This window comes from Sorex fumeus, unplaced genomic scaffold (assembly GCF_029834395.1).
Source record: "Sorex fumeus unplaced genomic scaffold, SorFum_2.1 ptg000061l, whole genome shotgun sequence".
Lineage (NCBI taxonomy): Eukaryota > Metazoa > Chordata > Mammalia > Eulipotyphla > Soricidae > Sorex > Sorex fumeus.
The window spans coordinates 47,909,646-48,053,824 of record NW_026606118.1 but is presented as its reverse complement, the minus strand read 5'-3'; positions in this window follow the sequence as shown (position 1 = coordinate 48,053,824).

Sequence of the window (144,179 nt, the reverse complement as noted above, 5' to 3'; positions counted from 1 at the left end):
ATCCTTAAGCACAGAGCAAGGTACAAATCCCTGAGCATAGTCAGGTGTTTCACCCCCTCAAATAACCAAAACAAACAAAAATAATTTTCCCCTCTCCTTATGACTGGTGTATATGTTGAATTATTTCAGGGTTCAAGACAACTAGCTATGTTTTTTTACTGTCTTCATCACTGAAGAAAGTGATAATTCAATCTTTCTGTTTTAACTGATTTCCTTTTTAAATAGTTATGATACTTGACCCAGGAATTGGCTAAGCAGATTTTCCCTTTTATTTAAAAATAAAATATTATTCCCATTTCATCTGATTTGGCAGGTTAATTTTAGACTTTGGAAAAGCTAAAAAAAAATTACATGTGAATAAATGATTATGGTATTCCTTATATCTTCTTATATTGGTGTAACATTGCATTTACTTAAAACAGGTGAATTTTTTCTTTCTGAGTTCATACTCGCTTCCATCATCTCATTCCTTTAGTTCATCAGAAAGACATACTGAGTTATATCCTAGGTCCCCAATTATACTAAGTAGGAATGTTCTACTTTCAGATAGTTGGGGAAACAAATTCTTATTATCTCAAATTTTAAAAAAATCAGTTAAAAATTGGCAAGTTTAAAATTCAGATATAACTGAAACATGTAACAACACATTAGCTTTGCATAATGCATATTCCATGCATTGCAAAAAGATCACTACAGTTGATTATTTTTTTTTTTTGGTTTGTTTTGTAAGCCCCAGTGTTCTGAGGGCTTACTCCTGACTCTGTACTTAGATATCACTCCTTACTGGTCTCAGGGAACCATATAGGATTGAACCTGGTTTAGCCATGTGCAAGGCAAACACCTTATCCACTGTACTATCACTCTGATCCCAGTCTTAAGTTTTTGTTAAGCAAAGAAACATAATGCCTGTTCATGTGAAGTTGGTGAAATTCTGGGACGTTGCTGTATCAAAAAGGCAAATCTAACTATGAAGTGTATCAACGTAAATACCCTTCAGTGCTGAGGTCCTTGAGCTGATTATATGGGCTGGTTTTACTGCTCAAGCAGGGGAGATATAGTGTCACCTAGTTCAGTGTGTTTGGGGTCACCAGGTCTACAGACATCAGCGGTGGGGTTGGTAGTAGATGGTGCTAGGGATTGAACTTGAGGTTCAATGGAGTATAAGTAGAAAACCTTTGAGCTATTTCCCCAGTCCAACTGTTTCTTAAAAGTTCTTTATAAGTGTTTCTCTCTCTCTCTCTCTCTCTCTCTCTCTCTCTCTCTCTCTCTCTCTCTCTCTCTCTCTCTATCTATCTATCTTTCAAAGGACTACTTTGTTTAACAGGTCTTACTATCAGTTAGACCTGACATATGTCTAAAGCAATCTTTTCTGCCACAATCTGTTTCCTCTTATTCTGCTTTCAGAGGAAATAAATCAGTTGAGGAAAGATAACAGCTGGTTTCAATTTCTTTGAAGTTTTTTAATCAGAAAATTCCCTAGTTTATTTCATTTGGCAACTATCAAGATATGACCGTCTAGATTGAACACTCAAATATTGTTCTTAAACCTTCCACCAAAGATTTGAAACCCAAGGAATATAAAAAAGAAATATTAGTAGGGATAAAAGGTAAGTATAAAAAGTTAGAGATCCCCTAATGTATTTAGACCCAGGCTTTAGGAAATCTTTAGACTTAGGAAACCAGATATATTTGTCCTTGGGGACTCTTGTGCAGTGACATATCCCTGCATTCCGTAACACTGTGAGAAAAGAGAGTCCAATAGCTTATCACCAGAGATGTTCTTTCCAGAGTTATTCCTGTGATAAAGCTGATTTTAAAAAAATTACCTTCACTGCTCTTATTAATTTTTTCTTTATTTAAATGTTTCTCAACTCTATAATTTGAATTCCTGCAGAATCTGTCTCTGTTTCTGTCACTAAAATTATAGTCCTGATGGCGCCAGCACTGTTGGTCCTGATAGCACTCCCTCTTAGGGCCAGACACTGACCTATTGGCCTATGTAATCAGGCTGAGACTCACTGGAATATCTCTGAAGTATTGCTAAGTATGCCTGGATTCAGGTACCCTGAGCACTCCCGGAAACCCTCTGAAAAATTAAGAATTATACAGATATCTGGGGAGGAGTTATTATGCTGTTTGTGCTCATATTTATGCTACAACTGTTGGTTTACTTTTCACAGATAGAAAGTCAATGAGAAAAAGGGCCAGAGGGAAGAAGGGACAAGAGGGCCTGAGTAATATTATAGTGGGTAAGGCACGGGGTTTGGTCCCTGGAACCCAATACGGTCCTCAAAGTCCACCATGCATGGTCCCTGAGTCAAGGGTAAGCCCTGAATACTGCTGGCCATAGCCCTAAAACATACAAAAGAAAGAAGGCACAAGAAGCACCCAGTATTATCATCCTTGTGTTCTATTATTTCACTCTCACTTTTAGTCCCTTCAGCTTAGTCTTTGTAGTTGACGAAGTGATTTTTCTAAGTGTTAATCAGTTTATATCACCCTCTGACTTAAAGTTCTACACTGATTTCCTGTCTTCCACAGGGCCAAATTTCAGCATTTTAGCTGTGCAATAATTTAATACTATGAAGGAATTAATAGCTTTTATGTCAGCATCCTCACCTAAACTTTAGGCTATCGAAATATTTATGCCTCACTGTGTTAGTTGTTAGGAAGACACTTATCCTGAATTCCTCTAGTTAGTAGCATTTTATGATGAGTCTGTGTAGTGGAGTACAGAGAACCTTCATAGTCTGTATCCAGTTCCAAGGATCAGGGCTAATTTTTCCAGATCAGCAGAGCTTACTCAACAGCAGCTCATTATCAACTATTTAAAAAAAGGGGGGTGTTTGAGGTTTCCCTCCTCTCTATAGCCCAGTTTCACTCATTTCCCTTGGACTTGCTTCTCCCGTATTCTTTGTTTGCTCTTTCCAGGGTCTCTGTGTTGCTCTCACTTAGTACATGTAGTCAGCAGAAAGTGCAAGGTTAGTGTCTCCTCCTGGATTCCCAGTGAGATGGTAGACTAAATGCTATTCCCCTGCTAAAACAAAAGCAGAAGTCAATTCAATTATAAGTCACACAAAAACTTTTTCATTAGCAGATTTTCCAGAGAGACATGACATCTTGAGTATCTGTAAGTGCATGATTTTAGCAAGGAAAGGAATTGGAGAAGCAGGATCAAATAGGTAAAGAGATCCTGGGTAGTATACTGTATACAGATTGTCCTCACTGTGACCAGCAGGAGGTGGTTTGAGAACATAGAAACAGCAGTTCTCCTTTCACACAGAGGTGAAATACTGCTGCTGGCAGAAACTGAGTTCTGAGGTTAAAAAGCATTAATGGAGTCCTGGTATTTTAAAATAGGAGCAATTGGACTATGTGAATCCTGCCCTGCCTCCATCACGGACTTGCAGAGAAATTAATCACAGAGGTAGAGAAATGGAAAGCAGACATTTGGCAGAAACAGGGATAGCAAGTGACCATAAAGATGGTGGACCAGCATGGAGTAATACCCTCAAGGATATTCGTTGCCCCTCTTCTCCCTAATAGCACTGTGATTAATGAAGGGTTTCCGTGTACTCCTTGTCACCCTCAGCCACGTCCAGCCTCCTTGTCATGCCAACACCAACAGAATCTCATTCCAACATTAAAACCACAGCATCATCTGTAAAAAAAAAATGCTAACCCAGATGTGTATATAGAACGATTCTTCAGGCAACCATAGCAAAAATTAGATATAAATCCTTAAAAAATAGGACCAGCCCCCAAAGGGCAAACTGACTTAAAATTAGAAGATACAACAAAGAATGAAGAAAAGCCATCAGAACAATTTAAGGAATTTCAAAAAAGCACAGAGAAATAAGACCACAATGTCACAAAGGAGCTATATTCACGACAATGTAGTTAAAGATATTCAAGGAATCAGAATAGTAAAAATCACTCCAATATCAAAAGTGTAACCAAAAGGCTGGTGGAAGAAAAAATATTAGGAGTTGAAGATAAAATTACCAAATATCTCAAAGGGAAGAGAGATAGAAGATCTAGAAAAATAATGAAAATGTGTGCAAATTATCCGACTTTGTTAGAAGGGTAACTCAGAGACTGCAAATTCCAGAGGTCAAGAGAGAAAGTGAGAGAGGAGATCAGGAATCATACTCCCTCAGTGAAATAAATAGCTAAGAATTTCCCAAACCAAAGGAAAGAATTAAGCATAGGTTTCCAGGAAGAAGCAAAAAGAACACCTACATTTAAAAATATATATGTATCAAACATGACCTATACTTGGACATATGATTGTAAAATTATCAAATTCAATGATTAAAAAAAAGAAAAGCTGCCAAGGAAAAGAAAAAATGTAAAACAAATGGCCACAGAAATTTTAATTTAGTTTTAATTTTTTGTATATATTCAAATCCAAGTTATATCTTCAATAGATTATGTTTAGTTAGATAATAGTTTATATATTTGCTAATTGAAACACAAAAGTGCTCAATTTATTTCTGCTTAATGTACTAATTGATGAAATTTGCACCAGTCATTTTGCCATTAAAAAATTATGCCTGTTTCTTCATTCCTATTCCTCCATAATGCCTTTTTAATAGCTGTTTTTCTCATATCTTTTTTTATCATTTCTTCTGCTATTTATCATTCTGTTGAGGTAACCATTAATAGGAATTACTCTGAATTCTGATAATGTACAGTGACTATGAGATATTAAATGGAAATTGCCCTAATTAAGTTCACAAAATGATGGACATGACCTATTTTTTTTGTCTTTCAGTACAAGTTGATAGCTTCTTCTCAATCTCTTCTGGGAAAGAAAAAAATTCAGCCTCATAATGCAACTTATCCTTACTCTTTAATGGGAGAGAGAATCTCCTTTCAACACAATCTTCCCCCATTTTTCTTTTCTAGATGTATTTTGCATGCTTTTCAGAGATAGTATCGATTTAATTCTCAAACTCAAAAGAGGGACTTTAACAATTTGTATTTCAAGTAAGCAAACAAAAGGGGAGGAAGTACCAAGAAAAATAAGAGGAACAAAAATATTGAGAAAATTTAGACTATGGTCATGTCTCTCAAATCATTCTATATATATCATGACTTACCCACTGCGTGAAGGCTTAGCTTTAAACAAGATGTCTATGAATCTCCTTCTTTCTTTTTTTTTCCTCTAGTACCCTTCTTTTCTCAATAGCTTTGCCTTTTAAATAAAAAACTAAAAATAATTTAAAAGAAGTCATTAAAAATTCAAATGATTGCATTAGCTAAATTCAAGTTAAAACTTTTCTAGCAACTCAAATCAAGGAATTGCCAGTGAACAGAGCAGTAAGTGCCAAGTTGCTCAAGAGACTCTCAGGCATATTTAGACTTGCTTGGCTTTGGTATTTGTTTCTAATCATTCTGGGAAGTGGTGTGGTGGAAAATAAATTTGAGAAAAGTATGCCAGAACAGTCAAGGGAGACTCTGGAAGCAATCAGAGCAGCCTAAAAACCCACATGGTTCCTGATATACCTTCAAGTGCAATCTATCTGCACTGTTTCTTTAAGCTATCAGCCGATAAGAGAGGCCTGATTTCTCCTACTTCATATTTCATGTTAGTTTGCATCCATAGATTGTTCCCACCAACATTGAAAAGGCCTATGTAAATCTTTACCAAAAAGTAGTTGCCAGTGTTATTTGTAATTTTTATAGTCACTGTCAATAACTGTCAGGGTTATTCTGTATTAGTGCAATATCAAAGAGAATTTTTCTAGTCAAAATTAAAAAGTTTGAGTCTATAAATAATGCATAATAATTATAATATTAATAAAATTAATAAGGGCTGGAGCAATAGCACAACAATAGGGTGTTTGCCTTGCACGTGGCTGGCCCGGCCGAGCCGGGTTCAATTCTGCCGTCCCTCTCGGAGAGCCCGGAAAGCTACAGAGAGTATCTTGCCCGCACAGCAAAGCCTGGCAAGCTACCCATGATGTATTCGATTTGCCAAACACAGTAACAACAGGTCTCACAATGGAGACATTACTGGGCCCACTTGAGTAAATCTATGAACAATGGGAGGACAGTGCTACAGTGCTACTAAAATAATAAGTGGAATAGGGAATAACAAAAATCAGTTACCACTATATTATAATATAACTGTTAGTCTTTTGAGGGACACACTGAGTATGCTCAGGGCTTACTCCTGTGCTCAGGATCACTCCTGAAGGAGCTGGGGAATATATGGGGCTCCAGTGGTTGAACCCAGCCTGGCTGTGTGCAAGGCAAGCAACTTGCCTGCTGTATTGTCTCTCTGGTCCAACTAATTGTTAGTCCTTTAAATTTTCCCTGAGAAGACACCCTAAAAGGAAAACTGCATTCTTTATAATTGGTTTTAGGAGAGCTTTTATGATATAAGCAAATTTTATAGACTTAGTATAATATGATTCTTTTCACCTAAGTTTTCCCCTTCTTTTCCATAAACCATACTTTTAAAAAGTTATGATTATTTGATAACTGTATACTGAGATTGTACCATTTAGTAGAATGAAATGAATATGGGTCATACTTTATTTATTTATCCTCTTTTCTGTAACTCCTTGAATAAATGTCTTAGATTTTCTGAGCCTCGTTTTCCCCTTTTTACATGTGGTTGTGTTGTTAATAAAATTATTTCATAAAATTTCCCTGATACACAGTGAGAACTTGATGTAAGTTATTTTGAACATGAAACTCGATGGCTTTTCCCTCCTTACTTGCAATGATTATCTGAATGGCATGTGAAAATTTTTTTCTCAACCATTTATAATAGCAGGGTTTTTAAATGATGTTATTTACCACCAATTATTGTTTATAGGAAATGCACTTCTTCCTCCAGTCCCTTGATTGAGTAAGAGTAGAAATGAACATATATCCAGTTTACACCATTTGGGGAGTTAAGCCACAGGCTTATTAGCTTGTATTAATATTTTCTATAAATAGCATGCTGATGGGCTGGAGCGATAGCACAGCAGGTAATGCGTTTGCCTTGCAGCCAACATGGCCAGCCTGAGTTCGATTCCTCCATCCCTCTTGGAGAGCCTGGCAAGCTACCGAGAGTATCTCTCCCGCACAGCAAAGCCTGGCAAGCTCCCCGTGATGTATTCGATATGCCAAACACAGTAACAACAAAGTCTCACAATGGAGACATTACTGGGCCCGCTCGAGAAAATCAATGAACAACGGGAGGACAGTGACAGTGACAGCATGCTGATGACCTACCCACTGACAAGTTCATTGCTGATGGAGGAGTAACCTTTCAACAGTCTCAATACTTCAAATTAGAAGGAGTCCTAAGAGATTGAGACTGATGTTTTGTCCTGATTTCTTGTGAACTATCATTGACATTTGATCCTATCTTGATATTTTATCCTATCCTGTCTTCAGTACTCTGACAGTGATGGTGTATATGGGAAGCTGACTTTTGGACAGGAATCCAAATTATTTCCTCTTTGCTACATTCATCTGTGTAGCAGAGCACTCCTTGTAACTGGCTTCTAATGCTAGATTGGGGATACAGTATTATGATGCTCACAATTACTGATGATCAAAGTCAAGTCCATAATTCAACAGGAATAAAATTGGTACTTTGTTTTCCCTTTGCCTCAGTCTTACTTTTCTTTCTGCAATCGGAAGAGGAAAAGATGACTGAATTTATTCACTTTCTAAAACCACATGTACACTTGCATGTTTGCTGATGTAATACTCTCTTTTTGTATAGAAAACTCTGAGTTCATCGTTATCAACATATCCCCCCCGCCCCCCCCCCCCCCGTGTAGGATGACATTGCTTTGTCCTTTCTCCCTTTCTCCACAAGGAGCTTAGGTTTATCAGGTCACACCTATCACAGTGCTCCCCAGTCACTCCCATTCCTTCGTTTATCTGTAACTACTTCTCTATGCTCTCTTCCCCAACCAGTTAATCAGCTTTTCTCCCTAATCAGAATCTGTTAATTTGTAAGGTCAGATCCTTCTAGGACATTGAAATTGTATTGTAAGTTAATATTGCCTTTCTCCTCTCCTTATGTCTTTTGAATAATTTACTTTAAAGCAATGCCCTTTTTTGTATAGATACAGGAAGATTTATATTATGCGTTGCAATTTAGGATTTAATTGCTTCAAATATTATTCACTCCTGAGAATCCGCTTTCTTGACTTAAGCCTCAGTTGCCATTGGTTCCCAGCACCCAAAAGCAGGATCCCGATGAGGAACTGAATGGACCCAGGGCAAGCGGTGAACTACCTTGGCATCGAAATTGGCCAGGTCAAGGTGCCATGATTTTTAACTATAAGTTAAGAGTTTGATCATAGACAAATGCTGTCATGATCCAAAGGTAACGATTAGACTAGGACCCTGCTAGGGATAGGAAAGACTATCTGGCCTGAGCACTGTAGTCTGAGATTGAGATGGCCCTAGGAGAGCAATTCTATAAGTTTAAGGTATTTCTTAATGTATTCATGCAAAATGATTTATATTATGAATGCTTATATGTTTGTTGGACAAGGAGAGGAGAAACACATCCATGGGATTCCACTCTAGGGTGGGTTTTCCTGCTGAGAGAGTATCTGTTCTAGAAGCACTTTCCCTGAGGGACTGTGACCACATCTATGTGTAATTGTTACCCAAACTACTCATGCTTTGGTATTTAACTGTACTATAAGGGTGGGCTGGGGGATCAGAATCCAGACTCCAGAGTAAGAGATGAAAGGAAATTGGGATCAGGAGCCGACTCCAGAAGGAGAAGAAGAAATGGTATCCAGATTCCAGAGTCAGGGGGAGGATGCAGGGGGATCGAGAAGGGGAATGATGTAGCATGGGGGAGGAAGAAGCAGGAGGAGGCAGAGGAGAGAGACAGAAGTGGATGGAGAGGATTGGAATAAACTGCAACTAAGACCAACCAGCCCTTGTTCCTTGCTTTGCCTGCCCATCGCCATTGACCTCCCTGGGGTGGGGGAACCGGCGTGAGACTACCGAACACTGGCAGTGGGAGAGATAGAGCTGCCGCCGCTGCTGTCTTTTTTGAATTTACACATCCCTGTTATTTCCGTGTATTTTAAAGTGCACCTCAAAATGTCTACATTCTAGGTCTAATTATCTAAATCCAGTTTGATGTGGAATGTTCTACTCTTCTAATTTTTAAGCTTTTGTTCCTAAGTATAGAGAAAAACTTTGTGAAAAGTCTTATTAAGTTCCCTGACCTTCTGCCGCTCCTCCAGCATCCCCGGTGAGGCTTGTCTCTGACTGATATCACTGAGCCTATTCCTGAGTGGAAGGCAGAACCCTTCCCTTCTGGGTGGTTCCTTGCAGCATCCCACATCTGACTTGACCCACACCATAACTTTTCAAGTGCAAAGCTACTCGTCAAATCTACTTAATAAATTCTAAACTTCTCACAGTATTCTCCTTGTCTTTCTGTAAGGATGGACATAAAAAACAGAGAGCAACCTCTAGCCTAATTCCTTCGCATCTTCTGGGGGATTAGCTAGAAAGACTCACCTACAACACAGCGAGAACACTAGAAAGTCAATAGGGAAAACACTCAGAAGACTACCAAGCTTAACAAGTGAGAACAAAGACATAAACAACACCAGTAAATCCTTAGACAGTGTCTTTAGTGACACTATGATGAGGATGTTTAATGAGTTCAAAAGAACAAGAGCACAGATAGTCAGCAAAGCACAAGAAAGTATGAGAGTATAAATGAAGAAATTACTCCAGTCAGAAATGAAGAACATGGTTGGTGACATGAAAAAGAGTCAATAGAAACTCTAAACAGCAGAATAACAGAAGCTGAGCAGATGTTTAAGGACTTCCTTGGTGAGAAGGGAAATAGCACTGTCGCACTGTAGCACTGTTGTCCCGTTGTTCATCGAGTGGGCACCAGTGACGTCTCATTGTGAGACTTGTTACTGTTTTTGGCATATGGAATACACCATGGGTAGCTTGCCAGGCTTTGCTGTGCGGGTGGGATACTCTTGGTAGCTTGCCAGACTCTCCGAGAGGGATGGAGGAATCGAACTCAGGTCGGCCGTGTGCAAGGCAAACACCCTACATGCTGTGCTTTCGCTCCAGTCCAAGGGGAATAGCAAAAGGTAGAAAATAGTTTGAATGTTTTCTCAGGTACACTGATCCCTAACTGAGACCCCTGGAGTGGAGCAGGTCAAATTTCCACCCGGCTGGAGCCCAGGCAGCCACGCTCACACCCCAGCAACTACCACTGTGCCTATGACTGAACTCTCTGACCTCACAACTGACCCCACAGAGATGTCAAAGTGCTAAAAATTTCAGGTCCACTTGGTTTTAGGGCTGAAAACTCTGAACCTTCTTAGAGTTGGAGTGGGACACTGCCACATGTAAACTCATTCCTGAGTTTAATATTCTTGATTTTCTGGACATCTCCTAAATCTACAATGCTAACATCCCAGTAGGGGCACACCAGCTTGGATGGGAATGTAATGTCGAAGACAACTAAGCTTGATAAACAAAAGCATTAACACAGAAGGTTCAAATAGCAGTAACAGCTTAGTTAACCCTCAGACAAGGACTTAATGTTCCCATGGTGAAATATAATATTTTTTGCAAATTTTCTTTTACTGAAGTGCTTTTTGATAATTCCATTAGTCATTTTGTGGTAAGAAGTGATATAAAATAAATGATCTTGGGCTGCTATGGGAGGCAGGCTTGATGGGTGGTTTGGAAAATGTGGACAATGGTGGAAAGAAGGTCACAGTGGTGGTGGGATTGGGATTGGAATACTGAATGCCTGTAACAAATGCATTACGAAGAACTTTGTAGACTATGGTGTTTAAATAAAATGTGAAAAATTAACAATAAGAAAATAATATGAAGAGAAATGAACAGTATATTAGAGAACCTGAAATGAGTTCAAGAGGAATAATATAAGAATCATTGGAGTCCCTGAAGAACAGAAAGGCAGATGTAATAAAAAAATAGTTAGATAAATCATTGATAATAACTTCATAGAGTTGAAGATTATAAGCAACAACATCTTAGAGGTTCAAAGGGTCCTAGTGAAAATAGATTCAATTAGGAGAATTCCAAGACATGTTATACTCAAAATGACAAAATCCAAAAATAGGACAGAATATACAGCATCAAGATCAAAAAAGGAACTTACATACGAAGGAAAGCCCATAAGATGTATAGCAGATTTATCAAATAAAATTCTACAAACCAGAAGAATAAGGAAGGATATAGTACAAAAAACTCAATGAAATCATCACCTCACCAAGATTCTTTATCCAGTTAGCATATTACTTAATTTGAAAGAATTAACAGAGCTTCATGGACAAGCAACAGCCTAGGGAATTCGTAGCTATGAAACAATTTTGCAGGAAACATTCAAAGAACTTCTATAAGGACAGGAGAAACTTCCCATCATGTTGCATTGAATATGGCACTCAGTAACGTTGCATATGGTGGCCCTCTACTAGATTAAAAAAGGCAAAAAGCATAGAGCAATTCATCATCACAAATCAACTTTTATTGACTTATTTTCTGATAATTTTATTTTCCATTCTTTATATTTTATTGTACCAAGTACTATGAAATGAATTTTTTATATGCCTGTCAAGTAAGAAGGCTGGAGATGGGAGGGAACGTGGGAATATTGGTGAAGGGAAGGTGATATATGTGGTGGGACTGGTGTTGGAACATTGTATTCCTGAAACAACATTATTATGAAAAGAAAAATGGAATTCAAAAATAAGGATCATTATTGTCACCACACAACATAAAAGCATTGGAACTTTTCCACACCAAATATCTACACATCTGCTGAAGCTACAATCCTGTAGTTGTCAAAGTACTGTAGGGTTTTGGCAGTAGTATGAAGAATGACTTTATCCTCAATTCATTTTTAATTTTTTAAAAATACTGATGTATCAGAACATCTGTAGTTTAATTTCTTAAAGAATCTTTAAAGCCAAAAATTTTGATCATTTTTGGACTACATATCACTAATAATGTGATATTGAAAGTAGAATAAGACTTGTATTATGAACACACATCATGATACCCTTGCTATATTTCTCTTAGGACTAAACTCCAACTTTTTCCATTCTATTGGCAAAGAAGAAGTTCTATTATACCACTTAGTGCATATAGATTCCTTGGCTATGCTTATAAGAGTGATGTTAATAGTTAATATTATCTGTGCATTTTAGATGTACCTGCATTAAACAATAGAAAATGTATTTTTGTTGTTATTCTTTCTATTATTTCTATAAATACTACTAGGTATTTAATAATATTATAAAAACTAGCTTATATATATATATATCTGTACCTTCATATTATTTATGGAGACAGAGAGTCACAATGTTATTTGATTTTAGATATTTATAATTTCTTCTCCAAATTTCTGTTTATGAAAATAATCCTATGAAAATGGTGATATTCATTATTCTAAGAGGTAATTGGTTAGAAAGTCACGAAACATTTTTGCTTTCCTAGTTAGATGCAGGTGTTTGGCGTTAACTCAATTTTCATATTTTGACCTAAGAGAGTCAATAGCCAAAAATACATGCTTTATTTTTCCCTTTGGCTTATGTCCTTTGAGTTTTGAAACTAATCACTTATGAAAACTGTTTCAGGTAGGCTGTGTATGTGCACAGGAATAAGACTGAGAGACATGTTCAGAATAATGTAGATAGTATGACCTAGATTTCTGTAAAGTGGTTTCTAGTACTTAGGTTTTCCCACTGCTATGAAAAGTAGGTAAGAGTCTTTACAAATTGACCCTAAACTGCAATATCTGACTACACATAAATAAAATAATTTTGAGTTAAATGAAAAACCGTAAGAGAAATATCTTATTCTGAAGTATTACCACATTTCCCAAAAGATATTAAAATTATGAATCAACAAACAAACACTGTCCTCCCGTTGTTCATCGATTTGCTCAAGCGGGCCCAGTAACGTCTCCATTTTGAGACTTGTTACTGTGTTTGGCATATTGAGTACATCACAGCTAGCTTGCCAGGCTTTGCTGCGGGGGTGAGATGCTCTCAGTAGCTTGCCAAGCTCTCTAAGAGGGGAGGAGGAATTGAACCCGGCTCGGCTGGGCTGGTTGCGTGCAAGGCAAATGCCCTACCACTGTGCTATCACTATCGTTTTAATATTTCTTGCATATTTTACACAAAAATAACTGGAAATATTACTGGAAGTAAAATTATAGAAACATGTTCTTTACTAAAGTCGCATATACAACTTCATGAGTTTGAACATTTACCTTTCTTTCAATTTTTTGGAACTGGAATTTTAGTAGAAACAATTGAAATCCATGGAAATAGAAGTTATAGTAATATCTTTAGTAATTGAAGGGGAGGAAAAGATTAACTTAATTGATAAATAGGGGTTTGAGGTAATTTCCTTAATATTATTACAAACCAAGTTGAAATGTGTCAATATAGAACGTTTTATTATGTGTGAAACTAGTAGATATTAATTAAGCCCATATTATGAGCAAGTTATTATGATGAATCAAAGATACAAAGATATTAAAAAGTAGTCTTGTAAGATCATAGTCTAGAATAAAGTTATAGCTAAATCATTGAATAAAATATGAATGTAAGTTTAATTCTGTTATAGTACAGAAGCATTAATTATAAGATGCATATTAGAAACTTATAAATAATCAGAATATATAATTCTTAAGTGAAGACATAGAAGGATAAAATTTTCTTCTAACAAGAAAGAAAAAAACAGAATTAATTAAACAAATGGAACAACATAAATCCAAAAGTTTGCACGGCAAAAAATTCCTCAGGCTAATATAGGGCTTCTATTGAATGGGAGACACTATTCACACATGATGCATCAAATAGTCTATCCAAGACATAGAAAGAACTTACAAACCCTAGTAATAAAACAAATGATTATTCCATAAAAAAAAGGTGATGGGGTTAGATAGGAGCCAAAGTGATTGAAGAACTTCTTTATGAAAGTGGAAGTGATAGAATTTGAACACTCCAGATACCTGATCTTAATACTGTTCAAAAATCTGAATGATGATTTTGGTTGCTGATATCTCACATTTGGGATCTATGTACATACAAGTAGTTTCCTTTTATTTTTTATTATTATTTTTAAATTAATTTTTAAATGAAGTAGTGTGCTTTTAAAACAACTCTGAATATAAAATGCATCTAAAAAGCATCAAAGTCTTGCAAGACATAGTCTTCTATGGGTGATTGTCCATTTCTTTTATCTTTATTATATTTAGGAACTTTTGAGGGATTAAAAAATACTTAGATAACCTCTAAAATACTTGGTTGTATGGTGAGATCTAAGAAACAACAAAATTTACATGTTAATAGTTAACCATGGTTAATGGTTAACTTTAAGATACAAAATGGTTTCTTTGATTTGAGATGGAGAGGGAAAAAAGTTAGAGGAAAAGGATGTCGATGAGAAGCAAAAATAGATCACAGGAAGTAAAGGGGTGAGAGGAATGTAATAATACCAACAGAACTGATCAATAAAGGACTTCCTCCACTCACTTACATGGGCATATGTTTTTCTTTGTTTTGGGACCACACTCTGTGGAGCTCAGAGCTTACTCCTGACTCTGTAGTTAGGGATCATTCCTGGTGGTTTTGGGGGACCATATAGGGTATCAGGGATTAAACCCACGTTGCCAAAAGCAAGGCGAGTGCCTTATCCACTGTAATATCTCTTCGGGCTCCTGGAATATGTTTGGAATAAAAGCATTTCTGAGGATGAGTTTACATTTTTGAGCTGTCTTATTTCCTCCTCATTTCCAAAGTCTCTAATATAATCTCCATTGTTCATAATAAGCAATTTAAGGAAGATGTTTAATTCTTCTTATTATTTTATTGACTTTAATTTTAAATTTTTAGTTTTGGGGACAGCACCTCACTGTGCTCAAGCTTGCTATCATTTTTTTTGAATTTTGGTTAGTGAAACACCATGAGATACAGTTGTAGACTTACAAATTTTTGTGCTTGGGTTTCAATTATACAATGTTCAAGTACCCATCCCTCCACCAGTGCCCATTTTCCACCACCATGGATCCCAGTATCCCCTCCACCCCCAACCACCCATCCCATCCTCCATCTGTGGCAGGGCATTTCCTTTGTTCTCTCTCTCCTTTTGGGTGTTGTGGTTTGCAAAAGAGGCATTGAATGGAAATCATGTTCGGTTTATAGTCTAATTTCAGCATGCTTCTACCGTCCTGGGAGGATCCTCCCAACACCCTTTATTTGGTGCTTCCTTCTCTATCTGAGCTGCCTTTTCCCCTAACATGTGTGGTTGGCTTCCAAGCCATGGAGTGAACCTCCTGTTACTTATCTCAGCTATTCTTCGGTGTTAGTCTCCTATTTTGTTACTTTATGTTTCCCTGATGAATGCAATCTTTCTATGTCTGTCTCTCTCTTTCTGACTTATTTTGAATAGCATGATACTTTCCAAGGAGTACCACTTGCATGTAAATTTCATGACTTCATCTTTTCTAACAGCTACATAGTACTCTATTGTGTAGATGTAGCAAAGTTTCTTTAACCAATCATCTCTTCTCAAGTCCCTAGGAATCAGCTTAACTAAGGAAGTAAAGGACCTTAAAAGAAAACTACAAAACACTACTTCAGGAAATAAAAGAGGACACGAGGAAATGGAAAGATATCCCCTGCTCATGGATCGGGAGAATTAACATTATCAAAATGGCAATACTTCCCAAAGCATTGTACAAATTCAATGTGATCCCTATTACGATACCCATGACATTCTTCAAAGAAATGGAGCAAACACTCCTGAAATTCATATGGAAGAATAAGCCCCCACGAATAGCTAAAGCAATTCTTGGGAAAAAGAAAATGGGAGGAATCAACCTCCCTAACTTCAAACTCTACTAAAGCAGTAAAAATTAAAACAGCATGGTACTGGGACAAAGGCAGAGCTCTAGACCAATGGAAAAGGGTGGAATATACTGACATCTCCCCCCAAGCATATGATTATCTAATATCTGACAAGGGAGCAAGAAATATGAAGTGAAGGAAGGAAAGCCTGTATAACAAATTGTGCTGTCAAAACTGAATGGCTGCATGCAATAAAATGGGCTCAGATCTCTGCCTAACACCATGTACAAAAGTAAGATCAAAATGGATAACAGACCTCAACATCAGACCGGAATCCATAATGCACATTGAAGACAAAGTTGGGAAAATCCTCCATGACATTGAAGCTAATGGTATCTTCAAAGATGTCACACCACTAGCTGAGCAAGTGAAAACAGAGATAGACAAATGGGACTCTCTTAAACTAAGAAGCTTCTGCACCTCAAAAGAAACAGTGACCAAAATACAAAGACACTCTACAGAATGGGAAAGGATATTTGCCCATACACATCCAACAACGGGTTGATATCATGGATATACAAAGTACTGGTTGAACTCCACAAGAAGAAAACATTCAACTCCATCAAAAAATGGGGCGATGAAATGAACAGAAACTTTCTCAAAGGAGAAATTCGAATGGCAAAAAGGCACATGAGAAAATGCTCTATATCATTAATCATCATGGAAATGCAGATCAAAACAACAGTGAGATATTATCTCACACCACAGAGACTGGCCAACATCCAAAAGAACAAATGCAACTGGTGTTGGTTCAGATGTGGCGAGAAAGGAATCCTCCTCCACTGCTGGTGGGAATGCCGACTGGTTCCGCCCTTTTGGAAAACAGTACGGACGATTCTCAAAAAATTAGAAATTGAGCTCCCATTTGACCCAGTAATATCACTCCTGGGAATATATCCCAGAGAGGCAATCAAGCAGCTTACTCTTTGACTCTGCTTTCAGTAATCACTCCTGTTGGGCTGCAAGGACTATATGGGGTGCCGGGGATTGAATCTGGTTCTGCTGCATGCAGTATACCTGCTATACTCTCACCCTGGCCCCAGGAAGAATTTTTAAAGGTGATATTTGTTTAAAGTAATTGTAAATCTCTAAAACATGAATAAATAAGCCAGTTGACAGATCGAAGCACGTCAGCACTTGTGGAGGTTAAAGACAGAAGGGGATTGTAGGAATGGTAAATGTTCACATAGTCTGTGGGAACAATGAATTCAGCCTCACTTAAGTCTAATAGGTCAGGAAATACACTAATAACTTCAGTAACCAGTTGGCGCAGTTACAAGAATTTATAAAATTGCATAATCATATTATTTTTCAGTTGAAATGTCCAGATCATGAGTTTTCTCCCAAATCTCTTTCAAATTATGAGGTCTTTTACCACTCTTACTCTTACATTTAAATTCTATCAATTGTTTCCCCATTTAACTACAGTACAAATATATATTTATCAGTCACAAAGCAACTTTAAGTTATCTTTGAAAATGTGACTTTTTAATCCTGGCGTGTGTGTGTGTGTGTGTGTGTGTGCATGTTGATAGAACCAGTTTAAACTTTAGCATGATATATTTCTTTTTTTACTGTGTTCCTTGAGGAATAATCACTCAAAATTATTAAATCACTTTCTTGTCTTTTCTTATCACTAAATATTCTTACAATTCAGTAGAACTTGCAAATAAAAGTGAGATGCTCCAGGGCTGCTGGAGGCGGTACTCAGGGGACCACATGTCAGGGACGCAACTGAGGTCAGCTGCATGCAAGCCAAGCACCTTAACCCTGTGCTTTATTTTCCTTTGAAATCATGCATATACTTTTTGTATCTGAACCAACAAAAGTTGTAGGCAGGTTCAACTTTCTCTTTCACATTTTCAGAGCAGCTGTGGTGTGAAACTATGAAGGAGCATAGCATAGCAGAAGCAAACTGACCTCTATTAGGAAACAGCTTGCGTGTGTAGATGCACAAACTGATGCTGCCTTCGGTTTGCCATCTGAACCAACCTGCTCTGCTGAGAATTAAAGTAAGAAGGGCCAATACTGTGTGTACTACAAAGGGTTTTAGAATGTATTGGTCCTGGAGAGATAGTATAGTGGGTAGAGCACTTAACTTACATGCCACTGATCCAGGCTCTCTCCGGACACCGCAGACAGTATCCCACATCAGGCCAGGAGTGATCTCTGAGCACAGAACCAGGAGTAAGCCCTGAACACTACCAGTTGTGGTCAAAATCCAAAAATAAAAAAAGTTTTAAAAGTGGGAAAAATTAAGTCATTCAAGACATTTTCTGTAAAGAACAACACAGCCCATTTCTTTTCACTCTTAACTCTTTTCTCCTAAAAAGTGGTTACTGGGGGAAATCTTGGTTTCTGGGCAAATGAACTAACTTATGCTATAGTCTCTCAACTTTCTTTAACACCTGTGAGAAAAGTTGAAATTTGAAATTTTACTGAGATGATAGGGAAAAATAGAATTGCAAAGTAGGGTGATGTCAAGAGCTGAGAAAATATGAAGGAAGACAGCTGAAGTAAACTGACCTCTGTTAACAGGGTTACAACAATTTTTGTTTTCTGTAAGTATTTTTATGCTTGATGACATCAGTAATTATGTATGTTACCCGCCATTGTATATATTTGCTCAAGCACTGTCCTCCCATTGTTCATTGATTTGCTCAAGCGGGCACCATCAACATCTCACAACAAATTGTGAGGCTTGTTGTTACTGTTTTTGGCATATCGAATATGTCACGCATAGCTTGCCAGGCTTTGCCGTGCAGGTGAGATACTCTCGGTAGCTTGCCGTCTGTCTGAGAAGATGGAGGAGTTGAACTCGGGTAGGCCGTGCTCAAGGCAAATGCCTTATCCGTTGTGCTATTGCTCCAGTCCTCTGAATAATATTCACTCGTAGACATCTGCTTTCTTGACTTAAGCCTCAGTGGCCCTTAGTTGCCCCAAAAGCAAGTCCTGACGAGAAACTGAATGGACCCAGGGCAAGCTGTGAGCTACCCTGGCATAATGTCCTCACAGTCATGGATGAGGCCAAAGCGCCAGAATACTCAGCTATAAGTCAAGAGCATGGTCATGGACAAACTCTGTCATGCCTCAAAAGAGGTAACTGGATATATTAGATATATATTGTTTATATTAGATGAGAAAATTGTTCTCTTAGAATTGATGCATTCTGTTTAACCTCTTTAACTCTGTGTGAGCTGAGTGATTTGTGGTTCAACCCTTAGTTTGAATTCAAATAGATAAATGAAACTGGCACCCCTCTTAAAAATTTATGGAATTATAATTTAGTGGTGTTCATTTTTGGTACTGATGTACAAAGACACATCCCTTAAAGTGCCCATGATTCATCCACCCCCCAAGTCAGTGTTTCTTCCTCACAACTATCCCTCCATTATTTATTGATCACCACTTATGGCCTTAGTGCATACTTTTACTTTCCTTAACACCACCCATATGATTAAGAACCTTCACTTATATTCCCAAGAACCTTGACTTATTTTTCATGATATTTCCCAAAAATATGTTTATTCCCCCCAAAACCTAGAAATCTCAGGTATGTATTCTAGTATCCAAAATTAATTTTGTCCACACGCTTGATTTGTTTATATACCACAGATGGGTGAGATCATCCTGTATTTGCCCTTCTGTCTCTGGTTTATTTCACTCAGCATGACACCACCCAATTCTATCTAAGTTGCCATGAACTTCATGGCTTTATTTTTCTATGATAGCAAAGTATTCCATTATAGATATATACCACAAATTTTTTTGGTTGAAGGGGCCACAGGTGCTCAGGTCTTACAACTGGTTATTTGCTCAGGGATCACTCCTGGGAGTGGTCAGGAAACCATATGGGTTGCCAGAGATCAAACCTAATAAGTCTGCTGTGAGCAAGCCAAGTGTGCTACCTATTGTCCTATCATCCTGGTCCCAAATCACTTTCTTTTATCCACTTAACTTACAACAATTTTGACTCTTTCATTTTTATTTGCATGATATAATTCAGGTCAACTATGATTTTATTTAGAGAGATGAAAATATTTTTATTTGGGAAAGTGATGCTATTCTAATTATAAGAATCAATTTCTTGGGATACCTGTATCATTTTGGAACTGGTTATTAATAGCTTCCCTAGAAATAGAAATATTAATGCACATGAATTATTGGATTTGTGTATGTACTCAATTCCTATGATGTGCAATGAATTTATGCAATTATTTTTCACATTTAAGAATGTTCTGCTATTTTAAATAAGAACATGCAATACCAACAATATGGTATAATTAAAGTGATTTTTGTTCCTCTTATGGGGGACGTTTTTCCTCTAGATTTGCTTCATATGTGTTGACATCTTCATGCTTTCCAGTGTTAGATAAAACTGCAGATGCCAAGTACTTTTAAAATGAGTGTACAAACAGTTCCCGATTATTATTATCAGTTAAGAAAACAAAAAAAGGAGGTTGTGGTAAGTGTAGGTTTAGACATGATCCAGTGTGTTCTCTTTATAGATGTCTTTCTATTAGAAGCATAACTTCAACATGTGCTTCTAAAACATTTAAAAATTCTAAATGAATTAGAAAATACATATGTAATATCATGCAACTAAATATTTTATAGTTTTATATACAATATTATATATGCTAGGATAAATATAGATAGTTCTATTTTATAGCATAACCAGTACATGTGGCACTACATAAATAGATCAGTATAGAAACACTGCTTCTAATTAGTGTGTTATTGACAAAGAAGAGGTGGGCAATGACAAAGCCTGGTAGGACACATTTGTTAGTTAAATTTTCTCTTTCCTCTATAAACTTTGTAGAGATGTGAAAACAAGGGATTTTTCTCTTCTATAACAAAAGGAAAACTATTTAGATATGTGGGTTTACAAAGTCTTCTCTGCTAAAAACATTTCCTCAAAGCCACAATCAAAATATCTTTGGCATTAAGAGGTCCTGGAAAAACTCTGTGTGCTTTACTGATCTGGCTGGGATAGTGTCCCAGTGGTCCCGTTCCTTCCTTTCACCTGGCTGTGGGACACTGTGTACAGTATGTGCAGCACTATTTGGCTGCTGATTCACTTCTTGCTAGAGCCCGTTGCACATGTGGGCTGGCCACAGGGAGCCTGGGCCCACGGAACACTGTCTGAATGGAGTTTTCCACTGATGTTTGGTTTGGCCTGGTCCATGTGATGTCCTGCCAAACCGACAACCTCCCATCAGAAGTCACTCATCCCTGGATGGGAAATATTCTTTATCTGTTGTCAAAGAACTCTGATCTTCCACTACAAACCTGGCAGGACGTCTGTTGGCCAGACCCAAGGATCAAGAAGCCAAACTTTTCTCTGTGAAGAACGTGTCTATAGTGGATGGTACATGTTCTAGTAAAAGTATTTACGGTTGTGGTGTTGGCCAGGTTTATCCACTTTAAAAAGGAAAAACCCATAAATTGGAAAACCCTCCACTTAAAAGCGATGAAGGCAATGACTATTTCAGTTTTGGAGCCAAAGTAAAACACAAGGTATAGTACAGGATGTTATCGTAGAAATAGCATTTTTTGTTTGGGTCTACAACTTTAGAAAGTTAGCAAAATGTTCTTCTGTAAAATGAGCGTGGCACATGGGCACATAAAGCTGTGCCAAGGGTGTGGTAATCTTGGCACAGATGGCAGTACCTAAATTTCCATGCAGCCTTCTCTCATACATGTGAAGAAGGGTTGGGTTTTATATTTTGTTTATGTGCCCAGGTTTCCCATTTAATTAATATGTAGCATGTTTGGCACGTAAAATTCATAAATTAAATAATTTCTTTTTATCCAGCATTGTATTGGGCATGCCTCTATTGTCTAAATTAGTGCACAGATATGTATAGTGCTTAATATATTTCCTCAGAGTGAACACATTCTACCCATATTATGATATAGAGACAGAGAAATATCTCAGTGCTACAGAACTTTCCTTACCTGTGTGAAATCATGTATATATTGTGTGTGTGATTTCTAGAATTATTAAAAAAGAACAAGCATCTGTTTAAATATAAATATTTTCTAAATATCCTGTTCTTTCCCAGGAGCACTTCACAATGACTAGGGACCCTTTTCCCCCATAAATTAACTCCAGTCTTTTAAATAGAATCATTTAGTGTAAGGATCTTTTGACAAGGTCGGTTTTCATTTAAAATTAGTTTTCTGGAATAGATCCATTACTGTAAGTAACAGCTCTTTGTTATTTTTATGAATATAAATAGCCTTCCATTTTTAATTATTTATTTATATTATTAAAAATTTTTAATTTTTCTTCTCCAACAAGACCCCCCATCTTCCAGTAGGTAGGCATCACACCCACCAGCTGCCACCAGCGCCAAGTTGGTCCCATCAACGGTCAAGATGCAGAGACTATAAAATCCAGCTCCCGGAAGAGAACAGCGCAGAGTCTCCTGCCCCTGCACCTGGCTGTTCTCACTGGGGCCCATTGAAGGGGGGAGGGTTGAGTTTCTCCCCCACCTCCACCCTGAGCAGAGCCCCAGCAGCTGAGGACCTCTGGAACCAGCCACAGCCATGCTGGGACCACTCTCCACACGTCCAGAGGGGTCTCATGCATGAAAGAACTGGCAGAGGAACCCAGGCATGTGGGTCCTGGGGCTGAGGTCTCCAAGCCTACTCGGATTGGTACTGGACCTTCTCCACCCAGACCCCCCATCTTCCAGTAAGTAGGCATCACACCCACCAGCTGCCGCCAGTGCCAGGTTGGTCCCATCAATGGCCAAGATGCAGAGACTATAAAACCCAGCTCCCTGAAGTGCATGGCCACATTCGCGACCGTGCGACATCTTATTATCTTATTTTTCCTTTGGAGAACCTGGCAGGCTACCAAAAGTATCCTGCCCACATGGCAGAGTCTGGCAAACTTCCCGTGTCGTGCTCAATGTGCCAAATACCAGTAACAATGATGGGTTTAATTCTCCTAATCCTGAAAGAGCATTGAAATGGCTCTTTTACAATCTCAGGGCTAGAAAGAAGGAGACATTACTGGTGCCTGCTCGAGGAAATCGACGAACAACAAGATGATCGTGATTGTGATTAAAAATTTTTAAACTGAATCGCTGTGAGATACACAGTTACAAAGTTGTTCATGATTGGGTTTCAGTCATGCCATGTTCCAACACCATCTCTTCACTAGTGTATGTTTCATACTGCCAATGTCCCTAGTTTCCCTCCCACTACCCAACTCCGCAACGTATCTTTACAGCAGGCACTTTTCTTCTTTCTCTGTCTCTCTCTGTCTCTCTCCCCTCCCTCTATTTTTCTTTCTATTATTTTGGGCATTATGGTTTGCAATACTTTAAGGTTATCATGTATATCCCTTTACTTAGTTTCAGTGCTCAGTTCTTGCCCAGAGTGATAAAGATCTTTTCCAACTAATATAGTCATAATGGTCCCTTCTCAATCTTAACTTCCATCTACCCCACACTGTGGCAAGCTTCCAACTGTGGACCAGTCTTCTTAGCCCCTGTTCCTACTTTACTTAGGTATTAGTGTCATACTGTTTTTTTTTCATATCCCACAAATAGTGCCATCATTTTGTATCTGACCATCTCCTTCTCAATCATTTCAGTCAGTATGATATTCTCCATGTCCGTCCATTTATCAGTAAATTCCATGACTTCATTTTTCCTAATGGCTGCATAGTATTCCATTGTTTAGATGTATCATACCTTCATTTCATTTCATTTTCTGGCAAAAGCATATTATCTTTAAGAGAGTCAGATCTCTGAAACCCAAGCACAAAAATTTGTAAGTCTACAACTGTACCTCATGGTGTTTTACTAATAAAAATTTAAGAAAAAAAAAAAGAGAGTCAGATCTCTGTTTCTGCAAAGCACAGATTGTCAATATGTGAATTCTAACTCCCTCCATGGGTCTTGTGTAGTAATAATAGGTGGGTCCATTGAATCAATACTCACACATTCTTACTGAGGACCCAGAGGCATAAGATGTTCTTTAATTTAATACCTACTACTTCACACCTCAGAAGATGGCATTACATCTTCGTAGAAGAGTGTCTTGAAATTTTCACAGCACTTGTGATACTTAGCAATACCTAGCAGTGCTTTTATAATACCGTATGTGACCGCCCCTATAAGCCCCTTTTATTTGGACACTGGTATGTCTTTTGCCATGAAATATATAGCTGATGCTCATGTGTGCTATTGAAATGAACATTGTAACTATTTAAATACTCTTGCTGGCAGAGACCCAAAGGAAAAAAAAAGCCTTTCAAATTCTTTTCATAGCGGTCTGGCTTTTGTCTACCCTGTCTAATTAGACCTTTCAAAATTTAACTCAGTTTTCAAGTGTTTTGGTTGTTTTCTGCTCCTCTTAATGTCCAACAAAAATCTTAAAGGGAAAAATACAACAATGTGCTTTTTTTCTATTAGGTATCCTGGATATTAAATTACTCTTTCTTTCATTTATTTATTTATTTATTTATTTTTGCTTTTTTGGGTCACACCCAACAATGCTCAGAGGTTACTCCTGGCGTTTCACTCAGGAATTACTCCTGGCAGTGCTTGGGGGACCATATGGGATGCCGGGGATTGAACCAAAGCCGGCTGTGTGCAAGTCAAACACCCTACCCACTGTGCTATCGCTCTGGCCCCAAATTACTCTTTCTTTAAATGAACTGTCACTGTTACTGTCCTCCCGTTGTCATCGATTTGCTCGAGCGGGCCCAGTAATGTCTCCGTTGTGAGACTTTGTTGTTACTGTGTTTGGCATATTGAATACGTCACAGGTAGCTTGCCAGGCTTTGCCTTGCGGGTGAGATACTCTTGGTAGCTTGCTGGGCTCTCCAAGAGGGGTGGAGGAATTGAACTTGGGTCGGCCATGTTGGCTGCGTGCAAGGCAAACACCCTACCTGCTGTGCTATTGCTCCAGCCCGTAGATATATATATATATATATATATATATATATATATATATATATATTCGCTCGAGCGGGCCCAGTAACGTCTCCATTGGAGACTTTGTTGTTACTGTGTTTGGCATATCGAATACGTCACGGGGAGCTTGCCAGGTTCTGCCATGCGGGCGAGATACTCTCGGTAGCTTGCCAGGCTCTCCGAGAGGGGCGGAGGAATCGAACTCGGGTCAGCCATGTTGGCTGCGTGCAAGGCAAATGCCCTACCGCAAAAGAAAACATAGAAAGCACCCTTAATTGCACCTGAGGCTACTATTACTCCCCTAGATAATTTCATGCCCACTGGGCCAGTGGCATCACCCAGTTAGGAAATACTGGCTTACTTCTGATCATTTGATAAACAGATTAAAAAAATATTCTCCCACTCTTTTAAAACTAATACTGTGTGAGAATTGCTCCTTAATAAAGCACTGTGCCAACATCATGATCAAAATATACTGAAGACTTTATTTGAAAGTTTGGATTAATTTCTGGTATCTCCTGCCTATAATGTATTATATTAGGTATATAATATACTAATATGATTAATGTATTAATACCTCTCTGTTTATCCACGTAGTAGGATGTAATGTAATATGATGTTATTATTTGAGGATGTTTCCATCCATCCATATTTTGTTAAGAATTTTTTTTGATTAAGGATGTTGGATCTTGTCAAAAGTTTTCTCCGCACAGATTGATATGACCATATGTTTCTCATCTTTCCTTTAATTAATACGGTGTATTATGTTAATGATCTGTATATGTTGAACCATCCTTGCATTCCTGGGATGAATCCTACTTGATTGTAGTGTGTAATTTTTTTAATATGTTGTTGGATTCGATTAGCTAAGATTTTGTTAAAGATTTTTTGCATCAATATTCATGAGGGAGATTGGTCTGAAATTTTCTTTTCTGGAAGTGTTTCTGTCTCTTTGGCTGTTAGTATAATGTTAGTGTCATAGAAGGTGTTAGGAAGGATTCTTGTGTCTTCAAGTTTTGGAAGAGTTCACAATATTTGATTAAATTTAATATTCAAGCACCAAGCCCACCACCATTACACCTTCCTACCACCAAATTTGAGATGTTTCCATCCCATGACCAGTCCCTGTCCCAAAGCACAACTGAAATAATGTATTTTATATTTTTTGTTATGAAAAACTGCTGAAAATGCTACAAAAGTATCCATAGAAGAAACAGTGTGAAGATTGTTCTATTTTGGCAGAAGACATTAAGATATTCTTTAGGATACCAATAACATGTTGTTAAATGTTGAGTGATGTGAGCTTTCATATCACTTTATCACTTGACATCCTGTTACTCATCGGTTTGCTTGAGAGGGCGCCAGTAACGTCTCCATTATCCCTCTCGCATGCAAGTGTAACCCAATGGCATCTGCTCACTCCAGGAACACAAAGAGCCTCAAACCGTTTGTTCAGTATCTTGATAATAACGTCTTGTAGGTGGGTGGCCACGTGATCTTTGGATGTCTCGTGGAATCCAGTTGGTAACGGCTCTAGTCCAGGGGTCATCTCCAAATCGCATTAAGTGTCAGCCCATCTGATTTTTGACGCCTTGGCAAAAGAGAGAGCGTCCCTGATTCTCGATCGTCGACGGAGGTTGGAACTCCGAATTCCTTCTCTCACTTGAGTGAAGTGTGATACTCCAAGCACAGCTCTTTCAATTCCTCTCTGGGAGACATAAATAGCATTTTCATACTGTTTTCATAGGGCCCATGAGGCATATGTTAATGCAGGAATAACAGTGGAGTTAAGAGATATGCCCAGAGATGGAGGTTCTTCATTCTCTTAGCTATTTCTTCAATGTTCTTGAAGGCATTCCAAGCCACTCTCTTCCTGTTGCGCAAGGTTCCAGGTCATTTTTCATGTTGAGTTCTTGACCTAGGTAGACATAACTGCTGAATTTGGAGATGTTTGTTCTGTTGAGAGCAAATGGAATGTCAGGAACAAGATCATTTCTCATAAACAGTGTCTTCGTGAGATTCAGCTGTAGTCTGACCTATTCACAGTCACGGTAGAAGTCGGCCAGCATTTGTGCCGCTTGGCTAATGTTTGGTGTTATTAGAATGATATCATCAGCAAAGTGGAGGTGTTGTAGTTGCCGACCGTCTATCTTCACTCCCATTCCTTCCCATTCCAGTTGTCGCATGATGTTCTTGAGGGTGTCACTGAAGAGTTTCGGTGAAATGTTATCACCCTGCGAACCCCTCTCTTGACATGCATGATCACTTCCTTGCAGAATGGTTAGATACTGGTAGTGAATCCGTAATACAGCTCACGGAGGATCCTGATGTATTGCATTTGAATGCCCTGTTTGGCTAGGGCTTCAATGATCGCTTCAATCTCAACAGAATCAAAGGCCTTCTTTAAATCAATGAATGTTATAGTGGCATCTTGAACTCTTGAGATACCTCAGTGAGCTTGGTTATTGTGTGGATATGGTCGATTGTGCTGAATCCTTTGCAGAATCCAGTTTGCTCGCATTGTTGTCCTTTATCTAGTGTTCTGCCAATCTGATTCATGATGACTCGTGTGAACAGCTTGTAGATGACAAACAACAGGCAGATCGGGCAATAGTTGTCAATGTCGTGGATGTCTCCCTCTTGTACAGTAGTAAAGTCCTGCTTGTTTTCCATTGGGATGGAACCTTGCATTTAGACAGGTAGCGTGTGGAGAGCCGAGCCAGTGTATTGATGAGAACTGGTGCAGGTTCTTCAGGTGTTCGGGTCTGACCTTGTCTGGGCCGGGTGCTGCTCGCTTCTTTAACAATGAAATGGCATGTCGGATTTTGGAAGGGAGAACGTTGGGAATGACATATCCATCCTGTGGAATTTTGTATGTGGGCAGGTGGACGTGGCTATTGAAGAGATTTGAGTAGAAGTCATGGAAAGTCTTCTCTATTGCCCTTCTGGAAAATGTGATAGATCTATCAGGATGTCGTATATATATCTGAAAATTTGTATATAGGCATAGAGCATATACATATATATTTCTCTCTATAATTTGTTGCTTACTATTTTAACCCCATCAAATATGTTTTCGTACTTATAAAAATGGATAGGGAGTGTCTTATGATGGTCCAGGAATACATTCACTCATGCGAGAGACCCTGCTGGAGCATGTGGGGAGCAGCCTTGAGGGTGGCGGTGGTTTGGTTTTAGAGGTTTCGGCTGCTGGGACTGGGTCCTTAGGATGGGGAGAGCTCTCACCTCCCACCCCAGGGTGCCCTGAGTGAAACAGCCTGGTATGGAATTCGGTGGCGTGGCTATGGGGGGCGTCATGTTGCTCCCTTCTGGGAGAGAAAGCAGTGTGATCTGGATGGTGGCCTGTGATGAGATTATCTGGCACAGGTAAGAGGTGGCTTTTGGGCATGACCCCTGGGTTGCCTGAGACTTTGGAGTTTTAGAAACATTTTCTCTTTAATATTTTCCTTTATTCCAACATATTTCATAGAATGCTTCATTCTATCTTGAATTCTCCTTTGTTTTTCATCTACTCTGTAAAACATTTGGAACCATTTTGTGTGTGTGTGTGTGTGTGTGTGTAACTTATCCCTTAGTCTTATACTGTTTACTAGTTTGATTTTACAAGCTAGGAAATATAATTGTGATGTTAGCAGAAGGTAAACTCTAGGAGGTAAATCTTATTGTATTTCTGCTACAGTTATTCAAGATATAGAAAACTATTTGCCTCCTAGAGTTTACCTTTTGCTAATGTCACAAATATATTTTCTATCTTGTAAGCTACCACAGCTTTCACATTCTGTGAGTATGTGTGCTCATGAGTGTATAAGGTGTGTCTTTGTGTTTTCATTGGAACATTTTGTCAAGAAATATATAACACAATGTTGAAAGTGCCAAAGAAAAACATTGAATGTATAAAATGTGATACATGTGTTGTTTTGTAAAGACATAATATAGACTAATAGATATCCTAAAAACCTAAAATATTCCAAATGATGTATTGTGAATGAACAACGAACAAGAATGTTAAAGAATAATGTTGTTAACATTTAATTGTATATAGAAGAAAAATTATAGCTTGTTCATTAGCGAGAACTAAGAACCAGTTAACCAAATGGATGTGACAAAAAGGCTGTTTTTAGAGAAATTCAAAATTAAAACAGAGAGAATAAGAAAATTGAAGATTGTGTTGCTTCTACACTGGGAGCTTGGTTATGAAAATATGAGTGTGAAGGTATTCTTGCTTCATTAAAATTTATGGAAATAATTAATATGAGAATAGCTGACACTTTACAAAGGTTAAGTTACTGCATGCAACTAGAAAAAAAGTTTTTTGGGTGACATTTTTTATATGGGCAGGGGGAGTCACACCAGGCAGTGCTCAGTTATTACTCCTAGCTCTGAACTCAGGAATCACTCCTGGTGGTTCTTGGGGGATTATATGCTGGGGATGAAACCAGGGTCCGCTGTGTGCAAGACAATGGTTCTACTTGCTGTGCCATCCTCCCAGGTCCAAAAGATTTTTTTTATCCAGTGTAATGCCTACCTTCGTATTGCTGCTCCATATAAAGTCTAGATACTTCAGGAACATAGATTCTAAGAGAATATTCAGAGTTGATCTTATGTTGGTGTAGCATTTCATTCACTGAAAACAGGTGAACATTTTGGTTTTCTTTCTGAGTTCACGCTTGCGACCTTCTTCTCATTCCTTTAGTTCATCAGAGAGACAAGATGAATTATCAGTGGAAATTTAAATAAGAGTGAATTCTGCCATAATTATGAATCATTGATCTGAAGAACCAGGTGACCTGACCAAATCTATTTCTAAGGAACTCTTTTTCTGTTGGTATACCAAAATCCCAGTTAAGACTTTGTGTGTTATTACTGTGGAAGAAAAGCAATAACTTTTAAAGAATAATTAGCTTTATTGAGCATGTAAGCTTTCTAGAGCCATAAGTATTCTGATTGATACCTTACCAGTAAAATTTAGTTGTTGGTTTATAAATATATTAAAAATAAGTTAAAAAATTTAAATTGAAGTGAAATTGCCTTTAAACACAATGTAGGTAATAAATGCACATTATTATAAATCAACATCTGTATTATATTAGTGTTAATCTGATTTTGAAATTTTATTTTTATATATTAAGTGGAATTACTTAGCATAGGTTTACATAAGATTATGTAAGTGTTACATGTACTAAGTAATGTAGCCATAGCAATAAGTCATCTAAAATTGAATTTTTGATTTATTCTTTCATAACTTCATCTCTCATTTCTTTATGCTTTGTTGGAGCAAGCAATATGAAATTCACTTGTTGTATGCCTGTCAATGGGTCAGGCTGTGGAGTAGGAGGGAACCTGAGGACATTGGTAGAGGGATTGGCATGCTGATGGTAGGATTGGTGTTGACACACTGTATGCCTGAAACAAGTCATATGATCAACATTGTAAATCATGGTGTCTAAATAAAATAACTTTTAGTAAAATACTAAAAATGTATTTTTAAAGATAATTGCATGTACTATAATTGCTTGTAATAAGCATACAGTAAGCCTAAAGGAGTAATTACTACTCACATGTTTATCGTATTATTAACAGTCTTTATTTTATGATCAAAACCAGAAAAGTGTTGAAGGTAATTTGGGGTTTAACTGTTTAGATAGAGATCAACTGAAATGTATTCATGAAATTCCTTAAAAGATTTAATTAGAGGGGCTGGAGCAATAGCACAGCAGGTAGGGCAGTTGTCTTGTTAGTGACTGACCCGGGTTCGATTCCCAGAATCCCATATGGTCCCCTGAACACCGCCAGGAGTAATTCCTGAGTGCAGAGTCTGGAGTAACCCCTGAGCATAGCCGGGTGTGACCCAAAAAGCAAAAAAAAAAAAAAAAAAGATTGAGATTGAGTTAGATACTAACACTGATGGTGGGTTTGGAGTTAGAATATTGAATGCCAAAATTGTTATAAAAACCCTGTAATTCATGGTGCCAACAAAACACAAAAATACTAATGAATGAACAACAGAACAAAATGCATTATCCCTTTCTTTCTTTTCTTCTCATACATTCTACTCACTCTCATCTTCTTTCTCTTGTCTATAAACAAGGAATAAAGTTCTTTTTTATATAAAATTTAGTTTTCAATTGTGGTTTGTATTGCAACGGTGCTAATGTTTAAGATGTTGGTGTACAAAGTTATTGAATTCCACCACCACTGAAGTGCCCCTGACCCTCCACCACTGTCCCCATGTCGCCTCTAGTTCACCTCAGGAAGAAAGTTATATAGAGCAGATTGCATGGCTTCTGATTTGGGGCGTCTAGTCTCCTGAACTATAAGAAATACATTTTTGTTGTTTGAATAAGATTACTTAAAAGAAAAAGAGATGTTAGCTCAAACTTGGTTTTTAATTGCTTTCATGGTCCTCTTTATTTTTTAATCAACTCAATAATCTGGTGCGATTACAGTGCAAATATTGCATAGCATACGCCAGTACCTAATTATTTTCTAATCTGTAGTTTCACTCTGAATTACAAACAAAGGTAGGCAAGAAATTGACTTCTGTTGGTTTGACCCTATTCTGAGATGTATAAGAAATCCAGAATGTTTTCAGTTCATTTAACAAAATTTCATATATTGTTAGAAACCACGTGAGTTAATACTAAATATCAGTAGGAAAAGAATGAAGATATATGCCTTTTACTTCCAAGTTGTTTTCCTCAAAACTGGTATCTGTCCATACTACTGAAACCATAATAAAAACTTAAAAATAGGTATTTGATTCTTTGGCATTATTATAATAATTGTCAGCTATGTTACAGTTAGTGTGATACATATTTTGAATATGTTCAGCAATCCTTTAATGTATTTACTTTTGTATCCGTATTAAACATGAGGAAGTCTATGAACGTCTTTTTTTTTTTGTGCGATAGCACAGCGGGTAGGGCATTTGCCTTGCACGCAGCTGACCCAGGTTCGATTCCTCCATCTCTCTTGGAGAGCTCAGCAAGCTACCAAGAGTATCCCGCTCACATGGCAGAGCCTGGCAAACTCCCCATAACGTATTCTATATGCTAAAAACAGTAATAAGAAGTCTCACAATGGAGACATTACCGGTGCCTGCTCCAGCAAATCGATGAACAACAGGAGGACAGTGCTACAGTGCTACAGTAACCCATATTAAACATGGACCTCTTTTTTTTTTAATAATGTAGGAGTACTGCTATTTATTCAGCTGTTGATTAAGCTGATTGAATTGGGCATGAACTCCACATTACTTTTTTCATAATGTTAATTTTATTTTATAAAAGGTTCGAAGATGATCAGATACCGTCGTAGTTCAGACCATAAATGATGTCGACTGGTAATATTCCCATGACCCGTCGGGCAGCTTCCAGGAAACCAAAGTCTTTGGATTCCGGGGGGAGTATGGTTGCAAAGCTGAAACTTAAAGGAATTGATGGAAGGGCACCACCAGGAGTGGAGCCTGTGGCTTAATTTGACTCAACACGGGAAACCTCACCGGGCCAGACATGGACAGGATTGACAGATTGATAGCTCTTTCTTGATTCCGTAGGTGGTGGTGCATGGCCGTTCTTAGTTGGTGGAGCAATTTGTCTGGTTAATTCCAATAACGAACGAGACTCTGGCAATATTATTATTTATTATTATTATTATTATTATTATCCCCGTGAGATACAGTTATAAAACTTTCCTGTTTGAGTTCCAGTCATACAATGATAGATCACTAAATCCTCCATCAGTACACATCTCCCACCACCAAGGTGGGAGTATCCCCCCTTCCCAACCCTCCCCCTGCTTCTATGGCAGATAATCTCCCCCATACTCTATTTTGTATTGCTTGTTATGAATAGCATAAAACGTCACAGCTGCGTTCTCCTGGAATTCTAAAATTTTAGATGGTTAGGGTCTGGAGTTTGCTGTCACTGAACCTACGTACCTGCACTTCTCATTGGGTTCTGGAAATTGGTGGCCACTGGGGTTCCTAGGGGGCAGGTAGAGGGACGACGCCTGCCCCTGCCTGAGGCATCCTGGTGAAACTGGCCTGGCTTAAAGTCCAGAGGCATCTCTGCAGCAAGTTGCTCAGTTCAGAGATTCTTTTGTGTGTCTCTGGATCGTGGCCTTTAAGGAGTTTAAGTAGAAGCAGGAGACAGTTTGTGGGCATGACCTCTAGGGTCCCATGGGTGGACCTCTTTTTTCCCTATATGCATATGGCTTGCCTGAAATCTCAAAAGTCAAAACAGAACTGGGAATCAAGTCCAACTTAACCTTGTGCTTTTAATATCTATACTCTAGGGGCCAGAGAAATAGTATAGTATAGTATAGTATAGTATAGTATAGTATAGTATAGTATAGTAGTATAGTATAGTATCATATCTTGCTTTGCAGGTGGCCAATCAGATTCCATCTCTGGTATTCTACATATCCCCTGAGCACTGCCTGGTCTTACTCCAAAACAAAATAAAGCAAAATTACCTATATTCTATTGCTTTTAATCTCTTTGCCTTCTACTAGATGAAATTATCATTGGTTAAAAAGAAAAGAGGTAGAGTTCTTTATTAGAGATTAATACACACTTTTATTTGAAACACTATTCATACGACTGCTTATACACAGTATGTCATGATAGAATAAAATGGTTTTTTTCTGAGTATCTGAATTATTGTCAGAACTGGCTTTTGACTATGTTTATTAGGCAAGATTTATAAGTTTCAGACACTACCCATATATTTCTAGGCTTTGTTAAAATGTGCATGATAGAACATTTCTGCAAGGCTAGTAGAAATGAACTTTATGGGTATAGGCTGGATAGAAAAATTAATGGAGAATATAAAGCCACTGAAGCCTCCTTGAATTACTAGTGGATGTGAAAATGAACAGGAATTTATATAACAGTAGTTTGACTGCTTATTATAGTTTGGTCTCTTCAGTGGTCACACAACATGATGTAAACCAATGAATCAGAAACTGGATCTCTCTGGGGAGATGCGGATGACCACAGTTCTCTGCTAGTCGCTGCTTCAGAGGAGATATGCCAACATCTCCTGGAATTATCTTAGTAATCAACTGTAACTCAAAATTTCTTAAGAAAATTTTCCTAAAATGCATATTAATAAAGCAAATAGTACTAATCTGGTGCCCATTTCAGAAAATTTGATTTGATTTTCAAGTAACATTCTGGATTCAAGCACTTGATTTTTCAATAGCTCTGATTGCTGCCCTCACCTCAAAAAATGTATCACCTCTCGATGATGTTTATTTTTAGAGATATCGCCAGCTTTAATTCTTCTATATTTGTAAAAATTTGTCTTCAACCATGTTGCCTGTTTTATGTAGTCCTGCATTCATTGATGTAGTTGGTGTGAATTATTCATGAATAATGAGACTGACACATCCACTCTCCTTAGTAATATAATGCATGGTAATAATTTTAAAATTTTGGTTTTTATAAAATGATAGTTTAAAAATTGTCACTGGAGTAATTTTTTAGTGTGTTGTCTTTGAATTGTTGGCATTAGAATCATTTGAGGTGCTCATTAATAAGGCAGAACATCAATCCCTACTCTAAACTTTCAAAATCAAAGTGTTTAAGAATAGGACTCAAATTTGTGACACCAATGGAGTGTGTTGGTACTTTGGGGCTGTACATTTTGTACAACAGTACCGCACGCCTTAGAACTGCTGTAATCATGTTACCTAAGATACAATAAAATAAATACTATAAAATATTAAAAGAACATGTACTTTATGGCCCAGGGAGATATACCAAAGAGGCTAGAGTTAAATGGAAAGTATGCAGAGTCCCAGTTTGAACTCTGGTACCACTTGATCTTCTGAGCACTTCCACGTGTGATGGAAAAAGACAATAAAGAAGGGAAAATAGGAACCAGGAGATCTGGTCAGTGGTTGGAAGCTTGCCATTAGTGTATGTGGGGAGAAGGGCAGTTAGGATAGAGAAGGGATCAGTGTGATAATAATAGTTGGAAATGATCTGGACAAGAACTGAATGTTAGAAGTAGGTAAAGGGATAGAAATGATAACATTTCAGTATATGTATTACAAAACATAATGCCCAAAACTGTGTGTGGGAGGAGGAGACAGAGGGGAGGAGGGAGAGAGAGAGAGGGAAAGTACCTATCATAGAAGCAGGCAAGAGTGGGGAGGGACAGGGAGGGAAATGGGGACATTGGTGGTGGAAATGTACACTGGTAAAGAGACAAGTGTTTGAACATTAAATGACTGAATCTCATGAAAAACTTTGTAAATGTGTATCTCACTGATTCAATTAAAAATTAATAAATAATTTTAAAAAGAAATATGGAATACACAAATAAATAAATAAGAGATTCTGCACTAAAAATGTTTCTGGGGATTTAATGCACACTTAAGTTTTTGGGGAAAAGTGTTCCTTGGGAAGTAAGTACTAAAGCACTAAACAAATTCATAGTATGCTTAGGATGTAATATTTTATGAATGAGTTTATTCTCTTCTCTGTATTGCCATCTTTTGTCTTCCTAAACGTAACCAATTTTATTCACACATCTGTGATCCATAAATAATATATTCCAGAAGTATGTTTTGGAATTTGGTATATACTGGAACTAAGAATAATAATATACAGGGAATATTTTCATTATTTGGGACATAGGAAACACCAGGTTTCTTCTGTCCTGGAGAATTTCCTCTTTTAGGTTTTGTAGGAATCATCATTTCCTTCTTCTAAGACAGGTATAAAAAGGGAAATGTTCCATATTTGAGTAGTTTTCATATTTGTCTAGCTATAGGGTCAATGACAAGCATTAGATTCTACAATATCTAATACAACCAAATATAATGAAATAAGTAGTATATTAAACATCATCTGCTTTGTAGAGATTCCAATTCTTAGGTTACAACTTTGATAGTAGAACACTTCATTTTGATTCTTGCGATTTGCAGTTAAAAAACAGGAATGTGTGTGTGTGGGAAATCTATAGCCACCAACAAATTTCTGTTAAGACACATCAGTGTTACCATGGAAAGAAGTCCAAAAAAGATATTTATCTTTTTTACAATGCTCAATAGCAACACTGACACAATGATAAATTATAAGTCTAAACTTGATAAAGGTCAATGTGGTATATTGACTGAATCTGACACAATGTGGTAGATGTTTACATGAGACTGTCACTGTCACTGTCCTCCCGTTGTTCATCGATTTGCTCGAGCGGGCCCAGTAACGTCTCCATTGGAGACTTTGTTGTTACTGTGTTTGGCATATCGAATACATCACGGGTAGCTTGCCAGGCTCTGCCGTGCAGGCGAGATACTGTAGGTAGCTTGCCGAGATACTGTAGGTAGCTTGCCGGGCTCTCTGAGAGGGCAGAGGAATTGAACTCAGGTCGGCCATGTTGGTCGCTTGCAAGGCAAGTGCCCTACCCGCTGTGCTATTGTCTCAGACAGAAGCATAGCATTAATTTGCAAGCTGTGGCCTTTGCTTAGAGTGAGCACTTAATCCAAACCGATAGAGTGAATCTTAGATTGTTGGAGGCTTAAAAACTACTTTTTTCTGTTGTTCCTGTTAAGATGTATAATGACGTCTGCTCAGTATGACAACTATCTTATCTTGATAAATGGAAAAAAGTTGGGTAAGGCTGCCAACCCAGAGAACAGGAATCAAATGATAGAAACAATCCCATTTTACTGACATCATTTAAACACCCACTATTATTTTTGTTTTTGTTTTTGTTTTGCCACACTCCTAGTGATGCTCAGGGGGTAACTCCTGACTCTGCACTTAGGAATTATTTCTGGTGGTGCTCAGGGGGATTATATGGGATGCTGGGGATTGAACCAGGTTGGCTGTGTGCAAGACAAGCGTCTTATCCCTATGGTCCTCTCCAGCCATGAGATAAGTGATTTGATAATTGAAATCTTTTGGTGATTGAGTCAAAATATTCCCTTTTGTTATTTAAGTGTGTGTATGTGTGTGTGTGTGTGTGTGTGTGTACTCCCCATTGGTAACTAAACATTCCAACCAATTTACTTTATAAACTACCTGCCTTCATTTCTCTCCATTGTTATTGTTTATGTAAACTCTGACTTCCTGTGATAATATGTAATCCTCATGAAGACAAAGCTGTCTCTCTCACCTGCTATTTTAATTTTCATATGTACTTAGCACAAATGATTTGTGAAATAGTTATTTATGAATATGGACAAATAATTTACTATATTTTTGATAAATATTATAATACTCTTCCATTAGGGCTGGAGCGATAGCACAGCGGTAGGGCGTTTGCCTTGCATGCAGCCAACATGACCGACCCGAGTTCGATTCCTCCGCCCCTCTCGGAGAGCCCGGCAAGCTACCGAGAGTATCTCGCCCGCACGGCAGAGCCTGGCAAGCTCCCTGTGACGTATTCGATATGCCAGACACAGTAACAACAAAGTCTCCAATGGAGACGTTACTGGGCCTGCTCGAGCAAATCGATGAACAACGGGAGGGCCTTTACCTTTTACCTTACTCTTCCATTATGTACAATTCATTAGCAAAAACAATTTGTTTGAAAAAAATACTTGTACATTTCATATCCACTTTCCCTCCCTTTTCCCCCCACTCATCTTGACACCCATTTTGTTGTCTTCACAATCTTGCTATAATACTAAAATTAAAATGAATTATGATAACTCCTTTGTTGTTGTCTTTTAAACCAATGATACCTCTTTTTAGTTATTGTTTCTGTTCATGTAGCCATTTATTTAAACTTTTGTTGTAGAAGATGTCAGTTAATTATAATTTAAAACACATGTACCTCTTTTTCTCCAAGGTGTTCTATTTGAAAATAGCAACTAAACATTTTTTACTTTTTTATTACAAGTATTACAATAATACTTTTACATTTATACTTTTGAAATGAAAATGTTTGCTCACATCTTTCTTAGAATCTGGTTCTACTTTTTCTACTGTTTTATCCCATTGTAAACACACATGAGCTGACTATCCTCAGGATTTTCTTACTCCACTTTGAAAATTGTCGTTTATATGGTTAACCCATTAGTTAACATTACTGGATATTTACTCGGAGATAATCTCCAGAAATGAATAAATTAGTATTGAGGGATAGTTGGGGGGTTATATTTTAGGGAGTTAGAGAGATGTTACAGTAGGTAGAGCTTACCTTGCATGTGTCTGATCAAGGTTGGCATCTCAATCTGGTCCCCTGAAAACTGCCAGGTATGGGCCCCAAAGCCCAGAACCAAGTAGATTTTTATAGTTACCACCTATACCAATTTTGATAGTCGCATGAAATAATGATTAGTCCATGTCAAATTAAATAATTAAGGTCCAAGAACTGTACTGTGAAAATAGAACCCCTCAAAGTTTGTTCACAGTGAGAAAAATACCTTTGTGTTAAAGAAATTTTGGCCCACCAGTACTTTCAGAAATACTTCATTGGTAGTAAGGGGCAAGTGGGAATCACTGTTTTGTTGCCTATTAAGTGGCCATCCTGCACCATTTCTACATATAGAGAATCCTAATTTGTTCAGAAATTGGATATGTAATAATGTAGCCATTGAGAAAATTCTATATCTTTTTGCTTTTGTACCCCTTAGACATGAATGACATTAAAAGATGATTATAATTTGATAAAATATTCAGTTCATTTTTATTTTTATTAAAATTAAATAAGTCTAGTTGTGAATTAAATTTTCCAACTGTGTATATTCTAAGAAGACCAACTTTTGATGACTTGATATATAAAAAGAATCCAATGGATAACAATTAATTATAGAATGATAGGCCTTGTGGTTGAAATACTAACTTCCTTATGATTGATTAACATAATTCAATTCCTTAGGGTCTGTTTTACTTTGAGTGAATTTGGTTTCTGAGCCCATGTGCCTTAAAATATAGAGGAGCGTCCATATGAGCTTTCTATGAAGCATCACTAACTGTCATGGAGATAGCCAGGGTGTACCAAGAAAGATCAAACTGTAGCTATATCTTGAGAATAAAGACTTATCAATTGACCCTACAAGAAAGTCAGCCTTAATCAGGAGCATTTTACGGTTATGTGGAGCTAAAAATTAATGTTTTTCTTTGGGGCACTTTGATGCCATCATTCACTGAATTTGGACATGCAACATAAGAAGCAGAGATGCAGGTGCATGTGCTAGATGTCAGAAGAACTTGAAATAATTTGAGTTATTAGAAGGTGTGATCTTATCCAGCTTTTCAAGTAGGTAAATAAGGATTACTCAGATTAAGGGTCAGCAAATAACATTCAAACACTTATTTCTCACACAGATGTCTTTAGAGATGCTAAGGAATAATTAAAGTGTCTGAAGGACTAGTTAAAGCATGCTCTCTGAAAAATAAATATAACAACAGCTTATTTTCTTTTATGAGCAATATTTCTGTGCCAAAAATCAGTACAATTGTAGCCAATCTTTTTTTTTCTTTCTAGTGAGTCAGTTTGAGAGTTCTTGCCAATAGAATTTTTGTGGTTTTGGGATAACTTCTTATGCATTACCAAGTGTTCTGATGGGAACAATATATTTTATTTAATATTTATTCTCTCAATGAAAAATTAAATAAACATTTATACAGTTTTAGATAAGTCTTATTTCCCCTTAGTTACAGGGATGTAACTTATCTCTCATTGGTGAAAATTGACATTTTCGTTCTATAATTTCCACTATGGCTTTTTGTGTTTGAGAGTAGCTATTCAAATATTCCAGTAAAGAAAAAAAATAATGTTGAAAAATACAAATGAAATTTTTTTCTTGCTTGGACTTTAAATAAAGTCTCTTCCATGATCTATTATAGCTTTCTAAGGTAATCAATTCATCATAGGAACTTCCCCAAATAAGATCTCAATATTTGGTTTTTGCTGCATAGTTATTATTTTAAGCTATTAATCTCAGATGTGCTTTTTTATTGGGTTTCATAATACTTTCCCTTTTTTCCATTACTTAGTTTACATATTTATAGGACAGCTATTTATTGTCTTCTTTCTTCCCATATCGCTGATCTATTTCCTTTTCAATATCAAAGATTATTTCCATACTCCCAATATATACTACCGTGTATATAAATAGTAATTAAATGTTTTAAATATTATAATCACCAATATTTAATGTAAACAATTAATTTCCCTCAATGTAATATTCTGGTTATATGAACTTGTCAAATGTTACACTCTTCAGAGCGTATGTTTATTTTTTAGCTTCTAGCCTCTAATATGAGAAATTATATTTAGAAATATGTCATTTTCATTTTGTTTTCCTTGTTATATTCTTCACTTTTCCCTTTTCCCACTGTCATTCTTTTTCTTTATATACTGTACAATTTGCTGCCAAGAACTGTTATGACTATTATCCAACATATCTCTTTTCTATCAACCTTGATAATTTTTTGTTTCTCCTCTATATTGGAGGGCTGGAGCGATAGCACGGCGGGGAGGGCGTTCGCCTTACAAACGGCCGAGTTCGATTCCTCCGCCCCTCTCGGAGAGCCCGGCAAGCTACCGAGAGTATTCAATATGCCAGACACAGTAACAACAAAGTCTCCAATGGAGACGTTACTGGGCCCGCTCGAGCAAATCGACGATCAACGGGAGGGCCTTTACCTTTACCTTACCTCTACATTGGATTTATTTTTTATTAGATCATCTGTTCCATTCTTTTTTGTTTTATTCCTTCTTTATGCTGAATTATAATTAACCTGTAGTAATTTTCTGAAAAAAGTAAGATGGAGAGGGTGCATTTCAAATCCTGTGTGTCTTATTAATATTTTAATATATGTACTTCCACTTGACTGTTATCTAGAAATATACTAATAGAATGAATGTTATTTTCCACTCAACATATTTATTTATGATATCTATTGCCTTTAAAATTCAGATTCTTTTCTGATTTGTGTCTCAATATGAAGCTGATTTCCCCTAATTCTATACCACCTATGCTGTTTCTGTTTTTTTCTTTTAAAGACTAGTTAAAAGGTGAATTATAAAACTTAAATAACTATTTTAAAAATTAATTCCTTTTTGACTATTCCAGATTGGCTGTGTGCAAGGCAAGCATCTTACCATCTGTACTATATACCGCTGGTACCAACTTTTACCATTTTTAAACATTTTAGCTCTATTGTCATTCAGCCCAGAGCTTCTCTAGACCAATCTCATTAATAACTTCTCCCAGTTTTAGGATAAGAGAAGGATGGCTACTTGGTCATAGTCAAAGTATTTGGGGATCTATTTAATAATTTGACCAGTCTCATTGGTACTATGACTAAATACTTATTTCAGAAATCCCAACTTCTTTCTTAGTTAGGTTTCTTCAGTTTGGCTAATCATTTAATTCCTACTGACTCTGTAACTTCAGACTTTTACATTACTTATTTTTTTACACGCCCATTTTATTCCTTCTAATCTTGCTATTTTTAGAATTTACAAAAGCTATGTTTGGTATTTTTTGGTATGAATAACAACAGAGAGAAATGTATATTTAAGCTATCATGCTATTTTGAATTTGTTTTTTAAAATAAACTTCTTTTACATTTCTTAAATAAGGACTTAGGGTCAAGAATGCATTCCATTTTTCAGTTATGCAGTTGATTAATGTACATCAGCCTGATATTAGTTTGGCTGTTTTCTCAATACACTGGTTGTGACTTTGACGAATATAGTACTTTTATGTAATCAGTCATATAATTGCATAAAGTTGCTACCAGGGATGAATTTAGGCGCTTAAGAATTGAACATCTTCAAAAGCTTTTTATATATTTTGTTTACTAGTATTCATTGTATATTAGAATGTTTTTATAAGTATACAACTTTTAAAGTGTTTAATATCCATTAATAACTAGACAAAAATGTTCTTGACATGTACTTGGCATCAAGGTAAAAACTTTTAATATCAAAAGCACTTGGAAAATACATTGACTAACTCCTAGTTTACAGCGGGATTTTAATATGGTTGAAGTTGGGTTTTTTGAAAAAAGTAGCTGCTTTGGCTGAAAAAAATGAATGATGCAAACATTAAAAAAACTAATTCTACTTTGTTTAGTTTTATAAACTGTACAGTTGGAAAGTTCACTAATCTCACCAAGGGAAATCAGTGGAATATATTATATATTAAGCCACTCCAAATGACTGCATATTTGAAAACTTCGAAGATCAGTTTTGGCAATTTCCTTGGTTGATTTAGCATGGAAGAATGTTTTCCAGTTCTGGCAATACTAGCTTTCATTATTCTTCCACATCATTCCATATAAGTCTATTGAACTCCAATGTGTAAGTTATGAAAAAGTAATCAGCATAGCAAATGAGCATAGATTTCCCAATTTGTTTAGATTTGCTTTGAAAATTGAAGAATGAAGTTTTTAACAAGTATAAATATCTCAGCCAGTTCAAAACACATAAATAATGCTGATAAATTTGGCCTCTTTAAGTGTGACTTTTGGAAAAGCTACTGAAAATAGAAAACTTGAAATTTGAAGAACAGGTGTTGGTAAAGTTTAGCTGAGTGGAATTAGACTTTTTTAATTGAGTAAATTCATGTTCTAAACAACCTAGTCAAAGGATAAAAGACAGAGAAGTAGTAAGAACAAAAAAGTTTACTGTGAATGTCAACATCAGATATTCAGTCTTCTATCATTATTTGGAAGAGGTGTCTCCCTACTTATATATATATATATATATATATATATATGTATACATATATATATACATATATATACATATATATATTTTATCTGGCAGGAATTTCTTTTCATTTGAAATCAGCATAAAAAAGTTAATAAGCTTCTCTGGGCACAGAACACCAGCACACCACACACCATTATATAATTATTTGCAGGTGAATGAAGTCGGTATACAAATACATTTTCTTCAATACTAGTTGGAATCCAGTCCATGTGGGAAAGAATAGTAAAGTTGGGCCTGGCTATCACATAAGCAACCATCCTAATTTGCTGCCACTTTTATTAAATTATGGTATCCAAGACTTATTATTAATAATACAATCTATTCCAAATTTCTCCCATTCCAATTCTTCATGTTGACCTATACATCAGGAAGTAAATGATGATAATCCAATTTCCTTTGAAACAGAAGGAGGGATTAATAACAGAGAATTGGAAATGAGCACGAAGTAGAGACACTACATTGCTCTCACTGATTTATCTACTATCTTGTTTTTTAATTGGCTTTCTTCATGTGTGCCTTGTTCATTCATTAATGCAAAAACCCCACATGTTCTTAGTACTGTGTCTTTAATGTTAAACCAGGAGTCGATCACTGACCAAGCAGAGAGAAATCAATAGGTGTTCTTGAGACAGATTTTACAGATTACATAGGTGCCCAGAAGCAGAGATTAATTACTTCAGTATTGCTGCCAGAAGTAGGTTATTGTCCCCCAAATTCCTTTGCCAGTCAGGGATGCCTGACTGGGCCCCTCTTAAGTATCTGTTGTCCTATTATTTCTTTTTACCCACCCAAATCGCAGGGGCAAAATGCCTGCCTTGCAAGTCTGACGCTGCAAGTTTTATCCACAAGTTGCTCACATGTTTGGAGCATAATTCCAGCAACAGTCACTTGAGAGCTCTCATGCAGAATGCACTGTGCAATAATTGGTGCACCACAACCGACTGTGTGCAGCCTCAAATCACTGCATCAACAGCAACAAAAAGGAGGGAAAGAAATTTTCAAGATTAGTCCCAAACTCAACCCAAGAGGAAAATGCTTTGGCGGGATAAGCCATCTTCTTGGGTCTCTAGTACCTGAACAAACCTATTTCTCTAATGTTTCTCTCTCTAGAGTACTGACTTTTCAACTCTCTTGGAGTCTGTGTCAATTGCACCAATATCTGACTCAGTGCCCAGAAATGAAATAGCTAATACAGCGAATAGTTTATTACAACACATTCTAAAATATTTCATGAATTTTAAACAACTCAGTACAGAAGATAAATATGTCACAGATTATCAAACTAAATAACCTGCCCCTGTGGCAGTCTTGACAATGGATACGCTGATGTATAAACTAAGAAAATTAAGCCACTAAGAAATTATATTTGCAAAGTCCTGTATTGGTACTCCTATTTTATACTAATGCTCTACACATGATCTTAGTTTTAATTTCCTGCTAATCAGTAAATGAAATGAGAGTGGTGAAAAGTAGTAGAAAAACTTTCAGTTGTTTGAAGGCTAAGTGGTTGCTGATGATCAGTAAAGAGAGTATCATGCAAGCTAACAAAAGTTAATATAAAAACTATAAAAAATATAGTATCTGGATACCCTGAGAAATGAGACTAAGCATATCTATGGCCTAAATTCTTGCTGATTTTCCTTGCAAAATAGAAAGTTAATTTTTACTTAAATAAGATATGCTAATTAAGATTTCCTATGAATTGGTTAGTTTTTGTGTCAGCACTTTTGAGGGTCCACAGAACTTTCCCTTTCTCTAATATAAATTGCACACTTGACAAGTTAATTGATCTTTGTTGGTCATGTTGTGTTCTTTCATGCTTTCATGAGTTTGTTTATCCCTAATTCCCTTTTTGGGAGCTGGTCTCTCTGTTTGTGACCTGCACATATCTTAGAGACTATACAGACATAATTTTCTCATTGGGCTCTTTACATCCTTATTCTTTTCCAGTAAATAGTGAACTTAATATTATGCTTCAAAATGAAAAAGATGTGCACATTTGTACACTATGTTAAAGTAGTGAAGTTTCAATCTTTGTAGGTCTTTATATATAAATATATGGATATATATATATGGAGAGAGAGGATCATATATCATATAGTTCTTGGCCTTTGGACATCCTGCTTTAGGAAAATAAGAATTACTGTTTCATAAATAAAGTAAAAGTAAAGTAAAGGCCCTCCCGTTGATCTTCGATTTGCTCGAGCGGGCCCAGTAACGTCTCCATTGGAGACTTTGTTGTTACTGTGTTTGGCATATCGAATACGTCACGGGGAGCTTGCCAGGCTCTGCCGTGAGGCGAGATACTCTCAGTAGCTTGCCGGGCTCTCCGAGAGGGGCGGAGGAATTGAACTCAGGTCGGCCATGTTGGCTGCGTGCAAGGCGAACGCCCTACCGCTGTGCTATTGCTCCAGCCCTGTTTCATAAATAAATGAACAAATTCTTTCAGTTTTACTAAATTTATTATGATATGTTTCACCAATGCCTGGATTTCATGGGAATTACTAATCAAAATAGAAAAGTAATTATCAGTGATAAACACTTTCCTTTTTTTTCTTTTTTTTTTTATTGATAAACATTTTCTCAGATGCCATGCGCCCTAGATTGAAATATTACCACTTGGAAAGCAAACTATTCATAAGACTTGAACACATCTAGGAAGTCATATTTTTAAATTGGCAATGGGAAATATAAAATAGAAGTAAAGTAAATATAAAATAGATGTAAAGTAAAATATATTAAGAACATATATTAGTATTAATCACAAATAAATTATTTACATTTTATTAACTTATTTATGCCTGTTTCTGCTAAAGGTTTTCTTCTCAACAAATAAGTGGAATTATTGTGTTGAACTTAATGTAGCATATGCAACATATTTATTTTTAGTGGTGCACACCTAAAACTTCTATAATGTTATACGGTATTATTTTTATTAAAATAAAAGAATATGCTTCTAACATAAAATAATGGTAATGCAATCATTATACTGAGTATGACATTTATATTGGTACAAATAATCACTGTCACTGTCACTGTTCTCCCATTGTTCATCTATTTGCTCGAGCGGGCCCAGTAACATCTCCATTGTGAGACTTGTTACTGTGTTTGGCATATCAAATACATCATGGGTAGATTGCCAGGCTTTGTCGTGTGAGTAAATACTCTCGGTAGCTTACAATGCTCTCCAAGAGGGGCTGAGGAATTGAACCCGGGCCAGTCGGTCGACCACATGCAAGGCAAATGCCCTACCGCTGTGCTATTGCTTCAGACCCCAACAGTTTGGGTAATATTTTCCAAAGATGTTAAGATTTTCTCTAAATTTTTTTGTTTGTCTTTTATTTCAGCCACACCCAGTGATTCCCAGGGAATTCTGACTCAGTACTCAAGGCAAGCACTGGGGATGCTTGGGGGAACCACATGGGATGCCCAGGACTGAATCCCGGGTTGGCCTGGTACAAGACAAGCGCTCTATCTCTTATATCTCCTATATTATCTCTCTAGTGGCAAATAATCTTGTTTGTTTGTTTATTTGTTGGTTGGTTTGGTGCTGAGGAGTGACTACTCAAGGCAGGGATAAGGGTACCGTATAGGCTCCTGGAGACTGAACGTGGGTTGACCACATGCAAGACAAGTTCCTTCCCTGTTGCCACATTTCACTGGCACCTTTAAATTTCTAAGCCATAATCTCACTTCTCTTCTTGATGTTAATGTGATGATATGTTATATGAACTATGGGGAAATGTAAATATATGATATTCTTATTTAATATAGTGAAATATTGGAAAAGCATACATATCTGATAGTATGCATAAAACACTGTCCTGTCCTCCCGTTGCTCATCGATTTGCTCGAGCGGGCCCAGTAACGTCTCCATTGTGAGACTTCTTGTTACTGTGTTTGGCATATTGAATACTCTCGGTAGCTTGCCAGGCTCTCCGAGAGGGGCGGAGGAATCGAACCCGGCTCAGCTGGGCTGGCTGTGAGCAAGGCAAATGCCCTACCACTGTGCTATCACTCCAGCCCCTGTATGCATGTATATATGTATGCATGTATGTATGTATGTATATATGCATATTTACATAAATTATAATTATCTCTTTAATTCTGTATCACATAATAGTAAAGATCATTATGAACACTATGAAATAACTCTATAGAATGTTATCTTAAATAAAAACATAGACCATATTTAAAAAGATATCTGAGGGGTCGGAATGATATTACAGTGGCTAGGGCGTTTGCCTTGCACGTGGCCTACCTGGGTTCGATTCCCGGCAGCCCATATGATCCCCTGATCACTGCCAGAAGTAATTCCTGAGTGCAAAGCCAGGAGTAACCCCTGAGTATTTCTGGGCATCACCCAAAAAGTGACAAAAAAATAAAAATAAAAAGATATCTGACAGGTATACATCAAAGACCTTTGTATTTTTCTTTGAATTTGAAATAAGTTTAATATAAGATAGATTTTTTGTAAAATATTCAAAAGCATTTCTATAATTAAAAATATATTTTAAAGTTTAAAATTTGTAATTGTTTCCCTTTTTTGATCCCAACAGTGCTCACGGCTTACTCCTGGCTCTGCACTCAGAGATTGCTTCTGACAGGGCTTGAGGGACATGTGTGGTGCCAGTAATTGAAACTAAGTTAGCTGTGTGCCAGGCAAGCACCCTATCTGTTGTACCATATCTCTGGCACCAAAATCCTAAAATTTGTGACCTAGATTCTGTGGATATATAACCAACATAAAAATTTTCAGTATATTACTATGATTATTTTTCTCTCTTTTCTTTTTCTTTCCTGATAAAATAAGTGCTCTATTAGTAAGAACTCTGTCTCCTCACTGGACTTTATTATTCTATACATTTTTATTGAGATAAAATGAATAAGAAATTGTACTAGCTTAAGGAATATGCACAATTATTTGATATAACATGTATTATTAAAATAGCACTGTTGCAGTATCCTCCTGTTGTTTGTCGATTTGCTCAAGTGGGCACCAGTAACGTCTCCATTGTGAGACTTGTTGTTACTGTTTTTGGCATATCGAATATTTCACAGGGAGCTTGCCAGGCTCTGCCGTGCAGGCGGGATACTCTCAGTAGATTGCCGGGCTCTTCGAGAGGGATGGAGGAATCAAATCTGGGTTGGCCTTGTGCAAAGCAAACGCCATACCTGCTGTGCTATCGTTCCAATAAATTTAATGTATATAATTTCATACAATTCTAAAATACATTCTTAATCATAAAAACTTTTAAGACAGTTTTCTCAGAAATTTTCAAGTGTACAATGCAGTATTATTAACCTAGGTACCATGCTGTTCATTATGTTTTTGGGATATTTTTATCTTATACCTGAAAAAGTTTACCTTTTGACTACCTCCGCTATTGTTCAGCTCTGGTAAAGTCCAATTTCTTCTCTCTTTTCTTGTTATATTTATTTAGATTCTAGATACTAATATACATGGTTACATATTTCTATATCTGTAAAATTTAGTTTTTAGTACTAAAACAAATTTGAAGGATGATCTTATATATAATATCACTGTCACTGTTTTCCTGTTGTTCATTGAGCGGGCCCAGTAACATTGTGAGACTTGTTATTGTGTTTGGCATATCAAATACATCACTTGGAGATTGCCAGGCTTTGCTGTGCAAGTGAGATACTCTCATTAGCTTGCAGGCCTCTCCGAGAGGGGCAGAGAAATCGAATTCAGGTGGGCCAGGTCGGCCACGTGCAAGGCCAAGACCTACCCGCTGTGCTATCGCTCCAGCCCATATATAATAAATGTCTCTTTATATATGCAACTGGAAATAGAAAAGGAATTGAACAAGCAGGTACCAGTTTAATAAATTATTGAAATTTATAGATACCAGAGAGAAAATACAGTGGACAGGGCACAGGTTTTAAATATGTCTTATCTAGGCTTGATTCCCAGAACCCCAGTATGGTTTTCTGAGCTCACAAGGAGTGATTTCTGAGTGCAGACATAGGAGTAAGTCCTAAACACTGCCAGCTATGGTCAAAACAACCACCCTCCCTACAAAACCAAAATTTTGTAATATGGTATATCTCTGGGATAATATTAGAAAGAAAGCACACTGCCCATAAGAGATTCTTAATAATTTTAAGTTTTATAGAGTAATTTTGAAACAATTATATTGATGAATGCTACGTGTTTTTGAATTTTAGATTTAAATCATAAAAATCCATCTATGTCAATGTTTTTTAAATTTAGTAAACTAACTTGTATGTCTATTAAAGTGATTTTAAGTCTCCGCAGAGATATGTGTGTGCACGTGCGTGTGGGTATGTGTGTGTGTGTGTGTGTGTGCAATTTTCAATTTAGATAACTTCAATAGAGTGTGGTTTTCTGTGGGTGTGTATGTACATGTGCTTGCTTAGGCAACACTATTTCAGCACAAATAGTTCTTGAATTATGTTAATATATTCATTAAGTAATCAACTATGTCTGGCTCTTTAATTGAAAAAGTACAGGAACTTTCCCCAGTTTTGTGAAATGTAACTATTATTCAACAATTTGACTCATCCTTAAAATCTCCCAGCTTAACTTTGATGTCTGATATGAAGAATGAAACCCATCTACATGTGAAAGTAACACATTTTAAAACAATAATTTTATTAAAATCCACGAGAGGCCAGAAAACTGGTACAGTGATGAAGAGGTTTTGCCTTGCCTAAAGCCAACTCCTGTTTGATTCCCGGCATCACATATAGCCTCCCCTCAAGCACTACCAGGAGTGCACTCAGCATAGAGCCCTGAGTAAGCCCTAAGCATCCCATTTCCCCAAATAAAACGAAAGTAAAATCTACAAAGTGGTGAAAATAGATTTTATGTATTTAAAAAAAATGCATGCCTAACTTCTGAGGAATATATTCATAGTTATTTTACTTGAGACTCCAATTTATCTAGGAATATATTAAGTTTTCAGATAACATACTTTACAACATGTCTAGAAAAACAGATTTTCTAAGCCTAGAAACAAATTACTAGATAAGCATTTATGATCCTAGAATGTGTTGCCCGGGGCCATAGCTCATTAGCAAACTATGCTGTGTATAAACATGATATATGATATATAAAATAGAATAATATGCGCATATAGTATAATTAGCATTTGTTAATATTATTAAAGAGTGAAATCATAAAAGAGAATTAGCTGTGTGTTAGAAGTGAGACTTGAGAAAGAATTATAATGTGGAATAAAATAGTGGAATGATTTTTCCCCAAATTTTATCGAGATGTATAATTAACTTAGAATATTGTGAAAAATGAAAATATACATGGTATTGACTTGATAGTTATACATTGCAGAATTATTTTTACCATATGGGTAGCTAATATCTCTAGCACATCACATAATAACCACTTTTTTAATATGGTGAGAACTTTTAAGATCTACTCTGAAAAGAATATTTTAAACTATCATTATTAATGAAGCAATTATTATCATGATTTTTTATTTGACTCAATTTTTCTGGTATGCATTTCATCTTAATTAATATTTATCTACAAATTTAATAAATATAGCACGATTTTAGCTGGTAATATGCCAAAGTTTTTCTCTTGCCATACTAAAATAAATTTTTAGTTTTAGAGTGTAGGTAGGAAATTTTAACCTAATTGATAAATTTTCAGTAGTTCTTTGGTAATTATTACCTATTTATATATCTTTATATTTATATATCATAATTTCCTATTCTACATATCTGTAAAAGAACTCATAAGTGACAGGAAAATGACTATTTGCAGGTTAAATATCCTTAATATTTGTTAGTCTGCTAATTTTTCACAGCTTGTAGCTAATGAAGGTTCTGAATGTAATCTAATTGGTATAAATTCCTGTTTTCTCTCTAGAAAATAAATATTTTCCACATGAGAATATTAACATGATTCATAATTCCTTCCTGTATGATATGGAAAAACATATGCTAGCTTAGTAACTATTAATGTATCACAAATGCTATATATGTGAAGCTATTATACTAAAATGGTGTAGAAAAGGTAAATTGAAGATAAACTTGGGTTTTTCCATTTTATTCACATAGGCACTTTGGCTGGAGTGATAGCATAGCGAGTAGGGTGTTTGCCTTGCACATGGCCAACCCGGGTCTGATTCCTCCGTCCCTCTGGGAGAACCCGGCAAGCTACCGAGAGTATCCTGCTGGCACAGCAGAATCTGGCAAGCTCCCTGTGGCATATTCGATATGTCAAAACAGTAACAAGTCTCACAATGGAGATACTACTTGTGCCCACTCAAACAAATCGATGAGCAATGGGAGGACAGTGCTACAGTGCTATAGGCAGTTTAGGTTTTTTTCTTAGTCAGCAGAAAACTATTCATGTTATTAGAATATTGTCAAGTATCACCAGGGATTCAGAGGTTTTTAAATGTCAAGAAAGTCTTGAGGAAAAATTAATCAAAACTGTTCTTATTAAATTTAAGGAATTATTTAATTCAAATTGGCTATTAGTTTGTGAACCTTTCTTCATCTTTGCTTTTCCCTCCATCCATCTCAAGCCATAAATTATTTCTTATTTTCTGACTTGTTACTGTGTCTGGCATATCGAATACTCTTAGTAGCTTGCCGGGCTCTCCGAGAGGGGCGGAGGAATCGAACTCGGGTCGGCCATGTTGGTCGCTTGTAAGGCGAATGCCCTACCCACTGTGCTATCGCTCCACTTTATTTATTTTTTTATTTTCTGACTTGGCACCATTATCAAAATCTGTATCAAATTGTACATGAAGATGTGACACAATTGTAGTATTCTAAAGTTCACATCTTTCTGGGAGTGGGGGATATCTCATGTTAATAAAGTCACCTCGTTTGGGAGCTCCTTTAAGAACTGAAGAGTAAGGAAAAATATTGACGACTGCAATTCTGAAAAACTGTCCATAGAATTATTCCTTTATATAATATTCAAAATTGTTCTTAGGATATGAATATTGGGATTTCTGAAAAAAATTCTTTAATATAGCATTTGGAATATGCATTTGACTATGAAAGCAAACTATGTTCCACCTAGAGAAATACCAACAATTTCCCACTATTAGTGACTTAGGGATTACACTAGTAAGTGACTTGAGATTTATCCATTTCTTCTGAACTCACACCTGGTGATAAATTTATTATTATCACACAAGGTGATAAATTTATTACTATAACATTGCTGGGATATAGAACCAATGATAATCTCTACAAAGTAGAGTGAGAATAAACTTAAATTTGCTAGTAAACATTTATGACATTGGCCATGATTTAGTTTAAATGAGTCATCTGAAAACTTTTGATAGAACAAAGAATAATTTGAAATTATTTGGGGCTAATTAAAGTGTGAAATGTTGAATTGTCCTCATACACAGGCCCAATAGACATACAATGTAAGCTAAATTCTCTTGACTACAGGTGTAGGTAGGGGATGTCAACTCTTTGAGGTGGTTTTAATAACTAGTGCTACATAGTCTGTAGCATATTAAATGGTTGGTTTATTATGGATGAATTGAGAATGCTTTTTCTTTCTGGAGAAAGTTCATTCATACATCAAATGTTTCTTAGTAGTTTTTATAACGGTAGTGATGTTATCTATGCTTAGTACTTTTAAAAGTATCGTAATGGTTGTTAAACTCAACAACTTTAGGAATTTATTAATATGTCTTTTCAGCTTCAAAGAAATTAAACGATTGGCTATCTAACTAATACTTTAGGAGGTGACCGCTAGTCTCTCTTTAAAAAAATATTAGGTGGCACAGGTGGCAGTGATCAGAATCATACTCCTGCCTCTGTGCTCAGAGTTCATTCTTGGTGAGCTCAGGGGATCATATAGGGCCCTGGAGATCAAACCCTGGTTGGACACATACAAGACAAGTGTCTTACCCACTGTACTATCTCTTGTTTCCAAAATATAACTATTAGAGTATGAGGGTTTTTGTTTTGGGTTATATCAGCAGTTCTAATGGCTAACTCCAGGCTCTGAGCTCAGGGATCATTCCAGGTGGATCATAGGTGGTGCAGGGATTGTATGAGGGATAGTAAAGTTCAAGTTTAAGTACTCACTGTACTAGCCCCTGACTTTTACTCTCATAGTGATTGAAATCAGTGGAGTTTTACTACTTTGTGCTTCAGAATTATAAGCAGAGAAAACAAATATTCTTTTAAAGTTTCTTTAAAACAGAAGAATTTTGTAGATCTGTAGCTGTATAAATGTATGATTCAATTGTAATCACTGTGAGTTAATTAATAATTGCATACAATTAGAGGTTTAGTATAATTTTTAGAATATGAGTAAAAATATAAAACTTTCACTACCATGATAGTTTATAAAGAGCAGACTAGATAATAATTCTATAGTAGAAAAATATCTTCTGGAAATATCTATCACCTAAAAGAAAGGTTTTTATTAATTTAGGTATGTCATCATTAAGTATTGACATCCTAATTTAGTGAAATCATTAAATTCTTAATTAGGAATCATGGATTTAGCCCTTGTTCTGTCTCCTATTAAACATTTGTCCAATGTCCATACTAGACCTCTGGTGATATTTCTTTCTTATTCCTCTTTACCTTTATTTTTTTTAATTTTCTATTTAGCCTAGCAAAAGAGGTGGATGACCTATAGAGTGAAAACTATAAACCATTGCTAAAAAGACATAAAAGAGCACATGAAGAAATAAAAACACGTTCCCTGTTCATGAATTGGGATGATTAACATTGTCCAAATGCCAATGCTTTCCTAAAGCATTATACAGATTAAGTGCAGTGCCTATAAAAATACCCATGACATTTTTTCAAATACATAGACCAAACATTCCTAAAATTCATATGGAATAATAACACCCACTTCCAAGTAGCTAATGCAATTATAGGAAAAGGAAAATCAGGTGCTTTACTTTCTCCTATTTCAAACTGTACTATAAATCTGTGCTAATTAAAACAATGTTGGACTGGAATAAAGACAGATTCTCGGACCAATAGAATAGAATTGAAAATCCAGAGACAGATTTTCAGGCATATGGAGAGTTACTTTTTGATAAAGGAGCAAAAAGAAATGAAGTGGAGCAAGGAAAACATCTGCAACAGAGGTGTTGGAAAAACTGGTTGATCACATGGACAAAAATGTTTTCAGACCCCTTTCTAACACCATGAACAAAATTCAGATGGATTTGCTCGAGCGGGCCGCCTTACAAGTGACCAACATGGCCGACCCGAGTTCGATTCCTCCGCCCTTCTCAGAGAGCCCGGCAAGCTACCGAGAGTATTCGATATGCCAAAGACAGTAACAACAAATTCTCCAATGGAGACGTTACTGGGCCCGCTCAGATGGATTAAAGACCTCAATATCAGACTTGAGTCCATTGTTTCTTTTGAGGAAAATACAGGCAAATACTTCTTCATGACATTGAAGATAGTGGCATCTTCAGAATCCTTTTTCCCCCCTTTGGATCTTCTTTATTTTTAGTAACTAGTATAAGATTTATTGACTGATTGAAAAAGGCATTGTTAAATTCAAATCTGAATAATATCCTTATCTGGATAGACTGCTGAAATTGCTTTTCAAATTTCATTACTATTCGTTACTATTCATAAATATTTAAATACATTATTATTATTACTTAAAGAGGCAATGCAAGGAGCTCTCAAGCAGTGTCAGAGGCTTCAGTTAACGTGGCAGTTCTTGGCAACTGGGCTAGAGGTTCAATACTAGGGCTTGAAGCAGACAGTGCTATTCGGGTACTGCAGTGCCAGTGATTTGATGGTGGCTAGAGGTCTTTAAGTGGGCACCTGACAATGTTTCAGGGACCATGTGGTGCTGGGTAAGTAACTATTTGGGTGGAATGCAATAAACCTTGTGTTCAGGCAGGTTTTTAACTCCAGAAAGACAAGCAAGAGATTTCACTTTTCTTCTAATGCCAGAGAATCTTTATAGAATAAAAGATATTTGGTTGTGTAGGGGAGTGGGATAACTAAATATTCAAACAACAGAGTTAACAACAAAAACATGATGTTCAAATTTAAACAACCAAACTTAAAATGTACCTGTCAAGATGGCAGGAAGGGGGCTAGGGGTGGGGGAATATGGGAAGGAACCTGGGGACACTGGTGGAGGGAAGTTGACACTGGTGGTGAGATTGATCCTAGAACACTATATGACTAAAACTCACTATGAAATTTGTAAATCATATTATTTTTATGAAATATATTTTTTAAATTTTTTACTCCTTTCCTAATACCAGGGAGATACAATCTAAACAACAATAAGATATCTCACACCACAGAAGCTGGCACACATTAAAAAAAAGTCCCCAACACTGTGCCCATCTTATTCCCCTCCCAGGTCAGTTAACACATCAGTATTCGAACCCAGGACTTGGCTTTCTCCATGCAAGCATCCCAGGCATCCTCTACGACCCTGGGACAAAAGCAGCCCTGAACCTCTTCCTCTTCGTCCCCAACGCTGTGCCAGTCTTCTTCCTCTTCCAGCTAGTACCCCTCACACACACCAGGTTCCCGTGGGGGCTTGGCCTCTCCAGAAGTGGGCATGGCTTCTGCAGAAGTGGGCGTGGTCTAATTCAGGGCTGATCAACACTCAAGAGGCAGCAGGTAGTTTACTCATACCAAGAAATCTAGTGTAGGGGGTATGGTGTTGCCAGCAGGTCAATCTGTACCTGTGAGGTGAGTGCATCAGCAGCCTGATGGCGCCTTCAGACTTCCAGATACCCCAAAATTGCTGCTGTGCCCTTGGACAGACCCCAAAAACTTGGGGCAAAGTTTACCAAGAAAGTAAAAGGCCAAAAGTTAGGTATGAGGGAAAAACACCCACAAACCACCTCCGGCTCAGCTATATAATTGGAGGCATAGCCTCTCTGGTTCCTGATTGAATGGCTTAGTGGCCATGATCCCAGAGACTCAGAAACAAATCTTGGAACTCAGGGGCTTTTGGCAGAAATGTGTCTGGTCCCTGTAGTAGGTTGCCAGTGCTGGGCCAACCCAGGTCGAATAGGTTTTGTGCCTGTTCCCCCCCGGGGCCCAGTGGCTGTCATCCTTCAGAGGCCACTGGACAGTCAGGTTTGGGCCCACAGTGACGAAACATGCTGGGCCTCACGGTATAGGGTGGAGCCGGTACTGTCCTCCCCACCCCAACAAGACCCCAAGTCATCGCCCAAGAAAGGCCTCTCTGGCTCCTGATCAAGCTGCTTAACGGCCATGATCCCTGAGATTCAGAGACAAATCTCGAAACCCAGTTGCTTTGGGGAGAAATCCCTCCAGATTTGAGTGCTAAAATTTTAGAATTTCAAAATCACATGGGCTGGAGCCATAGCACAGCGGTAGGGCGTTTGCCTTGCACGCAGCCAACATGGCCGACCCTAGTTCGATTCCTCTGCCCCTCTCGGAGAGCCAGCTACCGAGAGTATCTCGCCTGCACGGCAGAGCCTGGCAAGCTCCCCGTGACGTATATCGATATGCCAAGCACAGTAACAACAAAGTCTCCAATGGAGACGTTACTGGGCCCGCTCGAGCAAATCGATGATCAATGGGAGGGCCTTTAATTTTAATTTAATTTAAAATCACATGGCCCTACTGCAGCCATGCGACATCATATGTTATTCATAACCAGCAATAGAACACAAATTGTCTATTGTTACCTTTTCAGCAGATCTGAGTGTTGGGGTAAGTCTCAAATAATAATGGTGGGTCTGATTTCAAAATATTGAATGTGATCAAAGTAGAGAGAGAGAGAGTAATGTGGAAATAATCTGCCCCACAGGTAGGGGGAGTGTGTGGGATGAGGGTATACTGGGGTTTTTGGTGGTGGAGAATGGGTACTCGTGAAGGTATGGGTGTTTCATTGTATGACCGAGACTTACACTCGAAAGCTTTGTAACTGCTCTCACGGTGATTCAATAAATAAAATTATAAAAAATGAAAAAAAGTAAGGTGGAGTTCATGCATAATTCAATCAGCTAATCAGTGGCTGAATAAACAGCAGTACCCCTACATTAAAAAAAATAATCTAGTGTAACATCTCATTTCCCATACCTACACATCAACATGAAGAAACAATGCAAATCCCCACCACGTGGGGATTAAGATGAAAAGAGGCCAGAAGGCTCAGTACGTGCTACTCACCTAAAGGACCTCTCTGAGAAAGAATTCAGATATGAAGTCATGTAGATGTTCAATGAATTCAATGAAACAGTCAGATATCCAGTAAATTAAAGGACATGAAAGAAACAATCAAGAAAATATGGGAAGAAATAAGAGCAGAAATTGGAAAGATACACACAGATATGTCACAAATAAAAGATGCCATAGATGAAATAAAAAACTCAGTCTTTGCCTTCGACAGTAAAATTACCACAGCTGAAGACAGAATCAGTGAGCTGGAAGATCAGCCGCACCAAGCTAAGAAGCAACAACAAACAATGACAAGAGACCTCAAAATATCTCTAGAGCGAATTAGAGTTCTAAGAGATGATTCCAAGAGGAACAACATTAGAATCATTGGAGTAAGAGAAGGTCAGGGAAACAATCCCAGTGAAAAAGCCACAGTCAAACAAATCATTGCTGGAAAGTTCCCAGAGCTGGACAATACAGACATTCAGATTCAAGGAGCCTAAATGGTGCCAGCTAAAAGAGACCCCAACAAAAACTCTCCAAGACATATCATAGTTAGAATGATTGATGCCGCGGATAGAGACACAATATTGCAAGCAGCAAGGTCAAAGAAGGAAATTACATACAAAGAGCACCCCTTAGATTCACAGCAGACCGATCAGAGGAAACCCTCCAAGCCCAAAGGCAATGGTGGTATATAGTGAAAAAACTCAATGAAATGAATGTTTCACCAAGAATACTCTATCCGGCTAAACTCTCACTCAAACTCGAAGGAACTGTACACTATTTTCTAGATAAACAGCAGCTCAGGAACTTCATAGACTCAAAACCAAACCTAAAAGAAGGGCTAAAGGGGTTGTTGTAAGACAAGACAAACCCAACAAACACAACACACCCTTACATAAAGATGACACAAAACCCCATAACAATAATCTCTGTCAAAGTCAAAGGTCTAACTTCACCAATTAAGAGACAAAGAGTGGCAAAATGGATTCAGAGACAGAACCCAAAATTCTGCTACCTATAAGAAACTCATCTCAACAGTCAGACCGAACACAGACTCAAACTAAAAGGATGGAAAAAATCCTGCAAGTAAACAGCTCCCTCATAAAAGCTGGGGAGGCCATACTAGTACAACAGGAAGAAATCACACTATTAAATATATACTCACCAAATGCATTTAAATATTTTTAAAAAACTGCTAACAGATTTTAAGGAGGACATTGCTAGCAACACAATAGTAGCTGGAGACTTCAACATCACCTTATCACCTCTGGATAGATCAACAAGAACAAAACTCAGCAAGGAAACATTGGCTTTGAAGGAAGAAATAGAAGAGAGAGGGATTATAGAACTATACAGGGCTTAACACCCCAAAAAGAAAGAATACACATTCTTCTCCAGTTCACATGGGACATTTTCCAAAAGAGACCATGTGCTAGGACACAAAACATACCTCAATAGAATCAGGAAGAAAGAAATAGTATCAACAATCTTTTCAGACCCCGATGCACTGAGAATAGAAGTAAATCACACAGACACAGCGAACCAAAATAAACACCTGGAAATTAAAGAACTCAATGTTGAACAACAAGGAGTGGAATGAGTGGATAAGGAAGGAAGTCAAGGACAAAATCAAAAGATACCTGGAAACAAATGAGAAATAGAGACAAGCTATCAGAACCTAAGGGATGCAGCTAAAGCTGTGTTAAGAGGAAAATTTATAGCTCTGCAAGAATGTCTCAGGAAGGGGCTCACGTAAAAAACCTGACTTTACAGCTCAAGATCTTAGAAAAGGATCAACAAAAGGAACCCAAATCAGGCAGAAGGAAAGAGATCATAAAGCTTAGAGCAGAAATCAACAACATGGAAACCAAAAAAAAGGATCCAAAAGATGAAACCAAGAGCTGGTTCTTTGAGAAAATAAATCACTTAATCACTTAATCACTTAATCCCCGTTATTCATCAATTTATTCGAGCGGGTGCCAGTAACGTCTCCATTCATCCTGGTTGCGTGCTAGCGTAGCCCAATGGTATCTGTTCGTTCTAGGAACATGCAGAGCCTCAAACCGATCATTTAGGGTCTTGACGAAGAAGTCTGACCATCTTATAGGTGGGCGTCCACGTGATCTTTTGATGTCCCGTGGAATCCAATCAGTAATGGCTCTAGTCCAGCGGTTGTCTGTAAACCTCATTACGTGTCCAGCCCATCTGATTTTTGATGTCTTGGCAAATGAGACAGCGTCCCTGATTCTTGAGCGTTGATGAAGATCAGAACTCCGGATTCTATCTCTCATTTGAGTGAATCGTGATATTCCAAGCATAGTTCTTTCGATTCCTCTTTGAGAGACCCGAATAGCATTCTCATCCTGTTTTCGTAGGGTCCAGGTCTCTGAGGCATATGTTAATGCAGGAAGAATAGTGGAATCAAAGAGATGTGCTCGTAGCTGGAGGTTCTTTGTCCTTTTAGTTATTTCTTCAATGCTCTTGAAGGCATTCCAAGCCGCTCTCTTCCTCCTGCGCAACTCAGGTGCCAGGTCATTCATCATGTTGATTTCTCGACCTAGGTATATATAATTGTTGCATTCGGAGATGGTGGTTCCATTGAGAGCGAATGGAGCGTCAGGAACAAGGCTGTTTCTCATAAACATTGTCTTCGTAAGATTCAGCTGTAGTCCGACCTTTCCACATTTACGGTCAAAGTCGTTCAGCATTTGTGCCGCTTGGCTGATGTTTGGTGTTATTAGAACGATGTCATCAGCAAAGCGGAGGTGGTGTAGTTGCCGACCATCTATCTTACTCCCATGTTTTCCCATTCCAGTCGTCGCATGATGTTCTGAGGGTGGCACTGAAGAGTTTTGGTGAAATGGTATCACCCTGCCGAACCCCTCTCTTGATATGGATGATTACTTCTTTGTAGGATGGTGAGATCTTGGTAGTGAATCCGCAATAGAGTTCACAAAGGATCCTGATGTATTGAGTTTGTACGCCCTGATTGGCTAGGGCTTCCATGACCACTTCCATCTCAACAGAATCAAAGGCCTTCTTTAAATCAATGAACATTAGACAGAGTGGCATCTTGAACTCCCGAGATACCTCAATGAGTTTGGTTATTGTGTGGATATGGTCAATGGTACTGAATCCTTTTCGGAATCTAGCTTGTTCACATGGTTGTCCTTCATCTAGTGTTCTGCTAATCCTATTCAGGATGACTCGAGTGAATAGTTTGTAAATGACAGACAATAGGCAGATTGGGCGATAGTTGCCAATGTCGTGGATGTCTCCTTTCTTGTATAGTAGTACAGTCCTGCTGGTTTTCCATTGGGATGGAACCTTGCATTCAGACAGGTAGTGTGTGAAGAGTCGAGCCAATGTATTGATGAGTACTGATGGTAAGTTCTTCAGGTGTTCAGGTCTGATCTTGTCTGGGCCAGGTGCTCTTTGTTTCTTTACTGACGAGATGGCATGTTGGATTTCGAAAGGGAGAACATTGGGAACGACATATCCATCATGTGGTATGTGGTATTTGGGCAAGTAGATGTGGCTATTAAAGAGATCTGAGTAGAAGTCATGAATAATCTTCTCCATTGCCCTTGTGGAAGATGTGATAGATCCATCATGATGTCGGAGGGCAGTCATCTTGGTTTTGTAGTTGGTGAAGGACAGGCGGGCATTACGAATGTTTTTCCCAGCTTCTGCTGCATCTACCAGTACTGCTGCTCTCCTGTTTTTGAGGTCATCCTTGATGGCTTCTCTGCACTGTTTTGCCAGTTCGGATGTTCGCTTGTGGTTGCCTGAGGCATGTGCTAAGCCACGTTGGCGAATAAGTTCAAGAGTGTTCGAAGGAAGACGGTTTTTTGTGGTTATCTCTCTCTTGGCATTCCTTGCACAATCATGGAGGTGCTGAAACATTCGATCGTATTCCTCATCAATGTTGTCAATGACGGCATCTTCCCATGTTGCCGCAATAGAGCCAAAGAGCTCCCAGTTGGTGGTTGTTCTGGGAGTCCTCTTCTTAAACCTTGCATTCTTTTCTCCTCGTTCTGTGAGGTAGAATTTTGCACGAAGAAGACGGTGGTCTGAACCCGTTTGGAATTTTGGGACAGCAGCAACATCGGTTAGGCAAAACCGCCGATTGAATATGATGTGGTCTATTTAATTGTGGAACCGTCCATCGGGAGATTCCCATGTCCAACGTTTAAATTCAGCCTTTTGGAATTGTGAGTTACCATGGAAGGTTTTGGTTGACGTGATGAACTCAGACAGTCTGTCACCCTGTTCGTTCCATTTCAGGCCATGGGTCCCGATGTGGAGTTCATCGACTGATCTTCTTGGTCCTATCTTGGCATTAAAATCACCGACAATGATCTTGTAGAAGGTGTGATCTTCTTTATAGAATTTCTCCAGCTCCATGTAGAATTTCTCAGTTTCTCTTTCACCATAACTGGATGTTGGTGCATAGACAACAAAGATAGAAACTGCCGGTAGTGAGCCACATTTATTCAAGTGTAATCGTCCGATTCGGGTTGTTAGGCAGTCGAATTAATCAATGCTCATGACTAAGTTTGTGTTGACAAGGATACCGACACCACCGACGCCTCTTTTATCACATGTTCCAAGCAACAGTTCTTCTCCAGTGTCGAAAACAGCATGATGGGATTGATGTCTTCTCGTTCCGGTCAGACCAATGATGTCATACTTGATCTTTCGCGCTTGTACCATAAGGTCTTCAATGGATGCAGCAGATGCCAGCGTACAAGCATTAAAAGTACAGACAATCATTTTTGTTTTTCTGCGTTTTGGCAGCCTATTTCTGCCTTGGTGTTTTATCAGCCTCTCCTTCCATATCCTTCTCGACTCTGCGTATTCAGGGTTAGGGAAATGAGATCCATTTATTACTGGATTTGGCATATCAATTTGGTCTATTTGGCATAGACCACGGATAGCTTGCCAGGCTCTGCCATGCAGGTTGGATATTTAAGGTACCCTGAAAATAAATAAATAGTCGCGCGGCCACAAATGTGGACGCGCGCTCCCGGGAGCTTGTTGTGATAATCTCTGGATCCTGGCCGTTGTTGGGGTTACACGGCAGTTGGAGGGTGTAACTGTCTAGCTACTGACAGGTCCAGTCCCAAACCGTGCAGGCTTGGAGATCTCAGCCCCGGGTCCCAATAATAATTCCCAAGAAAATAAATACGATAGATAAACCACTAGCAACACTCACAAAGAAAGATAGAGAGAGAACCCTAATAAACCAAATCAGAAATGAGAAGTGGGATATCACAACAGAAACCAAAGAAATCCAAAAGATCATCAGAGACTACTTTGAATGTCTGTATGCCACAAGGCAAGAGAACCTAGAAGAAATGGATAAATTCCTGGAATCCTATAATCTCCTAAGGCTGAATCAAGAAGATCTAGAGTACCTGAATAGACTTATTAGCATCAAGGAAATTGAAACTGTAATCAAAATTCTTCCCAAAAACAAAGCCTAGGTCCAGATGAATTTACTAGAGAATTTTTCCAAACATTTAAAGAGGACCTATTGCCAGTTCTTCTCAAGCTTTTACAGGAAATTGAAGAAACAGAAACTGTCCCAAAAAGTTTCTATGAAGCCCATATCTCTCATACCAAAAGAAAACAAAGACACCACAAGAAAAAACTACAGGCTGATATACCTGATGAACAAAGATTCGAAGATTCTCAACGAAATACTAGCAAATAGAATTCAACAATCCATCAAAAATATCATACAACATGACCTAGTGGGATTAATCCCAGGGATGCAAGGATCGTTTAACATTCAGAAATCAATCAACATAACCCTTCATATCAACAAAATAAATTATAAAAACCATATAATCATATCAACAGATGCAGAGAAAGCATTTGACAAGATCCAGCACCCATTTATGATGAAAACCCCCTTCAAAATGGGGACAAAAGGGACTTTCCTCAATATAGTTAAAGCTATCTACCACAAGCCTACAGCAAGCATCATCCTCATTGGGGAAAAACTGAGAGACTTCCTCCTAAGATCAGGGAAGATACAAGGATGCTCACTCTCTCCAATTCTGTTCAATATAGTACTGGAAGTACTTGCAACAGCGATTAGGCAATAAAAAGATATTAAGTCATCCAAGAAGGAAAGGGAGAAATCAAGCTCTAGATTTTCACAGATGATATGATACTATACTCAGAGAACCCTAAAACCACTACCAAGAAACTCCTAGAAACAATAGACTTGTATAGTAAAGTAGCAGTCTATAAAATCAATTCCCAAAAGTCCTTGGCTTTCCTATATGCAAATAGTGAGAGAGAAGAAATTGCCATGGAAAATACGGTACAATTCACAATTGTGCCCCAGAAAATCAACTACCTAGGAATTAGCTTAACTAAGGAAGTAAAGGACCCGTACAAAAAATACTGCAAAATGCTACTTCAAAAAATAAAAGAGGACACGAGAAAATGGAAAGATATCTCCTGCTCATGGACCGAAAGAATTGACATTGTAAAAATGGCAATACTTCCAAGCATTGTACAAATTAAATGCAATCCCTATAATGGTACCCATGACATTCTTCAAAGAAATGGAGCAAACACTCCTGAAATTCATATGGAACAAAAGCCCCCACAAATAGCTAAAGCAATTCTTGGGGAAAAGAAAATGAGAGGAATCAACCTCCCTAAATTCAGACTTTACTACACAACAGTAATAATTAAAACAGCATGGTTCTGGAACAAGGCAGAGCTGCAGACTAATGGAATAGGGTTGAATATACTGACATATCCCCCCCAAAATATGATCATCTAATCTTTGAAGGGGGACAAGAAATGTGAAGTGGAGGATGGAAAGCATCTTTAACAAATTGTGCTGGCAAAACTGGATGGCAACATGCAAAAAATGGGCTCAGATCTCTGCCTAACACCGTGTACAAAAGTAGGATCAAAATGGATTAAAGACCTTAACATCAGACCAGAATCCATAGGTACATTGAAGACAATGTTGGCAAAACCCTCCATGACTTTGAAGCTAATGGTATTTTCAAAGATGTCATGCCACTGGCCAAGCAAGTGAAAACAGAGATAGACAAATGGGACTATCTTGAACTTAAAAGCTTCTGCACCTCAAATGAAACAGTGACCAAAATACAAAGACAGTCTACAGAATGGAAAAGGATATTCACCCAATACATCTCTGACAAGCGGTTGATATCAAGGATATACAAAGTACTGGTTGAACTCCACAAGAAGAAGACCTCTAACCCCATCAAAAAATGGGGCAACGAAATGAACAGAAACTTTCTCAAAGAAGAAATCCGAATGGATAAAAGGCACATGAGAACATGCTCTACATCATTAATCATCAGGGAGATGCAGATCAAAACAACAATGAGATATCACCTCACAGCACAGAGACTGGCCCACATCCAAAAGAGCAAAAGCAACCAATATTGGCGAGGATATGGTGAGAAAGTGACCCTTCTTCATTGCTGGTGGGAATGCCGACTGGAAAATAGTATGGACAATTCTCAAAAATTTAGAAATTGAGCTCCCATTTCACCCAGCAATACCACTCCTGTGAATATATTCCAGAAAGGCAAAAAATATAGTCAAAATGACATCTGCACTTGTTTGTTTATTGTAGCACTGCTTGCAATTTCCAGAATCTGGAAAAAACCTGAGTGCCCGAGAACAGATGACTGGTTAAAGAAACTTTGGTACATCTACACAATGGAGTACTATGTAGCTGTTAGAAAAGATGAAGTCATGTAATTTACATACAAGTGATACATGGAAAGTATCATGCTAAGCAAAATGAGTCAGAAAGAGAGGGACAACATAGAAGGATTGCATTCATCTGGGGAACATAAGTAACAAAATAGGAGACTAACACCAAAGATTAAACAAAATAAGTACTAGGAGGCTCACTCCATGGCTTGGATTCCAGTCTCACATGCTGACGTAAAAGGCAACTCAGATTGAGAAGGGAGCACCAAATAAAGGTTGTTGGGAGGATCCTCACAGGATGGGAGAGGATGGCTGAAAGTAGACTATAGACTGAACATGATTGCCACTCAATGCCTCTTTTGCAAACCACAGCACCCAAAAGGAAAGAGACAACAAAAAGGAATGCCCTGCTACAGAGGCATGGTGGGATGGGGGAGAAGGGGCGGTGGGAAGGATATCTGGATCAGTGGTGGTAGAGAATGGGCACTGGTGGAGGGATAGGTACTTGATCATTGTATAACTGAAACCCAAGCACTAGTATTTGTAATTCTACAACTGTACCTCATGGTGTTTCTCTAATAAAAATTTTTAAAAAATGAGTAACCAGTGCTGGTGTGTATGCAGGGAGAAAGGACCTCTCTTTTTTTGCCAATGATTGTTTTAGCTATTCAAGGGGGCTTATTTTTCCATATGAATTTCAAGAGTATTTTGTCTATGTCTTTGAAAAATGTCATGGGTATCCTGATTGGGAAGCATAAAATTTGTATAGTGCTTTTGGCAGTATTGCTATTTTGATAATGTTAATCCTCCTGATCCATGAACAGGGGATGTATCTCCATTTCCTGGTGTCCTCTTTTATTTCTTGAAGAAGTGTTTTGTAATTTTCTTTGTGAGGTCCCAACTTCAAACTCTACTACAAAGCAGTAGTAATTAAAACAGCATGGTATTTGGGCTAAAAACAGACCTGAAGACAATGAAACAGAGTTGAATATTCTGTCACAGACCCCCAAATATTTGACTACTTAATCTTTTACAAAGGAACAAGAAATGTCAAGTGGAACAAGGAAAGCCTCTTCAACAAGTGGTGCTGGGAAAACTTTTTAGCTACCTGCAAAACAATGAACTCTGACATCTGTCTAATGCCAGGCACAAAAGTCAGATCAAAGTGGATTAAAGACCTCAATATCAGACATGAATCCATAAAGTACATTGAAGAAAATGTAGGCAGAACCCTCCATGACAGTGAAGCTAAAAACATCTTTAAGGATAAAATAGCACTGACTATGCAAGTGGAAGCAAATATAAACAAATTGGACTACATCAAACTAAGAAGCTTCTGCACTTCAAAAGAAACAGTGACCAAAATACAGAAAGAGCCCACAGAATGGGAAAGAATATTTACCCAGTACCCACTGATAAGGGATTAATATCCAGGATATACAAGACAGTAGTAGAATTGTACAAGAAAAAACCTCCAACCCCATCAAAAAATGGGGATAAGAAATGAACAGAAATTTCCTCAAAAAAGAAATACAAATAGCCAAAAGGCACATAAAAGTATTCCACATCAATGGAGCTAGTCATAAGGGAGATGCAAATCAAAACAACAATGAGATATCATCTCATACCACAGAGACTGGCACACATCCAAAAGAAGAAAAGCAACCTGTGCTGGTGTGTATATGGGTAAAAAGGGACACCCTTTCCCTGTTGGTGGGAATGCCAACTAGTCTAGCCTTTCTGGAAAACAATATGGACAGTCCTTCAAATACTAGAAATTGAGCTCCCATATGACCCCACAATACCACTTCTGGGAATATAAGCCAAGGATGCAAAAAAGCACAGTAGAAATGACATCTGTACCTGTATGTTCATTGTAGCAATGTTTACAATGGCCAAAATCTGGAAAGAACCCAAGTGCCCTAGAACAGATGACTGGATAAAGAAACTTTGGTACATCTACACAATATGCAGCTGTTAGGAGAGATGAAGTCATGAAATTTGCTTATAAGTGGATAGACATGGAGAATAGCATGCTAAGTGAAATGAGTCAGAAAGAGAGGGACAGACATAGAAGGACTGCACTCATTTGTGGAGTATAGAATAACATAACATGAGGCTGACTTTCAAGGAGAGTAGATACAAGGGCTAGGAGGATTGCTCCATAACTGGAAGCATGCCTCATGAGCGGAGGGGAGAGGTAGATGGAATAGAGAAGGGATCACTAAGAAAATGATGGCTGGAGGAATCAGTTGGGATGGGAGATGTATGCCGAAAGTAGATAATGGACAAAACATGATGACCTCTCAGTGTCTGCATTGCACACCATAATGACCAAAAGTAGAGAGAGAGTGTGGGGAATATTGTTCACATGGTGGCGGGGGGAGTGTTGGGAGAGGGAGTATACTGGGAAGATTGGTGGTGAGGAATGTGCACTGTTTCAAAGATAGGTGTTTGAACATTGTGTGATTGTAACCTAAACTTGAAAGCTTGTAACTATCTCACCGGTGACTCAATAAAATTTGAAAAAAAAAAGGAATTCTCCTTCATTTTTGGGCCAGCCTTTTTGGAAAACAATATCGGCATTCCTTAAAAAGCTAAACATTGAGTTCACATATTACGTAACAATATCACGTCTGGGAATATGCCCTAGTGTTCGTAAAACACAGAGCAGAATTGCCTTCTTCACTTCCATATTTATTGTAGCACAATAGCCAAAATCATCTGGAAGCAAGCCAAATGCTTGAGAATATATGACTGGTTAAATCTACATGGTACATCTATACAATCGAGTACTATGCAGCTGTTATGAAAAATGAAGTTATGAAATTTGCTTATAAAAGGATGGAATGGAGAGCATCATGCTGAGTGAAATGAGACAGGAGGAAAGGAACAGACATAGAATGACAGCATTCATTTATGGGATAGAAAAAGACATAATATGAGACTAATACCCAAGATCAGTAGAATTAAGGGCCAGGAGGATTGGTACAAGTTTGGAAGCCTGCTTCAAGTGCTGGTGGGGAAGGGCATTTGGGATAGATAAGGGAATACTATGACAAAGAAAGCTGAAATGATCACTCTGAATAATAACTGCATGCTGAAAACATGTAAAGGAACAAATGTGATAACCTCTCAATATCTGTATTACAAATCATAATACAGAGAGAGGGAGGGTGGGGGAAAACTGGGTACATTGGTGGCAGAAAATGTACACTGGTGGAGGGATGTGTGTTGGGACATTGTATGACTGAAACCCAACCATGAACAGCTCTGATCTGTATATCTCACAGTGATTCAATAAAAAATAGCACCATAGCACTGTTGTCCCATTGTCCATCGATTTGCTCTAGTGGGCACGAGTAACATCTCCATTGTGAGACTTGTTACTGTTTTTGGCGTATTGAATATACCACAGGGAGCTTGCCAGGCTCTGCCATGCGGGTGAGATACTCTTGGTAGCTTGACTGGCTCTCTGAGAGGGATGGAGGAATCAGCTGTGTGCAAAGCAAATACCCTACCCGCTGTGCTATCGCTACAGCCAGTAAGAAATAAAAAACAAAAATTCTATTCTGGTAGAGAATGCTTTAAATTTTGTTTTACCAATAGTCATATTCTCTTGACATGTTTTACTTCTGTCGTTTAGGATCTTTTAAAGATTCTTGGAAGAAAATCTCTTGCTCAAAGGAGAGACAAGTCAGGACAAGCACAACTAGTAATAGGAATGTGGTACGTATGCCATGATTGCTGGTACAGTTTATCACTCTTTACAAAAGACTGGTGAGGCTGAGAATTGGAGTCCAGGTTTCATCTGTTCACTAAAACATTGAATCCTAACATCTTTCTGTCATCTCAGTTTATACATCATTTTGTATTTTTTTAAAATACAAGACATTCTTAACTGCTTTTTGTCACCATTTTTGTGACTTTTCACTACCGTGGAAAATTCTGGAGAAAATAATAATCTGAATTCAAGATTTTTGGGGCAAAATGTAAATGTCTAGGGGTCTTTTTGTTGCTGAATGTTCCTTATCATTATCACCATCATTATTTTACTTAAATAGAAAGTAGATCAGGAGAAAAAATTCAAAAACCTTTTAATGCATACTAATCAGAAATGAGTAAGGCTGTTTGATGTATCGACATTGAAATTGCATGAGAAACATCTGTTTGATGTTGGTTATCAGAAGTCTCACTAAATGTTTCTCTGTTTAAGGATATTAGCAGATTTGCTGTAGTTCCAGGAAAATTAGCAGGTTTGCTCTAGTTACAGATCTATTTTATCATGAATGAACCATCTTATTTTTTTTTTAAGTTTGGGAATGTTTCCAGATCTAAGTTTAATTATTATATTTATTTTTTTCTTTTTTCTTTTTTTTTTTTTGTGTCACACCCGGCGATGCACAGGGGTTACTCTTGGCTCTGTACTCAGGAGTTACTCCTGGCGGTAATCAGGGGACCATATGGGATGCTGGGAATTGAACTAGGGTCAGCCGTGTGCAAGGCAAACACCCTACCTGCTGTGCTATTGCTCTATCCCCTAAGTTTAATTATTTTAAATACTGAAGATATTGTGCCTAGTTTTTACCCAGAACAGTGAAACTAATCTTAGAGAAAAGTCAACCACTTACTGAGATTGCTTTAAATGAACTCACAGTATATTTGAAGAATGATATTAACATAGTTTATAAATATAATTTACATCCATTTTAGTATATGCAGCATCCCATGTAGGTAAATTGATAATTAAAACTTACCATCTTAATATTTTAAATTATTTTAAAATATTTTAAATTAGCACTGTAGCACTGTCCTCCCATTGTTCATCAATTTGCTCGAGCGGGCCCAGTAAGGTCTCCATTGTGAGACCTCTTGTTACTGTGTTTGGCATACGGAATCCATCACGGATAGCTTGCCAGGCTTTGCCATGCAGGTGAGATATTCTCGTTAGCTTGCCGGGCTCTCCGAGAGGGGCAGAAGAATTGAACCTAGTCTGGCAGGCTGGGCCACATGCAAGGCAAATGCCCTACCGTTGTGCTATTGCATTATTAATATTTTAATTATTTTGTTAAAATATTTAAAATTATTTACCCATATAGGTTGGAGTGATAGCACAGTGGTAGGGCATTTGCCTTGCATGCAGCTGACACAGCTGACCCAAATTAGATTCCTCTGCCCCTCTTGGAGAGCCCAGCAAGCTACCGAGAGTATCTTGCCTCCACGGCAATGCCTGACAAGCTACCCGTGACGTATTCAATATGCCAAACACAATAACAACAAGTCTCACAATGGAGACGTTACTGGGCCCGCTTGAGCAAATCAATGAATAATGGGAGGACGGTGACAGTGACAGTGACCCATATAGGTAATTTTATAAGTAATTAAAACTTACCACCTTTATAGGTAAAGGTAAAGGCCCTCCCATTGATCGTCGATTTGCTCGAGCGGGCCCAGTACGATTCCATTGGAGACTTTGTTGTTACTGTGTTTGGCATATCGAATACATTATGGGGAGCTTGCCAGGCTCTGCCGTGCGGGCAAGATACTCTCGGTAGCTTGCCGGGCTCTCCGAGAGGGGCTTATTTTGTTGAAGGTTTTATAAGAATATAAAACCAAACACAACCAACTCCTAAATCTTTCCCTTTTACATAAGGATTATAGTCATAGATTCTTTGACTTAAAAATAAACTTAGCAGTGTTATAGACTAATCTTTTCATTAGATGTGTAAACTAAATATCAGAGAATTTCTCAAGAGAGAACAGAAATTAAAATGTAATCTTTGCTGATTTTTCATTTTGGTATTCTATTTTGAATCTTATCTTCTGTGTTTTTCTTTTTATGTATAAGGAGCTACTTTTCTTCCAAAGAAAATGATCTTAGGCTGCGGCTTTTATTATTTTGCTTTCGGCTGCTTATGGTTTTTATTACAGTGTCTTCACTTGTCAATCAGCAGTATATTTCTAGGACTGTAGAAATGCCTGGTTTAGATTGGAGAAAAATTGTTAATTGTCTACAAAACAAAGCCAATAAATGCTATGAACTGAAGAGCATTAATGTTATCTTATCGATTTGGGGAAGTATTTATCATGGGATTGCTGTTTTTATATCCATCCTAAGTTCTATCTACTTATTATTACTGAGTTTATTAGCCATACTGATGATAAATCCAAGCATCAGAATATTATGTGGAGTGATCAAAGTGGATGCCTGTGGTTAAATGTCAGAAAGAAAAGGCAAATAATGTAAAATAAAACCCAATCACAGGACTCAACGAGTTGCGTAAATGAGCAAAGACAAGTATTCAGTGAACCAAGAGAGACTAGGGGAAAGAAGTCAGAATAAATTACAGAAAATATCTAGATAGTAGAGAAAACATACAAAATTCAGATCATTTGAAAATTCAAAAGTGCAGGATACAGAACATGCAGGCAGACCACTATAACAGAATTGTTAGGTGTCCAAAATGTGTCACTGTTCCTGGCACTTTGAATGTTCTTGAGACATTGAGGAGCTGGTGTTACTTAGATAAACAATAATGATAGAGAGAGAACCTTAGTTCTATAATGATATCTTTCCCACCCATCAGTAACAAATTTTGACTATTCCATCTTTACTGAAACAATTAGAAGGAAAATAATATTTCTATTTAAATAATATTTAAACAATATTTCTAGACAGCTCTAGGATTCAGGGATAAAGTATTGGAAATAATACACAGCAATCTTCTCTCTGAAGATTATTTTTTAGAAATTGCTAGTATTTTGAAGCATAGATAAAAGACAGAAAATAATCTAAAGAAGTCTTTGGGGATTAAAATCATTAGCTCTTCATTCACTTCATTGGGTCTTTGAGGGTGCATGTAGTCTGGGCCACATGCAGCTATGCTCAGGGCTAACTCCTGGCTCTCTGCTTTGGGATCACTCTTGGTGGTGCTTGGGGGATCCTGTATGGTGTGAGATCAAACTCATGTCAGCTGAATGTAAGGCAATCAGGTTCAAGGCAAGAGTACAGCGTAACTTTCCTCTAAGGAAATATTTTTTGGATCATTTTAAGTGAATTATTCATAACAAGCAATACAAAATAAATGTATGGACAAAAAGAAGAGCAACGGGATAAAATAATATCAGGATTGTTTTATATATCAAGCTTTGATAATTTATAAATAGGAATACCAAAAAGAATTATTTAACCATGAGAAAGGTATAAAAATAAAACATAGTTGTGAAAAAATTTTTATTGACAATTTGCAGAACAAAATTAAATTTTGGTGGTGATGTTAAACAAACCTGGTACTTATTTTCACTAAAGAAAACAAGTTTAGTTCAACTAAAGTTCTGACTACTTGACATTGCCAAATATGGCATGTTGGAATGAGTATTTTTTTACCTTAGTTTCAGCGAAAATGGTTCTAGCTTATAGGAGAAAATTTTTGCCAGGAAACAAATTCCACTGTCCAACTTCAAATGAGTTACTATGATCAATGACTTATTTTTCTTCGGCTTAGGAAACATTTTAAAGCATAAAATATACTTACATTAACAATCGTCTACTTATACAGGCCTATTAAATTTACCTTGCTATGAAAAAAATTTAAGAATAGTCTCAAAAGAGGTTTGTATTTCAAAAATTGGCTGATAATTTTTTGTGAACTGTCTGAAATTATGGTTAAGTGAAAAAAATCATATATATTTTGTCTGACACAAAATAGTGAGCTGCAAGCAGTTATTATTTTTATTTTTTATAGATTTACAGTTGATTTTAAGTTAAGCAAAAAGTTTCTACTTGAAATTTACTTCTTTTTTTTAAGCTTACATTTATAAGTACTTTCACTAAAAAATTTTTGGCATAGTTTAGATAATAGGATTCTAATGGTATTCAAATTTATGGTATAGTGTATAAAGTTCCTGCATACCACTGCCACTGAAGGTTTACCCCTGCCTTTGTGTTGCCTCTGGATTGACCTTTCTTCCTTCTAGCCAGCCCCTCCATTATTGGTTTTTATGGTTTTAGTGAATATTGTTACCTTTCTTAGCATCACTCATGTGCTCCTGATCCTCCACCTGTGTTTACTTGCAGTCAAGTAAATTGGCCACAGATTACAACTAGGGTGACCTTGGTGGTCCCTAGAAATATAGGCCCTGAGCTGCTCTGCCTCTTCAGGCCCTGCTGTTGAACAGCCCTACCAGGTTGGCCAAGTATCACTGGGAGTGATGCCTAGGTCACCTGAACACTATTTGGGGGCACCCCTCAAAATTTATAGAGATAAGAAAATAAAATCCATCTTCTGTTGCTTTCTGGAGAACCACTTGAACATCAACAAAAAACAAGCTCAAGTAAAAGACAGAAAAACTATCATATAAGCAAATGGTAGCTTAAAACGGGCAGCACTAGATATTTGTATCTCACTAAAAAGATCCTAACATACAAAAGGTAATGAGACAGGAATGGATGTCAAATAATAATAAAGGGATTAATTCATTAAAAGAACTATTATCTTATTAACATGTATGCAACAAATGAAGGAACAGAGTGACAACATACCGAGCAACTATGAGCAGACTTAAAGTAAGTCATCAACATCCACACAAATGTAGTGAACTTTTAACCCTACTCTTACCATTGAATAGATCAATCAGACAAAAAAATGTTAATATGGAAATGCTAACCTTAAATAAGGAATTGGAAAAATAGGGCCTACTATATATTTACAAGATTCTACAACATCCCCAAACAGATGCATGTTTTTCTTCAATTCATATGAAATTCTCTTTGATACACCACATTATAGATCTTAAAACAGTATTATCTTTTCAGATTATTATATTGTTAACAAGGTAAAAATCAACCATAAAAAAGAAAGTTGTGAAAAAACTCTTAAATGTCTTAAGACTAATAAAATTCAAACGAAAAGCTATAGCATCAGTGAGAAACTCAAAGATGAAATTAAAGAATTCCTGGAAACAGTGGCTAGAGATATGCTTTAACCGTTAAGGCACTAGCTTCCCTTGCTCACAGTCAACCTAAGTTCAATTTCTGATACCACATATGTAAGGAAAGCACTCCACCTCTGAGCAAGTTTCTGCTTCTTAACTTTTTTAGTTAAAAAAAAAAAACTACCTTTCACTTGACAAATGTAAATATTCTGACCCAGATAAACAGTACAGTGTTTCCATTTTTTTCCTTATATGTATGAGTAAAACATGCACAGTAAGAGAGGATATGAATAAAACACTGTATCAAGGTTATAGAAATGGAATGTTTGATCAGGTCCACAAACTTAATGAGTCATTAAGCTTAATGAGTTAATAAGCAAACCAAAGAAAAAAAATTGTTCCATTCTGTTTCCAAGTATGCTTCATGCTATTTCTCTGTAATTTGATTTGCATTCTTTCCTGTCTTTCTGTCAGCCTCTGTCTCTGTCTCTGTCTCTGTCTCTGTCTCTGTCGCTGTCTGTCTCTTTCTCATAGAGTAAAGCTGTTCTTGTGAAATGGTCAGATTTACTGAGAAAACAGTTGCTACTGAGAAAAATTCACCCTCCACTCACTGCCAAGAACCTTATGCAAAAAAAAAACTGTTTTGGGGAACAGAAACATAAATTATCACATTCCCTTTAACTGGTAGAGAATTTGCCAGATAGGGAGGTTTTCTAAGTGGGAGTATGTTCGTGACACTTATTAGAAAATAATTACTTATTGGAAAAATCTTACTTAGTCCCTGAATTCCTAAGAATTTATTGACATGCTTAGTTTCCTCTTCTTTGGAAAAAAGACTGTTCTACATTCTCTGACCTTTCCATGTATAAGTAAAAGAAACTCTATTCTTTAGGTTTAATTACTCACATTTTAGGTTTCTTAAGGTTACTCATGGTTATGTAAATAAAGCCAATGAAGCTTATTCTTTGTTTATAAAAGAGCTAATTCTAAAGGAAAGAAATCTCCTTTAAGAGTCCTGGAGACTCTTGTACCCTCTCACTGGGGAATTGCCAATGAGTTTTAACTTACCATGTCTGACCTGGAACAAATGTCTATCAATCAAATAATTAGGTCAAGGATTTTTTCTATTTTTTTCAATTAAATCACAGTGATATACACATTTACAAAGTTTTTTTTTTAATGATTGAATATCCGTCATATAATGCTTCAAGACCGTTGGTCAAGGAGTTTTAATTTAAATGCTATCATTTATTTATATCTGTGAAGGGCATAAGTGAAATGTTATTTAATACAAAATCATAAGAGTAGTCTCCACTACCTTTAAGATCATTATATACTTCTCCCGAGTGTAATAAATCATCTGTTGTTCTTAAGATAGTAAGTCCTCTTGTCTGTGTTGGAAGAAAAAGAGACAGGCAAATACAGACTTTTTATCTCTGAGCTAGCACCATTCCTTCATGAAAAGTATGGTTATACAGATTTTGGAAACTCTCTTTGGATAGTACATATCTAACTCTTTTGACTTGTTATTTGGTATTACATGCACAAAACAAAGGATGAGAATATCAATGCCCTTTCAACATCTCGGCAAAGAATTTGTGTACCCATGGCAATCAGTGCATGAAAATTACTTGAAACTAAATTACAAAGTAAATTTGAAATAAAGTCCTTCTTTTGTAACCATAAAAACTGGTAAAATTGCAAGCACAGAGTCTAATGTAGAGATTAGAACTGAAGTTCCTTTCAGGTCAGTTGCACAAGCACCTTGAACCAAATTGTCAAATTACCATTTTCCTCAGCACCCTGGGATTTTACAGCAGAAGCAAACAGTAAGTCACAAGAACATTTGGAGCTAGCTACACATCCACAGTGACGTTCTATATCTGCCAAGCACAGAAAAATGAAATTTGAATGACACAGTGAAGGAATACTGTTAGGTCAAATTAATGAAATATGATAACTATGATTCATGTAGTTGAACTTCATCACTGGTCTGCAGGGAATAAAGAAGCAGCTGAGTTGTCAAAATGAACCAAAGAAGCAGCTGCTAAATTGGCAGAGAATGGAAGGTTTTTCATGTTTCAGACTTCTTGGAGTAGACATAGAAGCTTGCAACCAGAAATCTTTCTTAAAGTGACTAGAATTTATTTTCAATTTATAAATGATAGCCATGTATCTTGAACATAAATATAACTTACAATAATTTCTATTAAAATGCAGATAAGGGGGCTGGAGCAATAGCACAGCGGGTAGGGCATTTGCCTTGCACGCGGCCAACCTGGGTTCGATTCCCAGCTTCCATATGGTCCCCCATGACCGCCAGGAGTGATTCCTGAGTGTAGAGCCAGGAGTAACCCCTGAGCATCGATATGTGTGACCCAAAAAGCAAAAAATAAATAAATAAATAAATAAATAAAATGCAGACAAGAAAAATATCATCTTGATCTATCTATGTACATATAATATCTATTGAAATTTCGTGTATATCTTTTCACAACTCTTTTACTGTTCACAAACCAACATTTTTTATATTTTATTTTTTTAAAAAAATTTTTATTGAATCACTGTGATATATACCCTTACAAAGCTGTTCATGATTAGTCACACAATATTTCAACATCTATCCCTCCACCAGTGTACATTTCCCAGCACCAGTATCCCCAAGTTTACTTTCAACAACCCCCCTAATCCCCCCGCCCCGCCCCAAGCCTGCCTTTATGGTAGGGGCTTTTCTTCTCTCTCTGTCTCTGTCTCTGTCTCTTTATCTCTCTCTCTTTCAATCCTTTTGGGCATTGAGGTTTGCAATATTGACACTGAAAGGTTGTTAAGAATATCCATTTACCAACTCTTAACACTCAGATCTTGTCTAGCATGATAATTCCCAGCTATCATTATCATACTGACAAACCAACTTTTATCAAGAAATCAATACATGAATACACAGTATACTTCTGAACTTCAATTTGGTATTTTAAGATAATCTGAAAACAATCAAACATTATTAGTAACTAGAGCACTGTTTATGATTTATTTATGAATTGACTTGCCTTGTATTATGTAAGTAGAACTTATGGGACCTCAAGTAGTATGCTCAGGAGCTCATGGGTCCCTGGTAATTTTTGGTCAATGAAAAAATCTGGTGGTTCAAAGCTAGGGACCAAGGATGTAGTATTTCTCCAGTCTTATGATATTAGGAACTACCTGAACTACTCCTACAGTATGGAGGTCTCCAGGGCCATGCCCAGAGGTGCTGGGGTCTCCAGCAATGTTGTGGGACTGTATGTGGGGAGGATTAACTGACGGGCTGCATACAAGACTTGCATCTCTGGCCCTATTTTCTTTCTCTTTTAAAAAGTGAAAACCTTTCTCATTAAAAATAAATTATTCTTTCACCACTTTTACCTAAACTAGCTGTCGTCCTCTCTTCATAAATGAGTCAGGATTAAGTATGTTCATTCATTCATTCTTCCAGCAAATACTCATTGAGAACTATGAGCCAGGTTATCTGATGCTCCTTTGAAGAAAAGCAGTCAAAGTGGAGGACATCATTCTGATGTCTATTCTGAGAAGAAAACACAAAATTCAACAAAAAAGTAGTGAAAAAATTGACAACAAAAATTTCTTTTTTAAATGTTAGTTGCAGCTAGAAGTAGTTCAAATAAACTCTTCTTAAACTGATTGCGTTCTTTCCAGGTTATAAACACAGTTCAATATAAAAATGTATCAACATCATTCAGTATATTTTATAATCAAAGTTTTAGGTTTGGTATTTTAGTTAATATTAAATATATCAAATACATTAGATTTACCAAATTTAACCATTTATATATGTATATAAATTCACATATGTATTTTAAAACTTTATCCTGTGGAACATATTAGTATGACATGAAATCTCTTACTTTACAAAAAAGCTGTACTAATTTCAATTTATATGTTAGATGACATTTGTTTTAATTCTTAATATTAATATAAGCAAACAAAAAAGGAGTCAGCATGTCATCTGAGAAATTTTCTATTTGCTGCAAACAATTTCTTTGGACAGTGTTGAATTTTTCACATGTGAACACAGGCCCAAAGGGAGCTAGAAAAGATATTAGTGACAGATGTTAGATTATTGGATATTGGCTCAATGTAGATTTCAAGTCCTCTTGGTGAAAATGGAAAAATGGGATTCATTTTATATAAAGGCTTAATATGAGATGCTAGATTACACAACTTTATTTTATTTGTTTGTTTTGGTATTTGGGCTATTCCCAGTGATGCTCAGGGGTTACCTCTTGCTCTGTGCTCAGGAATTACTCCTGGTGGTGCACTGGGGAACAAAGGGTATGCCGGGAATGAAACCGAGGTTGGTGGCTTGAAAAGCAAATGCTCTACCCACTGTGCTATTGCTTCAGTTCCCAGACAATTTTATTTTAAATTATAAATGTGTTTTGCATGTCAGATTGATGTCTTGAAAGTGCTTTTCTCAGGAATATGAATCACATTAGGGTGGATCCCAAGTTTGTGAGGGTTTCAGGTCTTCCTTCAGGGAAGTCAGTAAGTATGTGATGTTAGTAATGCCCCTTCCTTTCCCTGCCATTGACTGACTGTGGATGAGTAATGGGCAGCAAGCAGAGGGTGAGCCACTTGACTTGGACTTGCCTTCTCTTAAGATGCATGTCCTGGCATTGCTTTTTTCCTTCAATGTCCTGCCAAGGCACTTCTGTCTTCTGTTTCAAGCCACTCAGACAAAAGATGCCATAATGGAGAACAATATCTTTTCCAGGTTACACAAACCATTGGACCCTTCCACTGAACTTTGGCTCTCTATGGCAGAGAGGTTCTAAAGATGCTCCTTATGTGCGCCTTTAATCATTCAGTTCCTTGAATTCTGTTTTCTCTCACTATTTTCTCTTCTTAACTCTGAAAATGAAGCAGTATTAGACATGAAATTAAGATAGAGAGTGTAACATTAACTTTGTTATTATGTTAACTCAAAATGGGCTAGAAAGTGAAGCTTGGATCTCTAGTAAAAATGAGTCTTTCTTCATTTTACTCCAGGTCATCTTGGCAAGCTAGGCCTAACACTCACTATGCAGGAATCAGGAACATATAAAAAAATTATAAATCTGCCTACCAACCCCTAAAAGGAAGGGATTCCTGACATTTGTGGAAACATCAATTGTCTTTGAGGGCACTTTGCTTAGTGATATAAGACAAAGACAAATGTTACAAGTATCACTTCTGTCACTGTCACTGTTCTCCCGTTGTTCATCAATTTTCTCGAGCGGGCCCAGTAAAGTTCTCATTGTGACAATTGTTACTGTGTTTGGCATATCGAGTACACCACAGGTAGCTTTCCAGGCTTTGCCTTGTGGGGCGAGATACTCTCAGTAGCTTGCCAGGCTCTCCGAAAGGGGTGGAGGAATTGAACTCGGGTCAGCCATGTTGGCTGCGTGCAAGGCAAATGCCCTACCATCTGGAGCGATAGCACAGTGGGTAGGCGTTTGCCTTGCAAGTGGCCAACATGGCCGACTCGAGTTCGATTCCTCTGCCCCTCTCAAAGAGTCTGGTAAGTATCACTTATATATGAAATATAAAAACATCAAACAGGGGCTGGAGCGATAGCACAGCGAGTAGGGTATTTGCCTTGCACGCAGCCAACATGGCCGATACAGGTTCAATTCCCAGCATCCCATATGGTCCCAGAGCACCACCATGATTGATTCATGAGTGCATGAGCCAGGAGTAACCCCTGAGCATCGCCGGGTGTGACCCAAAAAGCAAAAAAAAAAAAAAAATCAAACAAAATAGAATGTGGGGATGGCGGTGATGCTAAGGGAATGATTGGATGTTGATAAAGGGTAAAAATTTCCTACTAGAAAATGAATACGTACTTGAGATCTAACATACTGCTCAGTGATCATTTTCAACAATATGTTCTTATTAACTTCAAATTTGCTGAGCTTTGATCTTAAAAGTTTATACCATAAGGAAGAAATGCTATTTATGCCAAGTGATTGAGAGGCTAGCTAACACTAAAGAGGTAATCATCTTGCAATATACAGGCATATCACAATACACATTGTATACCTTAAATGTAGTTATATGCCATTTATTTCTCTATAAATTTATAAAAGTAGACCAGATGTCTGCCATGCCTTATCTCTAGAGCAAAGACTGACTAGAGGAGAAAAACTTAGCTTTCCTATCTAAAATTTGATCAAGCCTTCCAGAATAGTGATGGAGAGATAATTCAATGGACTGAGTACATGTTTTATATGCAGGAGGGTTGGATTTCATCCTTGGCTCCCCATGGTTCCCAAGTATAGAGGGGAGCCGACCCACAAGCACAGAGCTGGTAATAACCTCAGAGTACCACTGTGTGTGGCCGCAAAAAAAAAAAATCAAAACCCAAATCAAACTAAACAATAACTCCCATAAAAACCAAAACAATTATGAGAAGAAAGAGAGAAACATCAGTAGAGTTTGTCCTATATTAGGTAAACTTTATGGTAGAGTTTCCAGATTTAAAACGCTACTAAAAAGCTATAGATATCAAAATTGTGTGGTATTTGACTAAAATAGAGTCTCAAATCAATGGAATAGAGTTGAAAGTATAAGGTACATGTTCAGATGTATGGATAGATAACTTTTGATAAAAGACAGAGGAGCATGAAGTGGGTTATAAAGATCCTCTTCAACAAATGGTTTTGAAACTACGCCAGACTGAAACAAGTCTTGTGCCACAAAAGAAATTAAAAATCTTCTCTGACTGGTAGAAAATATTCACATATAATATATCTGACAAAGGGTCAATATCTATGATTTTTAAGAAGCCACAAGGCTCAACAACAAAGCAAAATTAACCTTTTTTATAATTGTGAAGAGAAGCTGAATAGACCCTCCTCAAAGAAGACATACCAATGGCCAGCAGGCATATGAAAAAATGTTCATCATCACAGAGATATCAGGAAAGTGCAAACCACACCTATTAGAATAGTCAATGTAGGAAAGGATAGAAACAGTGCTGATGGTGATTTGGTGGAAAAAGGAATTCTCGTATACTGCTGCAAGGACTTACCTGCAGTTTAGATGTTTCTAAAAAAATGCATGTTGGAACATCTCTCTAAATATTTTAGGCCTAACATTGAAATATCCTTTCTCCCTTGCCACAGGGATCTTAGGTTTATCGGTTATACCCATCACAGTGCTCCCTAGTCACTCCCATTCCTTTGTTTGCTTATCTGTAACTTCTCTATGCTCTCTTCCCCAACTGGTCTATCACCCTTTTCCCCTAATCAGACTCTGTTAACTTGTAAGGTCAGATCCTTCTAGGACACTGAACTTGTATTGTAAGTTAATATTGCCTTTCTCCTCTCCTTATATCTTTTGAATAGTTTACTTTAAAGCAATGTCCTTTTTGTATGGACAGAGGAAGACAGTTAATACTATGCTTTTGTAACTTGGGAGTTAATTGACTCTGAACAAAACGCATTCCGAACTCTGGGACATCTGCTTCCTTGATTTAAGCTTCAGTTGCCCTTAGTTCCTGGCACCCCCGAAAGCAGGGTCCCAATGAGAGACTGAATGGACCCAGGATAAGCTGTGAACTACTCTGGCATCGAAATGGGCCAAGTCAAAGCGCCACAATCCTCAACTATAAGTTGAGAGCATGGTCATGGACATATGCTGTCATGGTCCAAAAGTAATGGCGAGATTAGGACCCTGCTGGAGATAGAAAAGACTAATCTGGCCTGAACATTGTAGTCTGAGATCAAGATGACCCCAGTGGAGCAATTCTATAAGCTTAATATATCTCTTACTGTGTCCATACAAAATGATTAATATTATGAATGTTTGTATGTTTGTTGGACAAGGAGAGGAGAAACACACCCATGGGATTCTGCTCTTGGGTGGGTCATCCTGCTGAAAGAGAATCTGTCCTAGAAGAAGGGAAGAACTTTACCTCTACTGATTGTATGACCATACCTACAGTGTAATCATTACACCAACCCCTCATGATTTGGGATTTAACTAATACTGTACAATCAGAAAGGGGTTTCTGAAGGGAGAAGCAGAGGGAGAATCAGAATAAAATGGAGACGGTAATGGAATAAACTGCAACTGACACCAACCAACCTGGTCCTCTTTCCTTCCTTCCTCTGCCCATTGCCATTGGCCTCCCTGGGGTGGGGTGGGGGAAGTGGCAGAGACCACTGAACACTGGCAGTGAGAGAGATAGAGGAGCGTGGCCTTTTATATTTTATTTACTAAATGCACATCGAAGACTAGATCTCTGTCAGTCCTACTTCTGAGCATCTACCCTAAATACTAAAATATTAATTTGTAATACAAATGTTCATCATGGCATTATTTATAATATCCAAAATCTAGAAATGGCCCAAAAGATTAACAACAAATTAATAAAGAAGTTGTGGCAATATATATGTATGTATGTATATGTGTATATGTATATATATATGCCATTGTATGTGTATTCCATCTATACACAATGGAATGGTACTCAGCTATGAGATATGATGAAATCTTGCAGTTTGCTGAAATTTGAAAATAACTGTTGATAAAATTGTAAATTGAAGAGGGAAAGAGACCTTGGGACAATGGTGGAGGGATTGTGGCCCTCTGGTTGTGGGGCTAGTGTAGCAGCCCTGTAAACATAAAATATACTATAAACTCTATTGTAAACCTCAATATGTCAAACTAACAATTTTTTTTCGCTTTTTGGTCCACACCTGGCATTGCACAAGCACTCAGGAATTACCCTTGGCAGCATTTGGGGGACCATATGGAATGCTGGGAATCGAACCCTGGTTGGCTGCGTGCAAGGAAAATGCCCCACCTGCTGTGCTATCATTCCAGCCCCAATTCTTTTAAAAAGAAAATAACACTTTAATTTCTTTCCCCAGTGAAATACATCTTTAAATATCCTTTTGTACCATTTTAATTTTAGGGGGTATTGGTGAGGGCTTCAAAATCTTCTAGATGAATTTAAAGCTATTCTGAATGTACTTATTATGAACCACTAGACTAAATGGACTCATAAATATGATCGTATTACCTCTCAGCTAAATTTCATAACTGGTCTTCCACGTCCTAGATATATTCTTTGCTATCAGTCTTCCTTATTTTTAGGCTACCTACAGTCAGATCTCTGATAAACTGTTCACTCTCATCTTTTGATCTTGTTCTCCTTGAGAATTTAAGCATATATTTGAGGTAATATTTGTTTCTAAAACTGTTTTAAATGTTTAAGATCCACACCTTGATATCTTTATGTCCAGTTCCATATCTCCCATTAAAAGTCTTATAAGTCCATTGAACCCATCAGGCTGTGGGTTCTAGCCTTTGCTTTGCTCACACACCCAGCACAATCCTATTATTTGGAGTTATTTGAAAATTATAAGCCCTATTGTGTAAACACAAAAAGAGCCCGCAAAGGGACTTCAGCAGCCTATCTCTCCCACCGTCCACGTTCGGTAGTCTCAGGCCATTTCCCCACTCCAGGGAGGTCGATGGCGATGGGCAGGCGAAGGAAGGAAACGAGGGCCAGGCTGGTTGGTCTTAGTAGCAGTTTATTACATGGAAGAAATTTATGTCATGGAGGCCCAAGATCTCTCAAGTACGTGCTCATTTGTTCTCTCAGCTTCTGTCCCCATTCTCTCAGACCTGTCTCTTCGGTTCTCTCAGCAAATCACCCCAGAGAGCCCCAAATATCTCCTTAATCTCCTTACATAGATCATGATACCTCTAAAGGGTACAATATAGTGATGTCATCAAAAGGAGTTACAGAAAGAACATTGAGGTGGCAAAACATACATTGTTTCCTTACATCTGCAGGCCAGTAATTTTGGCCTCCAGAAAGAAGATACAAAACCACGAGGGAAACCTTTCATAAGCACTTTCACAACTACAAGTACTTGGATTTGCATCCCAAAGACCAGTCTGCTAGAGCCTGGAATCTACATCCCAAAGATCAGGCATGGCTAGCATCTGAGATTTGTGAGAAAAGGAAAACTGCTTCTTACAATACACTGAAATTATTTACTGAAGGCAGTTTGAAGGGGAGAGATGTTCAGCCTCATCCAAACTAGTCAGGACACACGGGAAAGCTGCTTCTAGGACAGATTCTCATTTAGCAGATCAACTCACCCTGGAACAGAATCTCCTGGGTGTGTTTCTCCTCTCCTTGTCCAACAAACATATAAGCATACATAATAAAAATCATTTTGTATGGACACAGTAAGAAATACATTAAGCTTATAGAATTGCTCTCCTAGGGCCAACTCAATCTCAGACTACAGTGCTCAGGCCAGATATCTTTCCTATCCCTAGCAGGGTCCTAGTCTCATTGTTACCTTTTGGATTATGACAGCATTTGTCTATGACCAAGCTCTTAACTTATAGTTAAGCATTATGGCACTTAGGCCAGGCCCATCTCGATGCCAGGGTAGCACATAGCTTACCTGCTTGCCCTGGTTCCATCCAGTCCCTCGTCGGAACCCTGATTTTGGGGGTGCTAGGAAGTGAGGGCAACTGAGGCTTAAGTTGAGAAAGCAGCTGCCCAGGAGTGAATAATATTCAAAGCCAATCAAACCCTAAGTTACAAAGCATAATATTAATTGTTTTCCTGTATCTATACAAAAAGGACATTGCATTAAAGGAAACTATTCAAAAGACATAAGGAGAGGAGAAAGGCAATATTAACTTAGAAGTTCAGTGTCCTAGAAGGATCTGACCTTACAAATGAACAGATTCTGATGGTGAAAAGCTGATTAACTGGTTGGGGAAGAGAGCATAGAGAAGTGGTTACAGACAAACAAAGGAATGGGAGTGACTCGGGAGCACTGTGATGGGTGCAACCTGATAAACCTAAGCTCCGTGTATTCCAACAGCTGTTTTGGTTTGTTTTATTTAGGTAGGCTACATCTCACAGTGCTTGGGCTACTTCTTTTTAATTTTAATTTTATTACAATTTTATAAGGTAGTTCACAATATTGGATTACATTTAACATTTAAACGCCAATCCCACAACCATTACACCTTCCCACTACCATATTTGGATGTTTCCATCTCAAACCCCAACCCCTGTCTCAAAGCAGAACCGAAATAATTTATTTTGGATTGTTTGTTATGAATAAACTGCTGAAAATGCTCAAAAATACTTTCCTTAAAGGAGAGTATGTGAAGATTGTTGTATTTTACCCAGGGGCCATTAAGCCCTTATATAAGAGATTACTAATATGTTGTTAAGGGTTGAGCCTTGTGTGTGTGTGTGTGTGTGTGTGTGTGTGTGTGTGTGTGTATATATATATATATATACACTGTCCACTGTCCTCCTGTTGTTCATCGATTTGCTCGAGCGGGCACCAGTAACGTCCCCATTGTGAGACTTCTTGTTGCTGTTTTTGGCATATCAAATAAACCACAAGTAGCTTGTCAGGCTCTGCCATGCGGGCGGGATACTCTTGGTAGCTTGCAAGGCTCTTTGAGAGGAACAGCGGAATTGAACCTGGATTGGTCACGTGCAAGACAAACACCCTACCTGCTGTGCTATTGCTCCAGTCACATATATATGTAAAAATATATTTCCATATTTCCCTCTAGGGCTGGAAGGATGGCACAGTGGGTAGGGTGTTTGCGTTGCACACAGCCAACATGGCGACCCAAGTTCAATTCCTCCGCCCCTCTCGGAGAGCCCGGAAAGCTACCATGAGTATCTCGCCCACAGGGCAAAGCCTGGCAAGCTCCCCATGATGTATTCCATATGCCAAACACAGTAACAATTGTCACAATGGAGACGTTACTGGGTCCGCTCGAGCAAATCAATGAACAACGGGAGGACAGTGACAGTGGACAGATTTCCCTCTAAGATCGGTTGCCTTCTACTTTAGACCCCATCAAATGTAGTGTGCTACTCTTGGAACATGAATGGTGTAAGGTATGATATGTCACGCGGTTCAAGAATAAGTTCACTCATGGATAAGGCTCAGCCCAAGCGTGTGGTGAGCGGCTGTGAGTGTGGGGGCGGTTGAGTTCTGGAGGTTTTCGTATACCACTTGGGCTACTCCTGGCTTAGTGTTTTGGGTTTGCTCCTGGTGGTGCTTGGTGGACCACACAGTTCCAGGAATGAAGCCACAGCTCCTGCATGCAAAGCATATTGTCCAATGAATTGAGCTTCTCTCAGTCCCAATTGCCATTTTTTTTGAAATTTGCCTCAAGTGAACTTTATAATAAGAACCGCTTTTATTTAGATAACATAGTCAAACAGATAATTTATAAAAAACCTTAGTAGTTTTAGTGATATTGCAGGCATGTTTTTCTCATTAAATATTTTTTTCTGTTATAGTTTCAAAATAAAAATAAGTCAATTTAAAAAAAATTCCTAGTGTTTATAAAATAGCTCTTAAGTAATAATAACATCATTATGTTTTGTTCAACTTCTGACAAAGTTATTATTTCCAAACCCTCGCAAAGACAAACATGGACACTTGCCCAAGTGTGATATGTGTTTGTTAGATTCACTACTTTAGTAACATATTACCCCCAAAAGTAAAACGGTGTAAATCATAAAATAAAAAAACGAAGAATGTGTCATGTTAAATGACTATGAAAAATATCCTTAAAACTTTATTGAGAATATTTTAAATATTTGCTACAAAAGAAAAGTTGCTTAGCATGTAAGAGAGAGTTGATAGCTAATTGCTAATATTTTACATTCAGGGGGAAGTATCACCTGATGGACTGCCATCAGCTTTTAAACTTAACATTAAATCTACAGAGAAAAGAGTGAAAACGACTTGGGAGAATTGCATTTAACTTTGTGCTTAATTTTGACCAATCAGGTAAAAATATGTATAGTATATATTATGATATTATTATCTGGGGACTGAAAAAATATGGTATGAGTTTTAAAGACTGATTTAATAATTTTCAATAAGATGTTTCTGTTTTACAGTTCTCCCAAACTTACAAAAGGCTTTTTATTCATTAGAAAGTAGCCTTATTCACCCATCCTATAATAAACATGTATAGAATCTCTAATAATATATAGACATGCTGTTTTTACACTAGAAACTCAGGCAACATATTAAAATTTTTATATTCGAGGGGTTATTTTAAATGGGAGCACATGGCAGTGAAGACCTCTTTGGTCCAGCTTTTTCTTGGGGGACTCATAGGGTCACTATCACGATCACTATCACCCTGTTATTCATCAATTTGCTCAAGCAGGTGCCAGTAACGTCTCCATTCATCTCTGTCATGTGCTAGTGTAGCCCGATGGAATATTCGGAATTCTGTCAGGGTCAGGGGAACAAGGACCATAATTGTTACCGTTTTGGCATATCGAGTACGCCACGGGGAGCTTACCAGGCTCTGACTTGAGGGCAAGATACTCTCTGTAGCTTGCCGGGCTCTCCAAGAGGGATGGAGCCTTTTGGGACAGCCTCTAATCACCTTTACAGGTGTTCCCAGTCAGGCATATATGCCGGCAGGCTACTCTCGGTAGCCTGCCGGGTTCTTTGAGAGTGAGAACTAGAAAATGAGATGTCGTGCAGCTGCAATTGCAGCTGCACGCTTCGGGAGCTTGGTTTCATAGTCTCTGGATCTTGGCCATTGATGGGGTTACACAGCAGTTGGTGGGTGTAACTGTCTAGCTATTGGAAGATGGGGGATGTGGGTAGAGAAGGCCCCGTCCCAAACTGAGCAGGCTTGGAGATATCAGCCCCATGTCCTGCACACCTGGGCTCCTCTGCTGGTTCCTTCGTGCATGAGGCTTGTCCTAGCATGTGGAGAGTGGTCTCAGCATGGCTGTGGCTGGACCCCAGAGGTCTTCAGATGCTGGGGCTCTGCTAAGGGCGGAGAGGGAAACTCAACCCTCCCGCTTCCAAGGGGCTCCTTGGTCCAGTTTTTTCTTGGGGGACTTATAGGTTATTTTCTAGAAATAGATTGTGACTTGCTTATAATCATAAGTAGACTAGGAGTTGGTTCTGTTTGCCTGGACTTAATAAGATCCCTGGTTTCTTTGGTACTATCTTGGGCTTGCTGGAGCTAACGATGGAAATCTTCCCTGAGAGGAAGCTGACACTGGATGGTGGGATTGGTACTAGACTTTATATGTTTAAAACTCAACTCTCCATAACTTTTAAAATCACAATTGTTTAAGAAAATTTAAAAAAATTATAAATAAAAAAACTTTTCCTCAGAATCTGTATATAAGATGAAAGAGAAAAGGTGGACTCTTCCAGCAAGATCGTGAGAGGTCACAGAGATAATACTTTTTAGTGATTCTGACCTTTGTCTGTACCCTAGTCTGCTGCCTCCCATTCTGGTGTTTTAAGAATAGGATTATAGGGGTAGGTATCAAGTGTTTGACTTAACCTCTATTTCTCAGGCCAGTTCTACACCTTAGGGCTTTCTATGTATCTGCTGTTTGTCACTTCTGGATGTGTTTTCTTTGAGAGCTCCCTTGTGTCCTATTCAATAGAATTTCAGGGAATAGTTTGTGATCAATCCAAATATTGGTTCTATCACAATCACAGGAAGACGCAAATTTAAGTTTTCCTTAAATGATCTTCATCCTGTGTCAAATTTCTTTCTAGATCTTTATTTTGAATGATCGCATCATTACTTTCAATTATTATTTTTATTCAAATGTGGGATTATATCACTCTTTGATATAACTTTGGGGCGTTTTTGAATGTTAGTGAAAAATAAATTTAGTGTGTCACATTTAATGGCTGTTCCGTCTTTGTTTGTTTGTTTGTGGGCTATAGCCATCCATCAATCCTCAGAGCTTACTCTTGGCTCTGTACTTAGGAATAACTTCTAGCAGTGCTTAACAGTTCCCAGGGAAATATGGGATGCCAAGGATAAAATTTATGTTGACATGTGCCAGACAAGTATTTTACCTGTTGTGCTATCTCTCTAGCCTCAATGTCTATCTCATTATTGTCTCCCTTAATAAAGATTTTGAGAAACACATAGTACAGAGAGTAATGTGCTTGCCTCACACACACCCAACCTAAGTTCTATTCCTGGAACCCCATATTGTCCCTTGAGTCCTGGTAGGAGTGATTTTGGAGAGCATTAAGAGTTAATCAGAAGTTAATCCTGGGGCCCAGCTGGATGTGGCCACCAAACAAACAAAAAACAAGAGAAAGAGATATTTGGGACCGTGAGACAACTGCTGAGCAATGCTTTGTGTGAAGGAGGACAAAGTGTGATCCTAAACACTGTAGGGTCCCCCTAAGCAGTCACTCCAGGCAGTGCTTGGAGGGTTTAGGAATTCCATAGTGACCAAAACATATTCTCCCATGCAAAGAGAGCATTTTTCAATCTTTATTTGTTTTATTCTGGGTTTTTGATTATTATTATCTTATTCTTAAAATATTCTGAGGAGTGATTGATAGACTGAGTTTTGTTACAGGAGCTGATGAAGATACAGCAAAGTTTTAACAATGGTGCATTTGATTTTATGCTTCAATGAATTAATTAGTTACTCTTTCATCAGAAATCTAGGCTAGGTTATGCTCATTCTGAAGAAATTATCTGGATTTCTTGACTAAGGAAATACTTATTTCTGTTATGACTCAGATTGGCCGATTATAGGGTGAATATTTCAGAGGAAACGTGGGTTTTAAAAGTTATTCACTTAATATAACTCTATTCATTAAACAAAAGTTACCATCTCATTGTCAAGAAAATAATTTCCTTCCTGTTGAAAAATAATCTATTTCTAGGACTAAAGTGTTCTTTATTTAAGTGCCTCTGGAGAGGCCCCAGAGCTGATGGAAGTTGAAAAAAAATGAAGTTTGGATAGAGAGCAAACAGGAGTTAGTGTTAGAGAAAAGTGACCAAACATCTGGCTAAATGTATCCAGGAAATGAGGTAATTTGTAAGATAAAATAACAATAATAGCTGTACCAGTCTATGAGAGGAGATTTGGATGGAGGAGCAAAAATTTTAAACATCATTAACTCTATATTGATGAAAATGGTTGCATAACTTTCATATGTGCAGTGGGTTTTGTTCTGCCTGGCAGAATTGTCCAGATTGGAAGAGCACATGGCAATCAGAGTAGGAAGGTTGGCAGCCTACCTCTGATGGCTGAGGTGGTTTGCAGCCTAGTGAATGATGGGTAAACGCATCTGACATTAAAGAACTCACTTTATGTGACAAGTGATATGGCTCAGATAGTGGAGCACATGTTTAACATACATGATGTACTGAGTTTGATCACTAGTAGCACTGCTGAGTCTGACCTTGAGCACTGTTGGATGAAGCATGGAAACATTAGCCCAATTACTGAAACTTTAGGCTTGCCCCTTCAGATTGGGCTTTGCTGGGACTGGCCCTTATGCAAAAAGAAATAAGTAAGAGGTCATGTTCTCAAAATAATCTGGAGATATCTATTGCTTAAATCAGTATCTTCAACTAAAATTCAATTAAATATACTTCTAAATGTGACACTTCATTTTTAAATAAGACACTTTAAATAAACTGGAATTTTTATTATGAAATTCATAAATTCGCTACTATTTGATTTATAAATTCACTTCTAAATTTGAAATGTTTGGTTATTAAACATATTAGACCCCAACTCTATCCTTTCCCTTACTCTGTCAACTTCTAAGATCCATTAGCCATCGAATACAATTCCACTACCACCTCTGTTCTGATTTACCTAGTAGAACATGTAACTTCTTTCAAGAACCAGTGAGAAATGACAGAGAAGTTCTTTGGAATAGCTACTATCTCACAATTGTTAACCTATCTTTTCCTTCATCCAGTACTAGTTATATGGCAGAAAATACTACAACTATTAAACCCAGAAAAGATAGGTACTATCAATGCCAGATTGGCGTTATTGGTATTTACCCCTAAAACATGAAAACATTTATTAGAAAAGATATATAGATATCTCTGTTCATTGTAGCACTAGATATAATAGCCTGAATTTGTAAGCAACCTAAGTGTCAGATTACAGATGCATGGATAATAACATTGTGCATGAATACACAACAGAATACTATGTAGCTATAGGAATGATGGAATCACATAATTTATTGTAACTTGGGTGAAATCAGAGGATATTTTGTTAAGTGAAATAAGACAGAAGGAGAAACACAAATACTGGAGGTTCTCATTTATGCTAGGTATAATAACAAGATAAGGAAAGAAAAGTATCAAAGATGAGCTAACCCTTCACCCTAGATTAAATTAATAAAAGTGTCAAAGAAAGAGACAAATAGAAGGCGAAAGTTAGAAGGTCTGGAGGCTACATAGGAGCCTTGGACACACCAGTGGTGCAGAGGTAATGTATCTGTACACATCCAGATTTTTCCTGAGCACAGAGACAAAAAATGACCCCTGTGCACTGGCAACATGGCTCCAAACCAAAAGACATTTGGAAATTAAAAAAAATTTGTTTTAAAGTGGAGAAAGGGGAAGGCAGTTATTTTTTTTAAGTATATGATAATAGAAAACAGAAATTGGGAATAAGAAAATGAACAGGCAAGTTTTTTTTTTCTTTTTTGGGTCACACCCAGTGACGCTCAGCAGTTACTCCTGGCTCTGTACTCAGGAAATACTCCTGTCTGTGCTGGGGAGACCATGTGGGATGCCGGGGATCAAACCCGGCTCAGTTGCATTCAAGACAAACACTCTCCCTGCTGTACTATTGCTGTGGCCCCAGGTCAGTTTTTCTTTATTAGTATTCTTCAAATAATATCAGAACAGCAACTGAGTTTGCTAGTGCTCAAGCCCATTCTGGCTTGGATATAATGACATGGATCAAGAAATCAACAAGAAGTTTATTATATGATAACTTTAAGCCAAATATTGAAATTACCTTTCAAGTTGCCTAAACCATTGTCAAATAAATAGCTATAGAACAGTTCCTCCTTTATGGGGTATATTCTTACAAAAGAGTTTTGCTCTATAATTCACTAGCAAATCAAATTTTATAAGAATAAAGATACAAAGAAGTAAGCTACATTCTTTTCCCATCAGTGAATATTGGCATTCATTAAGTCTGTAGACTTGCTGTTACTTTCAAATGTCAGCATTCTTAAGGGATGCAAAGCTTTATGTATCATATTGGCTGTCAGTAGATGTTGAAGGAGCTTGTAAGATTTTGTTACTGTTATTGTTACAAACTTTTGGTATTCTCTCTGAATCTGGTGACATGGGTTTTCTGTTTTAAAGAGGAGTTCAGAGGTTTAAGCTCCAACTAAAGTTGGAATAAATACTGTGGTATAGCTTTGAGAGGTTTAAGCTGCAACTAAAGTTGGAATATAAAAGTGTGGTATAGCTTTGGTGTCTAGTACTGTAGATACACTAAATTGCATCCAAACAGAATGCAATGGTAATTTTATGAAAGTGCATAACATCAGAAACTAGAGACGACAAAAACTCATGAATATATACGACTAGATTTTAGTAAGTAATATCCATCTAAATAGGCCCCTAGACCCAATTCCAGCATGAATGGGTGTACCAATCAACAATTCTCTGGCACCAGAAGACTAGGAATTGACTCGATTTAACTCAGTTCTGAAATGATCTACCTGAAGATGATATTAGGTTCCATAGACTAAGAATATAGTTCCATAAAACTCTGACACATCCCCTCCATATTAATCACCCCCCACCCCAACACACACACACATACACACACCACCCAGCCAGCCTATTTCGGATGCTAAAAGCAAGCCTAGATAGTACCTGTAACTCTGTAATTCTGTTAGTCTAGAGGTTGAAGGATCTAATGATCAGCATCTCCCAGAAATCAGGTGGGGTCTAGGATGCTACCTGAACTTCTGACAACTGGATATAAATCAGAGGTCTCCACAACCCTCTCCTCAACAGCCCACTGAACTCAAAGAAGCATTGTACTTGCTAGACTAATTAGAAAAATATGTGGGTAAGGATCCAGATGAGCATCCAGATGGAGGAGGTGTGTAGCAGAAAATTAGGGAGTGTGGAACTTCATGCTCTCTCAGAATGTGGTGTGCCACTTTCCCTGAATCTTCATGTCTTCACCAATTTAGAAACTCTCTAAAGTTTGCTTCCTTTTATGGAGAGCACATTGCTGAAGTAGATGATTAAATCTAAAATTATTAGCTCTTGGGGATTGATTCACCCTCCAGGCCATCTTGTATCCTGCCAGGAAGTAGAACTCAAAGTCGTTACCCTCTAATCTTGTGGTTAATACTTTTGGCAAGCAGCTATCATCTTTTGGTTGCCTAGGGACTTTTCCAAAAGCAACTTAGTTTAACAAAAGACTCATCTTTATCACTCTCAACACAGGAAATGTCAAGGGTTTGGGGAAATAAGAGTATATATTTATCATAAATCCCAATATTTGCAACAACATTTTTTCAGTAAACAGGAAGTTAAATTTTCAAGAAATGTAAGGATAAAGAAATCATATGATAGCTAAATGGGTAATTGCCCTTTTACAGAATTAACTTGTTAGACTAAAAGGATCAATTTTAAGAGGTGAAAGGAAAGGAAAGAAGAAAATAATCACCCTTGTAAACAAAAATCAGTGTGCCTCAATTACCTTAGTTGTCTTCTTTGCAATTCTAAAGAAGCTAACAAAACCATTTACCTCTGAAATCAGTTGAAGATCAGAAAAGCAGTTTTTCTCTCTTAAAAGCTTTGATTAAACAACTAAGTTCCTGTTTAAGATTTGAATCTGAGCTACTTAGTGGAATAAAGTTTGAGGCTGTCATTTCCAATTGTCATCATTTAGTGTTGACAGAATGAATTCAAACAGGGGTCTAGAATTTCTACTAAAATAACAAAGACTAACTAGTAATTGATTGTTGTTGAAAAAGTCTTGGGTAAAAAGATTAAAACACATAATTGCTATCTATCTGATTTAAGTGATTAACTAACTTGCTATCTATCTGATTTAAGTGATTAACTAAATTCATCTCCCCTGAGATATCTTTAAGGAAGAAGAGTAAGAATATCTCACTTCTAGCTAAAAGAAAGTTTGTCTGCAGAAACATTAATTGGTGACCAATGTAAGGACTACTAATGCATTGCTGGCTTTCTCCAGATAATGTGAGAAATGTGAAAAGATTCTTGTCTTTCCAAATGTCCTAAAATTCCCTATCCCATAGGAGACACTAATCTGTATCCATTTGGAATCTCTTACTTAAATATTTGGGTGAACGTGGTTTACTCTTATATAAATGATATTCACTGCCACTGTCACTGTCCTCCTGTTGTTTATCTATTTCCTAGAGCGGGCCCAATAACGTTTCCATTGTGACACTTGTTACTGTGTTTGGCATATCGAATACATCACAGGTAGCATGCCAGGCTCTTCAAGAGGGGTGGAGGAATCAAACTTGGGTTGGCTAGATCTGCCACGTGCAAGACAAATGCCCTACCCACTGTGCTATTGCTCCAACCCATAAATTATATGATAACAACAATATTTACAGGAGAAAGATAAGCATTTATGTGAGGTTATAATTTTATTTTTGATGTTTATTCTTCTTGTTCTAGAATGATGGGCATGTTTTTGAAAGATAGTCTAATTTAAGGCCAGATTTAGATTAGACTTGAGCAGTTGGACACAATACAGCACTGTTAATAGATGATTATCTTTTGTTTGGAAAGACTAGTCCTACCAGAGTGACATTTTTAGTGCCAAGTCTATTGTCACAAATGATAGATGTAAGGGGCAAGTAACATGATAAAGCCTTAGTGCCTGTTAAAACTTATTAGCATTTTTGCTCTCATTATTAAGCCTAACTTCCTTTTATAAATTATCAACATTTTTCTCATTATTTTAAAAAATAATTAAAAATTTTGGGGGATAATATGTTTGATCACTTCATCACTTGACTTCCCGTTAATCATCGATTTGCTCAAGCGGGTGCCAGTAACATCTCCATTTGTCCCTGTCGTGTAGCCCAATGGTGTCTGTTCTTTCTAGGAACACGAAGAGCCTCAAACCAATTGTTCAGGGTCTTGACAAAGAAAACTAAATCAAAGAAAACTAAATCAAACACCTGGAAATTAAACAGTGCACTATTGAACAACGAGTGGCTTAGAAAGGAAATCAAAGAGGAAATCAAAAGATTCCTAGAAACGAATGAAAATGAGGACACGAGTTACCAAAACTTATGGGACACAGCAAAAGCTGTCTTGAGAGGAAAGTTTATAGCTCTACAAGCATTCCTCAGAAAGGAGGAGCGAGCCGACATAAATAAACTAACCTCACAGCTTAAGAGCTTGGATAAGGACCAACAAAAGGAGCACAACACGAACAGGAGGAGGAAATAATAAAACTCAGAGCAGAGATTAACGAGATGGAAACCCAAAAAACAATCCGAAAGATCAATGAAACCAAGAGCTGGTTCTTCGAGAAAATTAACAAGATCGATAAGCCTCTAGCAAAACTCACAAAGAAGGGGAGAGAGAAAACCCTAATAAACCGAATCAGAAATGAAAAGGGGATTATAACAAGAGAAACTACAGAAAATCAAAGGATCGTCAGGGAGTACTTTGAGAAGCTTTATGCCACAGAACATCAAAACCTCGAGGAAATGGATAAATTCCTAGACTCCTACAGACTCCCAAGGCTGAACCAAGAAGACCTGGAATACCTGAATAGACCTATCACCACCAAGGAAATTGAAATGGTAATAAAAAGTCTCCCCAAGCACAAAAGCCCTGGCCTGGATTGATTCACTAGTGAATCCTTCCAAATCTTTAAAGAAGACTTACTCCCAATGCTCTTTAAGCTTTTCCACGAAATTGAAATATCAAAAACACTTCCGAACAGTTTCTACGAAGCAAATATCACACTGATACCAAAAGCAGACAGAGATACCACAAAGAAAGAGAGTTACAGGCCGATATCCCTGATGAACACAGATGCAAAGATCCTCAACAAACTACTAGCAAATGGAATCCAACTACTCATCAAAAAGATCATACACCATGACCAAGTAGGATTCATGCCAGGGATGCAAGGATGGTTCAGCATTCGGAAATCAATCAACATAATCCATCATATCAACAAAAGAAAAGATAAAAGCATATGATCATATCAATAGATGCAGAGAAAGCATTTGGCAAGATCCAGCGCCCGTTTATGATGAAAACCCTTGCCAAAATGGGTATAGAGGGGACTTTTCTCAATATAATTAAAGTCATCTACCAGAAAACTACAACAAGTATCATTCTAAATGGGAAAAAACTGAGAGCCTTCCCTCTAAGATCAGGGACGAGACAAGGATGCCCACTTTCTCCACTGCTGTTCAATATAGTACTGGAAGTACTTGCAATAGTGATTAGGCAAGAAAAAGATATTAAGGGCATTCAGGTACAAAAGGAAGAAATTAAGCTCTCACTATTCGCAGATGACATGATACTATACTTAGAGAACCCATTAACCTCCACCAAAAAACTCTTAGAAGCAATAGACTTGTATAGTAAAGTTGCAGGCTATAAAATCAATACCAAAAATTCCATGGCTTTCCTATACGCAAACAGTGAGGAAAGCTACATGAAAAAAATCCCTTTCACAATTGTGCCCCAGAAAATCAAGTATCTAGGAACCAGCTTAACTAAGGAAGTAAAGGACCTTACAAAGAAAATTACTAAACGCTACTTCAGGAAATAAAAGAGGACATGAGGAAATGGAAAGATATTCCCTGCTCATGGGTCGGGAGACTTAACATTGTCAAAATGGCAATACTATCGAAAGCATTGTATAAATTCAATGCAATCCCTATAAGGATACCCATGACATTCTTCAAAAAAAATGGAGCAAACACTCCTGAAATTTATATGGAGCAATAAGCCCCTGCGAATAGCTAAAGCAATTCTTGGGAAAAAGAAAATGGGAGGAATCAACCTTCCTAACTTCAAACTCTACTACAAAGCAGTAATAGTTAAAACAGCATGGTACTGGAACAAAGACAGAACTGCAGACCAATGGAACAGGGTTGAATACACTGACATCTCCTCTCAATCATATGATCATCTAATCTTTGATAAAGGTGCAAGAAATGTGAAGTGGAGTAAGGAAAGCCTCTTTAACAAATTGTGCTGGCATCACCGGAAGGCTACATGCAAAAAAATCTGCTCAGAACTCTGCCTAACACCATGTACAAAAGTAAGATCAAAATGGATTAAAGACCTTAACATCAGACCAGACACCATAAGGTACATTGAAGACAAAGTTGGAAAAACCCTCCATGACATTGAGGCTAATGGTATTTTCAAAGATGCCACACCACTGGCGGAGCAAGTGAAAACAGAGATAGATAAATGGGACTATCTTAAACTAAGAAACTTCTGCACTTACAAAGAAACAGTGACCAAAATACAAAGACAGTCTGCAGAATGGGTAAGGATATTCACCGAATACACATCTGACAAGTGGTTGATATCAAGGATATACAAAGTACTGGTTGAACTCCACAAGAAGAAAACATCCATCCCCATCAAAAATGGGGCAATGAAATGAACAGAAACTTTCTCAAAGAAGAAATCCGAATGGCAAAAAAGCACATGAGAAAATGCTCTACATCATTAATCATCAGGGAGATGCAGATCAAAACCACAATGAGATACCATCTCACACCTCAGAGACTGGCCCACATTCAAAAGAACAAAAGCAACCAATGCTGGCGCAGATGTGGTGAGAAAGGGACACTCCTTCACTGTTGGTGGGAATGCCGACTAGTTCAGCCCTTTTGGAAAGCGGTATGGACATTTCTCAAAAAATTAGAAATTGAGCTCCCATTTGACCCAGTGATACCATTCCTGGGAATATATCCCAGAGAGGCAAAACTGTGTAGTCGAAGTGACATCTGCACTTTTTTGTTCATTGTAGCACTCTTTACAATAGCCAGAAACTGGAAGAAACCTGAGTGCCCAAGAACAGATGACTGGTTAAAGAAACTTTGGTACATCTACACAATGGAATACTATGTAGCTCTTAGAAAAGATGAAGTCATAAAATTTACATACAAGTGGTACAATATGGAAAGTATCATGCTAAGCAAAATGAGTCAGAAAGAGAGGGATAGACAGAGAAAGATTGCATTCATCTGGTGGTTATAAAGTAACAAAATATGAGATTAATACCCAAGAATAGCTGAGATCAACACGAGGAGGATTACTCCATAGCTTAGAGGCCCACCGGGTATTCTAGGGGAAAGGGCAGTTCAGATAGAGAAGGGAGCACCAAATAAAGGGTGTTTGGAGGATCCTCCCAGGAGGGGAGATGCATGTTGAAAGTAGACTATGGACTGAACATGTTTGCCACTCAATGCCTCTTTTGCAGACCACAACACCCAAAAGGAGAGAGAGAACAAAATGGAATGCCCTGACACAGAGGCAGGGTGGGTTGGGGGGAACGGGGGTCGGAGGGATACTGGGATCCATGGTGGTGGAAAATGGGCACTGGTGGAGGGATGGGTATTTGATCATTTTATGACCGAAACCCAAGCACAAAGATTTGTAAATCTACAACTGTACCTCATGGTGCTTCACTAATAAAATAAAAAGGAAAAAAATAAATAAAAATTTTTGGGGATAATATGTTTGATCACTTGGTCACTTGACTTCCCGTTAATCATCGATTTGCTCGTGCGGGTGCCAGCAACGTCTCCATTTGTCCCTGTCATGTAGCCCCATGGCGTCTGTTCTTTCTAGGAACACGAAGAGCCTCAAACCGATCGTTCAGGGTCTTGACAAAGAAGTCTTCTTGATGACAAGATGGTCATCTTATAGGTGGGCAGCCACATGGTCTTTTGACATCCCGTAGAATCCAGTCAGTAACTGGTCTAGTCCAGGGATTGTCTCCAAATATCATTATATGTCTAGCCCATCTGATTTTCAACACCTTGGCAAACAAAACAGCGTCCCTGATTCATAACTGTCAACGTAGGTGGGAACGCTGATTCTTTCTCTCATTTGAGTAAAATGTGATACTCCAAGCATAGCTCTTTCAATACCTCTTTGGGAGAGTCGAATAGCATTCTCATCCTGTTTTCATATGGCCCAGGTCTTTGAGGCGTATGTTAATGAAGGAAGAACAGTGGAATTGAAGAGATGTGCCTGGAGCTGGAGGTTCTTCATCCTCTTAGCTATTTCTTCATCGCTCTCTTTCTCTTGCACAACTCAGGTGCCAAGTCATTTGTCATGTTGACTTCTCAACCTAGGTACACATTACTGTTGCATTCGGAGATGGTCGTTCTGTTGAGAGTGAATGGAGCGTCAGGAACGATACTGTTTCTCATAAACATTGTCTTCTTAAGATTCAGCTGTAGTCTGACCTTTCCACACTCACGGTCGAAATTGGCCAGTATTTGTGCTGCTTGGCTAATGTTTGGTGTTATTAGAACGATGTCATCAGCAAAGCGGAGGTGGTGTCGTTGCCGATCATCTATCTTTACTCCCATTCCTTCCCATTTCAGTCATCACATGACATTCTTGAGGGTGGTACTGAAGAGTTTCGGTGAAATGGTATCACCAAATATGTTTACAACAGAGTTAATATTTGGGGGTTTTGTGGGGTAGGTTGGGCGGGGGAACACCCAGCACTGCTCAGACGTTACTCTTGTCTCTGTGCTCAGGAGTCACTCCTGGCAATGCTGAGGGGACAATATTGAATGCCAGGAACTGAACCGAGGTGGCCACATGCTAGGCCAGTGCCCTGCTCACTGTACTATCTCTTAGTCCCCAGAGTTAATGTTTATGTTTTTTTTTTTGGTGTGTGTATATGTGGCTATTTGGTTTGGAGGCCACATCCTGGTGTATGCAGGATTCACTCTGACTCTCTGCTCAGAGATCACTCTTGGCAATGCTCAGGGAACCAGGTACTGGGATAACTGTCTGCACAGAAATGGCCTTACACACTGTATTCTATGACTGTTTATGGTCTTGATGTACAAAGTTACTGCACAACTACTACCACCATAACAAAGTACCAAAGACCTTCCACTAGGGTCCTTTTGTCACTTTAGTCACTCTCTTCCTTCCCCAACTTAAATTATCAGCCCTTGATGAAAATGATCTTTTATTATAAATAGGACTTCATAATATTTTAGGTTATTTGTTCATTTTATAAAAAAGCCTAATGAGGCCCAGAGAGTTAAATTGCCTGAAATCAGTATTTGGGACAATAAGAGCAAGTCCAAATTAGACTTAATCAGAAAGTGATTTTGGAAGGGATGAAGTGAAAGCAAATCCTAATTGATTCAGGGTCATGAGTCTTCTTCCTCATTCTTATTCCCAAATCATTCTTATTCTCTTGTTTCAGCCTCTGTCTCAGCTGAATTGTCCTCTGTGCATCAGCCTCATTCTTTTTCAATAGCACATGGGTCTCCTACATAAAAGAAGAACTTTCTGAGAAATAAAGGAAGGAACTGGCTAGCATTCTTGACACTCATGTGTATCTTTTAAAATGTGGATTGGGCAGATTTTTAAGCATTTTACTTTAGTGTGATATTTTTGGCTAGATGAAAGTCATCAATAACAGATTTGATATATTCTGAGGTATTCTTAGACAAAGGGACATGAAATGAGCAGGAAAGTAATAGATAATGTAAGAGGAACTCAAACTTTCCACACATTTGTCAGGGCATTTTTCTGTGAAAAATGACTCCTGATCCATGGTTTATGGAATACTAGCAAACCAAACTCCAAAAAGTCAGACTATTCTGGAGAATTCATTAACCTACATTGCTGTGCCAGGTTAAAGACAAGCTGAGAATGTCCAAATATACTATATCTGGGTTGTCTGACATATACTTGCAAGGGAGGGTGTTGTTCTTTCAAAGCTAGGATTTAGGACAGCCTTAGCTCTAAGCTATTTATTTATACTCACATGCAAGAGCAAGATGGTCTTTCTGACTTAGCTATGTCACAGCTCATTTTGTCCTATTACCTCCACTATGGGTGGACTTATTTCAAAAATAAATTTATTCATTCACTTGCCCAATATTTATTGAGAAACTAATTGCATCAGTCCAAAGCACAGGATATTTAAAGATGGATTAAGGAAGAGTGCCATGGATTTTGTTTAATTCAAAAGCCTATATGGTTTCTTTCTAGAAAATGTACCTACTTTAACAAAGCTTATTACCTTCCAGTGCAGAGGAACAAAAACAAACAAAAAGGACAGACAAGGGGCTAGAACCACGGTACAGCAGGAATGGCACTTGCCTTGCATGCATATAACCCTGGTTCAATCCCTGGCATCCCATATGTTCTCCCGAGCACCACCTGGAGTAGTCCCTGAGTGAAAAGCTTGGAGTAACACCTGAGCATCTCTGGATGTGACCAAAAAAAAAAAAAAAACCAATCAAACAAAAGACAGACAAATATGACAATAATACAAGTGGTGATAATTTGAAAGAATTTCAAATCAAGCAGGTTGAAATGATTGAGGATTGTAGGATAACATTTTTTGTCCTTCCCACTGAGCCTCAGGTAGTTTAGGTTTATTGGGTTGCTCCCACCACAGTACTTCCATTCCTCTATGTTTATTTGTAACTTCTTTCTTTGTGCTCTGTTGACTCGTAAATATTGTTTTTTCTCTTCTTCTTAAGTCCTTTGCATAGTTTATTCAGAGCAATGTCCTTTTTGTATGGACACAAGAAGACAGTTAATTCTATGCTTTTGTAACGTGGGAGTTAATTGACTCTCAGTGTTATTTTCCTCCCGGGCATCTGTTCTCTCGACTTAAGTCTCAGCTGCCTTTACTTCCTAGCACCCCCAAAAGCAGGGTCCCGACGAGGCACTGGATGGAACTAGGGCAAGCGGTAAGCTATGTGTTACCCTGGCATCAAAATGGGCCTGGCCAAAGTGCCTAATGCTCAATTATAAGTTAAGAGTTTGGTCATGGTCAAATGTTGTCATGATCCAAAAAGTAATAACTAGATTCGGACCCTGCTAGGGTTAGGAATGATTAATCTGGCCTGAGCGCTGAAGTCTGAGTATGTGGCAAGATGTTTCCAGGAGAGCTGCCCTACAAGGTTCAATGGTATCTCTTACTGTGTCCATACAAAAATAACTAGTATTACGATGTTGATAGTTCTTGGACTGAGGAAAGGAGAAAAACACCTTAAGAGGTATTTTGCCCATGGGCAGTCAGGAAGGGCTTTGGAATACCTCTTTGGTGGTGTTTCCTTTGAACCTGGTGGGCCCTCAGGAAGGGCTTTCTTATGCTGATTTGGCTACCAAACTGGGTGCATCCTTGGCCCAGAGTGCTGGTGTGGAGTAGAAAGATAAGTAGGGATGGAGAGAGGAGTGGAACAGAGGCTGAATCCAGAGAGTTGGAACTGAGGGCTAGAAGGAGGAGTTGGAGAGGCAAGAGAGTTGGAGAGATGAGAGAGAGAGCAGGGCAGCAAGATGGACCACGGAGAGACTAGCAAGGAGGACACAGAGAGAAGGATGTAAAAGAAGAATACAGGAGCAGGCACCTGGAGAGAGAGAGCCCAGGCTGCGAGCTGGAGCGTGGAGAGATGAGTGGGAAAGACAGCAGGAGACGGGAATGAGGAGCAGTGTGAGACTAGAATGGGGAAGCTCAGAGAGACTGGAACAGGCATGTGGGGAGAATGGAATAAACGATATCTAATCAATCAACTGGCTTGGTCCTCATTTCATCCACCATTTGCCCCATGGCCCTGGCCACCCCAACTGAAGGAGCAGCCTGGGCCCACCCGAACGCAAGCGGCTAAGGGAAGAGCCATCAGGGACTCCTCCTGGCCACCCCGGAGTTTTATACAGAGGATGACTTGAATAGTGCTGCTTTAATCAGTGAATTTAATGAGATGAGGCATAACTTTAGTGAAAAGAGCCACATTAACAACATCTGGGTGAAGAATATGTCAGACAATAGAACAAGTGCAATAATAGCTATGATGCAGAACTATTTGTGTGTGTGTGTGTGTGTGTGAGAGAGAGAGAGAGAGAGAGAGAGAGAGAGAGAAAGAGAGAGAGAGAGAGGACAAGCTCTGAATGAATGACTGTGATAGAAAATGTGAAAGGCTAACTGGGAGAGGAGATATCTGAGAGTGACCTCTAGTTCCTAGATTATGTAGGCCTTGGGTAAGATTTTCTTGCAGATTTAGGTAAGAATTTTGATTTTATCTGGAGCAAAATGGACAGTTAAGAGAGAAAAGAACATGATCAGAACATGATCTGATTTAGATTCTGCAAAGGTTTCTGCAGTTCGGGAAGTGGGGGAGAAAGGATGAATGATGAACATCTGGCAATTGTTACAACAGTCAGGTGTAGATCATTTACTCAGATTAGAGGATTAGTGCTGAAGTTTTGCATTGCTGGAGAGATAGCACAGCATGTAGGACACTTGCCTTGCACAAAGCTGACCCACATCTGATCCTCAACATCCCAAATGGGATGCTGGAATAATTTCTGGGTGCAGAGCCAGGAGTAATCCCTTAGTTACGCCAGGTGTGACCACAAAACAACAACAACAAAAACCACAATATATTGTTAGGGTAAAACATGAAGGTTTGCTAATGAGTTTCATATGCAATGTCAGAGAAAGGAGTCAAGGATGAATCTGAAACTTCTGTCTTTGATGTAGCATTGCCACCTGCTAATATGAACAAAATGCAGGAGAGATGCTGTGGAAGAATTATTTAAAAGAATTATTCTGTTTGAAATGCATTGCATTGTCTCATACTCTGTCCACACATACTAGTCAAAAGTGCTTAACCGGAAGTTAAGTGCATCTGTAGTTCAGGGTAGTGTCAGTTGTATGACTATAATATTTATTTTAGTGTTACATACATAAAGCTTTGATAACTCAATAGTAGGTACAATTTTAAATTTGAGTTTTGAAGCTCAGATGAGAGTTAGTTTTCAGAAAGTAAACTTGTACTTTCAAATGTTATAAAACAGCATATGCGTGTTTTCGTTTTCCAGATACAGAATCCTGAGTTAACTGCCTTTACTAAAATAAAATTCAGGGAGAAACGAATTCATTGTATAAGCCTATGATCTCTGAAAATGAGTTGATTGAACTTTTTAAATTAAGATTAAAAATATGACTTTGAGACTTATGAGAACAGAGAAAACTTTAGAAAACTCATTGGTTTAAATAAAGCTGAGATTTGAGGATGGAGTTGCAGAGATAATAAAGAGGAAAACATGAAGGACACATGATGACGGTAGTTATTTATAGTGCAAAAACCTGCCGTAGTCTGCTTGCAAGTGACCCAGAACCTGATATTTTTTTCTTCCATAACTGGAGTTGTTTTTGTAGGGAAAGTCAAATTTAAGGCAAGAGCTTCTCCTGCCAGGTCTTTTTTCTTGGCTTGGAGAGGCTGCCTTCCATTCTAGTCCAGAAAGCAAGGCAGTAGAAACTTTTCATTTGAAAGATTATAAAATTACTAGAAAGGAAATTTGGAAAGATGTGTTGGCCCTTTGTGAATATTTACAAAATCGAAGTCCAATTAAGACTTCTTCAGAAATAAGCTGTACCGGGGAGGTCATAAACGATTTCCAGGACCTGGAGAGAGTACAGAGGGCAGGGTGCACGGCTTACATGTGGCTGACCTGGGCTCAATCCTGGCCTCTCCAGCAGTGATCCCTAAGGAAAGAGCCAGGAATAAGCCCTGAGCACAGACGGGTGGGCCCCAAAACAAAACAACAGCAACCCTTCTCCCCAAAAAAGAGAAACAATAGATTTTATATCCCTAATATGCATTTTAAAAATTCAGGCAGCCAACCAATCAGCTGAGTGAACAGAGAAGCAGAGCAGCACACACACAAACACATTAAAACCAACAAACATGGTCACGGCAAATTTGGATTTACTGCATGTACATTTGTTTCTCTCAATGAGAAAGGATGAGAAAGGAGAGGCCGACAAAATCTCAAGGCCGACCTAGGCTGCCACAACGAAGGAAGACAAAAATGATCGTCTGTACTTTCAATGCACATATGCTAGCATCAGATGCATCCATCGAGGATCTGATGGTACAGGCGCGAATGATCAAGTATGACATCATTGGTCTGACTGAGACAAGAAGGCACGAATCTCACCATGCCGTTTTCGACACTGGAGAAGAATTTTTCCTCGGAACATGCGATAAAAGAGGTGTTGGAGGCATGGGTGTCCTTGTCAACACAAACTTGGCCAAGAGCATTGATTCATTCGAATGCCTAACAACCAGAATCGGACATTTACATTTGAATAGATGTGGCTCACTGCCTGCAGTTTCCATCTTCGTTGTCTACGCACCAACATCTCATTAGGATGAAAGAGAAATCGAGAAGTTCTACATGGAGCTAGAGAAGTTCTATAAAGAAGACCACACCTTCTACAAGATCATTGTGGGTGATTTTAATGCCAAGATAGGACCGAGAAGATCAGCTGAAGAACTTCACATTGGGACCCATGGCCTAGAATGGAACAAACAGGGTGAGAGACTGTCTGAGTTCATCATGTCGACCAAGACCATTCATGGTAACTCACAGTTCCAGAAGGCAGAATCTAAACGATGGACATGGGAGTCTCCAGGTGGACGATTTCACAATGAAATAGACCACATCAAATTCAATCGACGGTTTTGCCTGACCGATGTTGCTGTTGTCCCAAAATTTCGAATGGGATCGGACCACCGTCTCCTTCATGCAAAATTCTACTTCACAGAGCAGGGAGAAAGGGCTGCAAAGTTCAAAAAGAGAACTCCCAGAATGACCACCAACTGGGAATTCTTTGGTACTATTGCGGCCACATGGGAAGATGCCATTGTTGACAACATTGACGAGGAATACGATCGACTGGTTCAGCACCTCCATGAATGTGCGAGGAACGCCAAGAGAGAGATAGCACAAAAAATTGCCTATCTTCGAAAACTCTTGAGCTAATTCGCCAGCGTGGTTTGGCGCATGCATCAGGCAACCGCAAGCTAACGTCCGAGCTCGCAAAGCAGTGCAGAGATGCGATCAAGGAAGACCTCAAAGAGAGAAGAGCAGAAGTACTGATAGATGCGGCAGAAGCCGGGAAAAGTATTCGTAACGCCCGCCTGTCCTTCGCCAACTAAAAGACCAAGATGACTGCCCTCCGACGTCCTGATGGATCCACACATCCTCCAGAACAGCAATGGAGAAGATTATCCATGACTTCTACTCAAATCTCTTCGACAGCCATGTCCACTTGCCGACACACCAAATTTCACAGGATGGATATGTTGTTCACAACGTTCTCCCTTCCGAAATCCGACACGCCATTTCATCGGTAAAGAAACAAACAGCACCCGGCACAGACAAGGTCAGACCTGAACACCTGAAAAACCTGCCGTCAGTACTCATCAATACACTGGCTTGGCTCTTCACTCGCTACCTGTCTGAATGCAAGGATCCATCCCAATGGAAAACCAGGAGGACCGTACTACTGTTCAAGAAGGGAAACATCCATGACATTGGCAACTATCGCCCGATCTGCCTATCGTCTGTCATCTACAAGTTGTTCACTCGAGTCATCCTAAATAGGATTGGCAGAACACTAGATGAAGGACAACCATGCGAGCAAGGTGGGTTCCGCAAAGGATTCAGCACCATCGACCATATCCACACGATAACCAAGCTCATTGAGGTTTCTCGGGAGTTCAAGATGCCACGCTGTCTAACGTTCATTGATTTAAAGAAGGCCTTTGATTCTGTTGAGATGGAAGCGGTCATTGAAGCCCTAGCCAATCAGGGCATTCAAGCCCAATACATCAGGATCCTCCGTGAGCTGTATTGCGGATTCACTACCAGGATCTCAGCATTCTACAAAGAAGTGATCGTTGATGTCAAGAGAGGGGTGCGGTAGGGTGATACCATTTCACCGAAACTCTTCAGTGCCACCCTCGGGAACATCATGCGACGACTGGAATGGGAAGGAATGGGAGTGAAGATAGATGGTCGGCAACTACACCACCTCCGCTTTGCTGATGACATTGTTTTAATAACACCAAACATCAGCCAAGTGGCACAAATGCTGGCCGACTTTGACCGTGAGTGTGGAAATGTAGGACTACAGCTGAATCTTACGGAGACAATGTTTATGAGAAACAGCCTCATTCCTGATGCCCCATTCGCTCTCAACAGAACGACCATCTCTGAATCCAACAGCTATGTGTACCTTGGTCTAGAGGTCAACATGACAAATGACCTGGCACCCGAGCTGCGCAGGAGGAAGAGAGTGTCTTGGAACGCCTTCAAGAACGTCCATGCAATAGGTAAGAGGATGAAGAACCTCCGGCTCCAGGCACATCTCTTTGATCCCACTGTTCTTCCTGCATTAACATATGCCTCAGAGACCTGGGCCCTACGCAAACAAGATGAGAACGCTATTCAGGTCTCCCAAAGAAGAATAGAAAGAGCTATGCTTGGAATATCACGTTTCACTCAAATGAGAGAAAGAATCTGGTGTTCTGACATCTGTCGACGATCAAGAATCAGGGATGCTGTCTCATTTGCCAAGGTGTCGAAAATCATATGGGCTGGTCACGTAATGAGATTTAAAGATGTCAGCTGGACTAGAGCTGTTACCGACTGGATTCCACGGGATGTCAAAAGACTGCGTGGCCGCCCACCTACCAGATGGTCAGACTTCTTCGTCAAGATCATGAACGATCGGTTTGAGGCCCTTCATGTTCCTGGAGCGAACAGATGCCATTGTACTACACTAGCACGCGACAGGGACAAATGGAGATGTTACTGGCACCCGCTCGAGCAAATGGAGGACTAATGGGAAGTTAAGTGATTAAGTGATTAAGTACATTTGTTTATTTTCACCTGTGTAGTAGAGAAGGTTGCATCTTTACCCCCCGTGGATTCTGTTTGTAGGAAATAGCTGGTAGGTTATCAGCTCTTCTCTCATATAATCCTTCTGCTTTGTTCTGCAAAAATAGTTATCCTAGTAAGTCGTTAAACTAAGAGACACAAGCTAAGACATCTTTGGTACCTTCTTTAGTATTCAACATCTTTCACAAGATGGCCCCTACATATCTTTGGTTATTTAGCAATTCAATTTGTGTATTATTATTATTATTATTTTTTGCTATTCTCCAGTCATTGTGTTGAATTCACCATGGTACAGTGAAGTACAATAGCATGTTGTCTTAGGACTTTAAAATCTGCTAAGGGGCTACTCACAGTAGCAGTAGCCAGAATCTGGAAACGACCTGAGTGCCCGAGGACATTAGATAAAGAAATTATGGTGCATCTACACAACGGAATACTATGAGCTACTGGGAAAAATGAAGTCATGAAATTTCCTTATAAATGGATAAATATGGAAAGGGTCATGCTGAGTGAAATGAGTCAAAATAGAATGATTGCACACGTTTGTGGGATATAAAACATATATTATGATATTATTACTCAAGAATAGTAGAATGAGGGCCAGTCCCCATTGGAAGCTTACCATACGTTAGGGAGAAAGGGCAATTAGGATAGAGAAGGGGCCACTATTACAATGATAGCTGGAAATGATCACTTCGCACAAAAATTGAGTGCTGAATTGAGATAAAAGGATATTTATGATAACTTTTCAGTACCTACATTTCAAACCTTAATGACAAAAGGAAATTGAGAGAGAGCAAAAGAGAGAGAAAGAGAGGCAGGGAGAGAAAGAGAGAGAGAGAGAGAGAGAGAGAGAGAGAGAGAGAGAGAGAGACAGAGAGACAGAGAGACAGAGAGAGACAGAGAGAGAGACAGACAGACAGACAGAGACAGAGAGAAGTGCCTGCCATAGAGACAGATTAGAGACTGGAGATGGAAAGAGGGAAAGAGGGAAACTGGGGACATTTGTGGTGGGAAATGTGTATTAATGAAAGGATGGTTGTAGGACTGAACCCAATTCACAAACAACTTTGTAACTATGTATCTCATGGTGATTTAATTAAAAAAATAACGTAAAGTCTGCTAAAGTAATGAAGACAGATATTTCACAAATAGTCACAGAAATTACTATTTTGTGTTCATTATAAAATGAATGAAAAGAAATGATATGAAAACTGAGAGACCCTTGGTTTCAGCCATAAGGTCATTGCCATGCATCTCACTTTTTAAATACTTTATTTTATTATTTAATTGAATCACTGTGAGATACAGTTACAAAGCTTTCATGATTTTCAGTCACACAATGATCTAACACCTATCCCTCCACCAGTGCTCATTTCCCATCACCAATGTCCCCAGTATCCCTCCTACCACCCACTCCACCGTAGCGCACCCTCTGCCTCTATGGCAGGCACTTTCCTTCTTGACATGTGGTTCTGAGTTCCTAGTAAGAGCAGGAGGAAACAAGAGGTATGTGAAGGTGTTCCTTGATGACTTGATGAAGTATTTATGATCAGATATTGAAGCACTCTTGATGCCTCTGATGCAAAGCCATGATTCCTGTGATAGCTTTGGAGTCCTTTGTGCTTCTCTGGAGCCATTCCTCTCAGTTTCTCATTCATGGGAGATTCTTCCTACTGTTAATGAGTCAGAGTCCTCCTCCAGGGTTACTGCATTCTTATGGATAAATTTGACATCCCTGCTAGAACCTCACATGCTTTAAAATCTTTCTCTCAACAGCACCCACTTCACAATGACTTGGTCCACTTTCTTTCTCTCAGTCTGACTCCAGCACACAGCTTTGAAAATGTGGCTATTCCAAGGCAGATGACTCAAATATTTGATCCCCAGACTTCATAGCCCCGAACCCACCAGGAGTGACCCTTGAGTGCAGAGCCAGGAATCATCCTTGAGCACTGTGAGTTGTGGACCCAAAACAAAGCAAAACAAAATAAAAAAACAAAAAATGTGACTATTTCAGTTTAGCCACATCTCTTTCCTCTAATTACCAGGATGAACAGGCAGCTTTATGTCTTCCTTTTGAGGAAGAAGACACATATCAGCTGATTTATTATTCAAATCATATGGAATACATGTCACACCATCCAAATTTGTTACATTGTTTGACAGGACATGGGGGTCATCTAATTTCTTTTCCCTTGGAAGAGGAACAAAACTAAACACACACAAACACACACACACACACAAACAAAAAACCCCGACAAAGCTCTGCAAAGAAACCCTATTGTCAAATTCTATAAACCTCTTAGAAAAATTCATCTTCTCTATTCATTTAACCTGGGGGTGAGTACAGGATCAGCTTACCAGAGTACCAGTCTACTTTAAAAGCCCTTAATTTGCCACATATCTAGCCTACTCTACTTTAAGATATGAAGGTGCTTGGTGCATGTTAGGGTTTTTTTTGTTGTTTTAAAAAAAACACTTTATTTTATTGAGCCTTCATATAAAATCATAAAAGAAATGCTGGAAGTGATATTTTTTTCCATTACCCAGGGGTATTTTCCTATGAATCTGGAGCTTATAAAATCCAAAGTCAAGTCTAGAGTAGGAGTGCTCTTTTGACTATAAAAATCTGCCTCTGAAACTCAGAACTTTTTCCTTCTATGTATCTTCTTTTTGTCTGTTGTATTATATAAATACATTCGCTTTTAGGAGACTTCAGTGTCTTTTGATTGCTTTCTTTTCAAGTCACAGCAGGACAGTGGTACTAAAATACAATAAAAAATAACTCACAATTTTACCAAAACACAATGGCAACTGGTTCTCCTCTTGACTGCTTATCTCATCATCCTGCTGTTGGTCTCTGCTTAAGACTTTAATATGTTGTCTCAGAATAGCATGAACAAAACTAACTGGCCTACAAGGGGGTTGCAACTGACCTCACAATTTTCTAATAGACTGAGTCAGCTGAAACAACCTTCCCATAAGGGAATCCATTATCCTCAATAATTGTTGGATTCAAGACAAAAACAATATTTTAGAAGTCTAATTAGTTTCTAACAAATCTACAATGTTTTAAAATAACAGAGGTTCTTTAAAGTTTAATACTGGAGAGATACTTTTCAAGAAAATGAACAGGGCAAGAACTTTTGTGAAGAATATTGTTTCACATGTTAAAACTAACCAGTATACAATATTGCAGTTGGAATTCTTCTACTTACTTGTATGCAAATTTCTCAAGATGTGATTTTTCCATTATCACTTCCAAACGTTGAGTAACCACCACGCTGTAACAATACTAAGACAAATTTGTCCTAAGTTTTGAAACTTATGAAATCATTGCAATCTTTCTACTAGTTCAAATATACTCTTCTAAATTCTGAACCATGGATTAACCGAGAAATTTTCTGTTGCAATACTTTAAGAATTATTTGTGGGGCTGGAGTTATAGCACAGTGGGTAGGGCATTTGCCTTGCACGCGACCGGCCTGGGTTCAATTTCCAGCATCCTATATGGTCCCCCAAGCAATTCCAGGAGTAATTCCTGAGTGCAGAGCCAGGAGTAACCCCTGAGCATTGCTAGGTGTGACCCAAAAAGGAAAAAAAAAGAATTATTTGTGTTTATATTCAAACTAACAAATTTTTAGCAGATTCCTCTATTACTGTTAAGTCTAACTGTATTTTTCTTGCTTTTATCACCCGAATTATTCCAACAATGGAGTCATAAATGCTTCTCATCTGCTAGCTCAGCTAAACTCCCAAACTGGTGAAATCTCATAAAGGAATTCAGAGTTCATAATGCCGGGAAGGAGTCCGTTAAACACCTCTATTATTCAGTTATATTAGTCTAGCCTTCTTGTTGGTAAATGGGTACCCAGTTGGTTCAGTAGAGGCTTGGTATTCTGCCTAACTTTTCTGATTGCTTTGGGTCAATCAATTGGCTTGGGAATAGGTTCTTCACAACCTTCCTAATTAATACTAAGGCATTCTACTCTCTGCTTCCAGTGTTAAGGCTTGCATATGAAATCTCTAGGATCTAGTAGACCGATGATTTTTACAATAGCACTCTTGATTAAAATAGATTAGATACCATTGATGTTGAGAACTAGGTTAAATAACATCTGAATTTAAGTGTTTCCAAACAGTAATTTTTGAAGAGTTTACCTCCAATCCCTCTCTGTATCCTCTATCCCACATTTCTGAGATTCCTGCCTTTGAGATCTGGCAGTTGAGGGAGGTATTGTACAATATTTTCATATCTTACCTGGAATTTCCAATTCGTGTGAAATGTCATCAGCAAAATCTTCCTTGCAAAAGTAGTAAAGTAATTAGAATAAAGATTGTTTGATGGTTTGTGGATTTTTGTAGAAGGAGCAAAATCTTTGTAGCCAAACAGATATGAGTTTGAATTTTAACACTGACAAATACTTCTGATTTTGTGACTTGGGGAAAGTAATTTTGGTGCATTGTGTCCCAAGTTTCTTATTTGTTAAAAGAGGTCATCAACTTCTGTAGGATAACACTATTCTGTCCTTCCTTCATAGCCTCAGGTAGTTTAGGTTTATTGGGTTGACCTCATCACAGTGCTCCCATTCCTCTGTGTTTATTTGTAACTTCTTTCTTTGTGCTCTGTTGACTCATAAATATTGTTTTTCTCTTCTCCCAAAGTCCTCTGCATAGTCTATTCAGATCAATCTCCTTATTGTATGGACACATGCTTTTGTAATGTGACTCTCAGTGATATTTTTTTCTTGGGCATCTGTTCTCTCACCTAAACCTCAGCTGCCTTTACTTCCTAGTGCCCCCCGAAGCAGGATTCCAATGAGGGACTAGATGGAACCAGGGCAAGCAGTAAGCTATGTGCTACCCTGGCATCGGGATGGGCCTGGCCAAAGCGCCATAATGCTTAACTATAAGTTAAGAGCTTGGTCATGGACAAATGCTGTCATGATCCAAAAAAGGAATATCTAGATTTGGATCCTGCTAGGGTTAGGAATGATTAATCTGGCCTGAGTACTGTAAAGGTAAAGGCCCTCCTGTTGATCGTCGATTTGCTCGAATGGGCCCAGTAACGTCTCCATTGGAGACTTTGTTGTTACTGTGTCTGGCATATCGACTACTCTCGGTAGCTTGCCGGGCTCTCCGAGAGGGGAGGAGTACTATAGTCTGAGTCTGTGGCAAGATGTTCCCAAGAGAGCTGCCCTATAAATCTCAATGTTATCTCTTACTGTGTCCATACAAAAATAGCTAGTATTGATATTTTGATAGTTATTGGACTGAGGAAAAGAGAAAAACACCTTAGGAGGTATTTTGCCCATGGGCAATCCTGAAGGGCTTTAGAATACCTTTTAGGTGGGCCCTCAGGAAGGGCTTTCTTATGTTGATTTTGCTACCTGACTGGAGGAATTGCAGGGAAGTTGGAGACAAGGGAGTTAGAGAGAGAGGCAGAGAGAGATGAGTGAATGAAGAGAGGATTGGAATAAACTGCAACTAAGACCAACCAGCCTGGCCCTTGTCTCTTCCTTCATCTGCCCTTGGCCAACAGCCGGCCAGATCCAGGTCACACACAGAGGTTCAAGAGCACCGAACGCGGGCGGTGAGACAGAGCCATCCAGAGAGCCCGTGAACACACAACCTTCAACGTGCATACTTCGACTAATATGATCACTTAATGGAATGACAAGGAACACAAACTCATTGCTTTCAGTACCATGTACCAGGTTTTTAGTAATACATAACCCAATGCTAATCTGGAGGGTCTCCAGTCATAACCCAGATGCTAAGTCTTTGGTTCTGAGACTGGTTCTATCCTGTCCACTATTTTGCCAGTGATTCAGGTGAATACATAAATATCAAATGTTTTTATGAGGTAGAAAAACAGAAATAGGTGAAACAGTAAAGTTAGACTGGATTAGTTGAAAGAGAGGTCTTGAGTTATGGGACAATCAATGTAGAACAGTTTACATGAAAGAAACTTAATAATATAATTAACATTTAATGTGATTGGTTTATTGAGGGTTTTAATTATACTCTGGTATATATGGATCAAATAGGATTATTTCTTCTAATTCTGGGCCCTAATTCTACTATCCTGTGTTTTCCTCCCTCCTGAACATAATACGTTAATATTAATGTTAATATTAAATATTAATATTTATGTTAAGCTATGTTAATAGGTTCCATTAATATTCCCAATTAAAAGGCAAGGACACAGGTATATGAAAGTGGATTGCTAATTTAGTTTCAGTAGGCAGATCAAGGAGGTTCCTTGTCAGACAGTGTTGAGAAGCATTAGATAAGTGAGACAAAGATGGTCTCTGGGCACTGATCCTTAGTGGCTTGTTTCTTTCTTGCAAGCTAAGGTTTCCTTATCGAAAACAACTATTGATATCAAACTTAAGCTTATTTTACATCTGATTAGTTAAAATGTAGTACTGGTAAGCTAATTTTTAACCATTTAGAATCTGTTTTGCCCATCGTGCAGAACCTTACCACAGTTGTTATTGATAGAAATGTCCCTTGTAAGTAATGAGCCCAAGCTACCATGCTCCTCTGTGAAGCAGACATTCCCAGAAGGGGAGTTTCATTCTTCCTCCCTTCTGCATAGGGCCCCTGCATCTAAGCATCTAGGAAGAACTTATACTATAGAGATTTCCCCACGTGAATAGGCGAACCTATTCACGTGTCACCCAGCAAAGCTTGTTGTGTCTTACTACCTATTATGGCCCATCTTTTTTTTCTGAGTTGTCTCTAACACACTCACATTCTCTAATCCTCTTCAACTCTTATAGGTATGGTTAAAGAAGTAGCAGAATTTATCTCATGAAGGAATTTGTATGTTATGTTAAGAGGTTGGACTAGACACTGGAGACATTGCTCAATAGCCAGATGAGTCCTTCCTCTGACACCCACACTAAAACAGAGATGTTGGTTTTTTTTTTTTAATTTTTATTAGTGAGACATCATGAGGTACAGTTGTAGACTTACAAAGTTTTGTGCTTGGGTTTCAATTATACAATTATCAAATACCCATCCCTCCACCAGTGCCCATTTCCCACCACCACGGATCCCAGTATCCCTCCCACCCCCCACCTCTCCCCATCCCACCCTGCCTCTGTGGCAGGGCATTCCCTTTTGATCTCTCTCTCTTATTGGGTGTTGCATTCATTTGGGGAACATAAAGTAACAAAATAGGAGACTAACACCCAAGAATGGTCGAGATTAGTACCAGGAATTTTACTTCATGGCTTGGAGGCCAGCCACACATGCTAGGGGAAAAGTGAGCTCAGACAGAGAAGGGAGCACCAAATAAAGGGTGTTGGGAGGATCCTCCCAGGATGGGAGAAGCACGCTGAAAGTAGACTATAGATCAAACATGATTGTCACCCATTGCCTCTTTTGCAAACCACAACACCCAATAAGAGATGGTGGTCTTTTAAACATAAAGTTTGCAAGGAACAGAGGGATACATTGTCCTCTATATTTTAGGAACTCCACACTGGCTTCAGTGTGAAAAATGAACAAAATGGGGCAGGAATAGAGGCAGAAATATTGGTACCCAAATTAAAAATGTCATGCTAAAGATCAGGGCTAAGTCAATGCATGCCTGGGGCTTATTTATGGCCACTTAGAAGTGGCTGATTCTAGTTAAAAGAGACTGAAGAGTCAGTGACTTTCATATTTCAGGCTTGGGAGCTTTCCTTAACCCTGGAATAGAAAGAAAAGATAGATAAGTTCAGAGTCATAATATGCCTGGCGTAAGGTAAGGTATTTTTCATGGGAAGAGAGTAATCTAATCTTTTGAAGCAGAAGAAATCTTGGGTTTCAAAGAGTGGGCAGAATGAGGTGTTAGGAAGCCCACAATTGAAATATTTCAAGAGCCCAGAAAAGAAGCTGGGAAAGAATGTGAGAAGCAGGGAAAAGGCAGAGTAAAGGACTGTTGCAAAATGCAATGGTGGACTGTTTAAAAAGCAGCTGTGATCAGCACCAGATCAAATGCCACAGAGTTCACATCACAGGACTGGAAATTGGCCATAGAATGTTGGCATCCCTGAGGATATCTGGACTTGTTTGAGAGAGAGAGCATCTGTAGCTCTGAGAAGTAGACACTACACAATTAACTCGTGAATAATGATGAGAGATGTGAATGAATGTCCATATATTGGGTAATTGAAATGGTTACATGTGAAATACATGGAGATAAATTAGTAGAAATATAGAATTTATTGCATCTAAGACCACACCATGTATTGATTCATTTGAACTTTGCATTTGACCCGGTAGCTTTACAACTCTCTCATGATACTAAGGAATATGGAAAATATGTGCTACTTTCTTTCACTTTAACATATTTGTTTAATTATGATTATTGCCATAAGATGTTTTTAAAAGAAGAGAGAATTCCAAAAAAAAGTGCATAACGTTTTACATCAGTATACATAAAATTGTTGCTATAGATATTTTATTTGTTTTACTAAGCTTCCTCTCCACTTCCTACCTCATTCTTCGTTCTTTAATTTGACTTTCTTTGCTCATTCAATACTACCCTCTGTTTTCTCTGTAATGTCTCCTTTCACTCACTAGGCAATACTGGCTGCCTTCCTCTTATTCTTCCATATTAGAACATTCACCACAATGCTTTGATGGCATAAATTTTTGTATTTTTATGTTCCCCTAAAGTATGAACACTTTGAGGACCATAGGAGCCATTTTTTGTTTTGATGTTTTCAGAAGTCAATAACTTTTACATTTTTGGTACAGAATATTTGTCAAATTAACAATGATTCATTTTAATTTTCTAATCCTACAGATGAGGAAAAATATATTTAAAAATGTATATCAGACAAGAACATATTATTTTAGATTCAAGCTGCTTTGGACCCTGTTTTGAAATGAAATCTTAATTGTTATCTAATTTCATTGTGCAAGTGACATAATTTTTATAAACTACTTTATATGATTAACTTTTTTAAAAAAATACTCATTTGAGTTTCTTGATCTCCTTGATTTCCTTTAATTTTCCCTTTTTCCCATTCCCCTCAGGGATTTTATCTTCGGTAAATTCTCTTTATCAATTGGAGATCTAGTAATTTGAATTAGAAAGAAAAAAGACATCTTTATTTTTCATTCACTGTCACTGTCATTGTCACTGTCCTGTTGTTCATCAATTTGCTTGAGCGGGTCCATAACATAGTGAGACTTGTTACTGTGTTTGGCGTATCGAATACGTCACGGGGAGCTTGCCAGTCTTGGCCGGGCAGGTGAGATACTCTCGGTAGCTTGCCGGGCTCTCTAAGAGGGGCGGAGGAATAGAAATCAAACTCGGGCCGGCTGTGTTGGCCTTGTGCAAGGCAAATGCCCTACCCGCTGTGCTATCATTCGTCTCTAATCAAATAATTTTAACATTGTCTTTAATTATAAATAGAAGCAACTAAACCTACTAGTAGAATTTTTTACTTGTTCAGATCACAGAAACTTTTTCATAGATAATTTAATATCAGTTATTTAAGATGTGGTATATTTATTACACTCATCATGACAACTTCAAAATTACAGTGTTTGACCTATTGGTATGATCACTTTTAGACCAGTAAAGCACAGAGGAAAAGAGGGTTGATGGTCCTAGGATTCAATGTCCCCGGACTGCAGTCTAGATCATTCTTTGATTTTTTTTTTCTTTTTGGGCCACACCTGGTGATGCACAGGAGTTACTCCTGGTTCATGCACTCAGGAATTACCTCTGGCGGTGCTTGGGGGACCATATGGGATGCTGGGAATTGAACCTAGTTTGGCTGCATGCAAGGCAAACACCCTACAGTCTTGATCATTCTTAACTATCACAGAGAACTTATCGTTGCAGATTGACTTATGTAAAAGCACTTTCAGTCATTTGAGTGCCTGAAGGATTGTAGGTTTAGCAAACAAAACTCATTGTACTAGTTTCTTATGCAGCTATAATGAATTATTGCAAATTTAGTAGCCTCAAAACAAAAACACTTAAACAAAATAAAATTGTGAGAGAACACTGTTCTTTTTTTTTTACAGTTCTGGAAATCAGAAGTTCAAAATTAAGATGTCAGCAGGGCTATCCATGTTATCCTTTGGGGCTTCTGGCAGAGACTGTTTGTTTGCTTTTCCCAGATTAAAAGTTGTCTACATTTGTGAGTTAGGGCCCCTGTTCCATTCTCAAAGTCAACAGGAAATTGTCCAGGAATTCTCATTATGTTTCACTTTGACATTCCTCTTCTACAGAAAAATCTCAATCTGTTATCCTTTTATAAATATCATTGTAATTATATTGGGCCCATCAGATAACCCAAAAAAAAACTCCTTATCTCAATATTTTTAACTTCATCATATCTTAAAATCCCTATGATTATGTAAAGTAGCATATTCATAGGTTATGGGGATTAGATCTTGGGTTTACCATACTTGTAGTTATTGTACCCAAATATCTCTTAGCAATAGTACAGTGGGTAGAGCACTTGCACTAAATGAAGCTGACCCAGGTTTGATCACTAGCATCACGCAACCCACCAAGAGTAGTCCCTGAGCGCAGAGCTAAGAGTAAGCTTGAACACCACTGATGCTCACAAACAAAACACATACACACACACACACACACACACACACACAGAGAGAGAGAGAGAGAGAGAGAGAGAGAGAGAGAGAGAAAGAGAGAGAGAGGAGAATAACATTATAGGATAGGTAGACACATTAGGATAAAGTTAAGACTAAAAGAGAACATTCTCTGAAACATGTCAACGATATGTAGAGTCACAAAAGATATGATCTCATCTCCCCTCTCAATTACCATGGGTATGCAAGACTTTTCTTTAGAATTTATCAAGCACATATGCAATTTGGTTTTTCCATGATGTCATTACTGACTACATACTTTCATCAAGCAATTTGGTTAATCTTTACCCAATAATGAAATATTACTTATTATGGTGTATTTATTTAATGTATTTTGAAGCAAAAGTTATTGTATTTGAGAGAATTGACTGACCAAAAAGTAGAATAACTTTCTAATTAGTATTTTAGTAAAAGAATTGTCTTTATTTTGAAGTTTATTTTGTGATTGCAAAAGAAGTAATACTTACAGCTACATAAACTTTTTAAAGCTTTTAAAATTTTAAATTTGCAGCTTTTCTGTGATATAAATTCATATTCACAGCACCTGTGAAATTTTATAAGAATTCTAAAGATTTGAACTCTTTCCTTCACCATTTCAATTCCTTTCAACCTATATTATTTTTTAAATTTTTAAATTTTTTTTTAACAAAACCATCACAAAGAGTCTTTTCTTAGTTCCAATTTAATAGACTCTATTGACTTCATCCTTTCAATAAATATACTCCATATGGCTCCATAGTTCAAAAAATATATATACCCCATGTGGCTCCATCATTTCAATAAATATACTCTATATGACTACATCCTTTCAACTAATATGCTCTACATGGCTCCATGCTTTCGTAGTCTTTGCTTTAATCTGAATGAAATAAAGGAAGAAACATGAACTTAATTAGGTTATATTTTTCTCTTCCCGGAACTTGAGTTGGAGTTTGATAAATTGGGCCATTTAACTTGAGATATGAAATTTATGAGGAAATTTGAAATGAGCATGGTGATAGCTCGGCCATGTATTATTTGATAAACATGTATGTTGATGGAGGGGAAAGAAGAAAGATCAAAAAGGAAGAAAAAGAAGCAGAGAGACCTGAAGGACAGTAGAGTGGGTAGACACTTGCCACACATACAATCAAGCCAAGTTCCATCCTTGACATGGTATGTGCTTCCGCTGAGCACCAGAAGAAGTGAGTGGTGCTGAGCTGAGCACTGAGGCAAGAGGAAGCGCTGAGAACAGCCATGTGTGGTCCCCAAACAAAACAGAACTGCAAAAGATATCTAGTTACAGAGAAAGTATAGAGCAAATGCCTCGTTTCCCAAGAATTGTATTTTCTGGTTTTAGTTCCTTGGTTCTTTTTTCCTTTGTTTTTGTTTTGTTACTTTGTGGTGCTGGGGGAGGAGACAAGCTACTCTTGGTTCTGTGCTAGGGGATTGAAGAATTGAAGATTGAAGAACAGTGGGTGCCAGTATCCCAAAAGCATAAATTCAGCCTGTTGAAGTATATCTCTAAAGCCCTTAATTCCTTAGTTCTTTCTGTATTTTAAATCTTTTGAATCCATGAGACACCCATTTAGTATTCTGAAAAAAGATATATATATATATATATATATATATATATATATATATACGCCTGTGTTTGTAGTTTTGTTCTGGTGCCACACCTGGAAGTGCTCAGGGCTTTCTCTTGATTCTGCTCTCAGATGCTCAGTCTTGGTGGGCTCAGGGTACCATACGGGGTGCTGGGATCCAACTTAAATCAGCTGAATGCAAGCAAATACCCTAACTACTCTAGCCCCCGAGGAAAATATTTTTATGTATACTTAAGCTGTTTTTATTAAACTAACTCATAACTAATATAAAGGTAAAGGTAAAGGCCCTCCCGTTGTTCATCAATTTGCTCTAGCGGGCCAAGTAACGTCTCCATTGGAGATTTTGTTGTTACTGTGTTTGGCATATTGAATACGTCACGGAGAGCTTGCCAGGCTCTGCCCTGCGGGCGAGATACTCTCGGTAGCTTGCCGGGCTCTCCGAGGGGGGCGGAGGAATCGAACTCTGGTCGGCCATGTTGACTGCGTGCAAGGCAAACGCCCTACCGCTGTGCTATGACTAATATATTGGGGGAAACCTAATTGTAAATTGTAATCTGATGCACTATTGCACATCTTTTAAGTGTTCGAAGTTCGCATATTCTCAAAATTAGTGAGCTAGGCAAGGAAATATTATAAAACTCAAATACGTACCATAACAGAAACATTCTGACAGAGGCAGTATCTATTCTGGTGAATCATGAGAACTTTAGTAATGAGAATGCAAAAAAAAAAATGAACACTATTTTGAGCAGTGCAAGGATCTGAATGCAGGTTTTACACATTAAGTTCCCATACAAGTACACTTCACTCCACCAGAAATAAATTTTCTAAAAAATATCATAGATGTTCAGTTACTGATATGTTACTGAGATTTTTATATAAAAATTAATACATTTAAAAGGAAAGAAGAGTTTGATTTTCTTATTTTCCTAGCAACCATTTGTGTTAATTTTAATTAAAAAATATGGTTACCACATGTATTCCTATTTTGGAAATTTTAAAAGCAATTTTTCAAATAAAAGCACAATAAAATTATTGTTAGCTCTCTGACAAATAGGATGTAGAAAATTAAATTAAAAGTGCTTTTGAGGACTAATTAGTAACATATTTTAAAAGTGAAAATTATACTCATTCTGTAAGAATATTTTCTTTTTATGAAGTTAGAATCTATGAAATTTATTAATGTGCTCCATTCTGGAGTAACCCTATCCCATCTTGATTGTATAATTGTTTTTTCTTTACTTTATGGGGCTTTGTCATTCTTTTTTTCCTTCCTCTAATTTTCCCTTTCTTCCTACCCCTGCTTTCTTTTTTGCCGTTTTTTTACCCCCACTTTATTTAAACACCATTATTTACACAGTTTACAAAGTTGTGCATGATCATTTGTTACAGGCATTCACTATTCCAACACCAATCCCACCACCACTGTGATCTCCTCTCCATCATTGTGGACACTTTCCCAACCATCCCTCACCACTCCCCCCACAGCTGGCCCCAAATAATTTACTTTATATTGCTTGTTACCACTAAATGCCTGATGGAATGGTCAAAATATATTTCAGTAAAAGAAAGTTTGTGAAAATTTTTGTATCTCAACATGGGTACATTAAGTCCTTGTTGGAGGGTTTACTAAGCTGTTGTTGCAAATTAATCCTTCTGTGTTACAGTTTTTGTTACTTGAGATCAGTTGGCTTCTCCATTACCTTCCCATCCAATCTGGCATGTTCCTACTGGGATGTTAGTATTGAAGAGTTTGGAAATATTGCTCCAGAAAATCCAGAATATTTAACTGGGCAGTTTGGCTGGAAGCATGGCAGCAGCTGCTGGAGTGTGAGTGCAGTTGCTTTAGCCTGTCCCCTTCCAGAGATCACCCTGGAGGTCTCATCTGAGAATGACGTGCAGGTCCACACTGTCTACACTGTCCTCCCATTGTTCATTGATTTGCTCAAGCGGGCCCAGTAATGTCTGCAATTTTTTTTGAGACTTGTTGTTACTGTGTTTGGCATATTGAATATGTCACAGGTAGCTTGCCAGGCTCTGCTGTGCGGGAGAGATACTCTCGGTAGCTTGACGGGCTCTCTGAGAGGGGCGGAGGAATTGAACCTTGCTAGGACAGGCTGGCTGAGCTCAAGGCAAATGCACTACCACTGTGCTATCTCCCCAGATGTGCAGGTATCTTAGAAATTTTTGCTGTTAGTTGATCTCTTTTGAGATTTATTTTTAAATCTCTGGAAGAGGACAAGTAGATGAACTTTCATGGCAGCAGTGATGGCACATGGGTGTAGCTGACAGGGCTTCCAGAAGTACAGGGAGGTGAGGGGAGGTCACCCATTCCAACTCAGAAGGCCCGGAGTTTTCAGCTAAACACCTCCCTCTTTCTACCCGCCCCCCCCCCCCCCATATACCTGAAATTTTGGGCATCGCTCTAGCAAACTACCCGTGACATATTTGATATACCAACTACAGTAAAAACAAGCCTCACAATGGAAATGTTACTGGGCCCTCTAGAGCAAATTGATGAACAACGGGGGGACAGTGCTACATGCCGTGCTACAGTGACACTTAGCTATGAGTTGGTGGAGTCCTACCAAAGGCATGACAGCAGCTTTGTGTTTTTTGTTGTTGGATTGTTTTTTTTTTTTTTTTTTTGCTTTTTGGGTCACACCTGGTGATACACAGGGTTTGTTCCTGGTTCTGCACTCAGGAATTATTCCTGGTGGTGCTCAGGGGACCATATGGGATGCTGAGAATTGAACCCAGGTCGGCCGCAGGCAAGGCAAACACCCTACCCACTGTGCCCCATGACAGCAGCTTTGGACATGCCCTCTCTCTTATGTCTCATTTACTTAGTATAACTATTTTTTAAATAAAAATAAAAATGCATGTATTTCTATTTGTCAATTGAGCTTGCCAGGCTCCTTACTCAAAATGAAATATTTTTCAAAGGCATTGCAGAGTTCTCTCTATTTTATTCATGAAGTTAAAGACAGAACACATACATCTATTTAGAGAATTTAATACATAACATCACTGTATCACTGTATTGCTGTCATCCCACTGTTCATCAATTTATTAGAGCAGGCGCCAGTAATGTCTACTCTGGTTTCTCTTCAGATGGCATAAATACATAATACAACTATCTTCAAATAAAACTAACAAATTCAGTTTGACATTAAAATATTTCTCAGGACTGGGGAGATAGGAGTACATGAGCTAAGGCTCTTTCTATCATTATAGCACATGGCATCCTGAACATTGTCAGGTGTGGCCTTAGTGATTCCCAGCAGCACAGGGCCTGAGCAGCAATGCATCATCAGGTGCTAGAACAGATATAGCCTCCTGTCGGGTAGTTCAAGTATTGCTGGGAGTATCCCTGGGTCCTGGGTCCCAGGAATACCTCATGAGAGTCCCCTACCAAATAAATACGTAAAAGTAATGGGCCAATGAGATAGATCAAAGGACTGGGGTACATGCTTTGAATGCAGAATGCCGCAGTTGATCCTGGTGTCCACACGGTCTCTCAGGCACCACATGGATTCTCAAGCACTTCTTAGAGCAACTCCAGACATAAAACTGGGAGTAACCCCTGGGTAACACTGGTGTTTGGTTTGGCTCAAACGAAACACAATTTTTAAAAATTACTTTTAAGGGACTCCATGACAGGCTTTGGGGCAGCTGAGAGCCCTCCCCACCCCAAGGGACCCAGCCCCAGCAACCAACCTCCACTATCCAACCACCGCCATGCTCCAGGCCACTTTCTGGATGCTCAGGCCGAGCCTCATGCATGAATAAAGTCTCATGGAACTCAGATAATGTGGAACTTTGTGACCCTGGACTCTGGACTCAACAGGACCCCAGAACAAAGATCCTCTGCCTGCTTCCCCCAATGTCCGGTGACTCAGGGATCACACCTATAAATCACACCCTGCCGTTACCAGGTGATCTCCTCATTGGCCACCCTCCAGAACTCAGGGTGCTCCTCCCAGACAGGAGTATAAAATGAGGCTCCCAGAACAATGTTGCCAGACTTCGAGCCAGACTGTGGGGCGGGTAAGAATCCTCCCTGCCTCAGGGGACCCAGAAACACATTATAAGACACTTCCTACCCATTTTTCACAATTACTACACTGTATCTGATGGGGTTCATACAGTAGGCAACAGGTCATAGAGAAAAATATATGAATATATGCCTTTTGGAGAGTTCGGCAAGCTACTGAGAATATCCCGCCCACACGAGCAGAGACTGGCAACCTCCCCTTTGTGTATTCAATATGCCAAATACAGTAACGACAACAGGTCTCATTCCCCTGACCCTGAAAGAGCCTCCAATAGTTGGGGAAAGACAAATAAGAGAGACTGCTAAAATCTCAGTACTGGGAGGAATGGAGACGTTACTAGTCCCCATTTGAGTAATTCGACAATCAACAGGATGACAGTGATACAGTGATATAGTGATTTTTAAGGAACCAGAGAGGTATTTTCATGAGTAAGTTGCTTGCCGTGCATGTGGTCAACTTTGGTTTGATTCTCTGCACCATAAGTGATCCCCAAGCACTTCCAGGAGTGAGCCCTGAGCATCCAGGAACAAACCCTGAGTACTGTGGGGTGTGACCCTAGAAACAAAAAGGAATAATTTTTTGCAGGAGGAGAATTTTGTTTTCTATCACGCTTTCAAATTTATTTAAAAAAAAATACTGACAAGGGGGTATGGTGCTGCCAGCAGATCAATCTGTACCTGGGAGGTGAGTGCATCAGTAGCCTGATGGTACCTTCAGTCTCCCAGATACCCCAAAATTGCTGCTATGCCTTTGGCCAGACCCCAAAAACTTGGGGCAAAGTTTACAAGAAAGTAAAAGTGAGGTACGTGGGAGATACATCCACAAATCACCTCGGGCTCAGCTATATAATTGGAAGCATGGCCTCTCTGGTTCGTGATCAAACTGCTTAATAGCCATGATCCCAGAGACTCAGAAACAAATCTCGAAGCCCAACAGCTTTTGGCAGAAATGCATCTGAACCCTGCAGTAGGTTACTGTCGCCAGGCCACCCCAGAGGGGAAAGGGTGTTGTCCCTCCACCAGCTCCCCCTAGGTGGCTCGGTGGCTGCCATCTTCCAGAGACCACTGGACAGTCAGGTTTGGGCCCTCAGTGAGGAGACACGTGGGACCTCACGGGATGGGGATGGAGCTGGCCCTTTCCTCCCCATACCAAAGAGACCCTGAGTCACCACCCACAAACGGCCTTTCTGGCTCCTGATCAAGTTGCTTAATGGCCATGATCCTAGAGACTCAGGAACAAATCTCAGAACCCAGCAGGTTTTGGCAGAAATCCTTCCAGATTTAATTGTTAAAATTTCGGAATTTCAAAATCGTACAGCCACTGCTGCAGCCACACGATCACTTAATCACTTCACTTAACTTCCAATTAGTCGTCAGTTTGCTCGAGCGGGTGCCAGTAACGTCTCCATTTGTCCCTGTCGCGTGCTAGTGTAGCCCAATGGCATCTGTTTGCTCCGGGAACATGAAGGGCCTCAAACCGATCGTTCATGATCTTGACGAAGAAGTCTGACCATCTGGTAGGTGGGCGGCCACGCGGTCTTTTGACATCTCATGGAATCCAGTCAGTAAAAGCTCTAGTCCAGCGGTCGTCTTTAAATCTCATTACGTGACCAGCCCATCTGATTTTCGACACCTTGGCAAATGAGACAGCGTCCCTGATTCTTGATCGTCGACTGATATCAGAACTCCGGATTCTTTCTCTCATTTGAGTGAAACGTGATATTCCAAGCATAGCTCTTTCTATTCTTCTTTGGGAGACCTGAATAGCATTCTCATCTTGTTTGCGAAGGGCCCAGGTCTCTGAGGCATAAGTTAATGCAGGAAGAACAGTGGAATCAAAGAGATGTGCCCGGAGCTGGAGCTTCTTCATCCACTTAGCTATTTCCTCGATGTTCTTGAAGGCGTTCCAAGCCGCTCTCTTCCTCCTGAGCAGCTCGGGTGCCAGGTCATTTGTCATGTTGACCTCTCGACCTAGGTACACATAGCTGTTGCATTCGGAGATGGTCGTTCCATTGAGAGCGAATGGGGTGTCAGGAACAAGGCTGTTTCTCATAAACATTGTCTTCGTAAGATTCAGCTGTAGTCCTACATTTCCACACTCACGGTCAAAGTCGGCCAGCATTTGTGCCGCTTGGCTGATGTTTGGTGTTATTAAAACAATGTCATCAGCAAAGCGGAGGTGGTGTAGTTGCCGACCATCTATCTTCACTCCCATTCCTTCCCATTCCAGTCATCGCATGATGTTCTCGAGGGTGGCACTGAAGAGTTTCGGTGAAATGGTATCAATCGGCCGCACCCCTCTCTTGACATCAACGATCACTTCTTTGTAGAATGGTGAGATCCTTGTAGTGAATCCGCAGTACAGCTCACGGAGGATCCTGATGTATTGGGCTTGAATGCCTTGATTGGCTAGGGCTTCACTGGCCGCTTCCGTCTCAACAGAATCAAAGGTCTTCTTTAAATCAATGAACCTTAAACAGAGCGGCATCTTGAACTCCCGAGAAACCTCAATGAGCTTGGTTATCATGTGGATATGGTCGATGGTGCTGAATCCTTTGTGGAACCCAGCTTGCTCGCATGGTTGTCCTTCATCTAGTGTTCTGCCAATCCTATTTAGGATGACTCGAGTGAACAACTTGTAGATGACAAACAATAGGCAGATCAGGCGATAGTTGCCAATGTCATGGATGTCTCCCTTCTTGAACAGTAGTACGGTTCTGCTGGTTTTCCATTGGGATGGAACCTTGCATTCAGACAGGTAGCGAGTGAAGAGCCGAGCCAGTGTATTGATGAGTACTGACGGCAGGTTTTTCAGGTGTTCAGGTCTGACCTTGTCTGTGCCAGGTGCTGTTTGTTTCTTTACCGATGAAATGGCATGTCAGATTTCGGAAGGGAGAATGTTGGGAACGACATATCCATCCTGTGGAATTTGGTGTGTCGGCAAGTGGACATGGCTGTCGAAGAGATTTGAGTAGAAGTCATGGATAGTCTTCTCCATTGCCGTTCTGGAGGATGTGATGGATCCATCAGGACGTCGGAGGGCAGTCATCTTGGTCTTTTAGTTGGCGAAGGACAGGCGGGCGTTACGATTACTTTTCCCGGCTTCTGCCGCATCTACCAGTACTTCTGCTCTTCTCTCTTTGAGGTCTTCCTTGATCGCATCTCTGCACTGCTTTGCAAGCTCTGACGTTAGCTTGCGGTTGCCTGAGGCATGTGCCAATCCACGCTGGTAAATTAGCTCAAGAGTTTTCGAAGATAGGCGATTTTTTGTGGCTATCTCTCTCTTGGCGTTCCTCACACATTCATGGAGGTGCTGAACCTGTTGATCGTATTCCTCACGATATCATATGTTATTCATAACCAGCAATAGAAAACAAATTGTCTATTGTTGTCTTTTCAGCAGATCTGAGTGTTGGAGTAAAATCGCAAATAATGAGGGTGGGTCTGGTGTCAAAATATTGAATGTGATCAAAGTAGAGAGAGAGTAATGTGGAAATTATCTGCCCCACAGATAGGAGGAGGGTTTGGGATGGGGGTATACTGGGGTTTTTGGTAGTGGAGAATGGGCACTGGTGAAGGGACGGGTGTTTCATTATATGACCAAGACTTAAACTCGAAAGCTTTGTAACTGCCCTCATGGTGATTCAATAAATAAAAGTATTAAAAAATGAAAAAAAAAGTAAGGTGGAGTTCATGCCCAATTCAATCAGCTAATCAGTGGCTGAATAAATAGGAGTACTCCTACATAAAAAAAAAATTTTAAAAAATACAAGACAAAGTTAAAAATGCTGACAATCAGGTTTCCTTTCTTTAAACCTGATTTTAAAAAAATTCACTATAACCATGTGAACTTTTTTGTTTGTGTGACTTTTGTTTTTGTTTTTGTGTGCTGTTTTAGGGCCACATCTGGCAGAGCTCAGGGCTTACTTGTGGCTCTGCACTCAAAATCCTGTGAACTATTAAGAAGAGAAAATGTTTTATATAATTCTGAATCTCAGATAAACCTACCAAAAACGTATGGCCAAAAAGGTTCATGTATTTGAAACCCAAGGGAAGGTCTGTATTTAGCTAAGGTTAGCAAAAAAAAAAAAAAATTAATTAACAAATGTAAAAACAAACCCAAAAAATGAATGTAAAAGATCTTTTAAATTAATGACTGAAGTCAGCTTTGAAAAAAAATAATTAAGGGAGACAGGATGAACCTCACCCAAGAGTGGACTGGCAGGAAAACTCAGATATTCGAGAACCCATGACTGAGAACTCCAAGTCTGCTTGGATCGGGACTGGGGTTTCTCCCCCTAAATCCCCAGTTTTCCAGTAGCTTGGCAGTCACACCCACAAACTGCCCCTGGCGCCATGTAATCTTATCAACAGCCAAGACCCAGAGACTATAAATTAAAGCTCCTGGAAGAGAGCGACACGGAATTTCCTGGACGTTATATTCTATCGGTAAGTGTATCACTGTATCATTGTCATCCCATTGTTCATCGATTTGCTAGAGCTGGTATCAATAACGTCTCCATTTGTCCCTGTCATGTGCTAGTGTAGCCTGATGATGTATTGGGGGCTCTTTCAGGATCAGGGGAATGAGGACCGTCATTGTTACTGTTTTCGGCATATTGAGTATGCCATGGGTAGCTTGCCAGGCTCTGACGTGTGGGCGGGATACTCTCAGTAGCTTGCCAGACTCTCAGAGAGGTATGGAGGCTTTTGGGGTGACCACTAATCGCTTTTACAGGTGTTCCCAGTCTACCAAATGCAAGCTTTCGGTCAACTGGCATGTCATAACAATCTGCACACTGACAAACCCACACCTTCCTGCATCTCTGGGCAGCACCTGGGACATCTGTGGCCTCAGGTTGATCTCCTTGAGGTTGATGGAGTGCACCCAGAGGTTGCTGAGCAGCTGGCAGAGCAGGGCCCTATTGTGGAGAGTCTGTGCCAGGTCAAACACCTGCACTGAGTCCCAGGTCACCTGGTGGTTAGCTGATAGCACCCTGCAGTGGATGAGCCACAGCACGCACTGCTGCCATGGCTCTATGTCCATCGGCACTGCAACTTGACTGGGCCAGGGCAAGCGGTGACTCTGTAGCCACCACTGCAGTTTCTCTATGTCCCGCTGATGCCATTTTGTCTGAATCTTGCAAAACAACCAGAGATGTCCAACAGGAACAGGCAGGCGAAGGGCTAGAACTGGGCTGGTGGCGGGGGGAATACTGGAGATTTTGGTGGTGGAAATATACACTGATGAGGGATGGGTATTTGATTGCATGACCGAAGCTCAAACATGAAAGCTTTGTAACTATATCTCATGGTGAATCAATAAAAAGGGGGGAAATAATAATAAAATAATAAAATAAAATTAACATTCTTAATTAAAAAAAGTAATGTAAAGCTCATGCCCGATTCAATCAGCTTACTCAGTGGCTGAATAAATAACAATACTCCTACATTAAAAAGTAATTAAGGGAAAATAATAATAATACTTCTTTCACTGTATGTCAAAATAGCAGTCTCTCAATTTGACAATTTTCATCACCATCTTAATATGTTTTGTAAAAATAGATGCATTTTAAAATATTTTACTAAAACTATAATGGGAATAAAAACTCTTCTCTTCTCACAGACTCTTCCAGAAATTTGACATCGATTTCCTCTATGTAAGTTTCTCCACAGTTAGAATTTCTGCTTCCTAGTTATCCATTCACTGACTCTAGATAGACTTCATGCCTCTTATACCAATTGAAGCATCAAAAATGCTCTCGATGGAGTTAATAGTAATTGGTCCAATGAATACTCTTCATTTCTTATTTTACTTGCCTTTTTGATATAATTCAGCACAATTGTTAAGGCACTGATTTGAATATCTTTCCTACGACCTTCAAGGACACTACTTTCCCTGGTACATGTTTTCTGATTACTAGCCTCACCTTGATACTCTTTATCATATTCTCCTCTTTTGCCAAATGCTAAATGCTGGAGTCTGCTGTTCAGTGGTCCTTCTAAGCTATTGCTGGATGATCCCATACATTTTTATAGCATTGACTGTCATGCATTTCAGACATTAACAAATTTTATAAATGTCACTATCTCTTCTGACCTCACAGCCAAATTCACATACACATTTGTTTCTCTGACAGGTTCACGGAAGAACTCCAAACTTAATTTGTCCAAAACACAACTTTAGACTTTCTTTCCCCCCATTATACCTAGTCTAAATTTACCCTTTCCCATCTCAGTAAATGTCACCATATACTTATACCAGAAACATGGAATTTTTTTTGACACCTTGCTTTCTCACCTCATACATTTAAATCCTAAGCATGATCAGTTAGTCAGTGACATATGTTGAATCTGTCAACTTCTTTTCATTTTATTTCAGTCTTGTTCAAGCCACTACCACCTCTCAACTTGGTTGTTGGAACACCTCTATATTCAGTCAGGATGGGTTAAGTTGTGTTATAACCTATGCTCACAAAAGCTGTGTGGTTTGCAACGATAAATGTTTATTAGAGGGTTACTCTTACCTATCACGAGAAGGCTAATATTTTATAAAATATCTCAAGATTCCAGTTCTCCTATGAATAACTTAGACACCATCTCTGACATTGCCAGTTGTGTAGGGGGAACAGGAGATAGCCGTTAATACTCTCACTCTGAAAATGAAAGTCCTCTAACCTGGAATTTGCAATTTTATTTTTTCACAACTTAGTGACTAGAACTATTTATGCAAGCTCCTCAAACGATAAAAGGAACCCGAAGAACAGTTATTCCAGGCGTGTGGCAGATTATACCAGTAACTGTCATTTCTAAGTAGACTGTCTTATTCCATCCTTCCCTTCTTATAATTTATAGTAACCAAATGACATCTTTAAATGTCTGTTTAGTATATTAATCTTAGTTTCAGTGGCCTTTGGGGCTCTTTATATCCCCCAGTTAGTCTTTCACCACTTATGGTATTCCTATAAGAACTGAGTTTTGCCTACTCTTTCCTTCTTAGGATAAATAGAATATTCTGTTCTCTACCTACCTCACTCTCATTTTGGTTGCTTTCTCATCATTTAATTCTTAATGTTTCTTTCAGGGCGGAGCAATAGCACAGTGGGTAGGGCATTTGCCTTGCACGTGGCCTACCTAGGTCCCTCCGTCCCTCTTGGAGAGCCCGGCAACCTACTGAGAGTATCCTGCCCACACAGCAGAGCCTGGCAAGCTAACCATGGTGTATTCGATATACCAAAAACAGTAACAACGAATCTTACAATGGAGACATTACTGGTGCCTGCTCGAGCAAATAGATGAGCAATGGGAGGACAGTGCTCAGACATTTCCTTTCAGAAAAAGTATTCCCTTTAATTCACTATGAAAAGAACTTCCATTTTATTAAGATTGTTGCATATAACTTATATGAAGTGAGGAAAAGAGGAATAGCCTTCAGAGAGGAGTCTACTGATTCCCTCTGTATCTACCTTAGTCATCCAGGAAGTATATAGAAGGGGAGTTAGGGACGATAAAGGTTTCTGTGAGCATCCTTGATGCTGAAGATCAGCTTGTTCATTACCAACCCCATCACACTGCACCTGAGTTCCACTTGATTTCCATGGTTTGAGAATTAATTCCCATCACCTGATTTCTCAGGAAGTCATCACTCCAGGCTAGAATGAGAAAATTCCTTTGTGTAACAAGGGGAATTCAGTCCTGACCTCTAACCAGGTTTTTCCTTGTCTGTTGTCTGACTTTGCAGGAAATAAAGAGACAAAGAGTGCAGTAAAGTAACCTTATTTGGGAAATATGAGGAGAGAGAAAGAGAATCATACTTTCAATGATAATGAACACATTATCATTGAAGTGGAAAGCACATCCCAGGTTGAGGAGAGCAAATCCCCAATGAGATAGACACCATAAAGTAAAAGAAAGAAATTATACAACTTAGACAGAGGCACAGGTGACCCAACTTGGGAAAATGCATGCTGTTTCCTCTGCAAAGGTTTTTTTTTAATTTTTGAAATTATTTTTCTCTTTTTTAAAATTTGAATAACCATGAGTACAGTTGCAAACATTCATGATTAAGTTTCAGTCATGCAATGATTGATGCCCTCCACCATTTCTCATTTTCCACCACCAAAGTTCCTAGTATCCCTCCTGCCACCCCACCCCATTCCATCTCCTGCCTCTGCAGCAGACACCTTCCCTCTATCTTTCTCTCTACTTTTGGGCATCATGGTTTGAAATACATGCAATACTGAGAAGCCATCATGTTTGGTCCTTAGTCTACTTTCAGCACGCATCACCCATCCAGAGCTATTCCTTCAACCATTATTTACTTGGTTGTCCCTTCTCCATCCCAAATGCCTTTTCCCCAGCAGATGAGGCCAGCTTCCAAACTGGGGGGTGATTCTCCTGGCCCTTATCTCTACTGTCCTTAAATGTTAGACTCATGTTATGTTACTTCATATTCCACAAATGAATATAGTCATTCTATGTCTTTCCCTCTCTTTCTAATTTCACTTAGCACGAGACTCTCCATGTCCATCCAGTTATATGCAAATTTTATGACTTTATCTCTTCTAACATCTGCATAGTATTCCATTGTGTAGATGTTACCAAACTTTTAACCAGTCACCCGTTCTCAGAAACTCAGGTTTTTCCAGATTCTGATTGTGAACAATGCTTCAAAAAACATACAAATGCAGATGTCTTTTCTACTGTGTTTATTTGCACCTCCAGGATATATTCCCAGAAGTGGTATTTCTGGATCATATGGGAACTCAATTTCTAGTTTTTGGAGGAATGTCCTTGTTGTTTACCAAAAAGGATGGACCAGCCAACATTCCCACCAATAATGAATGACGTCCCTTTCTCCCTTGATCCATGCCAGTTCTGGTTGTTTTGTGCTTTTTGATATGTGTCAGTTTCTGTGGTGTTAGATGATATCTCATTGTTGTCTTGATTTGCATCTCCCTCATGGTTAGCGATGTAGAACATTTTTCCATGTGCCTTTTGGCCATTTGAATTTTTTTTTGAAGAAGTTTTTGTTCATTTCTTCTCCACATTTTTTGATGGGTTTAGAGGGTTTTTTTTTGTAAAATTCTACCAATATCTTATATACCCTGTAATGATGGATATATATATATATACCCTATATATATACCCTATATATATATACCCTATATCTTATATACTCTATATGATGGATATTGGGTTAAAACCATATGATTATATCAGTAGATGTAGAATAGGCATTTGACAAGAGCCAGCACATGTTTATGATGAAAACTCTCAGTAAAAATGTAAATCTAAGGAACTTTCCTCAATACAGTGAAAGCCATTTACCACAAGCCCAGAGCAAGCATTACTCTCAAGGGGGAAAAATAAGAGCCTTCCCTCTAAGATCGGGAACAAGACAAAGTTGCACACTTTCACCACATCTATTCAATATAGTACTGGAATAACTTGCCATAGGAGTTAGGTAAGAAAAATATATTAAGGATATCCATATAGGAAAGAAAGAAATCAAGCTATCACTATTTGCAGATGACATGATACTATACTTAGAAAATCCTAAAGACTCTGCAGAAGAGCTCCTAGAAACAATAGATTTGTATAGTAAAGTGGCAGGTTACAAAACCAATACCGAAAAGTCCATGGTTTTCCTATATATAAAAAAGAAGAAAAAAAAGAAAGAAATGTTTTAAAATGGTATGTGTGTATGTGTTTGTGTGTGTTTGTTTGTGTGTGTCAGTTTCATCTTGGTTGTTGTTTCTGCAGTGGTGCCAGTCACTTCCAGGGATAAAGCCAGTGATCTGGACCTGGAATCCTGTATTACAAAGGTTTGCCGGGCTCTTTAGATGAGTTCTGTATTTCAAAGCTCATTCATGCCTCTGGGCTTGTTTGTGTTCCAGACAAGACACAGTGACTTTTCCAGTCCACTTTGTCAGAGTCCCCTAGTTAACTGTCTGCACCACTATTATTCTTAGATCATTGTGAGCTAGGCAGTCAAGCAGTGAAGGGCTCTTGGCAGTGCATTTCAGAAGTCATAAAACCAAGACATAATGTTTAAAGACAAGATGAAATCTGAAAAGGAGTTACACAGCATCCAACTAGAGACTCAAAATTAGAGCTTAAACCTGCTTTACTCACAGGCAAGAACAAAGACTAAAGAAACCATTTCAGTGTTCTTTTCTGAGAAAGCCCTATGAATGAGCCTCAGAAATATAGAGAGTCCATGCAAAGGCAGCTTGGAAAGGACTTCTCTCTCATAATATTTTCTCATAATATTTTCAAAGTAACTTGTCACACATCAGGCCTTTTTCGGGTATGCAACCTATTTTCATTTACTTTAAGGGCTTATTTTTCTTTCTGGAGAAGCCCATGTTATTAATTCAACATATCATAGTTTTCTTTACTAAAAATTTCTTCTTCACTTTTTGTCCTCTAGAAACTGAGTAGAGTTGTGACTGTGTGGCAGGGTGCCAAGGGGACAGGGAACAGCTCTTATACTATGCAGCTCAAGTGGGTCTCAGGTGCAGCTAACTAGCTGCTAGTGAGCCTTGTGGGACTCCATGTTTGCTCTGTGCAGGTTCTTGTGCAGATTTTACTAGTTTCCTGACCTCCATGGACTTCACCACACTGACAAAAAATCCATTCCATTTATGTCTTCTGGCTTACTATTTTACCTTCTGGAATTATTTTATTTGCTCATTTGTTAACCATTTCCTTGATAAGATTGTAATGATACAAGTATCTCCTCATTATCACTTAGACCTGTAACTAATGTAAATAAAAATTGTTTTATGGAACAAGTGAATAAATGTATAAATAGAAATATAGCACTATAAATGTGGTGATTTTGATGCAGTTGATTTTGTAGTTGTGTTGACATAGACTATGTAGATTAGAATATGGGCTGATGAAGAAACATATTTATTTATTTATTTATTTATTTGTTTTTTGGGTCACATCCGGCGATGCACTGGGGTTGGTCCTGGCTCTGCACTCAGGAATTACTCCTCGTGGTGCTTGGGGGACCATATGGGATGCTGGGAATCGAACCCGATCAACCGCATGCAAGGCAAATGCCCTGTCTGCTGTGCTATCGCGCAAGCCCCTGATGAAAAAATATAATCCATAGACATTTAAATATTTAAATAACATCAAAAGTTTTATTATCTTAGTGAAAAGATATTGGGTGTTTAAAAAATTATATATTATAATGCATAGTATATGTAATGAAAGAAACCAGAGAAGAATATCAAATATGCTTACATAAATAAATTATATCTTAGAAGTAAACATAAAAAACAGGAGAAGAATAAATAGAAATATGTACAACACATATAATTGTTATGGTGGAATTACAGAGGGAATAGAAGGGAAACCTGATAGTTGGGTGAATTCGACGGGTCATTTAAAATCTTAACTGCTTCAGGTGAGGCCATTCAAATAGATAAAGTAAATAGATGTAAATTATCACATAAAAATTATCACAGAAATCAGGTAATTTCCTCTTTGACACCTCACCTATGCCCAGGCAGATGGAAGGAAAACCTGCATTTCTCATAAATATGCACATGGCCATAGAACAAATAAATGCCTAAAGGATAGAAAACAGTGGCAGGACAAGGAAGCCCAGTTACTTGAACGGCAGACCTCAGACCAGTACATTGTACACAGAAAAGGGAGGAGAGTTGAAATCATGGCAAGAGCAGCATGGAACTTGGCCAGGGCGAGCATCTTTGACCAATGATCCATTAAACACACTGGCCACTGATGCATTAGATCATAGATGGACAAGATTGTCTTGTGATAAGACCAGTAAGGAAACAGCATGAAGCCTAACCAGTGGACGTTGTGGAACTTGAGAACTAGCTGGACACAGGTTGTAGCCTACAGCAGAAGTGTGCCTACTTTGGCCATTAGGTTAACAACTATAATATCAGAAACATCTGGGGACTCTATACCAACTTTATACATGGATTCCTAACAATCCACACTCAGAGTTAGCTTAAATTTGCTATTACCATGATTTGCTTAACATATATATGTTTTATTTATACTTTGGTAGCCCTTCCTGTGCTTCTTGGAACAAAGGGATATTGGTTGGAGTATGTGACAGAGAAAGTTTTCATTGAAAGCCCATGACCTGTGATATACTAAATATTAAGATGTATTTTTCCCCCTTACTCTCACATGTATATTTAAAAATGTTAAAATTCTCTCCTTCTTCTAGTACTGTACATCAGTATGGTGATGGTGATATATACTAATTCTCACAGGGTGTATCATTCCAGGGTAGTGAGAGAATATAACTGAATTTGAAGACAGCTGGTCATTCAAAAGTGGTTGCAATGTGTGAGTGAAGTTATGAATCTCCTATTTTAAGGAAAGGTCAACACTCTTTCATTTATGTGAGATAACTTGCATAATGAACAGAAAAGAACACTACTACTGTTTTTTGGAAGTTTTAGTGTGGGTGTGAATGGCCCTGTGGGCTGAATAAACAAGGTGGGCTTCAGTCTACAATGCAGTGGGATTACAGTACACCCATTCAAGCTGCCTTGGGGCACATCTTCCTAGAAAGATATGAGACAAAGAACTGGGCAAAGAAAAGCTATATTTAACAGATTACCCAGTAGCAATGCTTGTACTAATGGCTCAAATTTCCTAGTGGAAACTCTTACAGAATCAATTAAACACAAGGGAAGAGATGAGATATTCTGACAAGAATGGTGACTGGGCTAACAGTAGCCACTAAACTCCCTCCAAGCCCTGGGTTTGGCTCCCAAAAGGCAGATAATGGCTCAATTAGTGCTAACTCTTCCTTTTTGATTGCTCTCTGATCATGGGATAGATTAATGACAGTAGTTTCTTTTTTACCTAGAAAAAGAAATTAGAGTGACACTGCAAAGTGTCACTCTGAAGTTATGGAAGTGATTAAAAACTCATTCTTTTAGCTTTACTTCAGTTTTAACAAAGAAGGAATAAACTTCAAATTGAGTACAGTAGGTACTGTTTTCTCTAGTAAAGCTAATCAATATAATATTCTTTCTGTGCTTATCAGATTAATATTTATTGAATTCCAACATGTGTTTGGCAGGAGACAGAATAAAATATGGATATCAGTAGGTAATTTAGATCTTTTTGTTCAAAGGTTAATATTTTTATTTTTACAATTATTTTTACTTTTTGGGTCACACCCAGTGATGCTCAGGAATTACTCCTGGCTTAGCCCCCCTGGTGGTCCTTGGGAAGCCATATGGGATACAGGCGACCAAAATCGCATCAACCATGTGGATGACCCTCACCCACCCCCCAACTATTGCTCCAGTCCCATTAAGTTTTTAAAAATGTTAAAAAGTGAAAAAGAAAGGAGAGCGATAAGAAGAGGGGCAGGTGCAGAAAACGTATTAATTTTATTTATTTTTTACTTTTTCATTTTATTTTTATAAAGTTGTTCACAACAATTGTTTACATTCAATATTCCAACCCCAATCCCACAATCATTACACCTTCCCACCAACAATTCCCCTTTCCCAACAACACCACTCAAGCCTACCTCTATAGCAGGCCCTAAATAACTTATTTTGTATTGCTTGTTATGAATAATCTGCTAAAAGTGATCAAAGTTTCCTTAGAAGAAAATGTGTGAAGAGTATTGTATCTCAGTCTGAAGCCAGTAAGTCCTTGTATAAGAGATTTACTAACATGCTCCTATAGGTTGAGTCTGCACGTTAATATCTATTATATATATATAATAGACATAGGTTATATACACATAGATACATACACATATCTATCTATATATATATTTAAATCAAGATCAATAAAATGTCGGCCGCCCGCGCGACATCTTATTATCTAATTCTTAGTCTGGAGAACCTGGCAGTCTACCAAAAGTATCCTGCCTGCACAGCAGAGTCTGGCAAACTCCCCAGTAACAGTGAATATGCCAAAAACCAGTAACAATTATGGGTCCCATTCTCCTGACCTGAAAGAGCCTCCCTCGAATATGGCACTTTTTAAAATCTCAGGACTAGGACAAAGGAGACGTTACTGGGGCCTGCTTGAGACAACTGATGAACAACAGGATGTCAGTGATACAGTATGAATCAAGATCAGTTGCCTTCTACTTTACACCCCATCCAATGTGGTGTGCTACTCCTGGTATATGAGTGGTGTAGAGTATGAGATGTCACTCCAGACATTCTAAAATTTTGAATAGGTTGATACAGTTGGAGTTAAGTTGTTAGCGGGATGGTAACTTTGGAGTTAGGAGGTTTGTCTGCATCTCGTTGCTCTCTCCCAAGATTTATTTGTGAGCTCGAATAGACTAATTTTAAATTGCATTATCAGAGTAACTTCCACTGCAAAAGTAAGCAAGGCCATGTAAGCAAAGGGCATTAAATAATCACAAGGAAAGAAAAGCTGCTACACAAAGGCCCTGAAGTGGGCAGGTCACAAGCCCGTTGTGTTAAAGGAAGAGCAAAGAGGTCAAAGTAAAGTGAGATATGTAATAAGATCAAAGAAATAAAGGTACAATTTTGTAAGCAAATAGATGGTTTCTCCAGTGAAGTAGGAAACCCAGAGACTTTATGACGTGTGACATCATCTTACTTAAGCTTTAAAAGAATCCATCTGGTTTCCCCCTTGATAAAAGACTGTAGTAGGAAAAGATAGAAGCAGGAGATCTGCAATCCAAGCGAGATATGAGGTGGCCTAAATCAAGATGGAATATGGGGGTGGTGTGAGAGGTGGTGGAGTCTGCATTTGTTTTGGGATTAGAACCAATCATATTTTCTGAGAGACTGACTGTAGGATATGAGAGAAAGAAAGAACACAATGATGATTCTAAGAGTTTCAGGCCTGTGGGGATTTATGTTCAAACTTGACTTCATTTGAAATAAAGTAGTTTAAAGTAGTTTCTCAAGTAGGCAGCTACTAGGATACAGCTGGCATTTAAATCTCTGTGTCTGATGAAGGTCACCAAAGGAGAAGATGAAAATGGAGAAGGACTTCAAGACAAGTCTTAGAATCTCTGCCATTAGTTATGGGAGAAGAGGAGCTAAGTCAGAAGGAACAGTGCTGAGGTAGGTGAGATAAGTTGAAGAAAGTGTAAAGTGGGGTCCTGGGCAACAGTGTGTTGAATATTACTGTAAAAAGATGTAGCTTGGGAATCACTTAATGCATTTAATAACTGGGAGATCATAGTAGTCACAATGGAGTATAAGTAAAAATGAACATTGAACACTTGGAGATGTGATTATAAAATAAATCCTCAAAGAATTTTTCTGCAAAACGGGGGGAGGACAAAAACCTACAGGCAAAGCCATGATTCATAAAAATGATCAGTGACCAGTTGTAAATGAAATTATATGTTAGGTCTTCTACCTTTATCATGGCATGCTATTAACAGTAGTTATATACACACTGCAGAACAAAATGGGATATGTCACAATGATCCAGAGATGCCAAAATGGCTGAATGTGACCCAGCACTCAATTTTCAACATAGTGTCTTCCTGGATAGTTACTATTGGTACTATTTCTGAACTGGAAAGTATGGAAACCAGTTATAAAGAATATATCAAATAGAAATCTATTTAATATAATCAAATAAAAATGATGGCAGGAAGCTATAGTATTTGAACCCAAATTTTACTCAGTGCTTCATCCTAGTAACTACTATGTTAAAAAGCTCTCATTCCAAATCATGGCTTAGACATGTGTACCATATTTTTATGTTTTAAATATGTCTCTAAAAGTAAAGAGAAAAATTTTCATGTGGATTTTTCCTAAAGGACAGAATGACCCAGTACTTGATAATTCTTTTATAAAAATAAGAGATAGCTTATGTGAAAGCTGAAGTTTTGGCATGAGGTTAAGCACAGGGTGTTTCAATTTGTGGTTTTACGGCTACTACATAGCTTCTAGGTACAATGCTGTGATATTGGAGTTCAGCATTGACCAGAAAATGAGTAAGATCATTTAAGATGGAATTGGTGGTCACAACTGAGAGCAGGTAAACTAAAATTTATGTTGGTTGTATAGATGGTAGAGATAATGATGTAGACTTTTCAGGCAATTTTTTAAATTTTCCATAATGACCTATTCAATTTCTTCATGGAGCTTGACCTGGAGGAATGTTGGTTATCCACATCATGCTTTCCCCAATAGCTCTTTTTTTATTTATATTTTTTGTATTTATTTATTGAATCACTGTGGGAAAAGTTACAAAGCTTTCAGGTTTAAGTCTCAGTCATACAATGAACAAACACCTTTCCCTTTGCCAGTACTTATTTTTCACCACCAAGAACCCCAATATACCCCCATCCCATCCCTCCCAATGCCTGTGAGGCAGATGGTATCTACTTAACTCTCTCTCTACTTTGATTACATTCATTACTTCGACAAAAGATGCACCAGTATTATCTAGAGTTTCTACCCAACAATCAGAACTGCTGAAAAGGTATTGTGAAATAATTTGTTTTCTATAGTTGGTAGTGAGAACCAAATGTTTTTGGATTTCTGATATTTTACTAATTAATTCTGGAAGGATTTCTGCCAAGAGCCAGATAATTAAGAGATTCATTTCTGTGCCTCTGGAGCCATGTCCATTCCAGAGAGCCACTCATGGGGGGAAAATTGTGACCTTGGTAGGGCATGAGAACGAGCTGGTATTGTCCCCCTTCCCATGAGGCTGCAGTTGCCCCATCACTATTGCTTATACCTGGCTTTCCGATAAGCTCTAATGTGGCAGCCACCTTGCTGCCAGCGGGGGAAAAAGCTGGAAGGGAGAGACACCCTTTCCCTTCCGGGGAGGCATGGCATCGTAGTTTAATGCATAGTCCATTCACTTTTCTGCCACAAGCTTCTGGGCTCTGCATTCAATCCTTGTGCCTCTGGAGCCATGGCTGTGCCAGAGATCTGCTCATGGGGGACAACTTGTGACCTCAGTAGGGTGCAAAGGATGAGCCGGTACCGCTCCCCTTCCCATGAGGCTGCAGTTGCCCCATCACCACTGGCCCATACCTGGCTTTCCAACAAGCTCCGAGGTGGTGGCCACCTTGGTGCCGGGGGAGAAAAAGGCAGAAGGGACAGACACCCCTTCCCCCCTGGGGAGGTATGGCACCATATTTTAACACATAGTCCATTCACTTTTCTGCTGCAAGCTGCCAGGCTCTGGATTAAGTCCTCTTGCCTCTGGAGCCATGGCCTTGCCAGAGAGCTGCTCATGGGGGTCAACTCCCAGTAACTGTTTTAGAGTCTTATAAGTGAATAAAAGAAAAAGCACAATGCCTTAATCCTAAATATTTTCAAATTCTTACATCTATCATAGAAGAAACCTAATATGGATTTTGTAATTTTTTTTATTTGTAACCCTGAAAGCTTACCAACTAAAAGAACTGCAAATAAGTCCCATACATACTTTTTATGTTAGCATCTGAATAAATTGTCTTCTTCTAGCTATCATCATGAATCTCCCTCATCCACACCATCAACGTATTTACAGGATAATTTCTGATCAGATGTTGTTCCAGACAAAAATTAATTTTACTTCTAACACTATTTGGCCACTTATTCTATGCCATGAATAATCAGAAGAGCTTTATAGAGATTCTTGTGACGAATGGAAATTCTTTCAACTGCTCCTTTTTCACAGATGAGATTAATACAAACTTTCACCATGTCTCACCAATAGTAATTGGAGACCAGTCTCTCACTCAGGAGCCGAAATGCTTAATTATTGATTGTTCTTATCTCTGCTCTACCTCCTTTTGGAAAATGCTCTGGAAATGTAAAATTTCTAAAGTAAGTGACTTGTTATCTATCTGCCATGACTGAAGAACTCAGAAGAATTTTACTGTAACTAAAGATACAGCAGTAACACCAACCTTACTTTCTTCTTTTCCTTCTAGGGCATAGATCATGATGATTAAATAAAACAGTCCTTATGCAGTGTTTATGTTATCAAGCACATATAGCTTTAATCTTAAAGAAGACATTTGACTTAGACTTAGAAAGCCATTGCTGACAAATTTTTTTGAAGCTGAAATTTTTTAGGAAGAATCATTCACTGAATTTACTTTAAAGCAAAATGTACTCTGCAACAGCTAATGTGTGATTTTTCCGGAATCTGGGTGCAGAAATCAAATAAATTCCTGACACCTCTTTAATCAGGAGAATGGTCTCTAGCCTGCCAGGCCATCCCCCCTCCCTCCCCCTCCCTTCCTTCCTTCCTTCCTTCCTTCCTTCCTTCCTTCCTTCCTTCCTTCCTTCCTTCCTTCCTTCCTTCCCTCTTTCCTTCCTGCCTCCCTGCCTCATTGTCTGCCTGCCTAGCTTACTGCCTTCCAGTCTTCCTTTCTAACTGTCTGACATTCTTTTATTGCTGTTTTGTTGTTACTGTTACTGTGTTTGGCATATCGAATACATCACGGGGAGCTTGCCAGGCTCTGCTGTGCGGGCGAGATACTCTCGGTAGCTTGCCGGGCTCTCCGAGAGGGGCGGAGGAATCGAACTCGGGTCAGCCATGTTGGCTGCGTGCAAGGCCAACGCCCTACCGCTGTGCTATCACTTGCTTAGTCCATTCTACTTCTAATATCTAAAAAGAATATTTACTAACTTCTATATTTTTCACAGGTCAGCTTCAGTATTTTTTAATTTTTTAAAAATTTTATTGAATCTGGAAAAAACCTGAGTGCCCAAGAACAGATGACTGGTTAAAGAAACTTTGGTACATTTACACAATGGAGTACTATGTAGCTGTTAGAAAAGATGAAGTTATGAAATTTACATACAAGTGGTACTACATGGAAAGTATCATGTTAAGCGAAATGAGTCAGAAAGAGCGGGATAGACACAGAAAGATTGCATTCATCTGGGGAACATAAAGCAACAAAAAGTGAGAGTGACACACAGGAATGGCTGAGATTAGTACCAGGAATTTTGCCCCATGAATGGAAGGCCAGCCACAGGCTCTAGGTGAAAAGGAAGCTCAGATAGAGAAGAGATTACCAAATGAAGGGTGTTGTGAGGGCCCTCCCAGGGTGGGAGAAGCATGCTAAAAGTAGTCGATAGACCAAACATGATTGCCACTCAAAGCCTCTCTTGCAAAACACAGTACCCAAAAGAAGAGAGAGAGAACAAGGGGGAATACCCTGCCACAGAGGCAGGATGGGACGGGGGGGGGGGGGGGGGGATGAGGGGGGGGGATGCTGGGACCCATGGGGATGGATGACGGGCACTGGTGGAGGTATGGGGACTTGATCATTGTATAACTGAAACCCAAGCACAAAATTTGTAAGCCTATAACTGTACCTCATGGTTTTTCACTAATAAAAAAAAAAAAATATATAAAAAAAAAAAAAAAAAAAAAAAAAAAAAAAAAAAAGAGTTCGAGCAGCAGTCCAGAGGTCTGAAATTTTACTTTCTCATGATAGAAGGGCCTGAGACACCAATAGATATCAACAACATTAACGAGGATTTCAACTGTTACTCAGCTCTGGCCATATCATCCTTGAATGAAAATGTTATAAGGAACTCTTTGCATGGTCAAATTGGTCAAAAAAAAAAAAAAAATAATAAAATAAAATAAAATGTCAATATAAGTTTGTATCAAAAAAAAAAAAAAAAATTTTATTGAATCACTGTGAGATAGTTACAAGCTTTCATGTTTGGGTTACAATCACACAATGATCAAACACCCATCTCTCCACCAGTGCACATTCCCCACCACCAATATCCCCAGTATACTCCCCCCCTTTCCCACCTTCCCCTGCCTCCATGACAGACATGATTCCCCATAATCTCTCTCTGCTTTTGGGCATTATGGTTTGCAATACAGATCCTGAGAGGTTACCATATTTGATCCTTTATCCACTTTCTGCACACATCTCCCTTCCCGACCGATTCCTCCAGCCATCTTTTTCTTAGTGATCCCTTCTCTATTCCAGCTGCCTTCTCCCCTTTGCTCATGAGGCAGGCTTCCACTATGGAGCAATCTATCTGTCCCGTGTATCTCAGCTTCAGTTTTGACTGCAAAAAAGCACACTATAAACAAGCAAAAAAAAGAGAGAGAGAGAGAGAGAGAAACTATGTTCCTTGTTATACAAGATAATACATACAACAATGAATTTTGAATAGCAATATCTTTTTAAAATGTAATAGTATGAAGAGATTATAAAAGTATGATAGCTTAGTTAAAAATAAAAGACAGCCATTGCAGTTAAATACTCCCTTGTATCTTACTGAGTCATTAATGCATGCCTTCATTTACTCTTGTTACAATGACCAACTATTTATCACTGATAAGTACTGCTATGCTGAATACTGGGAAAATGAAATCACTATGACATATGAATCCTCCCCTTAGAGAAAGGACAGATTTTAAACAAAGAAGCAGACAACAATACAAAAGTAAATACAATTTTAAGAAAATAACACCAGAGATTTCAAAACAGCATATATTATTTTTCATGTTTCTTTCAAAATGATATGAATAAATGTGAGAATAACTACAGATCCTAAGCTTAAGCAGATTTAAGTCATCTTCTTTTGTTTTCTCAACACATGAGTTCTTTTGGACACAGATTTAATTTGATAGAATAATTCTTAAAGGGACTTATACTGTTTCCTGAAAACTAAAGTGTTGTATTTAGACTGCTTGAATGAAATAATTATCATCACAACTGAGCATATCAGTTAATTTCAAAGATA